The 144,179-nt window shown below is 41.6% G+C and overlaps 1 long non-coding RNA gene across 7 annotated transcripts; it reads right to left on the reverse strand.

The window, feature by feature from the left end:
- Nucleotides 1-349: 349 nt before the first annotated feature.
- On the reverse strand, nucleotides 350-112,233 carry LOC119237989 (uncharacterized). 7 transcript variants are annotated; one of them, XR_008550548.1, is made up of 10 exons: nucleotides 111,845-112,233; nucleotides 76,825-77,051; nucleotides 75,188-75,300; nucleotides 20,154-20,272; nucleotides 15,263-15,437; nucleotides 12,947-13,156; nucleotides 10,912-10,976; nucleotides 1,690-1,831; nucleotides 1,205-1,368; nucleotides 350-971 (listed from the first exon to the last, which is right to left on the reverse strand). It is a non-coding gene; the product is annotated as an uncharacterized LOC119237989 (long non-coding RNA). The 7 variants fall into 7 exon arrangements; XR_008550551.1 differs by lacking the exon at nucleotides 76,825-77,051 and adding an exon at nucleotides 110,958-111,070; XR_008550552.1 differs by lacking the exon at nucleotides 76,825-77,051.
- Nucleotides 112,234-144,179: the final 31,946 nt, after the last annotated feature.

A 144,179-nucleotide genomic window follows, 5' to 3' on the forward strand; every position in this document is an offset into this window, starting at 1 on the left:
CAAGTCATGTCATTGTGCTTGAAGGAAGTGACAGAAATCGGAAGGTGAGAGCAGGAGGAAGACAGAGGAAGTTACGTGTTTAATGACTTTCCTTCAAGAAAAAAGGTGAGAAGGGAAGATTATCGGTGTTTTGCCTACGAAAGTCACCCCATTTGTCTCCCACTTCATCTCTCCCTACATTTTCCTACCTCTGCCTTAAACATCCTCTTTGCCTATGCGAAGCCTCTGCTGACATGTATTAAATGACCAGAACTTTCTTTCTCTTCTATTTCACCAAATTGAGTTATATATGGTAGAAATTCCCCAAAGAAATAAACAAGCACTAGTCTTGAGTAGTAAGATTAGAAATTATTTTAATTTTCTTTATTATGCTTCTCCCCGAGTTTTTCACCATGAGCCGGATTACTACTGTAATGTAAAAATGAGCAAAATCCAATAAATCCACTGTGTCTAGCCTAGCTCCTCCACCAGGCGCTTGAAGGGGAATGTTAACCTAACGTGATGCTAACCCCATCACGCTAACCTATGCTGGTTCAGAACAATCAGCACACCTTCGCAGTGTGCACTTTAGACTTTGATTGCATTATTTTATGTCCATTTCTCATAGAACCCCCATACATGCTCTGGAAATGAAGGTGATTGCTTCCACTCTGCTGATGAGAAAAGGAAGCCTCAGAAGGTCAGGGACTTGCCTGTGTTCACAGTTTTATGCCAGATCAAGTGAGTTTCTTCTAGAACCTTCTAGCTCTGGCTCAGTTGATGGAGGAGCCACCAGACTTTTCTTAATGGTCCTGCAGGTCCTTGAAGGTAAATTACTTAGTCTTAGGTGCCAGGCACCAGATTGCTGAGGTTACTCACTGTACACACTGTGCTTTATTCTACTGAAACCACACAGAGGTTTGGCTGTTCTTCTTCATCCCAGGACATCCCCAGGCCAGAACTTGTTTTCATCCCTACTACTCCACTGGCTCCTGAAAAAAAAAAATAGTTTGCATATAATACTTAGACCTTGCTAAGGAATTGGCAGTCTTGGGAGGGCAGGGCTGTGTCGAGAACAGTGTGGGATGAAGTGGACATTTCAGACTTTTAAAGGAACTGGAAACACCACCAGGGGCTGGGTCGTAATCCATTCAGCCCATGGCTAGGGATTTGTCTTGATGTCCCCACCACCATAGCCAAACTCTTGAGTCTCAATGAAACTCACATAAAGAGAGACCTGTCTGAATATTTCTGCATGACTTCCACTGGCAAGCTCCCCAACCCAAGGTGTTGTTAGAAATTGGTAATAATCTGGGAGGAGGGAACCAGCGGTGGTAACTTTATGCCATCAGGAGCAATGACACATCTTATTTTCAGCTTTTCTTTTCCCTGGAACATAAAACAGAAAGGTAGTCAGAGACAAAGTGGTTACCTTTTATGAGTTATGATAATGAACCATGAAATGAAATTAGACAGATGCTTGCAAGTTGCATTAGTTGAGAACAATTATGCATTCTGTAAGTGACTGAGATAGGCTTGGAATCAAATACAGGTGGTCACAGAACCAGGAACGAGAAGCAAAACTCAACAGTTTGATCCAGAGATGGTATAGCAAGAATAGTAACAGCTAACAGTATCTCCAAGAAAACTTAAGCAGTTATACATTCCCCATTTTAAAGATGGAGAAATGGAAACAGACAGTTAACTTACCAGAAGTCATCCCACAAATAACCACTGCAGTTGGGATTAAAACACAGGCGATGTGGCTTGAGGGCAAAGGTCCACCCCTGTGCTACTGCCCAGGGATTAATCCAGGGCCCCGCTCTTTACACCACTCTGTGTCTTTATGTGCCTGAACCAGAGAGAGAGATTGTGCAGTCACTGAGCATAGCTGTAGATGTCTACATCAGCTAGACCAGCACTGTCCAGTAGAAATATAATCTGAGCCACATGGGTATTTTTAATTTTCTACATTTTTAAGAGGTATAGGAAAAGGTGTAATTAATTGTAATGATATAGTTAACCCAGTATATTCAAAGCATGATCAACCACACAACTGTGCTCAGTAGCTCCAGGTCGAACAAGGCAGGTTGAGACCTGCAGTTTGCTGCATTCTGGAGAACTTTAGAAAACACCAATGTCTGACACCTCCAAAGACCCATTCAATCAGAAACTCTGGGGCCAGAGCCAGGTGTTGGTGGTTTTATTTCATTTTATATATTTTTACATCATTTTTAATTTTGCACAATGCATGCATTTTCCTCAACCTGCTAAAGATGGAGCTTCCATATGATCCAGCAATTCCACTCCTAGGTATTTACCCAAAGGACACAGAATCATTAATTCAAAAGGGCACCTGCACCCCTGTTTATAGCAGCACTGTTTACAATAGCTAAGATAGGGAAACAACCCAAATGCCCCAAAATAGATGACTGGATCAAGAAGATGTGGTCCATATACACCATGGAATATTACTCAGCAATCAAAAACAATAAACTCATGCCATTTGCAGCAACATGGATGGCACTGGAAGGGATCATGCTCAGCAAAATAAGCCAGAAAGAAAAGAAAAATACCAGATGGTCTCACTCATAGCAGGAATCTAGAAAACCTAAATAAGGGGCCAGGAAATAGACTAATAAAGTAAAAATCAAAATCAACAAGCAACTACAAACCAGAGACACACTGGGGGGAGGGGCATAGAGAGTAAGGTCAAAATAAGGGGGGGTGGGAATTGTATGAGCAAGGTGTTGATTAGAGTCCCAGAGGGGATACCTGCATTTATTCCCAGTATACGCAGATTTACGGAGCCTGCAGCTTTCAAAATCTGCATTAAAAAGGCATTCAAAATATGCTTCATGAACAAATTGAGTGGGTTTGAGGCTTGCATTTGTCCTGAATTCCAATTCCGACTCTGCCACTAACTAGCTTGTAGCCAGAATCTTAGGTCTGAAATTCTCCGAGTAGATTCTTCCTCATCAATAGAACCAACCTTTCTGGATTCATTGCTCACTTCACATCTTCTACCTTTGAAATGAATGACTCCAAAATACATGTTACCCCTGTGCTATACACAAGCACAGTCCCGCAGTGCCAGGCCCTTTCACCTCTATGTACAGTCTGTAGCCAGGGCCCCCTACTTACAGGGCACCCGGCTGCATTACACTTGCTCAGCGTCTGTAATCACAGATCAGTGGTCTCTCCAAAGTCACAGGAAATGAAAATTATCTTTTTCCAGTCTTAATATGATGTTTCTAGGCTGTTTGTCATGCAGCTCCTCAGAGAAGGCATTTGCTGGTGCACTCAGCAGCTACACTAACTGCAGAGATAGCGCTCATGCCACTGCACCCTGCAGAGACAGCTGCAGCCCTACGAGCCCATGCACATCAGGCCCAGGAGACTGCAGATGCAGGAAGAAGACTCAAGAAGGTGGGGGGCAGGTGCCTTTTCCACATGAATGTCATTTACATCTGTGATTTTGCAAAGGCATAAGGAAAAGCATTGTGAATCTTAGGTCAAGCCCAGGTACCCTGAAGTGCTGGGGACATTTGGTTGTTTGACATATTAAGAAGGAAGGGAGGATGGAGAATAGATGTTGTCACAAGGCTTCAGGATAAACCCAAGCTCTGAGTAAGGCATCAGAATATCTGTGATCTGCACACCAGCTTCAGCACCACCAGCATGACAGCAGCACCCGTGTCCACTCCTGGCCTTTAGTGTTACTTCCCTCCATGAGTGTCCTAGGCCCCAGGCATGCTGGACTAACAGCAGTTGCCTAACAGGCTATAATCACTCAACACCCCTGTATTTGCACACGTGTTCTTCCCATTTCTTCACTTACTAGATTCTACTCATTCTTTTTTTTTTTTTTTAAAGATTTATTTATTTATTTATACAAGCACTGGGTATAGTCAGAAGTGCAGGAGGGTGAGAGAATTCACCAGAGTCAGAGGGGAGCAGAGCAGGCAGACTGACGAAGTACACTGCTGAGGGGAGCAGCGGGCAGCAGGGGAGGTCTGCGCACCGTGTGGAACCCTCACCCGTTGGCCGGGGATCGAACCGGTGCTGCAGAGGCTGCGGGCAGCTTTGCAACCCAGCGCTCAACCGCTGCGCCACCAGGAAGGCCCTAGATTCTGCTCATTCTTAAGACCTCACTTGCATCCACCTCCTCCAGGAAGCATTCTGTGACCACCCCAACCAACGTAGATCAGATTAGAGATCTCCTTTGGGTCCCTTCCAGGCCATGTTAGGGTGACAGTCCCAACCAGCCCCTGCCCTAAAGATTGTGGTCTCTTGTAAGGAGGGAATTGGATATTTTACTCTACACCCCCAGCTTGTTGAGTGGAATATGGCAGCTCTTAACTCCAAGAATGAAAGCAAAGGGAAAACATATTTACTGCATAAAGAATTTGAGTCTCATAAACTGAATTGTGTGTTCCTCAAATTCATAGGCTGAAGTTCTAATTCCCAAAGTCACTACATTTAGACATAAGACATCTAAGGAAGCAAATACACTTCAGTGTGGCATAAGGCTGAGACCCCAATCCACTCTGGCTGCAGCCCTGGTCACATGAGGAGATGAGACACAGCCATACAGATGGAAGACCATGTGGGGACAAGGGGAGAAGACAGACATCTTCAAGTCACAGAGAGTGGCCTCTGGAGAAACCAACCTTCGCCCACCTTGATCTTGAACTTCCAACCTCTAGAACTATGAGAAAATAAATCTGTTTTTAAGCTGAGTCTGTGGTATTTGGTTATGGTGGTCCTAACAGACAAATGCAATGAGAGCTAGAAATGTTTAGCTTCAAGCGAAGAAGAAAGAGGGGTGGGTGGCAGCTAGGAAAGGATGCTATTCAGTTGTCCCTCCACGGAGAAGCCACAGGAAGCCTCCAGCCTGCAGCGGTCAGTCCGTGAGGCTGCACCATGTCCTCACATGGAGACTGTGCGTCTGTGCTCGCAGCGGCTTGAGTAAGGCAAGAGACCAGAGCACGTCATGTCCATGCTCTGCTAGTGGACACGCCTTGCTCTGGGCTCTCCACCTGTTGGCTGAGCCCTCATGAGAGCTGGGGTGCGGTCCAGGCTTTTCCACCTCCTGCTCCTTCCCCCTCTACTGTCACAGGGTCAGAACCTGTATCTCTGCCCAAGCTTCTCTCCCCCCACCCCTGCTTTTTATACTAAGTCAGTGTTTCCCCCCAACAAACACCTGGCCCATTTAATTCAGTCTTGGGAGCTGCTTGCCAAAGGGCCCAAAATGGCTACATATGTAGGGAGGGGGCACCTGCTCAGTGCTCTTTGCTTGAGAGGGGAGCAGCAGGTGAAACAAGAGAGGTCTGCTGGCCATGTGGGTAACTCCCTGGCCGGGGATTGAACTCATGCTGCAGTAGCTGCCGATAGCTTCATCGTGCTGAGACTTAATCCCTTGTGCCACCAGGGAGGCCCCTCTTTGCTTTAGAAACATCACCTAATTATAACACTAGGGCAACCTTGAAAGGAAAGAGTTCCATCCCCATAGTACAGAGGGAGAAATTGAGCCTGAGGGAGCCGGGGGTTGTGCTAGATCACAAGGCTGGTACTGAAGCAGTTGCCTCCTCTCCCCACAAATGGAGCAAGGAGCCGTGCCATCATCCAGTGCCCACGTACCCTGGAACCCCAAACAAGTACTGCTCCTGCCTGGGCCTGCGAGCTGCTCCTTCCCGGCTGGCACGCTTGTCGAGCTTCCAAGGGGATGTCTCCCCGTGGCTTCCACGGTATCAGGCTTCACCCGCAGCAAGGAGGCAGCCCGTGATGTCCTGAAGCCTGAAACATGATCTTCTGGAGGGAAAATGAGAGGCTGTGTAGGAAGCCAGGAAGAACATGATGCAGAAAGGCACATCTTCTGGAAGCGGGACCCGGGCCAGTCACGAGCCAGGAATGCGTCTGTTCATTGCAGGTTTTCGTGACACTGGGTTTTATTCAGACTATCAAACCCTTCGTAGAGTCAGCTAGCTTGACACAAATAAAGTAACTTTTTGCTTTCCCTCAAGCAAAACATTTCTTGAGGACTTTCCACATACGATTCATCATTATTTGAAACGATGGCAGTCCTTTTTCGCAACAAGCCACATGCCTTTAATTAGGCACAAGTTCTTGAGCTGTCACTAGCAATTGGGATTGTGGCAGGTTCCAAGGTCCCGTGAAGCTCTGATGAAAGTGGAGAATATACACATTCAATCGCAATGCTGGACAGGAAGGGGTGTGCCAGAGAGGGGATGGATCACTAGCTGAGGACTGCTCTCGGGTGTCAGGTATCTGGGACTTGCAGTTTGCCTGTTTGGGCTGACAGAAAGCCTGCAGGCAGCGTCATGAACGCTGGTGTCAGGATGCCCTTGGCATGTGCTTGGATGGTGAGTGCCAAGTGTATATGGTGGGCACCCCAGTAGCTGCTACACCACTGCTTCAAATAATTATTTTGTTTAAATCACACCTCATCAATTCCTGCTGCTTTCAAGCAGGAACTCCAACAGAATTCAAGCACAGGAGGGGACAAGAACATATAATCAAAGCTAAAAGTCTGCAAAATATTCCTAGAGCAATGGCAAGCTCTTGAAAGTTTTAAAGCAGGGAAAATAGGTATTGAGTTCATATTTGAGGACTCTTCTTTAAGTAGGATCAATTTAAAATATGAAATCATCAACACCAGTAAGGGAGAAATTTCATAATTCAAATGCAAGATGATTAATCATTTACTCCCAAATCTAATTATAATCTGTCTCGAAGTAGACTTATTTTATAGTTTCAGCTACATGGACATCAAATCTCCTTGGGACAGGAACCTCATACATTATAATCTTGAAATACGTTTAACAACAGCATCAAATACATCTGCTACCATGGCTGCTGTCAACCTGGGAATTCTTTTATGAATTTGACGAAGCTGGGTGATGAGGATATAGGGGTTCATTATTCTAATCTCTGTATTTTCAGACATTTCAAATCTTTTTGTAATAAAAGGTTTAGGAACAATTATTTTTTCTATGAGCTCCTTTCTGCCTCTATTCCCCTCCCTTACTTCTCTTGATACTACCAGTCCCCACACTCACTACTCCTGGAGTGCTTTAGCATTATCTCAGTTCATTTAGGTACTATGACAAAATCCCATAGACTGGGTGAATTATAAACACTCAGGATTCATTTCTTACAGCTTTGGAGTCTGAGAAGTCTAAGATGAAGACACAGGCAAATTTAGATTCTGGTTATAGTCCCCATACAATTCCCATCTCCCTTATTGTGCAAAGATGAAAATAATGTAAAAAATATATAAAATAAAATATATAAAAAATAAGATTTATTCTATATAAAAAATGAAGTCAACTGAAACAAATTTAAAAATAAATTAATAAAATTAAGTCTATTTTTAAAAAAATTTAGATTCTGGTGGGAACCACTTCCCACAGATGGCCATATTCTTCCTGTAACTATACACCACCAAAGGGGCAAGTGAGTTATAGGGTCTCTTTTATAAAGGCAATAACTCCATCTATGCAGTTTCCACCCTCGTGACCTAAGCACCTCCCAAAGAACTCAATAGCCAAGTAATGGAAATAGCTTGTTATTAATAATTTGTTCCCAAGAACAGATGAGTGGATTAAGAAATGGAGTATACATACATGTATTAGTAAAATACTACTGATTTTTAAAAAAATAGATGCACTCTTGCCACTTGAGACAATGAGAATGGAACTGGAGGGGATAATGTTAAGCTAAGTAAGTCAGAAGGAGAAAGACAAATATTGCATGGTTTCACAGATAGGTGGAATAAAAGAATGAAACAAAGGATCAATCAAAACTAATCCAATAACATACTGAGTGGGGAGTAAATTGTGGAGGGGCGTCCACAGGACTATGTGGAGGATCGCAGGTGTTTTGGTGATGGGTGTGCATGTGGTGTGGTGAAATGAATCTGAGGAGGTGTGGTCTTAAGCCTCTGGATCATAAGTGGTGTGCAAAACCAATGTTACCTGAAAATGTTCTATGTGGATAATATATATAATATGTGTATTATACTGAAAATACATATATGTGTGTATTACACTAAATATACATATATATGTGCAGAAAATAGTAGACAACATATATCCATTTTTTTCTAATGACGACCCCAGAAAAGACTCATGCTTTTGCAGGTATAAGTCTATCTATAGAAAATTAAAAAAAAATAAATACTTGTATCTTCTTCATCTTCCTAGTAATACTCTCAGAGAAGAAAAAACTGAATTCAGAGTAAAAGTGAACACTGGATTTGTCTTCTTTGCTTTCCTTCTTTTTTCCTTCATTCCATGACAGTGATGTTTGTGATGACTTCAAGACAGAGTTGAGTCAGGAGTGGGAGTGTTGGTAAAAGAGAGGAGCATCTGACCCCTCCCTGCCAATGCTTCACCTCCATCGGATCATCACCTCCTAAGACTGAGGTACAGCAGCTCCCAAAGAGTTAACTCCTGGCAGGATTCCAAATCTGCAGCCTTGAGGCCAGCAGCTTCCTCCTTTTCCACTTCTATATCAATCACCACAGATTTTCTGAAACCCTCACTCTGAGTTTTCCTTTGATCACTATCTTGTCCCTGGTTATCAACCCCTTCTCGGTCTCGCCCCAGCAGCGGGAGAGACAAGTTGCGTGTTAGCAGACTGAGTGCAGATTCCTTGGAAGTTGCAGTCATCGGAGGCCGCCTGCTGATGCTTTCACTCTGCAGGACTTCAAAGGGGAGCCCCACACATTTAAACAGCATGGGGGAGAATGCTGGAAATAGACACAGACTCTACCTAGTGAGCCTGGCAGTGTGTGCTTTCCGCTTCGGGTAGAGTCACTGCCTGTGAAGTCACAGGGATGGAAAGTGTTGATTAAGGAAATTGGGGGTAGATATAGTGAGCAGAAGTGGGGTTTTAAACAGCACTAGGAGCCTATAGGCCAGAGAGTTCTCTCCACTGGATCTCAATTTCCTCCTCTATACAGAGAATTCTGTAAGATAAAATTAAGAATTGGAGAAAAACTTATGAAGGTGAGAATTAAAGAGAAGCAATAATGTGGTCTTCCAAGAGCACAGGCCAGTGGTCTTTGAGTGCAGGGATTACCAGTTGCTTAGGAAGCTATACGTATCTATAACATATCTAGATATATCTCTATAGATATATAGATGTTATATACATAGATATAGATACAGATATAGATATATATGTTATTTCTGCTAATACCATCCCACAAGCTCTGCCCTGAAATAAAACTATTTTGTCCAATTTCCCAATTAAATTAAGCTCCTAAATATACCAACTCTTCATACTCTTTCTTTTTCCTCATGAATCTCTATTCTATTAAAGTCTGAAACTCTGTTTACTATGTGACATCTTGTTGAAATCTAGCTCCTGAAGATTATAATACCCATGTGGGCAGAGGTTATATTTCTTTTCTGCTCAACACTATCTCTAGTACTTAGCTTCAAACACATTTAAGATGCAAAATATACATTGACTTATTGAATTAATGAATAAGTGAATTATATATTGAATGAGTAAATGAGTAAATGATGTTATTTTATCTTCAGTGGCTTCTAATAAAAACTAATGTTAAGGCAAATATAATATTTCATTATTCTATCAAAGTTAAATCTCAAAAATACTTGAAAAAAAAAGGAAATCTCCAAATTGATTCCCTTAGGAATCAAAGGATTCAGAGTTGAAAGAGAATTAACAAACTTCTCCTCCAACCTACAATCTGAAACTGAAAGATTTTATTTCTTCTAACCTTGCTGACATTCATTATAAAAAATGACTGTTAATGATTATGTAGATATGGGGGGATTATTTTTTTTTCTTTTTAACTAGTTTTCAATTGATTGTTATTTTGTCATAATGAAAATAATATGTAAAAAATGTTTTTTTTTTATTTTCTCTGACTTTGATAGCAAGTAGGCTTGAACTATGTGATAGATGAAAGGTTTGTCCTGGTTTTGTAGTAATATCAGCATCATCAGCATAACTTTCTGACCAGAGGCCTATTCAATGTGAAGTCTTATGGGCAAATAAGGTCAGTATAGTTTAAAAAGATTAAGAATTTATTCTCCCCAGCTGATAAACAACACTAACTTGAATATCTGACTTCAAAATTCCTACAACCCTCAAATTTAGAAACTAAGGCGAATCCCTAATCTATCAATAAACACACAGATTACTGCCAGGTTCTACATTTCCATGTCTAGATTCACAATTTTCCATTCACCCAAATGTCCCTTTCCTTCATGACATCTTTCTTAACTAGTTCCTGTTTTATTATATGTTTAGCAATTAGAAAATCAATACCTACCTCATGAAAATATTTGCAAACTGAAAATATTAAGTCAAATTCAACCAAGCAGAAGCAACATTGTTCATTTTAACAGGTCTACAATGTCATGTTTACAGTAGAGATTACTACTGGTAACATTTCTTTTCAAGGTATAAGCAGATAGCAATGCTCCTGCTACTTTTAAAATCATCAAACAGCAATCAATAACTTCCCTTGAAATGTTGATCAAACAATCATTACTGGTTAATATTGACCAACTATTTTAAACGTTTCAAAGGAAACAGATACAATTTGCCCAGGTTAACTTCTAAACGATGTCCAACCCAGTTAATGTTTATATCCCCAAGGTGCTCACCTCCACTAAAAATCAGCCTTGCACATCAGCCCCCTAGGAAGGACAGCTCATACCAGCGTGAGAGGTGGGCTCCAAGATAAAGAGTAACCCAGCCGGAAAGCTGAGCTTCAAACGCATCTGGTTTCCATTAACTGGGATTGCAACAGCCTCTTTAAAGCAAAGAACATTCTTCTTCTACACCTCGGAACTCCTACTTCCTTCAAAATGGTAGATTGGGCAGCCACACAAATATATATATAGTACAATGTATTTATGCACTCACTTGTTCGTGGACATTTGTTTTATTTTGGTTGAGGTTATAGCAATACAACTGCTCTGAACATTTACCTACAAAAAAATAGAAAAAACAATAACATGAAAATGGAATCATCACACAGCAGATAGAAATGTCAAACTGAAAAGAACCTGTACCATTAAAGTTGAATAATGTATTTGCGTCACAAGCCTCCATTTTATATCAATGGGATATTAATTGTCTATTATTAACAGTGAATTTTATTGATTTTGAAATTTCATCTCTATTTAGTATGCCATTGTTTTTAGTTCTGTATTTACATAAATGCCACAAGCATGAGGTTCAAAATAAATAAACAAAGGTAGATACAGAAAAAGGTCTTGAATCAGAGAACTGAGTTCCCACTTAGTTACCATTTTATGCTGACTTTAGATAAGCGTTTTAATGAAACAAATGATGTAAGCTTATCACAACAACAACAACAAAGAAAATACCAGTCAACGCAAAAAAGAATTAACTGATACCTCATCTTTATAGTGGTTTTGAAAATGTGTAACAAAATATAGCCATATCAATGATTTGTTGATAGCATATTATTATATTGTCATCATCCTTTCTAATATTTTGAAGTTTCCAATACAACTTTTCTCTATTCTAAACAAATTAGCAGTGAGCATCCCTTCATTCAACTCATTCTACAGAGATTGAATGAACATTTATAATTCCAAACACATAGTGCCTATTTTTTGCTCGGATTCTTACTTGCTTCTTTAAGATAAAGTAGCCAGAATTGGATGTGTTGACCGCAGCATACTTTTCAGATTTTATTGGAATAGCCAATTACTTCCCTGGAGAGGTTGTACCAACAAACACTTCTATCACCTCCGCCTGAGTCTATATCCTTCCTTTGACCTTCTTCTGACCTTCCCAGAAGATCTAGTTGGCAGGAGTGCTGCTCACAGTCATCTCTAGGTCAGTAGCATCAGCCTCATGGGAATGCAAATTCTCAGGCCCTACCCCAGAGAACTGCTCCATCCCCATCTCTGGTAGGTGGGACCCAGTAATCTGGGTTTTGGCCAGTTCCCTACATGATTCTTATGACAACAAGAAAACAGTGGTGTGACCAACCAACTCATATCCCCATACCACAACCTCCATTGAAATCATTTATCAATGACTCCTCTTGAAGTGACCTGATAGCTGGCTCTTCAACAGCAGTTCCAAGCAGGTTATACTCTCAGCTTGGTAGCTGGATTGGTAAATATACGGTTCCAGAACTGGGGTGGGCAAAATATAGAACTTAGGAAGACAAGGAAGTTGCCCCCCACCCCTGCCCCAACCATCGGAGAAAGATGAGTGTGCCCAGGTTTCTGGGAAAGAGTACCATGTGGATTCTTGAACTTGACGATTGCCCTTAAGTTCTGTCCATTTCACTTACAACCCTATAACCTTCGAAAAGCACTTAATTCTCTTGATCCTCAGTTCCTGCTTTTGTTTATTGGAAATACAACATTCCATCTTGTAGGTTGTTCTGAGTTGCGCATATGATAATCTATGCCAAATGTTTTGGAAACTGTAAAACTCTGTCCAAATTAGAGGGTGACATTATTATCAGAGACCTGGGCATAGGGGAAAGTTGTCCTTCCTGTGCAGTCCCTCTTCCCCATTCTTAACCATGAAATTCACTTCTTCCCTGAAGCCTTCAAAGGACCCATTTATCAGCTGTCAAAGTACAAAGCAAACTGCCTCCTTGGCTTCCTTTTAAAGGGTATCACTTACACTTCCCAGTTGGAATATTATCTTTCTTATCTCCAGGCTGCAGAAATGCATGGCCCAATACCTCTCTAAATTGTATGGAAAATTACTTCAATGGGACACCCTAGCTGCAGAGAAGGAGACTGTGAAAGTTTGAAACACTGTTGAGGAAGGCAGCATGATATCTGGAGTTGAAAGCCAAGAATTCAAATGCTGACTCTCAGTAGGTTGAAGAGGGTAACTTTGGACCTCACAAGAATAACACAGCCAAAGTCAAATTCTTGATTTCCCCTTGAAATTTACTTACCTGTGGATTTTCCCATCTCAGGAAAGGATTTCTCCACGCCTCCTCATACCAGGGATCTGCATCGTCCTTGGTTCCTTTCTGGGCCTTACCTTCAGGTCTGCTTTGTCACTATGTCCGATTGACATTTAGTGTGTTGATGAACACCCATTGGTCACTATGTCCGATTGACATTTAGTGTGTTGATGAACACCCATAAGTGTCAGTTGCCTCCTTGGAAAAATAGGGGATAATAAAATTGCTCATCCCTTCACTCATTCCAGAATGAATTAAAACAACATCCTTCCAGTCCTCTATTATCTCCCCTTCTGGAAACACCAGCAATCACTAGAGAGCATGAGTCACTGTAGGATGCACCCCTGAGACGCACTGCATTCATGTCCATGCCCCTGCCCCCTGCACCCGAGGCACCATACAAGGGATGTAACACGGTAAAAGACAGGATCCCTCTTCTCCAGGAGCTTATAATTCAGGCAGTGAAGAGGTAAGTGACAGTGGGAAAAAGAAACAAATGAAACAAGGTGAATTTTAGATCAGGACAGATGCTGTTCAAAAAGAGACTTAAAATATGTTAATTTGATAGTGGTGGGTGGTCAGGGACAGTCTCTCTAAAGAAGTCAGATGTAGACTGAGATTTGAATGTCAAGAAGAAACCAGTCATGTAAATAAGATCAGGAGACAAGACACTCCCGACAGAGGAACAATCAGTACAAAGGCCCTTAGCCCTAAGCAAACTTTGAAAGTCTAAGGAATATCAAGGTTACCTTGACTGGAATATGGAGAGAGCAAGGGGAGCAGTAGAGTTAAAAGAGGGTGATGGAGGAAGATCGCTAAGAGCTTTTCAGATCAAGGGAAGAAATTCAATTTCAAGGGTGGTCCTCAGAGGGCTTTCAGTAAAAGAATTCTGATTTGTCTTATTTGCCTTTTAAAAGAGCATTCTGAGTGGTTCATGGTAAATGGATCATAGGATAATCTGAGTAAAAGGGAGACCAGTGAGGAAATTATTTTCAGTGGTTTAAGTAAAAGAAGATAGTGGTTTAGAGTGGAGCAGCAATGAGGGAGCTGAAGGAAGGAGACAAATCTAGGTGTGCTTAATTTTATTTTTTTTAAAGATTTATTTATTTATACAAGAACTGGGACACAGGCCAGATGCGCGGGAGGGTGAGAGGATTCACCAGAGACAGAGCAGGGAACAGAACAGGCAGATGGACCGAAGACACTGCTGAGGGGAGCAGTGAGACAGGAGAGGTCTGCCCGCCATGTGGGATTCTCGCTGGCCGGCCGGGATCAAACCCGCACTGCAGAGGCAGCAGACAGCTTCATAGTGCGGCGCTCAACTGCCTATGCCACCAGGGAGGCCCTCTAGGTGTGCTTTAAATGGAAAATCAGGACTTGGTGTTAGTCCTGGAAGGTGGAAGAAAGAAAAAAAAATGAAGGCTAACTCAAATGTCTTGCATGAAAAACAATGAATCTCCTTAGTAGGATGTCAGGGCAAGTTGCAAAGGGAAGTCGAGAGTCCGTTTGAGGCATGTTATTCTTGTAATGTCTATGGCATCCACTTGGTGATGTCAATTTGGCATTTAGATATATAAGTCTGGGGTTCCAGGATGTGCTCAGGGTTGAAGGTAAAGCTTGATCAGAATCCCAGAGGCCATTCAAGGATCCATTTATTAAATGCATTACATATTGATATGTTCCAGACTTTTTGCTACATCTTAGGAAAACACAGACTAAAAACATAGCTTCTGCTTCAAAATATTCTCACCACCATGGGAAAAAAGGACAGGTAAACAGAAAGGTATGTTAGACCATTTGATAAGTACTACAATGGAGGATTTTATATGTGACCTTCAGTTGTATCTTGGGTTGTTCTGGTCTTCAGTTCTGCCAGTCACCTGTCTTACCCACAAGGCAATAGACAATAGACATCTTAAAGAAATAATGTAGGGCCTCCCTCATTGCACAATGGGTTAAGACGCAACCTATGAAGCTATCCGCAGTCACTACAGCACAAGTTCGATCCCTGGCCAGGGAGTTACACACATGGCGCAACAGACCTCTCCTGACTCACCCGCTGCTCCCCTCAGCAGTGTGTTTCAGTCAATCCGCCCATTCTGCTCCCCACTCTGTCTCTGGTGAATCCTCTCACCCCACACACTTCTGGCCTGTACCCCAGTTCTTGTATGCATAAATAAATAAATCTTTAAAAAAAAACAGAAATATTGTAGATGGAAATAAATGGAAAACAAAGAGCCCCAAGTTATTATCCCACTGCAAAGAGGGAGAAAACTGGCATGAAGAGCTTATTCATAAACTTACCAGCAAAACACAGGGCTAAGTTCTGGCTGATAGGACTTAAATGAGCCTGTCTATCTAATCACTGCAGCAGGAAATGTAATTCTTCACAAAGCCAGTGTTGCTATGTGGGAATTTGCATGAAGCCACAGATAGGATGCAAAGTTCCTCTGTTGCTGCTGGAGCTGAATGATAGTTCCTAAAAAAAATAAGCACAAAGGATTTGGTGGCTCTTTATTCCAGGCCAACCCATCCTTGCCCTTTAGCAAAAGTGTCACCTTCAATTTTCTCCCATTGACATCATAATGTCCCACTATGAGACAAATGAGCCTTGGGAGGATATGTCCTGGGTTCAAAAGTTGACACTGTCCTCTAATAATTATAGCATGAAACCAAGTCCCTGAGCCTCTGTTTCCATTCAAATAGTGTGGTATGCCATACATGAGTGCCTTGAAAATGAAGAGCAAGTTTATGAGTTGTGGGTGAGATTATTCAATATTTACTCTTTCAAGGAAGCCACAAATGGGTTTTATTAATCTGGAACTGAATGTCTGAACCTACCAGAAAGGAGGCACTGGTATGATGCAGAATGAACAAATGGCTTGCAGAATGGCGGGGCATGCAGAAGGGCTGCATGAAGTCCTTGAAGGATACATTAAGGGACTTATGGCTGAAAATGCCTTCCTATATACCAGAGACCCTTCCCTACTGAGCCCAGCTGGTGCCCAGAAGTTGGAAAAATCAATTTTATGATTCACGATTTCAATAGCACCTTTGTTCAAGAAGACTGACATTGGAGCTCAATGGGAGGAAAAAGAACAGTTCCCGTCACTGTATAATTACCTCTGTTTTCTTCCTTCCCTCTAACTAAAGGCAAGGCTTACTTTGACAAAGGGAACATTAAAACCTACTTCTGCTCTGGCAGGTTAAAAAAATATGTCATTTTAAGGTTCTTCTGAACATGATCAGCTCATACAGCAAGAATACTCATTGAAATAAATTATTTTCACCTTGAAAAGTTGAATTATCTACAGAGTTAAGGCTTGTTAGGCTAGCATTTCCCCAAGAAAACTGAGACATTGGATATGCAGGATGTTAGTCGAGAATATTGGGGGAATAAAGACCCATGGCACTTAGGTCTGTAAAAGATAAGGATAAACCAAAAACAATGGTAAACATTAAAGAACTCACTCTTTTTATGGTTGAGTTCATCTTTAATCAGCACCTGTGTATTGTCAATCTCAATAGAGCTTGAATCAATGCCCACATTCACTGGATTCTGGAGTATTTTACTGACCATACTTTGTGAAATGTTGCCTAGAGTCAAGGGAATGACCAGATAAACTTTCCAGATTCCTTTTGACTCAAATCAACTGTTTGTTTCCTGACATACTGCAAGTTCCAAATAGGCTAAGCATGTTTCCATACTCTGGGAAATGTTCTCTGACAGTCTTACAACGCCATTGATTTGTTAATATAAGGATTAATTTAATCATCAAACAGATATAAGAAATCTGCTATGGACCTGGAACAATAATTAAAGAAGAGATCTGCTCTCTTGGGAAACAATGTTCTTGAATAAGATAGAGATAAAAGAGAAGAGAATAGAGATAAAAGAGAAGAGAAGGGCAGCCCAAGTCAAGATGGAGGGTTTTAGAATTACAGAAAGTCTGAAAAGGTAGAAAGGTACAAAAGATGACAGATGAAGTGTGTCATCTGTCACCGTGTGACAGATGAAGAGGTAAGAACCACCTTTAATTACGTGTATTTAGTGAGAACTTCCTGTTACCAGGTTCTTTGTGGGGGTCAGGTGCACACCCATGAACAATGCACTAGACCTGTTTTTGGAGAGTTAACTCTACTGTGTAAAGAAAGGATCAGAATTTACTTTAGAAATAACTTTTTGGCTACCATATGGCAGGAGAAAGACCATGACTGGGATGTAGATGGAGTCATCTAGACAAAAATTAGGAAAGCCTGACTCAGCAAAGACTGTGGAGATGGGAGAAGTAAATACTCTCAGAAAATGCTAGGGACACAGAGTGGACAGAACGTGGTGAATGATTGAATTTGAATATGAAAGGAGAGCTAAAAATCAAGAAAGGTTTTTAGAAAATTGGCATTTGGCAATTAGGCGGAAAGTGGTGCCAATCCATGAGCTTGGGGAATATTGGAGGTGTATCAGTGTGTACTGATTGGGTTGGTCAAGGTGTTGGGGATATTTCAGAGGAGATGGAAGATCAGCAGTTGAGAAGTGCAAAGTTCAAAAGGAGGTCAGGCCAGATGAGATTTGGAAGTCATCAGCACAGAGATGATAATTAAAATATTGCAAGGTATCCAGGAGAGTGTGTAGAATGAAGATCAAGAAACTTCTCATGGGCCACAGTCCTGCTGATAAGAGGTTTTAGCCCAGTAAGAGTCATTTCAGTCTTCTGATTTCCAGAACTATAAGAAAGTACATTTGTATCAATTAAGACACTAAGTTTATGATAGTTTGCTATGCCAGCAAGAGAAAACTGAAACAGGTAATCATAGAGGACCATTGTTTAACTTAGGACAGAACTATGGTGAACCCCAATATCCTTCTTCTGGAACAAGCAATGCATGGGAACATTGAAAAACTCATTGAGGTGCTCACCTACTGTGTGGTTAGAGAAAGTGGAAACCACTTCCCATTTTCTGGGTTCTTATGCTAAGCCCTTTACAGTAGGAAAGAGGGTGGAGATCCCATCAGGCCTGGTTGCATTTATAGCGAGTTCAAAGTCAGGTTAAACTAATCCTCATGGTGTCAGAGTTGGAGTGGGGGTTTCCTTTGGGGAGAGAAGGCATATATTTGGGAATAAGCATGTGGGGACTTCTGGACACTGTTTATGTTTGCTTCTTGACCTGGATGGTAGCTGTGCTCAACATGTGAGAACATAGCATCACCTACTTATTCTGGGAAGGGCCAGACAGAAAATATTTCAGACTGTGGCAGCCATATGTCCCTGTTTCAAAGACTCTGTCATTGCAGCACAAAAGCTGCCATAAACAGTTTTAAATGACGGCTATTGCTGCATTCTAATAAAACCTTATTTACAAAAATTGGGTATTCATCTGGGGGTCATAGCCTGCTAACTTCAGTGATCATTTATTCTACAGCATTTTAATGATTTGTGCTCTTCATTGTACTTCATTGTTCAAAATTTTAAGTTTAAAATGTAATAAACTGTGAGAGAAGGCAGGATTCTGGGTTCAGACAGCCTGGATTCCATCTCTCAGTCTCTCCCTGATACCAGCTGATAAAATTTCTCTCCACTTTTGCTTCCCTTCCTGTAACTTGGGAACAAAATGTCACCTACTTCATCAGGTTATTTTAACATTGGAGTGAGATAAACATGTACAGTGTTTAAAGCAGGTTCTGGTTTATAGGCAACCTTTCATCAATATTTGCTATTATTCTTGTCATTGACATTCGTAACAATTGTTAGATATTGGCTGTGTTGACTGAGTGTCACAGATGAGCCACAAAAGCTGTCATTCTCCTCCATCATCTATCACTGCTTCCTTAGTTCTCTTTGGATGTTCTAAAGTGATAGATGAGCTCTTGCAAATCTCTCAGTCTTATGTCCAGGCACATTGTGATCATCACAGCAACTTGCAATTGCCTCTCCACACTGTCTTTTTCATATCCCTGCCCATGGAGGATGCTGTTCTGTGTCACTGAGAGAGCTCTCATCTCCCCTGCTTGGTAATTCTTTACTCCTCTCTTCTTAGCCTGTGGCAATGTCTACTCCTCTGTGAATCTTCTGAGTCTTTGTGACCATTAATTAGCAATCTCTGAACTTGAACATATGCATCAGTTATCATTTTTCTTATTCGTATTTGTTTCTGTTTGTCAAGAGCCAAGCACATTCTAGCCACCCAAAACATGTCCACTGAATGAATTGGATTGTAATGGATCTGTTTTCCCCTCTAAACTGTAAATTCTCAAGCATCTTTAGTCACCAGCCTCTGCATCAGACCCAGTACAGGACTGTATTCAATAACTATTTGTCAAATGGATGAATGAATTGATTGCTGGAACCAAACCTATGGCCTGGGCATCCCACAGGCAAGGAATGCCAAAGCACAGCACAAACTCAGTGAGCCCTTAGAGGATTCCAGTCATCACGAAGACCAGTGTCATGGATGATATTATAAGAGCCTTATCTGTATTTTACACCACAGGGGAAGTTCTATGTTGTTATCATAATTATTGCTCACATGTTCCAATCATAACAAATAAAATACATGCCCACCATTTCCCAAAGAGTCAGTAAGAGACGAATACCCTATTGAGACAATTATACTCCACATCTGCTCTCTGCAAGTTTCTACCACTCCCAGAGACTCCAAAAGCATTACATGAATGCTAGAGAGGACCTCAGAGATCAACCCAGTCCCATCATTTTACACATGAGGGAAAAATAAACTTGGAAAGCTTTCTTGTTTCCCAGATCATGTTTGCAATAGTGATTTTTTCTTCTGGATTCCATAAGATATAACACTATTAATGAGTAATAATTTTATTTTGTTTATAATCTTCCCAATACATACATATATTCATACAAAGATGTGAAGAATAGCTTAAAATTGTTTGGAAGAAATATAGTTATGCATTCAGGATCTAAAGAGATAAAAAGAATCTGGGGTATGATAATGACAGCTCAAGATATGGAAATCATTTTACTCTACAATTTCCAAGCAGAGAACAGTCATGATGAGCATAATGCCCACATCTGAAGAACAGGGTGTTTTAGGAATAAAAGCATGAATTGCTTTGTTATGTCACAAATCTCTGATAGATGGGGGCTGTGTAATCAAGAGTGATCATCATTCTTTGGGGAGTTTCCAGCAGCATCTATGGCTGCCTCCTATTCTGACCCACACTTACTGCTCTGGAACCTAGTTTTCCATATTCTGAATCATCCTAATGTGCCTCCCCTCTCTGCTGCCGGGAAGAGGGTATGAACATCCAAACTAGAATTGCCAAGCTCAACCCTTGGAGCAGTTCTAGAAAAAAAGAGAGACAAAGCCAGATTAGAAATGAGGTTGTGCCTGTTGTTGACTTTCATATCATCTCCCTCTAGTGTCCTGTGCAAACCGAGTAAGGTCAGATTTCTTCTTTATTCTGATTTGATGGCTATTTAATGTTCCCTATTATCCTTTCTTCCACCATTGCTCTGGTAAATATCCAGTTTTGAAGAACTCAGTTCAGAGTTGCTTCTCCCCAACTCCCTGCAAACAGTGGCTGCTCCCCGTGGCTGCCTGCATTAGAGCACTGTCACAGTCCTGCGTGCCCATCATTTACTTACCTTTCTTGCCTACAGACCACAATCTACTGAACACAGACTCTGTGAGTGTAGCACAGACCAAGCAATGCAAGTGTGCCAAATGAATGGCTGCAGAACTAGAGTTATAGGAGGAAGGCTGAGCCAAGTAGCATAGGAAAGAGACAAGACATTGCAAAGAATGCCCAATAGTTTTTGGAAACACAGTTACCTAGGGTTCCTTATAAACAGTCTTCTTAGAGTCTTTCATATGCAAACATGCTTAGCAATTAACCAAGGGGGTAATATTTACTACATACTTTTTTTTTTTTTAAGATTTATTTATTTATTTATACAAGCACTGGTTACAGTCAGAAGCACGGGAGGGTGAGAGAATTCACCAGAGACAGAGCGGACAGTAGAACAGGCAGACAGCAGCAGGAGAGGTCTGCACGCCATGTGGGACCCTCGCCGGTGGCCGGGGATTGAACCGGCACTACAGAGGCTGCAGGCAGCTTCGCAGCCCAGTGCTCAACCGCTGCACCACCAGGGAGGCCCAATATTTATGACATACTTAATAAAGACATACTTCCAAACTTATCTGACCATGGAATGTTCTGTGGTGTGTGTGTGTGTGTGTTGCTTCTGCTAACATCTCCCAGAAATGCTGCTCAGGAGAAGCAGCTTTGGGACATCCTCATTGGGGCCATTTTCTTAAGAGTTAAACCATTACCAGAAAGTATGTTGTCTCTCAAGGTCTAAGTTACAAACCCCAGGTACAGGGTTATAAACACTACTCAAATGGTTGAACAAAAGGAATTCAAGTCAACTTTAAGGCTGACACTCTCACAATAAAGAAGCTCTGAAATTCTACAAAATCCATTGGGATTTTGGATCCAGAAACATCATGGAAATTTTATGGAAAAACAAATAAAATCACTATGACAAGGAGTTTAGCTCCTACTCTTTGCATCTTTATATAAATAAAAGGTAATTTACCCTACAAGTGATTATTTTGTGACATACAATTCTTTCCAGTGATTTCTGCATGTTTTGAATCCCCTAAGCACTGTATGAATGCATAAGATAGAAAGACAATGGAATTCAGAAATTCATTCAAAAACATTTACTGACCACGTACTATGTGTTAGTGTTGAAAGTACAAAGATCTTGTTCTAGAAACAGACAAAAATGATCCATTACCAGGAAGATTACTGTCCCTTACAAAGATAGATATGGCAGCAAAGTTATCTGGTTTATTAAGATGTCCTTAACAGGGCCTCCCCTGGTGGCACAGTGGTTGCGTGCTGGGCTGCAAAGCTGCCCACAGCCTCTGCAGCACCGGTTCGATCCCTGGCTGCCGGCGAGAGTCCCACATGGTGCACAGACCTCTCCTGCCGCCCACTGCTCCCCTCAGCAGTGTACTTCGGTCCTTCTGCCTATTCTGCCCCCTGCTCTGGCTCTGGTGAATTCTCTCACCCTCCCGCGCTTCTAACTGTACCCAGTGCTTGTATAAATAAATAAATAAGGACTGCATTCTTTAAGTAAAAAAAAAAAAGATGTCCTTAACATAAAAGTCTGGTACACGGTAGATGTCCAATATACTGTGGGAGTATATGAGCACCTGAGTGAATGAATGTAGACAACCTTTGAAAGGATGACTTGACACATCAGTATAGGGCTCTGCAAAGGACTGGGAATTGAGTGAGATTCTACAAGTGAGCACCCACAAAAAAACATGTTCTAGATAGATGGGCAGGCTAGATAGGGCCATCATTAAGTAAGTGGGGGGACAGGAAGAGACAGGTGTTTCAAGGACTATGACTAGACTTGTCTGACCTAAATAGGGAGTTTAGCATGGGACACAGCATTCACACTGGGCAGATACATTGGGAAAGACCTTGAAGAACATTATAATGTCATGTTAGAGAGTCAATATGAATCATCAAGAAAACCATAGAAAACAAGATTTTCATCCACGGAGTGGGGGATAAAGACTATTTTTAGGAAGAAAGATGTCTTAGCATGGAACACAAAAGGGAAATATTCATTAGTAATGTAGTAACTGAAAAGACCCTTTTCAAATTAGAATTCCTGTGGATAATAGAGAGACACCAAGGCATCTGTACATGTAAGAGTTGAGTGGACAATGCCTGAGAGCAGCAATTATGCCATCAGGGTGACCGATATTTAAGTCTCTGCTACTTAGCAGCTGTGAGATTTGGGACAAGTTATTAAACTTTGCCAAACCTCAACTTCCTCCATTCTAAAATGGGGCTAATAATAGGACCTACCTCATAAGGTCGGTGGTAAGTTTTAAATTAGATGATGAATGTCAACTACTTACAAAGTACCCAACTCACAGTAAATAGTCAAAACATAATAACATTAGACTTCAGATCACAAATGAAATTGCATCTCCTCAATATGTCCTTGTTCAAAAGATTATGAATAAATAAATCAACTTTAAAAAATATTAATTCCTCCATCTTCTTTCAAGCTCTTGGAACATGCTTTGAGAAAATGTTGTAATCAGAGTTAATATTTCTTTTCCTTTCATCAATATTTTGTTGCATTTGACTACCCATAATTGTATACTGCAAGGATTTAGTTTTTTTTTTAGCATCAAAGGGCCACTTGTGTCTACCCTGTTTCTTGCAATACTAACTCAATTCCCTGGTGACAAAGTTAGAGAAAGGCAATGCCAAGTCATTCTTAAGGTCACCTATAGGGACTTGTCTAAGATGCCCAGTCGCTAGCCAATAAAGGAGCAACAACTAGAATAAAGGTGATCTAATTCCCAGGATGATGTTCACTGACACTCATAGAATGGCTTTTTCTACCCCCACTAATGTACGGTAAGCCCACTAAGCAGTGCAACTAAGGTGAGGGCAAATGCTGAAACATCCACTTGAATATATATTCTGTACAGTCTGCTCAGATACAGGAATGCATGGGTGTTTACTGGTATATGGCAAATCTAGAGTTCACTTTCCAAATGAGTCAGATACACATTCTAATGGCTTCATTCAATTTGTGCATTAAATATAGAAAATCTTATACAGCAACCCACATGCAAATATTTGACATGGTGCTTTTAGATCAAAGTGTTTTCCCTGCACTATCAAATCAACCAACTGAAACTGGTGAGGACAGAATATAAAAGGCTTTTATATTTTTCAGTATGTGAAGAGAAACAAGAGCATGACTTTTATATACTGATATCAGAATTTCCCAACTTGTGTACAGATCACAAGAGGAATTCATCTAGGACTTCCCCAGCTGACACAGAGGCTCTGCTCTTAAAGGACACACCCATGTTACAGAGAACATGCCTAAATATAGACCAGAGGTTGATATCCCTTAGCCTCAATTAGCAGAAATCAGCAAACACTGGACCCAAACAACACTCAATGGTTTGGATTTGGGTTTGGTTTTGACCTGATAACTTAGCAACTTCCCATAAAAGCTAGTAATAATTCTATGAATAAAATGCCATCTTATGAATGCGCTAACATCCTGTTGTTAGCGCTAAATGATGCAGCTGTACAAAGTGCACAACCTTCCTCAAAGCTCAACTTAAATGTCCTCTTGGTAAGAACTTCCCTGGCTGGCCCTATGTGCCCAGATTGCTCTGAAAATGCCCTTATTATGCCAAAACTTTGTATTGAACAGTGGATTGGCATATTAACACATCATTTCCACACCAACCTGTGGTCCAATTAGAGGTAGAAATTGTCAACTTCTTTTCTGGAAGCCAAGGGGCAGCCAGTTTTGAGGAAATCCCCACTTCTTGGATGGTGGACCATACCAGACAGTTACTGCCCCCCACAGACATCTATGAAGATAAATAGACGAATGCAAATTATTCACAAGGGGTCAAGCCAATGGCATCAAGGTCAGAGGGACACCATCAGTGTTATCTCTGAAAAGCAAAGGCAGGGGGAATCCAGAGGTAACAGATAAGGACTGATATCTTTGGTGAGGGTGAGGAAGAACAAGCAGGAAAACAAGATGATAATAATAAAGTGAGATGAGATAGAAAGGCTAAGGCTTAGGACAGAGGTAAGGTGGGGTGGGAGGGCAGGGGACCATTTCCAGGAACTTAATCTCTCTGGGAATGGCTTAGAGATAAATATGTCAGTTTGCCATCATTAAGGAGCAGGGTTAGATAGAAACTCTTCCTTTCTAAATCTCCTATATCTGGCACACTGCCTGAAATTTTCTTTTAATATTTGATAATCTTTTATTGAATGAATGAATGCATCAAAGTTTCTTTTAAGAGTTGATCTGCATAAAATAATAATCTCCGCTTCACTAATACAGTCATTTGAATACATCCTCTCACAGAGTACTCATAGGTTGTTTTGTTTGAAGTTATGATTCCACGGGTCTCCCCCATTAGATTATTTTCCCAAACAGCAGTCATGGAATTCTAGCAGGGAGCATAAAAATGCATCTTGCACAGAGTAAGGGTCCCATAATTGTATGTGGAATGGCACTGGATATTGATTTTAAAAGATTTGCTTTTCAATACAAATTAACTTAGTGATCCAAAAGAAAACGTTAGTTTTAGATCAAACGTAAAGAGAGAAACATGAAGAAAAGTGAATAAACTCATGAAATGATGTTCAACAGCACTAATCATTAGCAAAATGCAAATCAAACCCACAATAAACTATCACTCCACATCATTAGGAAGGATGCAATAAAACACAAACAAAAAGAATAAAAAATAAAAAGCATTACAAGGCTATACAGACATTAGAACATTGTGCTTGTTGTGGCCACCATGGAAAATGATATGACAATTCCTCTAAAAATTAAAAATAAAATTATCATTGGATCAGCAATTCCATTTCTGGATGTATACCCAAAAGTAATGGAAACAGGAATTCAAATAGATATTTCCATCCCCTTTTTCACATTATTTCTAATAACCAAAACGTGGGAGCAACCAAAATGCCCATCAACAGATAAGTGGGTATATTGTAGAATATGAATAAAGTGGAATATTATTCAGTCTTGAAAAGGAAATTCTGACACATGCTACAACAGGAATGATCCTTAAAGACATTGAAAGGTAAGTACTGTATGGATCAACTCATAAAAGGTGATGGAGAGTCAAATTCACAGTGACTGAAAACAGAATGGCTGTTGGAGGATGGAAACAGCAGACCATTGTTTAATAGGGACAGAGTTTCAGCTTGGGAAATGCAAAAGATCTGGAGAAGGATGTCAATGATGGTCCCTCAGCAAGGTGAATGTACCTGATGTTATTGAACTGTACAATTGATCATTGAAATGTTATTCTTCCCTTCTCATGATAGAACACAGCAATGCAACATCGTTTGTGTCAGGTGTGCATGATAGAATCACTATGTGCATCTACTACATGAAATTCGCTCCTGTCAGTTCAACTCTACCCTTCACCATACTTTGTCCCTTTTGTCCTGATTTACCACTCACCTTACCGCCCTCTCTGGTGAGCACTAACTGATTTTATAGTTTAAAAAGTTTAATTTTGTTTTGTTCTAGGCTTTTCTTTGTTTTCTCTATATACCACACACGATTGAAGTCACACAGTGTGTGACTTTCTTTGACTTATCTCACTGAGCATAGCTCTAGGTCTTTTCATGTTATTGCAAATGGCAGGATTTCATCATATTATTGCTGATTAGTATTCCATTGTGTATATTTATCACATCTTCTTTATCCAATTGTCTGTCAATGGGCATTTCAATTATCTCTGCCTCTTAGCTTTTGTAAATAATGCTTCAATAATCATTGGGGTGCATATATGTCTTCAAATGAGTGGTTTTGGTTTTTGTGGGTAAATAACCAGAAGTGGGATGACTGGGTTGTATAGAATTCCTGTTTTTTTAATTTTTTTAAAGATTTAATCATTTATTTATGCATACGAGAACTGGGGTGCAGGCCAGAGGTGCGGGGGGTGAGAGGATTCACCAGAGACAGAGTGGGGAGCACAACAGGCAGATCTACTGAAATACACTGCTAAGGGGGACAGCGGGTGAGACAGGAGAGGTCTGCCGCTCCATGTGGGTAGCTCCCTGGCCAGGGATAGAACTCATGCCACAGTGGCTGGTGATAGCTTGATACTGCTGAGACTTTAACTCCTGTGCCCCTAGGGAGGCCCCTACTTTTTAATTTTTTGCAGAATCTCCCTACTGCTTTCCACAATTGCTGCACATACATACATTCCCATCAGCAGAGCATAGGGTTCCTTCCTCTCCACGCCCTCTCCCACACTTGCTGGTTTTTCTCATTTGGCCAATAACTGTTCTCATGGGTCTGATTGGGGTATTCCATTAATGTTTCGATTTGCATGTCACCAAGAAGAAGACACCACAGACATCTCTTCATGTGCTTATTGGCCCTTTTCATGTCTTCTTTGGTGAGGTGTCTGTTCAGGTACTCTGCCTAATTTTTAATAGGGTCACTTTATTGTTGAGTTTTATGAGTTCTTTATATGTTTTGGATATTATTCCTTGGGAGACATATGAAATGTGTATATACATATTTCTTTTTACCATAATAGTATATATAATATACATAATATATAATATATAATAAATCTCTAACTTTCTAAAAGCTTACCATTTTGAATATCTTCTACTTTTTATTTTTTATTTTTTATTTATACATGCACTGGGCACAGTCAGAAGCGCGGGAGGGTGAGAGAATTCACTAGAGCCAGAGCAGGGGGCAGAACAGGCAGAAGGACCGAAGTACACTGCTGAGGGGAGCAGCGGCCGGCAGGAGAGGTCTGCGCGCCATGTGGGACCCTCCTCCGGTGGCCGGGGAGCAGCTGGGGATCGAACCGGCGCTGCAGAGGCTGCGGGCAGCTTCGCAACCCAGCGCTCAACCACTGCACCACTGGGGAGGCCCATCTTCTACTTTTTAAACAACTTTCATAAAAAAATGACTTCTGACCACCAAGATCCATACAATCACACACACACACACACACACACACACACACACACACACACACTCACCTAGTATTGAGTATTTTTTCTTTAAAAAATATGATTAGTGGGCCTCCCCGATGGCGCAGCGGTTGAGCGCTGGGTTGCAAAGCTGCCCGCTGCCTCTTCAGGGCCGGTTCGATCCCCGGCTGCTCCCCGGCCACCGGAGGAGGGTCCCACATGGCGCGCAGACCTCTCCTGCCGCCCGCTGCTCCCCTCAGCAGTGTACTTCGGTCCTTCTGCCTGCTCTGCTCCCCGCTCTGTCTCTGGTGAATTCTCTCACCCTTCCGCACTTCTGACTGTACCCAGTGCTTGTATAAATAAATAAATAAATAAATCTTAAAAAAAAAATGCAAATTAAAAAAATATGTTTTAAAAAATATGATTAGCAAGTTTTATTTTATTTATTTTTTATCTTCTTAAATAGTTTTTCATTAACACACAGTACTTTATACTTTTTTATGAGCCAGTTTGCTAGTTCTAGCTATGGGAGCCAGGATACCTTACCTCCAAGAACTTTTCACTAATCTGCTTCCAAATGAATAGTCAGGCTCGCTTCACTGTCCATTGCAAAGGGCTCATTCTCACAGACTGATAGGACTGCTTAGAATCACCAGACTTCTATAAAGTTTTCTCTTAAAAATCCTTATAGCTACAAAAAAAAAAAAATGTGGTCTAATGTCACTAAAAAGAGGAAGCTTTTAGGAAGGGATTTAGAGTGAAGATAAATTTCCCTTGCAAGCCAGGTATTCTGTGAATTTCATTATACTTTATGATAAATAAACCATAAGGTAAGTAGCCATGCACCTGCAGAGTGGTTTGAGGTTGTTGTTTTAATTCTCATTTAAGCAACTTTTCATTGAGCACCTACAAGATACCGAGAGCTGATTTAGGTTGGAGGATTGAGAGATGAGTTATGTAAGGTTTCTGCCCTGGAGAACCACTAGAGATGGGCAAATGAAAGATCATTGTAACCACAGTGGTGGGCACCTTGGCAGGTATTTATAAGAGGCTTCAAACATTTTTAGGCACATAATAGGCACTCAAGAAACAGTTGTTGAATGAATGAATGAATTCATCAGATTTTGACAGGGTTTTAGGGGAGCCTTCGCAGAAGACTTACATTTAAGCTGGGTCCTCATTCTTTTATTCTTTCAAGTGATTGTTCATATTTCTGTACTGAGTGCATAACTACTAGGCACTGAGATAAACTGAGAAAACAAAGATGAATAAGACAAGACCCTGGCCCTCAATCATTGTAGAGCAAAATAACAACACATTTTATTATATTTTGTTCTAATCATTACATGTGCCTCTAGACTATAAGCTATATGAAGGCAGATCCATTCTCCTGTCCTTCCTCTGTCATCATTGAAAAACCTAGAACTGAGCCTGGAACCCTGTCAGCACACCTCAAATAGTGCCTGGGCAGATGAATGAGTGATTGAATGAACAGATGGGGTATATTGGCAATGCCATGGGAGCACAGAGGAGCAGCATCACATTAGCAGCTTTTCAGGAGCAGATGGTTGAGGAGGAGTCCAAGAAGGAAGCAGAGAAGGACCTGGTCTGGGAAAAAACAGAGATTGTGCTATCATGGAAGCCAACAAGAGAGAATGTCCAAAGGGTAAAGGACAGATTGACCTTCACCAAAGAATCAATAATAGATGACCTATTGATACTTTGGGGCCTGAAAGTAGCAGGAGTCATGTTAGGAGTGTGGGGTGTGACTTTTAATGAGGCATTCAGTTTCAGGACTGTGTGGGTGCTGGGCCAGCATGTAAAGGCAGGACCTCCTTAAATTGTGTGTCCTGGATGTCTCAGTTGCCTCATACCAGCCCCAGTTCTGTTGGGGCAGCCCTCTGTTTGGAGTATAATAGTCAATAAGACATAGCCCCTGCCATCCAGAAATTCAGCCTAATGAACAGACAGATCTGTAGTCCATGATTATAAGGCAAAAGGCAAGATGGTATAGGAGTAAGCAGAAGGAGCAAGGGAAAACCATCAGTGGACATATCATCAGATCACAGGCTCAGAAACTGGGAGGGGGCTTGAGCTGAGATTAAGAGGAACAGTATCCAGGCAAGGGAACAGCATCTGCAAAGACTAGGGAGTTCTACAGAACATGAAATATTTGAAACAGTGATGACTGAGTGTGGGAAGTGGAGCAAGAGAGGGGGTAAGTGGAGGTGTCTTCTCAGTCCCTCCAAGTGGGAAATGCATCTTCATTCTTATGGATACATTCATACCTGGGGCAGTTTTCCTTGGAAATGAGATGCTGCCTAAATTAATTGGAAAGCCCATCAATTTGTTGGTCCTGCCTGGTCCTGGCATTAGAGAACACAGGGAGGAGGCCCCAACTGAGCCTTGGCTGCTCTGTCAGATGTATTTTTAGCCCCAGCAGAAAATAACGGCAGTGTGCATTTAATAAAAATATCAAGCCCTGGGAATGATCTAGTGCCAGGGTTAGAGCAATCAGGGACAGAATATGTTTCCAATTGAATTACTACTGTGGTCATAGTTATAAAAAGAGAGAGGGAGGAGAAAAATGTTAGGCTGGTCAGTTTCTCGGGAGCATTTAATCTTGGTTCACTCTAATTTTAACGTTCAAAGACACACGAGCCAACTCTGCCCTTAGGAGTTATTTCTGGGGGAGCTGGCCAGAACCCGCAACTCACAGTCAGCACCGGGCAGCTGACTGCCTGAAGTTTTGTCCTGTCTTTACTTTCCTTCCAATTCTTTTTCTTTCCTTTCCTTTTCTCCCTTCTTCACTTCTTTTTTTTTCCTTTTCCCCTCTTCTTCCCTTTTCCTACTTTTCTTTTCTTTTCTTTCTTGCCTCCCCCATCACACTTTTGGCCTCCACTAGTTCTGCTCACAAGCTGATGAGACACAGTGTGAATAATCATCATTTTGAGGATAAATTTAGACACAGACAAAACTGAGGGATGTGGGTTCGGAGGGTCAGGGAGAGGTGTGGGTGATGCAGCATCAAGTGTCTTAGGGAGTTGTGGCTACTGGAAGCACCAGCTGCATCCGGAAAAAAGTCACGACACATCAGCTTGTTATAAACCCCTCCTCCCAATTTACCTCCACAGATGCTTGGTCCCCTCCCACTCTTCATCATATCTTCTAATTTAAAAAAAAAAATCATGATAATCAAATGACAGTATGGAGGCACTTGTTGGTGCTGGGCACTGGCTGAGCAATTACAGAAGCTACGTCATCCCAGGCTTAGTCTGACATTCTAAAGCAGAAACCCTTAGCTACCTGTTTCTGGTGAGCAGGCTGAAGCTCAGACCACTCAAGTCACTTTCTTTTTTCTACCTTTTTAAGTTTTAGTGATTTGCCACTAGATTAACTACTATATAACTTGGTGAGTACAAACTCACACCTTCATAGGTCCACTGGCCACACTCACTTTCCACAGTGAAGTCACTTTCTAAAGGTTACTGGGTCCAGCCTGGATTCTGCTCACTTTCAAGCCATTGCACTCTCTGCCCACAGGTGACCCTGACCTCCCAAGTTGACCCAGATCTTTAGTATGTTTGCTTCTTCACACACACTCATATCTTATTAACAGGTTTCTCCTGTGTCTAAAGTGGCTTCTGCCCATTTTCCTAGATTTTTCTACTAGAATGTCTTACTTATTGTCCGTGACAGCAATGGTTGCCATTAGTCTTGGTAATAATCACTGCTAGATATTGAAGTCATACTTGTGTTCTAGGAGCTTCCCATCTGTGATCTGATTGAATTATCTAGTTGTTCTTCAAAGGTAGTTGACATTATCATTATTTACATTTTATAGAAGGAAAAGGGATACATAGCAAGAATAACACTTGCCCAAGCTTACAGCAGTGGTAAGTGGTAGAACTGGAGAAATAACTGTCATTAATTGAGTAGTTATTCTGTTTGAGGCACTGGAGTTAGTGCTGGATGCACATATATTTGCCCTTAACCCTCACAGCAATTGTGAGGTTGTGTTATTAACTTCATTTTACTGATGACAACATTGAGGCTCAAGGAAAGTTTTAAGTGTCTTGTTTTGCTCAAAGTCGCAGAGTTAAGATGGGAACTCAGGGGTGAGAAACATTCACGACCATTGCTCTTATGCACAGTACCATGATGCCTTCCATGTCTATCTTCTCAATGAATCTCACTCCTTAATGGAAGAAACCCTGCTTTATTTCTCTCCTACTTCCCACCCCCACCCTGGCACCTTACCCCCCACCCTGGTACGCAGTGGGCACTCAACAAATGTTAAAGAGAGGGTGAATAAGTACTGTCTAAGCACATTTGCAAGCTGCTTCAATTATTATGTGCTTAAATGTTCTGAGAGGAGAAAACTGGAGAGGGTATGCTCATGAGGACATTCTTAGGAGAGAGGAACTTCCCAGCAGTGCAGTTCCAGCCAGCTGGTCTGGGTTGTCAGGTCACATCAGTCTCACATGAAGGAAGGCCCTTCCCTCGGATGGATCAGTGGCTGCCGCATGAGGAGAGGTCCAGCTCGGCCCACCCAGCCCCTCCTCTCTCACCATCCACCATCCTCTCTGAGCTGCCTTCCCTTCAGAGGCTTGGATAGTGGGCCCAGACTGTCTATTGAGGGCCTGGTGAAAATGACGAATGCAATCCCCTGTCTGTTCCTCAGAGTGAGCCCCCTGGCCCCAGAATCTAGCCGTACTGACCAGCATCCTCCCAGGCTCTCTGCATCACACATTGGTCACAGAGTCAGAAAGGGCCTTTAGGATAAAAAGCTAAAGAACTGAAAAGGAGTTGCCCTGGAGACTCTTGAGAGCAAATGGTAGAGTACCAGATAAGCCACGGCCTCTTCTTCATAGCTCTGTTTACCTGCCAACAGGTCTTTTAGGAGAGTTACACAGAGGAGCCTCAGAAACCAAGAGAGTTGGAGTCTAAACCTGCTCTGTCACTGCTTAGTCTCTAGGCCCTGTGTGAGTCATTAATCTCTTTGAGCCTCTGCTTCCCCATTGGTAAAATGGAGCAATCCTGAAATTACAGACTGGCTGGACAAGGAGATGCCTTTCAGGATGAGAGGCGGGAGTGTGCAGAGGTAAAGAACACCCTCCTTGAGATGCAGTCAAAACTGCTTGGGTGACCAGTGGTCCCAGTTTGTCCAGGACTGTGAGATATCAAGACTGTGGGATGTTGAGTGTAAAATTTGGTAAATTCCCAAACTGGCAGGAGTTGATCGCTCTGCTCATCCACCACACAGTAAAATGGGAATCTTAAGTGCTCCTTTCTTATGGCATGACCATGGGATTCTATGAAAATGTTCATAAAGTGCATTTCCTATTCCCTTCTGTTCCTACAGCTCTTCCCTGGATCTGTTCATTGATCTCTATGTTGTTTTCAAAACAAGGGTTTGAGTAATGCTATTCCACCAGGCAGATGATGGGAAATGAAAAACAAGTCTGCCCTTACTAATCCTTGAAAGAAACTCTCTCTCCAGAAACCAGTGACTGTGTAGGTGACTACCCTGTCCTGAGGATGCTGAGCAGTGCCCGGGAACAGCTTTCTGTGATGCTAATTTTAAGCTGGCTTCACTTACCTGTTCATGCCAGTCTGGTACCTTGCAGCTGCTGCCTGGGAGAGAGCCAAAGCAGAACACTCATTTAATTAAATGACTCAGGTCTTGAGCTAAGAGAATAAAGGGAGGAAACCAGGTAACTTTTCACATTGCTCCCAAGAAGGACATGTGATATGACAGCATCAGCACAATTCTTGGGCAGCCTTCATTTAGTCAAGTCAGTTGAAAATGCGTGGTCCTCAGATCCAGTGCCTGGCACATAGAACATTCTCAGTAAATACATTTTTAAATATGCTGACTTTGAAACTATTTTGACAACCTTATTTGAAATATTAGTGACTATGTTCTTATTTCAAGTGTCCTTGCCTGTTGATATCTCAACACACCTTTCCTCCCAAAAGGTGAAAGAACAACTTAGAATGTCATTACTTTAAATCTATGAGACCTGTTTTTATTTTATTTATTTTATTTTTTAAGAATTTATTGTTTTATGCATATAAGCACTGGGGTCGCCAGAAGTGTGGGGGGTGAGAAGATTCACCAGAGACAAAGTGGGGAGCAGAACAGGAGGTTTGACTGAAATACACTGCTGAGGGGAACAGCGGGCGAGTCAGGAGAAGTCTGCCGTACCATGTGGGTAGCTCTCTGACCAGGGATAGAACTTGTGCTGCAGTGGCTGTGGATAGCTTCATAGCTTGCATCTTAACCCACTGCATCATCAGGGAGGCCCCGAGACCTGTTTTTAAATCTCCTCAATAGAATGGAAGCATTTCTCACCTCTACTAACCACCTGTCATAGATTAGCTTTTTGATCTTGTATAAATTACTTACTCTTCTGACCCTCCATTTCCTTACCAGTGAAATATCAACAATAAACTCTGCCCAACTACCTCACAGGACTGCCTCCGGACCAAAAAAAAAAAAGTGTGACTGTGATCATGCTAGGTACACCTCTATTATAATACCGGGTATACTTATCAGAGCCATTCATCATTAACCTTGTGACTATTCATACTGATTCATCAATTGTTCAGCTCATTTGACCTTCTTCCATATGTATCTCAAGTCAGAGACCATAGGAACAGAGCATGTGGTTTATAAATCAGATCGGACTGGGTTCAAAACCAAATCCATCACTATTGGCTACTTTCCTGAGACTTAGTCTCCTCATCTGCAAATGGAGATTATAATATCTAAAAGAGTTGTGATAAAAATCAAAATGCATAAAACTTGTGTGAGCCATCCCACAAAAACCTTTCGCAGCAGAACCAAAATTCATACCACTCTTGGCACCAGTGATATGAGCTTGAGTAGGGTGACTATATCAGAATCAGCATGATAGGTGATGGGTCTCATGGCATTTCCTACATGAGTTGCTCCTGCATAGCAGAACCTTGATTTTGATCTAGTATTGAATACATATGCTAATTATCTCCTACATGCTTAGCTTGTGACAAAGCACTAGAACGGATGTAATCAGCACAGTGGGTTCTGACATTGAAATTTTAATATAGAGAGAGATATGGCTAGGGAGTAATTCCAAGGAACTCTGAAACATAGACTGTTAAGATCTAGAATATTCACTGAGGTCAACCTCCCAGATCAAGAAATTGAGATAAACACCTTGCTTTGATGATGGGTTCTATACAACAGCCAACATAAGCAAACATGATGAAATGAAAATACTGCTACTCATCACAATAGCAGTAGTTAACATCTATGTCATGCCCACTCTGTTAGGTATTGTTTTTTTATTTTTTTTTATTGAGGTAACTTTAGTTTACAAGACTGTTTAGGTTTCAAGTACACAATTCCTCACCTCAGCAACTGTGTGTATCACACTACGCCCACCAACAAATGTCCAGTCACCATCCACCACCAAACAATCAGCCCCTTCCCCTCTGGTAACCACCATTTTGTTGTCAGAAATTTAAGGGTTGATTTTTGGTTGGTTTGTTTGCTTGCTTGCTATTTTTTCCCCCCACAATTGAGTGTTTTTTTCTTGACTTGTTCCACTTCACATAATCCTCTCAAGATCTATCCATGTTGCCTCATATGGCAAGATTTCACCTTTTTCATGACTGAGTCGTGTTTTATTTTGTTATATACCACATCATCTTTATCTATTCATCCGTCATTGGGTACTTGGGTGGTTTCTGCATTTTGGCTACTGTGAATAGTGCCACTATAAGCATAGGGGTATATATATTTTCAACATAGTCTCTTCATATCATTTGGGTAAATACTCACAGGTGAAATTACTGGGTCATATGATAGTTATATTTTTAATGTTTTCAGGAACCTCCAGACTGAGCCAATTGAGTGCACCAATTTATAGTTCCACCAAGAGTACATGAGGATTTCTTTATCCTAACATCCTGTCAATACTTGTTCCTTGAATTTTTTGAATTCTAACCAGTGTGAGGTAAAATATTGTGATTTTGATTTGCATTTGTCTAATAAAAAGTGATGTGGAACAGCTTTCCATGCATCCATTGGCCATATGTATGTCTTTTAGGCTTAAATGCCTATTTAGATCCTCTGCCCATACTCTAATTGTGTTGTATGTTTGTTGTTGTTTAATGGTATGAGTTTTTTTTATATATTTTGGATATTAACCCTGTCTGGTATACAATTTCCAAATATTTTCTCCCATTCATTAGTCTTAAACATCATATTTAATCATTTTAACTGTCATATTTCTTTTCATGCTCACAGCTATCTTCTTGGGCTCTAGTTTAAATACCTAGGAATTGATTCTTAAAATACTTTGTATATTAAACATTGTCCTGAGGGAAAAAGCCTTATATGAGAGAGAACATATAGTGTGATTCTCTTTGTATGAAACTCTAGAATAACACAAATCAATCTATGTGTGAGAAAACATAAGAACAATGGCTACTTCCAGTGAAAGATGGGAATGGAGGCAGGGACTTTTGGGTCCCCCAGTAAAGTTTTACCTCTCATTAAGAGGTTTGTTTTACCCACACATATACATTTGCCCAAAATCTCAATGGTAGACCTAAGATTTGTATATTTTATTGTATGTTCAGAAATATATACAATCAAATATTAAACTCTAGATTATTGTAAAAATTGAAGTTTTAAGGAGAAAGTGTTCTCATTTCTATAGCTTACTTTGAATTTTAATAATTAGATCAAGAGCTAGATAGCTAGATCAATTTATCAATGGATAAATACATGATAGTACAAATAAGTAAGACAGTTGTGACATAGTCTTGGTGATAGACACATGAGTGCTCTCAACTCTTCTGAATGTTTGAGCATTTTCATAATGAAATGTAGAGGGAAAAGAAGCAAATGTACATTTCCCTGACTAGTTCTCTTAAGGAAACAAATTCAATCAATGAGCTGTTCTTCTATCCCTAAAGTGCCAGCCAATTTTAAATTGGGTCTGAAATGGCTGGACAGAATGAGTTCATATACCTGATGCCACAGCAACATTCATCCCACAGAAAACTAGACCTTGTCTGAGGAGGAGCCAAGTCACAGCCTGGCTGAGTCAGTCCTCATCTGAGCATATGACAGAGTGAAAGTCAAGAGCACATGACAATGGGCCTGAATGCCCAGGGCATGGCAGGCTGACATCATAAAGGTCCATCTCTGGGTCATCAGAATGATCCACTTTGTCCAGTCTGGATGAGGAAGAGGCAGCCAAGTGCTCCTAAGCTGGCAGATGAGCAGCTCTGTCCTGGCTCATGGATACTTCCTTCTCCAGTGCTATCATATTTTGTCCTTCATTTAGTTTTTATTTGGTTAGTTCTTTCAATAATCCACTCTTGTCTGCTCTCTGGGTAGCTCAGCTCTGGAAGGTCCTTTGTTCAGAATGATATAACCAATCCTGCTCTTTTCCTAAAGCTGAAGCAATCAATGGTGGAAGGCGCCCGGTACACAGCTGTCATGTCAGAAGTCTTGGAAACTGATCCCAGCTCTGAGAGCCCCCTCGTTCCCTGCGCTCTGCACCCCCGGTGCCCACACTGAGCTCTGTCAACATCACCATCACCTCTATGTCCTCAGAAGTTAGTCTAGTTCCCTCATGCACAGGAGGTTCCGGTTTTTGTTCCTTACAGCTACATCCTGTCACCTCACTCTACATCAGACACTTTGATTTCACTTCACATTTTTAAAATTGCATTTTTTTTATTGGGGTAACATTGTTTATAGCACTCTATGGGATTTCAGGGAATAGGTTCACACCTCTTCAAATGTACATCACACAAGACACCCACCTCCAAAGCACCTTTAGTCTTTGCCTCACCCTTATGAGGTGGTCATGATCTCCCACATTTTACAGTTTGGGAATTTGAGGCAGAGAGTGGTTGGCAATAGAGCCAGGAACTGAATCTACCTTGAACTGAATCTACCTTCAAAGCCCATCTCTGCTGCCTTTCCTCATGGATGGCTCTGGCACCACATGCAGCCAGGTCTCCCCTGCCCCCTCTTATCCCTTCCTCATGAGAGACCAGAAGTCCACATTTGATCCAACAAATGAAACTGAAAACACAGGCAAACGAGTTCTTAAGGGAAGCTCCAAATACCCTCTGTTTCGAGCCGCTGCTGAGGAACAAAGCAACAAATAAATCTACTGTTAATTGTGGGCCAGGCCCCACTGCAGGCAGCATCACTCTTCTGGGTCACCCAGGCGGACAAGCAGCCCCCGCTGGTGACAACAAAGGGTTGCGAGCCCCTCCCAAGTGGCGCAGAGGGCCCTGGATACCAGGCCTGATGGATGGCGGCGCTGGGAGAATGCGCTCTCTGCAGACCGTGACCAAGAAGCCGGGTCCATTCATCTTCCCTGACCACAGCCTTTCTCCTCCCGCTGAGGGAAAATGGGCCTCTAATCCAGAGAGCAGCTACACCTGCCACAGTCTGTTTCCATGGCTGTGGTTTTGCTGAGATTATTCTTTGAGGAGGAGATAAAAAATGTTCCAGCAGGGAGCAGGCCTCTAATATCTTTATCCCTGAGTGATACCTCTATCTGGCCCACAGGAAAGGGGCTTTTGGAGCTTTGAAGCCAGAACGTGTATTCTGATAATCAAATCTCATCATTCCTCAAAAGTCGTATGATTTCCATCTCTCCTGCCTTCACAGATTTGGTGTAGGTTTCTAAGTGAGTGTCATCTGGGCAGGAGAGCCACTTCATCACCAAGCTTGTGCCACACACCTGGAACCTTTCCTTAGGTTCCTCATTGCTCTCAGTCGTCACAGAGACCCACAAGTCCACAAGTTTATAATGTCCACCCTTCACAGATGAGGAAAATGGGGCATATACCTCTTAGCTCAAGAGAAAGACCTTAACTAGAGTCTTCTAGGAGAATGTGATTGAATAGGCTCCGCAGACACAGTACCCTGTCACTTAAGTGTACAATGTCACTAGGTCAGTCCCTCCGACTTTGAAGTCCACTTCCCAGATGTGTGACCTTAGGCAAGTCACATAAACTCATCTGTAGTAGCAATGGGCATGATGAGAACTCATTTATCTCAGGACTGCTCTGAAGAGCAAATAAACTAATGCATGGAACAGAGTCTGATACATGCAAGACATTCAATACAATTTTGGCAATTCTGAATGAAAAAGAAGAGACAGGGAACAAAACAAGCAGGAGGCAAAGCCATGGGAGAAGAAGAGACAGCAAGGAGCGGCTGAGCTGGTACTGGAATGCCTGGGGTTGGGGGCACGGAGACTGAACTTGATCTGGAAGAGGAAAGATGGAGCCATGGATTGCTCTTGAGCATAGGCGTGGCCTGAACAAGGAGGAGTCTGGAGACCTCTCTGGGCACTGGGAGGTGATGTTACTTTTATCACTTCAGTTGCCCAACCACAGTTAACACTTTTCTTCATCATCCTATGTTCTAATTCTACAATAGTTTTTCTCAAAGTCAGGTCAGCCAGCAGCTGAATGTCCTGGAGACAGAGACCCAGAATCGTCACGCTTCTGAATACCCCCAATCATTTCATACTCGTGCTGAAGTTTGAAAGCCCCTCCTCTAAAACAAGGGATTTCAAACTGGGACTAGCAATGAACCCTCCTCTGAGCAGGCTGTATTATCAGCATCAGGGATCTGGATTTCCAAGGGGTGTTCATATTATAATAATAAACCGAAGACAGATGTATCCCTTCTTTCAACTGCCAGGCACCTAAAAATAAAGTCAGTGAGGCAATGTGAGTTCAATCCTCCAAAAAGCAGCCAGAGAAGGAATTACAATTAGTAACTGACCCTTGTGACAGAGGAGAGCTTTTTTTGGCCCATAGCTCATGACAGTTCACGCCCAGGGCATATGCCGTCTCAAGTGCACTGACACAGGGTCCTGTAAAGTGGCTGTGACTCTCACCCACTCCAGACTTCAGGATAGGCAGAGGTGGGTTGGGAGAGATGGAGCAGGTCAGTGGCATTGTCACAGGGCTGACCCTGAGGCAGACACGCTGTGAACGTGGATACACAGGGAGGACACTGAGACCTGCCTCAACCCAGTGTGGCACTTAACACAAGAATGTGATCTTAGAGTAGAAATAATGATCAGGGAAGCAGAGAAAGAGAAGAGATTCATTCTTTCCCTTCCCTTAGGAAGGGAAAGCTGTGGAGAAGCTTGACAATTAAGCGGGGTCTTGATAGCATGAGTGGGTTGCAACAGGCAGAGATGAGGGGGGAACACTAATAGGGAGAAAAAGATGTTACAGTGGGAACAGCAGGAAATGCCAACAACTCCAGTGCAGTAGAACTGTTGGTTTGTGTCCCAGATATAAGCCTACAATAAGTGGTTGGTAGAAATGCCTGAACACCTTAAACGCCAAACTGAGAAAAATTATTTTTGTAGGCAACTTGAAGGACTTTATCAAAATGACATGGGTGACAAAATGGAGAGCAATTTGCAAAATGGGAAGACATAGGAGCACTATCAGTCTGTATCCCTTACTGGGTTGAAGTCCAAGAGTGAAAGATTGTATTCTTGGAAGATCTGTTCCTTCTTCCAAGGTTAGCATAGGCCTGAGAAGATAGAAAATGCTAGTGCATGCATGTGGAATTGGTTTGAAGGCAAGCAGATCAATTTGTAGCCACCATCATAGTCTGGCTAGGCAATAGGGATCATGGAAACCCACCAGTGGTAATGTCAGGTCCAAAATGAGCACGGATAGAGATATAAGAGAGGAAAGAGTTCAGATATTTCTTTTTCTGCATTTATGTCATTAGATGACTTTCCTGCCTTCTTCAAAGATTACTTGATATCTGGATTGCAAATGCATACCAATGTCTATCCTTCTTGTGTCTGTACCACTTGCAACATGACTCTACTGCCCCTCCCATCAGGAGGAGATGTCTACATTCCTACCCCTCAAATCTGAACTAGACTTATGCATTGGGAATATTGAAGTGAGAAGTGGCCAGGTCTGAGCCTAGACATCAAGAGACCTTGAACAGTTTTGCAGTCTTTTGGAAACAGGCCACCACCATGAACAGAATCCTGGGCAAGCCTGCAGAAGGATGGAGACATTCATTTTATGTGATGTCACCCGACACCTGCCATTCCCCAGCTGGCCACAGATAAGTTCAGCACAGTCCAGCCCAGATTAGCAGAGCTCCCGGCTAACCCAAAGATACAAGCAAAATAATAAGTGGCTGTCTTGTTTGTTGCTGTTGCCGTTTGTTTTTTAAAGCGTTATTATGATTGGGCAGCATGTATATTATTCAACAGTATTAAGAGGTACAGGTAGGAGCGTCTAGAGTTTCTCATGGCAAAGGAAAAAGGACCCTCTCCAGTGATGAATAATAAGCTAGGTTATAAAGGAGAAAAAATAAAGGATTTTTGAGCAACTAATTAAAGAAGATTTGCTATAAATTTATTTTATTCTTTTGACAAGCATGTTGAGCATAGCCGTGGGGGTACTTAGTAGTTACATAAGTACATAAGTGTTTGGTCAGCAGTGACCAAGGCAGGCCTGTCCTTGCTGAACTCTTGGGTGTGGGTCTTTCACAATTTACAATGTATTTTCATATCCACTAGTTCATTGGATTCTCATAACTCCTGTAGGAAGGCATTCACAGTAGCCCCATTTACAAGTAAGGAAATTGGGGGTCAAAGAAGTTACCTAATTTTCCGAAACTGTGGGAACTCATCATGAGTTGGAAGATAGTTTATTGCCCCAGCTCCTGGCACCCAATCCAGCAATTAATAATTAGTTTTTAAAGAAATGAATAACAGGATTATGTTCAAACCCAGCATCCTGACACCAAGGCCTTTGCTTGTTCTAGACTATCAGCCCTACCTGAAGTGGACTGTTCTGGATCCTCCCTACACAAGTCAGGGACAGTACCTAAATCAGGAAAAGCAATTCATAGTTCTCACATTGCCAGGTCCCAAGTAGTATTGAGTCAAATGAGTGTCTATGCATAATGAAGCTACAAAGTCAGGCACAGCAGGATCAAGGTGTTCCACTATTTTCTTTCTGTCCACATTGCAGCTTTGTTTCATCTCTGTATTGGCTCCCCTCTAAGGCCAACTGACTCAGCTTGGTGGGTAAAATGGCCCCAGGCAGCCCCAGTCTTTTTTAAAATCTTTTCAATTCAAGATCTGAGAGACATTTCCTCTCTGAGTGTCCGAGTTAATTCCTTGTATTGAACTCTTGCTTCCTTTAGGTTTAACCTAAACCCTAGATTAATCACTCTGTTTAGAAGAATGAAATTCTCTGGCCACCTTCCTGTTAAGGTGAACAAAGATATTAAATGTCCACCAGACTAATCTATAAATATTTTTGAGTGAATTAATGAATGAATCTTGACTCACAATGATTCAACTACATCCCCTGTAAGGGACAAGCCAACGTCTTCCTTTTTTCCTGCATTCCATGAGCTGAATGTCATCTAACCAATAACCCTTCCTGAGAAGCAAGCTATGACCTGAAATTCTAGAGGCATCTGTATCCTGAACATATAATTAAATCAGAGGCAAGTACAGCTGGTGGAAGCAGGAAGACATGCATAAACTCCTCAAACTAAGAATGCTCGTGGACCCTGTCATTACATCCCCCACATGCTAATCTATCCCACTGGGATTCCATAAACTCTGTGACTCTAACTGTTCTCCAGCTTAAAAAATGGGTAAGTCCTCCTTTGAATTTTATTTTCTCCTTTCATTGAAAGTCTTTTTAGATATCATCAAGTTAAATATTTGCAGGTCACTCAGAAAGGGGCTGTTCCAGGTGATAACCAACATAGAGTGTTGCCATTGGGCAGGAGGACAAGAGTAGGTTTTAAATAGAAAAACTCTATTCTACATGCTCACTGTGTATGTGGATCAGAAATCTGATCTTTAGGGCCTCCCTGGTGGCGCAGGCAGTTGAGCACAGTGCTGTGAGGCTGTCCGCAGCCTCTGCAGCACGGGTTCAATCCTCGCCAGCAGGGGAGATACCCACACGGCGCACAGACCTCTCCTGTCTTGCCCACTGCTCCCTTCAGCAGTGTATTTCAGTCAGTCTGCCTGTTCTGGTCCCTGTTCTGTTTCTGATGAATCCTCTCACCCTCCGCACATCTGGCCTGTACCCCAGTTCTTGTATGCATGAATAAATAAATCTTTGGGGAAAAAAACAAAAAAAAAAGATATCTGATCTTTAGCAGGCTATTTAACCCCATTGAACTCCAATATCCACATCTGTACAATGTCAGGATTAAAATATGCTTCCCTTGGTCACTAGGAAGATCAAATGCCATTAGGAATGTAAGGGCTTCATTCATCTAGTACCTGGAATGTGCCAATTGAAAGATGTCAACTCTCCTCCTCTATAGACATGAAACATTTCCTATTCTATTTGTCAAAAAAAAATTAAAAACAAAACAAACATAAAGGAATGAAAGATGTGACTTTTCGAAATGATCTTAAAACAAAAGCAAAAGCAAATCATATCCCTCATCATCTAAACTACTCTTTCACCTTTGAGGAACCGAGATAGAATGTTGAGTAAGACGCAGGTTCTCAGCTCAAGGAGCTCAGCAGATATGATGTAATCTATTAAGGGACACTTAACTTTGAAACAGTAAATCACATTTTAGCTAATGAACGTTGTCCTTTAACTCCTGCATTATCATTGAAATTTGGGCCATTTATAGACTCTCCCTCCAAATAAGCAACACTAGGGCAAAGTATTATATAATTTGCCAAATAAATGCAAAATTTTTGCAGTGATTTTGAAGGCGAGGTGGGAGGTAAAGTGTTCTTTCCATTTATCCACTGATTGACAATGTTCCTCCTGATAAATGCTGACATTGGGGATGGCCAAGCTCTGGGAGTCTTCTCTGAACACACCCATCTGCTCACAGAACCCACAGGAGCAAACACAGCTCTTTCACATGTCCTTCCTACCCATCCACGGTTGTGGCGTAGACTCTGTAACGCTCTCCCTCTTTATCTCATCAAACTCGGTGACCCAAGCCAAACAGGGATGATATTTCATGCATTGCCGTGTTCTCTATAGTTAGCAATTTCTGGCACATAGCAGATGGTCACTAAGTGGTATTGGCTTAAACAACAAATAAGTCTTATTTCTTTTGAGCCTGCCAGTTGGAGGGACTATTCTGATCTAGGCTGGACTCAGCTCATCTTGGCTGGACGCGGGCACATGGCACGAATCAGCTACGCATCAGTGGGGGCCGTTTGCTCTAGAGAGCCCCCAATGGAGATGTCTGTGTGTTGTCCCACACAACCCCTCTGAGATGGCAGCATCCTCTGGAAAGCAAAGATTTAGTGAGGCAGCGTTAACTTTATGTAACAGCACCAAGAGATATTCTGGGATGCTCGTTTACAGGCAGGTCCACGTATGTGCAGAGAACAACACGAGACAATGGTTGCTCTGGTACTGCCTCCTTGACTGTTCCATGGGAGGCCACACACACAGCCTTTCTGGAGGGCAGCTTGGTGACATGAGCCCAAGTGCAGCCAGGCCACTCACTGGAACTTGAGGCTGAAAGATGGAGAAATAGCTGGCGAGGCGCAGGGCGGCGTGGGGAGTATGGATAGGATGGGGAGTAGGAGGGATGGAGGGTTCAGGGAGAGGGCACCTCATCTCTCTGTCCTCTGCTTGTGCAAAGGCACTTGTCACTGAAATTTATCCGAGAGTCTCTCCCCACTTCCTGGAGAGAGATGAGAAGACAATGTGGACAATGAAGCACACAGGTGGGTAGCCAGGCAGGGCAAGCCAGGCAGCTCCGGCTTGTTCCCTCACGCTCTCAAGTGGATGGTGGGCAAGGGGTGAATCCCATGGGCAAGCTCCAGCGCCTGCAAGGAAAGCATCCACTGCGGCTTGCTGCGCGCTGAGGACCGGGCTCACAGAAGCCAGCACACGGGCAGGTAACACAGTGTTCATATGTGCCTGGAATTTTAGCTGCAGTTTCTGAAAGCTCTGCCGGAAGAAAAAAAAACTGCCTCTATTTTTTCCCTTATCTGTTCCTGTGTCTGTGTTGTTGGAGGGAGCAGGAGCTCTCAGCAGTCTGGAATATGTTCTCCATTGTGTTCTCTGTGAAGAAAATGACAACGCGCAAAGGAAAGGGGCGGAGAGGAACATTACATTCTAAACAGTCTCCGGGAGATAATTGCAAAGTCTCGCTGGCTCTCCCTTTCTCCCCTCCCTTCTGGGCGCCTCGGATTTGGAGCATAAAGAAACTGCTGCAGAGAACGCTGCCACGGGTGGACCCTGCAGCTTGGGCCTGTGTGTCCCCCTGACATGCCAGTCAATTTTTCTCAAATTGCTGGGGCAGCAGGTGCCACCCACCCCCGGCTACCCACAAGGGAACATTGAGAAGGTTTTGTGTAGGGAAAGATGGGCTGTTTGTTCTTAGTATTCTTATTTCCCTATGAGGAATGAGACAGTGTGTCTCCAATTCAGGTCACTTGTTGAGGTTCACAAACTAGTAAGTGGGTGGCAGAGCCCAGATTTGAACTAGGTCTATCCGATCCCCGATGCTGGATTCCCAATGCTATATTCCCAGTGCTGTAGTAGGCAAATCCACCCCCCTCTCCAAATCAAAAATGGCAGATCAAGTCCTCAATGTTCTTCAAGCCTTAAGGAAGGAGGAAAAAAAACTTAAATGAAAGTTGTTTTAGGAATAGCCACATGATCATTTCTGCCCAAGGAGATGCAGGCAGAAGAGCCTCCAAGGGAGTGAAATGATTTTCCCAAGATCTCCTGGCTGTCGACTAAGGTTGGAGGAAGCAGCCCATACCATTCCTGCCAGCACAGAGATTTGAGGAGTCATGACTACTAGTAGCTTGGCAGAAGTTTAAAATAGTGTTTAAAATAATAGCCCTCCCTGGCGGCTGTGTACAGCTTGGAAGAAAATGCAAGCCCCCCCAAAATAAAGACAATAAACTTTGTCTTTCTAACTTTTTGAAAAATCTGAACACTGATTTTGTACTATTTATATGTCCCCATTTTGTGGATGGGGAAGTTAAGGTTCTGAGATTTTGAGTCATTCATGATTTGCAGACCAGGAATTTTTCCTCTACATCTGTGTTTCTCAAAGTATATCCCTGGACCAATAGCATCAGTATTAGTCACAAGGGACTTTAAGAAATGCAGATTTTTAGGTTTCACCCAAGACCTTTTGCATCAGAAACTCAGGTGTTGGGGTGCAGCATCCTGGGGTTTAGCTAGCCCTCCTGGTAACTCTGATGCAACTAGAGATCAAGAACCCTGCTTAATAATGTTTTATAATTCATAGTTTATAGCAAAGTCCAGTGATGAATCCATATATTTTACATTTTTGCTGCTTTAAATGAGAGATCAGAAAGCACTTTTGTTTTGACCTTGGAGATATCAGTGGGCAAAGTAGGATTTCAGCAAATGTTTAGAAACCTAATCAGCCAGGTAACTTGTGATAATGCTGGCATCCGTGCCTGGCACGCAACAGCAGGCCGCAGCATTAAGCAGAAAGGTGTGGACGGGAGAGGATTTCCCAAGTTCGCCTTATTTCCTACTTGAGCTGTGCCCCACTGGGGCTGAACTAAGTGGAATTCTTCCCAGCTGTCAAGACACAGTTAGCAGCCTGGTGAGAATGTCCTCGTCCAAGGACCTTATGGTGCTGAGAGCAGCTACACCAGCCTCCTCAGAGGTGAAATGACCGGCCCAAGGTCATCCAGCTGAAGTAGAGGCTGCAAGAAGGAACCCAGGCAGACTATTTCAGCCCCGGTTCTCTAAAGGCCAGGCAGCTTGAATAAACACAAAACCATAATAATTGTAGCAAAATGTTTGAAAATATAACAGTGCTTAACTCGACCCTACATCTTCCTCCCTGACATGATTATCAGTCTGGAGGCAAATGCCACACAAATCAAAGAATAACCTTGGAGTGTTTCTCCTTCCTCCTAATTTGTTTACGTTTGGGATTTGTTGCATTTTCTAAAAAATGTTTTGAAGATTTGTCAGGGGTAAGTGATAAAGTGGTATCATAAACATGCTTACATAATTCCTTTCAGTTTTCAAAGCAAATGCCTGGTGAGGTTTGGTTAAATCAGTGTGGAAATAGCGAGCTGCAGCCTCATTGCTGTCTGTCCTTCCACACCTACATTTACTGATGGGTCAACCCCTGCCCACCCCCCACACACCCATCTTCAACTTCCTCTCCACACGCTCTTTAGGTGTCTGTTCCGCGTCACTGTGACTTCTCACCAGCGGTCAGTGGCCATCTCCTTGTCCCATTACTCCCTGATTTTAAATCTTCCTCTTGCCTGCACGTCAATGTGTCTCCTTTTCCAGGACCCCTGCTCTCTCCTCCAAGAACCCACATTCCCTGCTTGACCTCAGATACTGGTGATCTACAAACCCTCTGCCTTTCAGCCATGTTCCATCTGGGAAACAAAAACTTAGAGCAGGCAGGGAATGTTCCAGAATTCCAGGTGCTTCCGAGCCAGCTTACAGCACCACTGCCCTATTATTTTCTTAATGGATTTAGAACTAAATCAGGCGAATCAACTTAGGCAGGAAGTATTCGTTGCATTTTGCAAACAAGCTAAATGCTCACCAGCAGATGAGTTCTGAATAAACGGAGCCATCCACGTAAATGAGTTCTACCCTTTCATTTAGAGAGAGAGGGTTCTCTCTCCACAGTGCTTCTGTATACAGTGTTGAGTGCAAAAGACAAGGTAGAAAATATCTTGCTACTTTTTGTGCAAAACAATGTATATATGCTTTGAACACCACAGAGACAGGTAAGGAACAAGTGACAGGAAGCTGGCTCTCAGGTGGAGAATGTCGGGTGTAAGAAAGGAGTGGGAGGGAGATTTTCTTTGAACCCCTTTGTGCCTTTTTGATTTAGTTCTCTGCACAGAGATTAGCAATTCAGGAAAATAGATGCGAACAGTCATGGGGAGGGGAGCAGGTCTTTGCTGCACGCCTGCCTGGGTCCTCCAGTGTCAGCTCTCTCACACCTCTTGGGGAATTTCACAGGGTGGGGGCTGTGGCAGGGAGGGGCGTTTGTGTTCAGTGTTATAATTACTGCTTTCAGTACCTATTTCATTCTAACAGGATGTGCTGCTTGGGGTCAAGGTCCCAGGCCAATAACAGTAGCGAGGACGGCTGCTGTGGCCCTGTCTTCGAGTTCCTGGTATTAGGGAATTGGTCACTGAGCAGCCACAGCTGGGGTGCAGGCGGATGGGGCAGGGGCACACGAGTTGGGGGGAGGGCTCAAGCAACCACAGCGATGGGCTAGGGAACCCCATTCAGAAAAAGAACAAGCAGTGGTTTCACACAAGTAGTGAGAAATGAGCACATCTCTCAGAGGGGAAGTACTGACCCCTGCCTCTCGCCAAAAAAGGGAAAAGACAGGTACGAAAGAAGGTACCTTATTTAAAAATGCATCTTTTTTTAGCAGCTTGTAGCACAAAAGATTATCTCACCATCCATCCCTCAGCTGCCTCTACTTCCCGGCTACCCTGGAAGGAGGGAGACCTTGTCTTTACCAAGTGCCAAGTACGCACCAAGTTCAGCATCTCACCCTTTTGTTGTTATCACATTCAATTCCTCCAAAACCCTCTCCAGGAAGCCTCCCAATTTCCAGATTTGGAAATTGAAGTTCAGAGATGCCTTTGACCCTGAATTGCAATCATGGAGTCAGATGACAATTCATTTCTTTCAGACTCTAGAATCTCTTCTGCCCTGAATATGTAGCTCTGAGCTAGGGAAAGACCCCTTCTCTGAAAGCACTCATCACTGAGCCAGTCGTTTGGCTCAAACTCAGACCCCTGCCTTTGAAAACTGCAATTGAAAGCAGCCAAGAGCACCACAATATTTGCAAGAAAGCTAACGAATTCACCCAGGAAATCCTGTTTAAGACAGGGAGAGGATTCCCGGGATTTATCTGCTTGGGTAACCACAGTGTGTATTTGCTTCTGTAAAAATACTGGTTTATCAAGTCCATGCATTTGATGGCAATCTTACACCCATCCATCACAAGAGCTTTCTGTTTGCAGGTTACCCAACAGGCTGCCCAAACTCCCCATTCTGAGCACTGTCAAGATAAAAACTTGTTTGAAAAGGATGTGACCTTCTCTCGGTTTTAAGAAAGCTTTGCAGATGGTTTTAAACTAAAAGTCACCTTGACTTGCATAAGATAAGGTGTCCATGGGATTTATTTACTGAATCATTCTGCCAGATTTATTGAAGACCTACTATGTGGTATGCTGAGGATACTGAGATAAGTTTAAGAAAGTTCCAGCCTTTGCAGTCTTCTACAATTTGAACATAGGGCAAGGGTAACACTGAGGCAGAAAACCTAACAGAAGCCTCACAGAGAGTGCTCCCTAAGTTTCCTTCCTAGAATTGAGGTGATAGAGTAAGGATGGAGTGGAAGCAACAGGGAATTTTAAGAAGACTTTAGAGGAGGGGAACTTCAAATGAGTCTGGCAAGATGTAGAGAAGAACATTCCAGAAAGAAGAGCATGAACAAATATCTAGAAACTTAGAAAGTCATTCTGCTCATCAACTTGGAATCTGTCTTTGATACATGTCCCTGTCACCAACTTGCTATATGATTTTAGACATCTCATTTGGCCTTTCTGATCCAAATCCTCAAGTGTTGTTTGCAGAACCTATAGAAGCTGACGGAGGAGAAAGACAGAGAATGGTCACAGATTCAGGTAAGAGCTGCAGGTCACAGAAGGGCCTGAGCAGGTTGATCACATCCTCTAGGCATTTCTGAGTGAAAACACAGATGCTTGATTCAAAGGTCATAGAAAAAGGGGGCTATGGTTAGTTGGAGGCTTAATTCATGTTGCCTTGTGTCTCAGCTAGATGGTTATGTTTTCAAGAATAGAGGAAGTAAAACTCAAAATCTAGACAGCTGAGAGCAGCTCAACTCAATAGTGCTTAGAAGGAAGAGGAGCTCCCCCTACACCCCTGCTGTGGCTTCTGATGGAATCACTAGCAATCTCCCTCTGTCACTAGTCAGGCCCAGCTTCTTCACGAAGCCTCCATCAGTCCTTCCTGATCCACCAAGATAGGAGGAAACTCCTCTGCGTCTCAGCGCTCCATGATCCCTTCATTAGCACTTAATCACATTGAGTCGTAATTGTTTGCTTGTTAACATCCCTCATTAGACAGTATGTCTCATCATCTCTCCTTTAGACCCTTCGCTGGTAAATGCATGGGAAAAGTAACTGCTTGCTGAATATAAGTCAGTGAGCCAGTAGCTGAGTAAATGAGAGAATGGAAGATGGGAGATAGGAAGCAAATGGAAATTACCACACCATCAACAACTAACTCCTCAGAGCAGGAAACACACATTTTCTGGGATTCCAGGCACCATTTTGGAAGGGAGGAGAAGGGAAGTTAGTTTCAACCTAAGGAATACAATATTACAACTGCTATTGAGACCATATTTTATCAACAAATCTTGGAATTTTTAAATCCTATGGGATTTTTGGCCATTTTTCTATGAACATCAAAAGGCATAATCTCCTGTTATCCATGGATAGCTTCAGATGGCTGGATCATTCAATAGTCTGATGAATTAAAAAAAAAGGAGACTACAATTTTAAAAAACATGAATGAAAGGGACTTTTAAATAACAGAAAAATGATATTGGAGGTGGAAGGCTAGAATGAAATGGAAGAATTAAGATAGACCTCAAATGAACCATAGGGATAAATGGGGAAGTTAAGGCAGGGGAGCTGATGACAAAGAAATTGATGATGATGATCATGACAAAGCAATAGTAATGATGATAATGATAGTGATGGTGGTGGTGGTGGTGAGAGTTGTTAACATTCTGAACATTTCAGTATGTGTCAAACATTCTACATTATCTCATCTACTCATCACACCAACACCAAGACATGGGCACTATTCTTATTAAGCAGATGAGGAAAATCAAACTCAGAAAGATTAAATAATTTCCTCAGGATTCCATGGTTCATAATGTGGCAGAACCAAGACCTAAATCCAAGGCTGACTCTGAAGTCCATTTAGTTAAGCATGGCTGTTTGGCGGTCCATTTTTCTCTTATGGGTTAATAGTCTCTAAATTAGCATCTTGAAATCATCCTGTTAATAAGCTCTCCATGCTGAACAAGTCAGTCATTGCTAAGAAGAAATAAACCTTATTTAAAACTTAGTTCCCTGGAAGATGGTTAAAACACTTTTTCTTCTCCAAACTTACTCAACAGTGATTTCATCTCCATATTCTGGAAAGAAAGGTTATTGTTGTATAGCAGAGAAATTCCAGACACCAATTTATGAAGATAGACGGTAAGTTCAGATGTGGTAGGATTAATTCAAATTTCAAGTAATGCCTATCGTAATCCCCACAAACCCCTTGATTCTGTCAGTTCTGCAGACCACCCCTCTTTATCCAAAGTAGCTCTGAAAATCTTTCTCAAACTCTCTCAAGTTTTTGTTTTGGAAAAAATAATGACATTAGATGACTGATTCATTCCAGGGAATTTAATCACTATGTGCTTAACTAATTGGCAGCTTTTAAAAGACAGGAAGTATGACCATTAACTCCCATTTACCCAAAAGTCAGGGGATGGAATGGTTTCATTAATTTAATAGTCTGGTGATTTTAAAAAAGAAAAGCTATAGCTAACAAAAGATGGGTTTCCAGATCTCCAAATTGTACACTATAATAAAATATAACACATTTAGCCTTGTATGAAATAAGAATGCCTTCCAGCTGACAGAATAATCTGAAGAACATTACCAAATATGATATAACAGTGACATGAGGGAAATAATAGGATTATCTGCATTATAGATAGAAAAGTTTGGAGATATTTAATTATGTGTCCTAGGTGACTTAGCAAATAGGGGGCAGAACTCCTCACTCCATGAACATACTGTCACCTTTTTGTCTTGCTTTCTTTCTAGCCAAGACAGCATTACCAACATTGATGGACAACCAGGACTAAGGGGTGGTGAGTGAGTCATACAGAGGTATCTTGTGTTAGTGAGGAGGAGGGGTAGAGCTTATTATGAAATATAGCTGGTTTGTAAATCCTTTGAGGGCAAAGGTCATGTTGATCGTTTATGAATGGAACTCAGCACAATGCAAATGTTTGTTGAATTAAGCAACTACCATGTTACTCTATTCAGATTAGAAAGTGTTGGAGTGGGGGTTGGATTGAGCTATGAACCATCTCTCTTCCAACGACTCTCTCTGATCAAACCAAGAGCTCATATTTAGGCATTAAATATTCATAAACAGGATCCCTTGCAAACTTTGCCCCAGAAAACTCTCATCAGGTGCTGTCAGGAGACATCTTCTCTTTTGTTGTCAGGAGTAATAAAGGAAGCAGTACATGACAGCAAGCAAACAAAATTAGAGCCTTTCTAGGATCACTCAGTGGACCCCAGTCAAGACCGGCTTGCATCTTCCCCTTGGATCTACATTCAGGACATGTCCATGTCCCTAAGTGCAGAGGACCAGACTAAAAAGAGCTGTTCCAGCCTTGTAAATACCCTGAGTCCTGGAGGTCAGACCAGATATTCATGAGCACAAATGACAAGGCCACGTTTTCAGAGATGATCAGTTACCCATCTCCCTTATAGCCGCTGACTACTCGTATTGGGACAGCCTCATCCATAGCCCAGATCAATCAATAAAATGGGGTGAATGGTCAAAGTCTTCAGCGTCAGACTGCTGTGATTTAATTTTATTTTTTTAATAGTAGTGATTCTTTACTCTAGCAAAGCAATATGAAGTATAATTAGAACTAATGTAGGTTGTGAATTAATTACTTCTAAAGTAAAAACACCACCAATAAACTTGAATTGGTAATATTTCAAATGATCTGAAAATATTCATGAACTTATTCAGACATTTATTTCTTTTTTGATTTTTTGATTTTTCTGACTGTGATCTTCAGCAAGTTGATTAGCCTCCTTGAGTCTTACGTTCCCCTTATGTAAAATGTATGGACACATAGTTTAAATTAGATAATGTATGCAAAACATCTGACATATACACATAGTAACTGGAGTTGCTGAATCTCACATGACATGTGAAAGTTTTATATAGCTCAAATTTCCCTTGAGGCTCCATTAAGTTGCCCTAAAGGATAATATACATGTTCTTTTATATATAATCTGCCACAGTAATACATAATGTAAGTAAACAATGCAGGGCCTCCTCAGTGGCACAGCAGGTTGAGTGCAGCGCTGTGAAGCTGTCCACAGCCTCTGCAGCGCGGGTTCGATTCCCGGCTGGACAGGGAGAAACCCACATGGTGCGGCAGACCTCTCCTGCCTCGCCTGCTGCTCCCCTCAGCAGACATGCATCTGTCTGTTCTGCTCCCTGCTCTGTCTCTGGTGAATTCTCTCACCCTCCCGCACCTCTGACTGTACCCCAGTTCTTGTATAAATAAATAAATCTTTAAAAAATAAAATAAATATACAATGCAGTAGCAGGTACATGCAAAATATATCAGAAATAAAATTATAGTGTAATTACCAATAAGAGTATGTAGCTGAATTTGCATGAGTGAAATAGACATATGAAAAAAACCCTGCTCTAAATAGAATTTGAGCATTTGTGATGTTATTGTCCTGAGGGTACCAGGTGCAGAAAAGCATAAAATGACTAATAATCAACAATTAGCATATTCCCTAATCAGGATACTCTTCTAAACACTTTGATGTTTCTTCATTTAATCTTTACAACAACCTTACAGCATAGTTTTTACTACTGATCCTGTTTTATACACAAGGAAACTGGAACAGAAAAATCAAGCAAATTGAATAAACCACTTATTTAACATGTAACCTGCCCTACAAAGGAGATGATCATCTAGTGACAGAGATTAACTAAAACTGAAACAAATACTATTTCAGCATTTGTAAGATGACGGCCTGGAAGTATGAAAATGAATGAAAGAATGATAACAGATCTCAGCTCCTAAACCTAGGATTTCAGAGCTGGAAGGTCCCAGACTGTATCTAATCATGTAAAGAAAGCGGGGGTCACTGTAGAGTCAGAACTTTAGAAAAGACTCTCTTAAGGTTGAACTCGAAGTTATAGCATCAGTGGGGGGCCATCCTAGTCAGGTGGGATGAAAACGGGAGCAAAGACATATATATCGAATGGGAGCAAAAATTATGGTGTCTGGAAGATGACATTGTGTCTACTCATTTGGAACATCTAGAAAAGCAGAACTATAGCTGTAGGGAAAGGATCGGGTAATATGAAAAACAGGTAAAGGTCATAGTAAGTCACTCTCTGGAGTAACATTCCATAGAATTTGAAAAGGGATCTTAAGGAGTCACTGAAGTTTCCCCAAGAGTAGAGCAAGATAAAAGGAGGTTTTTAGGAAAGAGCAACTCTACCCTACCCCTACGTACATGGGCCATGAAACCAGCCGAGCTGTCCCTCTATGAGAAGCAGCTAAAAAAAAATACCCAGTGAACAAACAGTTAAGCAAATATGTCTTCTTTCAGGATGAATCTGAGTTCTCCAAAACTTTGGGAAACATCTTTGTAATCAGCCCACAGGACCTCTGCACCATGTCCCTAGCAGCCTGATGAGCAAGCCATGCTTGTACCAGACACTGATGCTTTCTGTTCAGTACTCCTGGTTAGTCTCTGGACAATGCCTTCCCTGAACATTTTCTTCTGAACTTAATCCTTTCCATTTCACTGCTCTCCAAATTGAATGATATGTGTACTTGGCAAATTCCTGACAATGACATAAACATTCTCTGTGGAGACATCCTGACTTCTGGAACACAAATTTGATCAAATGAGCCCTAGTTTATTTTCACTTGAAGGTAATTCAATGACAAAGTAGCTCCTGTGTGGCGTTGTGGCATCTAGAAGTGTCAGGTGATGTCAGAACTTGGTCCTGTTAAATACTATAAATATCACTCATCATCTTCATTTATGGATTAATTTTTTGACAATTCAACATAACCTCCAGGGAGTTGTGACCCTCATATCAATATTTCACAGCAGTTCTGTGGTCAATTCTGGACCACAATTCTGGACCACATCCAATTCTGGATGGTTGAAAAATTCCAACCACCTGTCCTGGTGGATGGTTCCCAGGTGAGGTCTAAGAAGGTGAAATTATCCCATCCTGTTTCAGATGTCTTATTGTAAATGAGTGTTCCTGTCATGCTCCAATAAAGAGTATATTTTACTCATTCTTGTGGTTTTTGATGGTTTGCCTTTTAGAAAGTGTAGTAGTAAAGTGCTCTCCGGTGTTCCTACATCAAGAAAGCTCAATATACCTTACAAAGAAAACCCATGGTAGATAAGTTTTGTTCAAGTATGAGTTCAAGTGTTGTGGACCATGAGTTCAACATTAATACCTCAAAACATGCATTAAATGGGGTGTCTTTAAGAAGTAATGTATGGAGCAAGTTTATGAATTGATGAGTTGATAGAAATGTTATAACGAAAACTCACACTTTAACTCTATACTTCACCAAGCAGCAATGGCTCGGTATTCACTAATTCAGGTTCATAGTAACTTTATACAACAGAACTACAGAGGAGGATGAAAGGGCAAAGAAGGCTCATAAATAAAATTTCAAAGAAACACCAAGATTGGAATAGTTCATCGAGATTGAAAAAGAGAAGAATGAAGAAAAATGTTAAGTTCCAAGTATAATGCAATGTTTTTAAAACCTGCCATGAACTTAGCCACTTTTATAAAAATTTGAACTCAACCAATGGTTGTTTTTTTTCTCCATGAGCATATATTCTTTGTTGGGAGTCTGTGTGGAAATATATTTTCTTAACTCCATTACATTACATTTTTTCCTCAGGAAAATGAGATACTACCAAATATAATCCCGAGAAACTAGAAAGCTGCATCCCAACAAGTCATTCATGTTCTTTCTTTGCTTCAAATGCTCCCTCCTCCCTATGACAACCCACCCCACACTTTGGGAACCAACCTAGTTCCTTTCTAGAACATTCCTATTCTATTCTGCATACTATGATGAAAAGCACACATTTTGGAATCAGCCACCACGAGAGTTCTGTCCTTGAGGAATTACGGAATCTTCAAATTTTATTTTCCTGGTCTCTGAAATGAGTATGACATGAAAAAATGCTGCTGGCTTCCAGCAAACTGCCTGATGTGAGGCAGGTACTCAGCAGACAACAGCTGCTTTAGCTCTGACGTATCACTGGTTTTTTGTGCATCCACCTCTCTACCCCAAACGGTCTCATTTTGACGTCTGTGCCCTAATTTTTTCATGTGCTCAAAATTTGTCTCTGAAATGAGCCTCTGAGATCTTTGACCACAGGAGTCATATTTGTGCTCAGGAGCATCTCAGAACCAACTTCTGTTCTTACTCTGACGTTCACCAGCTTCCCGCTTTCCTTCTCACCATCTCTATTGCCTCTTCCCTGTGCAGCATCTCCAGGAAGCTCATCCAGGTCTTGCACAAGCTCCTCATGATAAACCCCTCTTGTTCCATCTCCTCCCTTCCTAACCTATTATAACTTCCCTTTCTTGAGCTCCTACTTCTTACCAGGGACTAAAATAGGCACCTGACATGCCCTTCCTCTCATCTCCATGACAACTGTACCAGTACTTCCAACTATTGTGTCTTGTTTTTTTTTTTTTACATTTATACATTATTATGTGTTCAATAGGTATTATTTTAATTATTTTTATAATTAATTAATTTTAACTGGGATAATATTGGGGTACCCCATCAGGTATTACCATCATAGTGCACCCACCACCAACTCACCCATATTCCACCAGCACAGACCATTGTGCTTCCTTCCAGCTTTGTTCTTTCCTCTTCACTTCCCTCCTCCACTTAGTGTCTCAGTTCTGTAGTCAGCTCTCAAAGCTTAGTTTTTCAGCTTGTTTTTAACTGACTATTAATTTAGTTACTTTCTATGGAAAGCAGTGTGGCGGTGTCTCAAAACATTAAACATGGATCTGTCATTCGACCCAGTACTACTCTGCGGTAGATGAAGAAACTGAGTAAGGTTGAGAAAAGTTAACTTATGTGCCCAAGCCTTCCCAGTAAATCACAGGTCAGGCTACAAAGCCAAGTCTATGTCAGTTCCAATGCTCTTTTTTAACCATTCTTCCATTTTATTCCACAGATTGTTTTAATTATACTATTTTTATTGAGGTGACATCGTTTGCAACATTGTCAATGATTTGGAAGTACAGGTTCACACCTTCTCAGATCTATGTTACCACACCACACCCACCACCAAAAAACTCATAGTCCTCCACCACTGTCCTTTTAAAACCTACTGCTGATGAATCTTGCTGAGTTACGGTACTGTCAAAACCTGCAAAACCTCTTTTTTATTCAGAAGAAAAAGTGTGAATCCCTGGTATTTAAGATTCTCTGTATCTGACCCCAGCCTACAACCCAAGTCTCACATTGCTGCTGCCCTTCCTGAGCTAGAATAGCTAACAGAACGATCCTCAGCTCCTTATCGTGGGAGCCCAGCATCAGCCAACTGTGTGCACTGGTTTAAACCAGCCCTTCTGTGGGGAATGTTCTCCAGGCTGGCCCTCTTGTCCTCACATACCCCATCCTTCCTGCTCTCAAACCCTGTCTCACCCATGGGTATTCCAGGAAACACGGATCTCATTCACTCATGCAGCATCTACTGCAGGCCAAGCAGGTTAGCCTTCCATGCAATTCAGCACCTAGTGGGGTAAGTGTGCTGACAGATGGTTTAGGGAGGAGGCATGTAGGAGGGACATTAGGTGGTCAGGGATGCCTTCCTAGAGGATGTGATGGCTTGGTTGAAACTGAAAAAGTCAACCATTAGAAAACAATCTCTGTTTATTCTGAATAGTCACAACATCTTTCTTAAGATCCCACGTATTCCATTATAGTATTTTTTTTTTCACCTATTTTATGTTCCCTACTGGATGGAGATCTCCTAAGGACAATACCTGTGACTATTTCATCTTTGAATTTTCTTAATGAAATGAGCACTGAGTGGTAGCTATCAACACAAATTTTGGAAGGGAAAAATGTGGATTTAAAAACCAGCTCCTCCTTTTATGGCTGAATAATTTGGCTGGACTATTTAAATTACTCCTTTAAAATGCCAACTTCACATGTAAGTAAAACAAAAAACATAAATCTACTTCCCAGAGCTGTTATGAGGACACAAAATAATTATGAAAATGCTTGCATTATGCTTAGCATTGTACCTGGTACACAGTAAAAGTTCAATAAGTACAGCTTTTGAATATCTAATACATACTCAGTGATTATAGGTTTTATATACCTCTTAGCACAATACACAAAAATAATCCCACATGAATGTGCATTGATTTGAATTATCTTATTCTAGTTCAAATATATGCATGTAAGCATAATCATATTAATTAACATTGTATCACTTATATTTCTTTTGCAAGACAGATATTTGTTCTGCTCAAAAACTCATAAAGAAACAGCAGTTGAGGTTGAAAAAGCTAATACTGAATCAAACACCACCTTCTCTAGGGTTTATCAATTACTGTACAAATAAGTCTCATAAATGATGCATTGTTGTCCAGTGTGTGTGTGTGTGTTTGTGTGTGTGTGTGTGTGTGTGTGTGTATGGGTGGGGAGAGGATGGAGGAGGCTAGGGAGGGGATTCATTCAATAAAAGAAAGAAAAAGGAAAAATAGAAAGAAGTCAGGCCCAGTAAGAAAATAAAATCATGTTATTTTTTCTAAACCCCCTTTGTGGTTGGTTCTCAGTGTAGGTGGTAGTGGTTTGTAACTACCCAAGAGATAATACAGAACCACCCATCTAAGAAAGGAAATCTCATTAAATATTTGCAAATCAACTTGTTTAATTTAGGTTAACATAGAGGGAAAAGCAGATCATGAATTTGAAGGATTTCACAAAATGCCACTGTATTACCTTCCAATGTACGTGGGGGTCTCAGTTACCTCACTACATATTAAACAGATCCACATTGAAATTCTCTAGACAAAGTTAACATAATAGATGCCATGTGCTATACACCACTCTAGGGGTGTGGGGAAAGTATACCCATGAATGAGACCCTGGTTCTTTGCTGAGTGACAAACTTCACTTTAGCTGGAGTGAGATCACACAAAATGGAAGCTAATTTTGCATTGTCCAGAACAAAGCAATTACTGTGATTGGGAGCCATCGATTTCCTTTTCTAGAAGCAGTGCCATTTTAGCTGGGCTGTGAAGATGAAACCCATAGGAGAAGGTAGGGAACTCACCAGTGTTAAATATTTCATCTGTGCTGTATGGCTTATACACGACACTTGATTTAATTCCTACAACTCTCCAGTTACCAGCATTCATTTTCATTATAGAGCTAAGGAAAAATGTGGCTGAAGTTCACTTCACCAGAAAGTAGGAACCCAGATTTCAGTCTGGTTCTGGATGATTCCAGAGCCAATCATTTCAAGTCCCCTTTTGTCCTGCAGCTTCTGCTTAGCATGTGTGGGGTCAGCTCTCTGGAGATGAGGCTAAAACCATAGTACCAGGGTTTCTGTTAATTGTGGCCAAACTCAAATGCACAGAAACCTTTGTAAGCAGTTTTTTCTCTATAAGTAGATTATGCTCACTGCCAATACTGCTTTTACCATTCATTACCCATTATGGATTAGCTAATTTACTGCTAACTTATAGCTAATTTATGTAATTAATAAGGATTATTGGATTGTATTGAATGGATTTTTTTTCTCATCAGCGACAGTGTAAAGGTTAACTCTAGCCTAGTTCAAGTCTAATTATAATACATTACACAAATTACTGAATTAGTTACAGATCTAATGAGGTGTTCCCAGAGCTTTGATTAGGACACCAGGCCTCCAGGTACAAACACATAGCTGATGTCCATGGATATGCAAGAAAACATTGTAAACTACAGGTAGTAGAACTTTTAGAATACTTGTAGATAACAACTTTAGGACCCTCCTCAGTGGAATGGTAGTAAATTATAGTTTTCCATGCAATGGTGTAACACACATCCCTGGATGCTGCTTTTTGATTCCTCATCTCTCCAAACAGGAGTAATTGATCCTCTTCTTTTAACTAATTGACTCACAACCACTAGGTGATCTCATCCTGCCTCATGGTTTATAACATCATTCAGCACTCCAACCCTCCAAATCCCATCTCAGTCCTTTCTCCTGCACCCAGGACTCATGTACCCAACTATTTTTTTTATTTTATAGATTTATTTTATTTATACAAGAACCAGGTTACAGGCCAGACACGTGGGAAGGTGAGAGGAGTCACCAGAGACAGAGCAGGGAACAGAACAGGCAGACTGATGAAATACGCTGCTGAGGGGAGCAGCGAGCGAGACAGGAGAGGTCTGCTGCGCCATGTGGGTTGCTCTGAGGCCAGTGGGGATTGAACCGGCACTGCAGAGTCTGTGGACAGCTTCACAGCACTGTGGTCAACCACCTGCACTCCAGGGAGGCCCCTCATGTACCCAACTATTGACTTGAAATCTCCACTTGAATGTTTGATACCATCTCAAACTTCATATGTCCCAAACTGAATAACTATTGAGTTATTGAATTAAGCCTTTCCCTTCTTCCCTTTTGCCCCCTGATCTATTCCTCCTAACTTTTTCCCAAACCCAGTTAAGGAAACACCACATATTCAGTTACTTAAACCTAAAGAACTTGGAGTTAGCCCTTGACTCCTCTACCTCCCTCCAACTCTACAACTAATCCACTTGCAAAAATTATCATCTCCATCTTTAAAATACAGGTAGAATCTGAGCACATCTGGCCACTTGCAGGCTACCAGCCTGGCCTGAGTCACTACAATCTTTAGCCAATATTTTACATTGTCTCCAGAGACCTCCCTGCTTCCATTCTTGCCCCTTGTTTTCTGTTCTTAACACAGTAATGCTAATGGTTCTCCATCTCAGAGCAAAAGTCCAGGTGCTTATGAGGGACCATAAGGCCTCATGTGAAAGTGTGTGCACACACACAAACACACACGCACACACACATACACACAAGTGAGCACACGTTTCCTCTGATCTTACATCCTTGCCACCACCTTCCCTGCGTTAACTACAGTCTGTTTCACTGAAAAAGAGATGCATCTTCTAACCTGGGCCCATCATCATTAGATTATTGGACCTCAATCTCCTCATCTGCAAAGTGAGGATGCTAGATCAGCTGATCCCTCCAGTTCTCTCACAACAGATGTTATGTCTTGGTGATGATTTTCATCTGTAAAGACCATGAAACTGTAAGCCTAACAATGGGGTAATATTGTGAGCTCTGATGAATGGCAAAGAGATGCATTTCCATCTCTCTTCACCATTGGCTTTGAAAATCAAAATTAAATCTAATAGACCACTCTTATAGTGAGAACTAGAAAATTTGCAGTAGTCTGAGGATATTTAACCATTTACATATTACAGTCATGGAAAATGTAATATAACAATAAGGAAAATTATTCTATTAAAATGTTGAGGGAAGTTAGGGAAGTAGTTTTATATGAATAGTGTAACAAATGAAAATGTAAAAATAAATAGGAAGAGTTATGGAATTATGCTAGGAGTAATGGTGTTAAATTTATTGGATTGAGGGTGATTTTTTTCCTCTTTCTTTCCTAAATTTTCTACTATATAATTTTGTTTTATTACTTTTTATAATGAAGGTGTGAGTGCTTAAGTGTGTTTAATCTTTTAAATGTTTAAACCAGGAGATTGCTCTCCAGGTAGAAACAATACTTTATGTTCTTTCAATTACTGGGTCTGCACACTGCTGGCAAATTAGTAATGTGTTCTTTGAACAAGAACATGGTAATAAAAGATTAACAGGCAATTTCCCTACATTGATGTGGATCAGCCAAGCAGTCAACTGAGTTGGCAGCGAAGAGCCCAACACAAGGTTCCAAGTATTTTCTTATCACACAGGTGTAGTTAGTGGCAGGCTTGCTGATTCAAACTGCAGGGCATGCCCAGAAATCTTCAGAGAAATTCTATATTCTTTCTCTTCCCAGTGATAAGATAATCTTCTCAAGCAAAGGTATATGATAATCCTCATTTTTCACGTGCATCCATTGAGTTTCCCAAACCATTATTAATAGATACAGTATCTATTAATTCTATATGATGGATCTAGGTATGTTGTGTCCAAAGTCATAGATTCTGAGTCTTTCATAGAGAAGCCACTTGACTTCTGCTGGGTCACATACCATCACAGTCTTGGCCTTCTCATTTATAAAATAGGAGAAGTAAGAATCTTATCACTGTAAGAAAGAATGAAAGAAAAGAAGAGGAAGGAAGGAAGGAAGGAATATCTTGTGACTTTAGAGGTTGTTATGTGCTTAAAATATTATACAGGTTCACATAGGATTTGGTTCATAACACACATGCAGGAATTCAGTCCTTTTACATTCTACCCATGACCTTAACATGTAGGATGTGCCAGGTCTAGGCTGGGCATTGTGGGCACAATAGTGACCACACTCATTCTCCTGTCTAAAGAAGCATCTAAGCTGGTAAAAAATCTAGGAAGTTAAAAACTGTTCTAATCTTATGGGATATGCCCTAGATGCATAAAAAGCACTGTACTATGGGGAACATCAAGAAGGCAGAAAAGTAGGGGGGCAATTACCCCTAAATACACTCAAAGGTATTTTAATACCAACAATAATGAGTGTTTGCTGAATGCCAGGCACTCTTCAGTGATTTTCAAAACATCACCTTCTTCATCTCATTGATTCTATTCTGTTATTCATGTCCCTATTTTAAGATAATGAAGGCAGAATGTGATTAAACAAATTTCCTAGAATCACACAGCTAGTATTCATTGGAACTAAGAGACACAACTAGGAAGTCTGACTTCTATCTTGCATGTCTAACCACCATGCACCTTCCCTGGCTGCTGGACTTGTAAAATAAGGTAACATTTGCATAGCAGATAGCTGACTGCCTGTCATATAGTAAGCAGTTGATAAATGTGAACTATTGTTAGTAATAGCAATAGTAGCAACAGCACAAGGAGCAACTGCAAAAGTAGTAGTGTACTAGCAGTAATAATAGTACTAGTGATCGTAATAACAGTAGTAACAGCAGCAAAATGTAAAGTACTTCACAAATACTGGCAGTTATTATTAGTCTAGAAGCATTCTAAGAAGGAAAGTAAAAAGTGTTTTGTACTTCTGTGTCAGATGGCTCCTACTCTCATGAAACCCACATATTGGTTTAGAAGAAGGTCCCACACATAATACAGCTGGTGAATTAGAATAAGAACTATTTCAGTTTCCAGTTGAATAGCTGAATTTCCAAGAAGCAAATGATTTAGGAAAATGGCATCTTTTAGGGTTAGTGTGGAACGGATGTATCCTCCAGGTCTTAGGAGCACAAATAGCATGAAGCACCCACCCGGGCTGCTCACAGGCCCCAGGTCATGGCTTCCTTACATCTCTGGGGAGAAAAACAAGCAGAACAGACTGATAAGAGTGGATGTGCAGCAGCCTAGGTGGAGGTGAGCCTGTGGGACTGAGGGCAAGGAGGGGTGAAGGCCGCTGTCAGGTCTGAGCTGGGGCCCTGCCCTTCCAGAGCCCTCCACCCAAGGAAAACCACATGGCTGAGACCCACGCTTGTTTAGAATGTCTTGTTTTGATGTTGTATTCTGTTTTTGTCATTGTACCAAGGTGCATAAGATCAAGATCAGAAATTAGAGAGTTGGAAGTTTTGTTTTTTATTTTGTTTTGGTTTTACTTTGAACCCAAAATAATATGACTTTTTTTTAAAGGTGGTACATTGGGTTGGGATAATATGGGGGCCACATTTATATACCACAGAAGCCTCACAATAGTGGTCATTCATTCAATCAGCAAACATTTATTGAATATGCACTCTAGGTGTTTAGGAATGTAGTCCAGTCAGTAACCAAGGACAGACACAACAGTTACTCCCTTGGAATTCACATTCTAGTTGGAATTAAGGGGTTATCAACACAAAACAAATTAAGTAAGATAATAACAGGTCATGCTGCACACAATTGCATGAGTATAAACAGAGGGACATGAAAGAGAATTATTTGATTGTGTGATAGGTTTGGTGGTCAGGGTTGGCCCTGAGAACGTGATCTATGAACCAAGAAGGAACTTATAAGAAAAATCCCAAAATGCAAAGATTTGTGTTCAAAGGGAGGCAGGAGGTGTGAACAACTAAATCAAAGACCCCAACACTAATGAAAATTTGGGATGTTTTGAGGAACAGTTTTGCTGATCAGCTCGGAAAGGCAGTTTGACTGGAACACATTGCCAGGGAGAGAGTAATAGCAGGTGAAATCCATAATATACTCAAGGGCCAGATCAGCAAGAATCTGGTACGTTCAGGTCAAGGAGTTTGAATTTTACTTTAAATGCTAGGTAAACCATTGGACAGAGATTTTTATATTGAGGATGGTAAACAGAGCAGAGGATGAGTTTATTTTCATTGGGAAAAGCATCTACTTGATAATTTTGTAGAGACTGGATTTGTTAGGGGAAAGAAAGAGAGAAAGAGGTTAGGAAGATATTATAGGAGTCAAGATATGTGAGAATGAGGCATGGATGGGATAGTTTTAGTTTACCTGGAGCAAAGCAGACAGATCTAGAAAATGTTCTCAAGGCAGAGATAAGAGGTCTCTTTGACAGTGGATACTGGGGATAAGGGAATGAATGAAATCAAGCAGGAGCCCTAGTTATTATTTTTTTTTAAGGAACTAGATACATGATGGAATCAATCAATTAAATATGGAGATTGGATGAACAGTAAATTGCTGGGGCAGTTGGGGAGGGAAATCAAGCAATCCGTTTGGACATAATAGGTTAGAGATGGCTGTTAGACATCTGTGTAGAAATGTCAGACAGGCATTTAGAAACAGGAATCCAGAATTCAAAGAAGAGAAGGTGTGAAATAGAGATCGTGACTTTCTCACATTTACATGGTAAGTCAGACATGTGACTTGCTAGGATACAGGATAAAACTAGGTTTAACCACCTCACAGTGGACATGTTGAGCCTCGCTTTCGTAATTTTTAAAATAGAGATAATAGCTGACACCCTGTTGGGTAGTTTTACACATCAAATTCAGTTCTATTTACATGTAAATCCCTAATCCAGTTCATTTCAATGCCATATCAAGGTCTTACAATGGCCAATTTCACAAGGGTTGGGTTTTCTCAAGAGACAGAGCTAATCAATTGGTTTGGAAAGCCAAGATCCTACAGCTCTGTGGTCTCCACGATCATTACTTTCTTTCTACTTACCCCTACTTGATCAAATTCATCTTCAACCTGTTTCTACAAATACATACACTATACATCTAGGTCATTTCCCACAGGCTGCTGAATCCCAGATACCCAGGAGAGAAAGTTTCTTCAAGAGTTCTGACCTGGTGGCATATGACCACAGGGAGTTGTTATTGGCACAGGTTGAGTCCTGTTACACAATGTCAAGTCAAGTGGCAGTTAATTCCCTTTGGCTGGAATAAGGAATGGCTTCCCAGGGTTAGAGTGCTGGGTTGGTGCCCAGTAGGGTGAAGGCAGGCAAAGGAGCTTTCAATCAGTGGAGTACTTGAGGACACTAACATGCCGATGTCCCCAGCTGCCCTCTCTGACACATTTTATTGTTCAGAGGAAAAAGCAGCAAAGTCTACAATAATAACAGCTCACGTTTATCGAGTACCTATCCTGTATCAGGTAGTTGGGTAAACATTTTTCTTGCATTATCTTATTTAATTTTACTGAAAATCCATGGAGGTTGACACCATTATAACTCCCAAATTAGATATGATGAAAAGAAATCTCAAGGAAGGTAGGTCATTGTTCAAGATAAAACAACTAAGTGACCGCAATTTAAATATGGGTCTGCTCTCAATCACTGTGCCTGATCATCTGTTAGCATTGTAGTGAGTTAAGCCTTTAGCAGCAGTATTGACCTCCCACGTATACAATGAGAATAGCACAGGATGAGGAGTCAAGAGGAGTTATCATTGTAGGTCTATAATTTCTGGCTTATGTGGCCTGTAGTAATTTATTTCCTTCTTGGAGCCTTAGTTCTTCTGTCTTCAGAGTGAGAGAGTAATCTCTGCTTCATCAGGAGTATTGAATTATACAATATGATAAATGATGCAAAGATAGTTTGCAAGCTCTCAGGAATGGAATATACAAAGAAGATGGTAATGATGAAGACAGTATTGATGTTGTTAATATTCTCTCTCTCTCCCTCTCTCTTTCTCTCTCTCTTTCATGCACACACACAAATGAATGAGTGAAAACAGGTCAGAAATCCCTTCATTGATTATTAAGAGAACTAGAATAAGTTTCTGGCCCCTAGAGAGTCGTCTGGGTTTTTTTTAAGATTTTATTTATTTTTGTGTAGAAGAACTGGAGTGTAGGCCAGTGCAGGGTGAGAGGAGTCACCTGAGACAGAGCAGGGAACAGAACAGGCAGACTGACTGAAATACACTGCTGAAGGGAGCAGCAGGCGAGACAGGAGAGGTCTGCTCTGCCATGTGGGTTCCTCCCTGGCTAGGGATCAAATTTGGACCATAGCAATGATGGTGCTGAGACTTAACCCCTAGTCAGAGAGAGTCTTAAATAAACATTATTAAATAAATAGGTAATGAAAATGAGGGAGAAAGAGTTGATGATGGAGAAATTAATAGGCTTAACCCATTTCAAACAATGGGGTCTAAAAATGAATCACCTGTATACCAAGAAAACTAGGGTCATCATAAAGTTCAAAGTTTTGATAGTAATATAAGAATTTTATTTCTGTGGTTCAGCTTTACCCTTCAGGATTCCAGGATCCACCATAACCAAAGAACTTGCCCTCTCTGGCCACTGGCACACTTTTGAGTACAGCTGGTTCATTGTAAAGTTGTCTTCTCATTTCCTCTTTGTCAGTTCCCTCCCTTGTTGTCTCTCCTTCTCACTTAATCTCTCTGTCTTTGTCTCTGTATGTCTCTGTCTTTCTCCTTCTCTTTCTCTCTTCTCTCTCTCCTTTGTATGTGTTTAGATTCTCTTTCCGTTGTTCCTCAATTCTTTTGAATTTCTTTTTTCAGTCCTTTCCTATTATTTTCTTTCTCTGTACTTTTTCATTCCCTCCAATCGTTATTCCTAACTCACGATGTGATGGACTCTGTTTTTTGTTTTGGATTTTGATCACCTTAGATGACAAGTCCAACCACTACACCAAAGTCAATCTTCACAACGAGAGACGTCTTCCGGCAACCCCCGTCACTGTCATCTCCCGTTGGCTAAGATCCAATTTCTGTGTCCAGTCTGTAGATAAACTCATGCCCTAGAACTCTCTAAAAACCACCCTTTCCATTAATAGAGTGCTTAAGGGAAGCTTGCAGTTCCAGTAACCATGTGTCCATTTGCGTTGCCATAACAACCTGTCTTTTTAAAGAACTAATTTATGGGTTTCTGTCTCCCCCTCTGAACTTTGTGTGCCTCCCTGAAGGAACTTATCAACATTTATTTCTTCACTTAATTTGCACAATGACCATATGGGTGGACTCTATTTCCCCTCCAACTTAGAAATAAGGAAATTAAGTCACTAGAAAAGAAATGAAGGAAGAAGACAAAACAGTGAAGGAAAGCGATAGAGAGGAGCGAAAGCAGGATGAAGGGAAAAGAGGGAGGCAGGAAACAGAAGGGAATCATGCTAATTACATATTTGTTTTGAGAAGAACATAGAGTTCAAGCCCAGGTCCCCTCACTCCAATGACATTGGAAGGCACAGATGACCTCTCACCAACCCTTCTTGAGCTTTCCGAAGATTTCCCATCAGAGTTACTCAGCAGAGCGAGAGTACAGGTTACAATTGTAGAATCAGTTCTGGGTTCATTTTTTAGCCCTAGACTCACTAGTTTTGTGACCATGGGCAAGCTTTTAGTCTCTCTATGCCTGATTTTTTTTCCAAAGGAAAATAAAACATCATCCTTGTATAGTTCAATATAATGATACATGTAAAATCCTCAACAGAACTCCTGGAAAATAGTAGCTTAAGTGAGCTACTGTTACTGTAAAATCTTGATGCCTGGAAAGGATGATCCCTTAAGTCTCTCTAAGGAGATTGAATATGAGGGGTCAGAATACAGATTGGATGATATCCAGAGATGAACTCGAAGCAGAAGAACAAATGAAGAGAAGGAAATCCCTGTGATCCCGATACCCAGTTCTCTGAAAGTATCACAATACTTAAGCTGTCATACCCCCATGAATTTTTCAACTAGTCTTCACTGGTGCTAAGGGCAACACATTCCAGACCCCCCTGGCTTGGAGAATCATCACAGGAGACTCATCGACTCTCAGCCTGGAGAGGCTTGGGTAACTTTATTCCTACACAATGGCCTCAGAGTCTTTAGAACAATTCCATAAAGGGAGTTGCAAAAGGGAAATGATATCACCAGTCCTCATTCTCCTGTTTATTTGGAGATGGATTCGTTGCTCACGTCTACCCACCACAAAGCACATGGATACAACTAGGGGTTGGCCAGGAGATCAGCTACTCAGACACCTTGTGAAAAAAAAGCAGGGATTTTTGAGGTTAGAGTTAAGGAATGACCTCACACTCACTCTCCACTCTTCACATCCCTGATGATGCTGCATAAAACAGATTCAAATAAAGCTTGCAGCATCATGTGACAGGTGAAAGCCAGAGGGCCAAAGCCAGCACAGACATTCAGGTGTTCTCAATTGTCCTTCAGCACAGACCACCCCACTGAAGCCTTTTAATTATTCAGACTTAGAGCATGTGGTAAGCAAGGCATGGTGGTAGGTGCTGAGGAAACAAGCATGCTGTCAGCCTCACGTTACCAGGAAGGTCTTGGACAGTAGACCAGGATCTCCTCCAACTGCTCTGCAGAGTTGAATTGAGTCTCTGGGAGAGCAGGTCTCACTTCTGCTAGTCCTTTCATGGCCTCTGTGACTCATTCAAAAGTGAATTGAATGGGGGGATATTGAAAGTTACTTTTGGGAAGTTGTCATTCTTTTCAAGGTCAAAGTATTAGGTCATTCCCTCTCCTAAATCCAAACATCACCATAACTGGCAATTGCAAAGTTGGTCTGGGTGATTTCTTAGTTTGATTGAAGGCATCTCATAAACTCGTTGAAATCAAAGAATCTCCAAAAATCCCTATTCTAACATCTTTGAGCCAATCCTTTCATTTCCAAGTTAAATGACAGAGTCCAGAGAGACAGAGTAAGGAAGCCCTGAGCAGCAGTGCTGAGCCAAATTCTGCTCTCTTAATTTCAACCTGGTGCTGGTCAGCAAGGTAGGAAGGAAGGCTTCTGGCCTGAAACCTTGATGATGAGTTAAGAGAGAAATGTCGTGTTAAGAAAGCATTGCCTCTAATGGCTTCTCACCCGGTCTCCTTGCTATCTCCGGGATAGCTCAGCTGGTCTCAAACATAGAGACGTAGTTGGCCAGCAAGTTCATTACATGTAATTTACTATCTCATTTGGTGTAGAGAATCAAATTTGGTGAGAGAATTAGAAGGAGTTGTGGTTTCCCAGTCAATTAACATTTATTAAGATCCATCTGTAAGATAAGTTGATTAAAAAAAAAAAATAAGTTGATTCATGATTCATTTATTCATTGGCTGTAACTTGTGTCCTTTTCACATGGCAGAGCTGCTAATCAAGCTCTAGATTCAGGCAGCTTCAGCTGGATATCTAGGCTTATTATTTACTAAATGCCTGCGTTTGGGATCATCCCCTAATTTCTGAGTTTTTCTCCTCAACATGAAAATGGGAGCAGATGTTTCTACCATGAAGCACTTTTTAAATAAAAAAGTAGGGGCTTCCCTGGTGGCACAAGGGGTTAAGACGAAGTACTATGAAGCTATCCATGACTACTACAGCATGCATTCGATCCCTGGTCAGGGAGCTATCCACATGGTGCAGCAGACCTCTCCTGACTCGTCCGCTGCTCCCCTCAGCAGTGTATTTCAGTAGATCTGCTTGTTCTGCTCCCCACTCTCTCTTGTGAATCCTCTTACACCCCACACCTCTGGCCTGTACCCCAGTTCTTATATGCATAAATAAATAAATCTTAAAAAAATAAAAGTAAAAAAATAAGTAGGTTAAATAACTCACATGGTACCTGGTATATGAATGTCTGAATCATCAATAATAATAGCAGCAGTAATTAGTTCTACATTGTGATTGGATAGAGTATTTCATGTGAATACTACCTTCTGTCTTATTTATGAAAACACTTGAAAAACCCTTCCTATGCTCATTTTGCATCTGAAACACACACTCTTCAATAAAAGGGCAGTGTGTTTGCATGCCTGCCTTTCTTGGGCCAAGACACATTGACACAGATGAGTTTCACTCCTGAATCTGCTCCACCTTGCAATTTTCTTCTCACTCATAAAAAAAAGAGATACTGACTTGACCATGGTGTTTCCAGTAAATCATGCAAAGCAAGGACCTTTTTGGACACCACTTGTGCTTCCCTCTCCTTTTGGTTTAATGTCAAATTTGAACTTACAGGCCCTTGGAGGGCACTCCTGCAGTGTTTTGCTGGCATATACATCCTGCCACGAATTTACCTCACACATGGAAAAGATGAACTTTTCCAATCCAACCAGCCAATGATGAAGAGAAAATGAAATGAAGTTAATGGATTATTAAAGTGAAAAATCAGATTATAAAACAAGATGTATAATATAATTTCATAAGCTCTCCTTTTTTTAAAAGTATACACTGACATAGTAACAACCCTGGAAAAAAATGTATCTAACTATTCATGTTGGTAAACTTTAGAAAGTGAGACTGTAACTGATATCTTCTAATTATCTTTTTTTGTTTCTGGTGTTCTCAAAAAGATTAAAATGAAACCACCTTGTATAATAATTATTAGCATAATAAAAATTAGGTGAAATAAACCAACCTACTTAGCATAGTATCTGGCAAATTTTAGATGCCCAGTGGAGGTTAAAATATTGAATGAGTGGCCTGCAATCTAAGCTAACATTTCAACTGCCCTTGCATAGACTACATTCCGGCTCCTCCACTGAATGATCCCACCAGGATGAGAAAACAGAGGAAAAGGGAAGGGAATACAGTAGAGAACATAAAAGGAAGATTCAAGAAGGAGATGCAGTGAAGGAAAATCTCCATCACTTAATCACGGAATGTGGCACTTCCAAGGCACACTGTGAAAAGGGGACTCATATTTTCTGGGCACAGTGCAGGCACTCCCAAAGAACACCATCCCCCACTCTTACCCAACCCCATCCTGCAGGTGGAGGATCCACCTGAACAGTCACAAGTGAAGTAAGTGGCAGTGATTTGAGTCACAGCATCCCGACTTCAGTACAGAGCTCCTTCTGATGAAGGAGCACAGCTCTGAAATCTATGTAAATTTTATATGTAAATCTATGTAAATTTAATTTGACTTAGTGATTCAGAAGGATGTGGAAAATAGGAAAGATAGAGCAGATTCTGAACACTGAAGAAAAAAGGTACTAAGAGTATATTGATGAGCACTATGAAATATATGCAACCTTCAGTCCAATAATATTTATGAATGGCATGAACATTTTCAGGAGCTATGAGAAAGAGAAAGAGAAAGAGAAAGAATGCACCTCATCAATCCAAACAAATGAGAGGGGTATGGCCACAATTTGTGGGAGAAGAATTTTCATTGTCTGTTTTCACTGTCTTTCATTGCTCTTTGTGTTTTTGTGTTCAAATAAATGGGTCAAGATCTAGTTTTCTACCCTAACCCCTTGGATCTTTGCCCTCTGCCCGCCTCAACCAAACCGCTAAATTGGAAGACAGAAACTGTCTATTGACTCTATTATTAGCGCCAAAAACTGTACTCCAATTGCTGGAGAAATTACTCAAATGCAAATATTGGTGCATCAGAATGCTGATGCACCCTTGGTGCTGACTGCACCCACAGCGTGGAGTCAATGTGGACAAGAAGAATTGTGTCTCCTATATTGTGGTCCTCTACCTTTTCTTCTGAGCAGCTAAAACAGCACTCCCACATCTGCTCACAGTTCTATAGGTCACGGTAGGGTTGGGTTCTCTGAGGGCAGCTCATAAGGCTGAAAAGGAACTGAGTCCTCATCTGGTAACTGAAGGAAAATCCTGTTCAAAGATCTTTCAGGTTGATGACAGATTTCAATTCCCAAAGTTGTGGCAATGCAATCTCCAGGGGTTCTTTCAACTTCTAGAGACACCCACATGCCTACTCACATGTCTCCTTGGGCCTTTAATAAGTCAGCAACAGTTTATCAAATCCTCCTCATGCTTTGGATCTCTGACTTGCTCTTCTGTCCTGCAATTACCTATGAAAAGTTAGTCCCTTCTTTCAGATTATCTTCCTTTTTTTCAGTTCTGGAACAGGACACTGCATTTTAGCCAGCATCTTCATGTGCATCATGGGTATTACCTAGAAGCTAGTGCTGGTTTTGTCTGTTATTCATATCTGTCTTGTGGGTAACACTTTAATAAGAAGAGTTTGCTTTGAGATTGTGGATTTACATCTTAAAAGAGGTAAAGGCCAAAAACTGAGGTGCTATTCCATGGCTTTCCTTCACTATAGGCATCAAATACCCAACTGGGAAGGGACATAAGAACTTTGGACTCCCTTGATCCCAACTCACTGAGCTTTCCTTTTCTCCCCTGCTTTGATGTTGACTAACTATAATCTGGGTGAGAACTCTGGCTGTATTGAAGACAAGAAGATGTAAGTTCTTTGGAAGTCAACTAATCATATACTTCAGTTAATTAGAATCTGAGTTTTGACTTGACTTCTATTAGTAAATGACAAGACCACTATTTAGAGATTCACTAATTGCTATTATAAACAATCTTGAAACTGTAAATATAATGTTCCAAACACAATAGAAATTCCTACCAATGTAAAATCCAGAATGGGTGATATTGATCAACAAGGAGCCTTCTTTCTTATTAGAGAAAACAGATTCCTCTTCCACCTCGTAGTTCTATCATCTTAAATGTGGTGCTCTCAGGTAAACGACATGTCTGTATTTGCACCAAGTAGAGTCCATGAGCGATCTTTTGTGATGGACCAGAAAGTGGAACTTATCATTTTTGATCATGTTCTACTGGTTAGAATTCAGCCACGTGACCACACCTACATGTAACAGAGGCTAGGGAATGTAGGCATGTGCCAGGGAGAGAGGAAATATGTGTGTGGGACTGCTAGCCAGTCTGGGGCACAACAGGAAAATAAGTTAACCTTGGCACAGCAACAGAACAATGGTAGTTTCCCACATATGCCCTGAAGGCTCGAGAATGAGTAAAGCTGGGTCTCTAAAACTGCACCTTCAGTCCTACACGGAATCCCTGTATGGAATGAAAATCTTGCAAAGGTTTCTGTCTGAAAAAATTAGTAATTACAGAACTCCACCTCGTCCTAAGAAATGAAAGCAAAGAGAAGCATTGGGGGGAGAAAAGAAAAGAATGTCAACAAGAGTTGTTGGGGAAAAAATACCATCAAAATATCACCAATTAGTTTGAAGCTTTGATTTATCAAAATTCCTCCTTTGGTTCAGCTAATTTGGGTTTCACTCTACCAAGTTAATAAGCCATAGATATAAATGATGACATTATAGTGCTAATTATCTTAATGCATCCTTATTCATCATATATTCTACCTCAGACCATGCAGATGCCTCATGATGGGAAGGAAGGGATGATGCAGGAAAGAGAAGGAGGTAAGGGAGGGAGGAGGCAGAGAGGAAGTGTGTTTCTCCTCCATGTGTTCACTGGACACCAACTATACCTGGCTTTTAAGAGCAGATGACCCCCCCCCCACAAAACCACTGCTCTAACAGCAATGACAAAAAGTAACTGAGGAAACCCCAAAATATTTGAAACCAGATTACAACCCCCTTCAGTAATTTGGTCCTGTAAGAAAATGTGTGTCAACAAATTATCTTTAACTTCTGCAAGAAAAGACCCACCACCCATGAGTACTGGAATTTATTTCTGAGTAGGAGGGTGAACAAGGCATTGGTTTTATCCATCTTTAAAATGGAATTCAGGATCATAAGCATGCAGGAAAAGTTTCTGGCACAAAAACACTTTGACGAAGGTAAACCGATGTTCTTGCTAGTGTTGGATGTGGAACAAGACCTGTGGTCACAGTCAGTGCCAGGCATGTCTGCCTGAAGCCAAACGCACAGCCTGCCCTGTCCCCTTCCACCTGACCCTTCATACATGAAATACAAACACTGAGGTGTGGTCATTGCTGTCATATATATTTTAATGTAACCTATTCAATAGATACCCTCAAACATGGCTAATGAAAGTATAATTTGGAAAGTAGTTTAGCTGGAAATTTTATCAAGATTAGAAGTGTTCATATTTTTGGAACAAAGGTCTGACTTTCTGACCTCACTTCAAAGCAAAAACTCTCGATTTCAGAAAAAAAGTCTTATACCTTAGATGTTTGTTTTATAGTCGTCTATGACAAGAAATACCAACAATGGCATTGGTTTAATTAATCTGGCATGTAGAATATAATGAAGGTATTTGAAATTATACTTTAACCCTAGTCATACACAAATTATTATAAATTGTGGATTAGTAAACTTGCCATTACTAATTTTTCTTTGTAACTCTAGCATCAAAGAAACTCATGCCTTGGCTTTAAGTGAACACGCAAGTGTGTGCTTTCTGAATGGCTAGAATATTGTATTTCTGTTTCTAAATTTCACACACTTTAATGACTTTACATTTGGAAATGAATTGAAATTGAATTTAGGTCACTTTGAAAATGATGTCATTTTGCAATAATGAGACAGGTTGAAAAGATAATGTTAAGTGAAAAATCAGGAGAGAAAATTGTTGGTACCATCTGGTGACAAAAAAATGAAACTATATCGCCTTTTTGACTATTAGACTATTTGAATAGTAGAGCTATTGATTACACCCACTCTTTTCTTCTCCATGTTTTTTCCTGATATTGATCTCAAAGTCTAATAAGTCAGTAAACAAGGAAAAAATGAAAATGAACATTTTTAAAAGAAAAATATTCTGCATTATCTTATTAGCCTTTTCCTTTCAAATTTCTTAAAGAAAAAAAAAATTTTGTTGAGAAAAAAATGATATATATAAACTTGAAAAACAAACTGCCTTTGAAGTGTAATCTTCTCATCCCTCAAGGTCACATGAAGCCTGACAATAGCCAGGTGTCTGCAATGTGTCCTAGGAAACTCATCACATCGCACTCCCTGAAACAGCATGAGCCCAGCGCAGACAGCCTTACATGGGGCCAACCACACGTTCCGTGTCTACAGGACTTCCGGAAGAGCTAGGGTGATGATGTTGATCATCGATTTAGAAAAAGGACACAAAGAGAATTCTATTCTCCTTCAACTCTTCAGCTGCCCTTCCCCCTGCATGTAGAAAGAATGTCTCTGGCTGAGGATCTGCATCTGGCTCACACCCTCCTCTTCAATTTGAACTTCAGCCACCACCAGGCAGGCTGAATCAAGTCTCCTTGCCAATGAGCCCCTTAATGACCTTGTGGGCAGAATGCGGTTTTGTTTCTCTTTCAGTGACAATGGCACTCAGCCTGACTGCTCAGGGCCGTCTGCATCATTCTAAGAGAACCTTTTTTCCCTCTCCCGCATCTAATCACATTCTCTGCTACTTTATCTTAAAAGAAGCCATACTTACCTCCCAGACCTGAAAGACCCTCTTTGCTCCCCTGGTTCTGACAGAGTAGACTTGCCTTCAGACGGTAAAGCATCTCAAAGGGTATTTACCCAGCTCCGAAGTCCTATCTTCTCCTGAAAATTAAGGATTGGATTTGAATCAGGACCATGCAAAGCTGCCAAGGCACTTGATCAGTACAAAGGTCTTTCTTGAAAACCTACTAGATGTCAGAAGTGCATCAGCCCCTAGAAATATAACAATGGAGACATGTTTTAAACAAGTGAGTCCAATAAGCTAGTCAGCCTCCAGTGAATCTCAAAGAGGGGCATCTTTGCTCCCCAGAGAACAGTCAGCAGTGTCTGAAAGTCATTTTCAGCGGTACGACTTGAGTGAGGTAAGGATGGGAGGAAGCATACTACTGACACGGACAGGTAAAAGCGAGCCTGCACCAGACCCTCTCCAGTGCACTGGCCTGGCCTATACTGTCAGTAGTGCCAATGCTGAGGGACCCTGGTGATTTCCAAACTTAAGCAGACAAAGAATCAGCTGGCGAGCTAGGACCAGAGTTTCTGATTCAGCAGGTCTGGAGCGAAGCCTGAGAATTTGCAGGTGACCCTGTTTACTGGCCCAGGGACCACACTTGGAGAACTACAGGTTTGGGGTTTCAGAGAAGGCATCCCCCCAAAAAAAGTGATATGTAAAGGTTGAACAGGAGTTAAATGGAGAAAAAAGGGAATAGATAGAAATTGTGTAGGCGGGTTGTGCAAAAGCCCAAGCTTTTTGGGGTTTGGGCGTGTTCAACAAACTGCAAAAAAAGGAGCAGGAGCTTGAGTGGAACAGGAGCAGGAGCCAGAGGCATGGGGCTGAGCCATGCCAGGAATGTGGTCTTGATTCTATTTGAAGTGATGGGAAGACACTGAAGAGATTCCAGCAGGGGCTTGGGGGAAGTGGCCAGGCACTTGGTGTGGAGTGTAGAGAAGGTATATTGCCTACAGTTTAAGATAACAAAAGAGCATGGCCTTGGGAGGCAGACAACTCTGGATGTCAATCCCAGTGAGACTTCTTACAGGCTCTCCGATCAGGTGTCCGTGAGCCTCTGTTTCCTCATCTGTAAAATGGGACCATTCAGGGCTCCTTCGCGGGAGAGCTAAGAGAATACATGAGCTCATGTTCATGAAAGTGTCTGGCACACCGAGTACTCAATGAATGCTAATTCTCTTCCATTAAGTGTCCATGATGAAAGGGCCAGGGGCTCCTTCAGGACCTCATTTGCATCTCAAAGTGCACACAGCAAAGCATGGTATCAGCAAGCCAGGTTTGTCCAAAGAGCGCTTGCATCACCTGTGTGCGCCAAACCCGCGCCGGGGCCTGCTGCTGGCATGTTGAAGTGCAAATTAGGCAACCACCGGCCCACACAAAAATGCTGCAAAGCTAATGCTAGGTTTGCAGATACCATCACAAGGCTCAGTCCAAAGTTACCTAATTTATTGACGTTTGGAAACTTCAGAGGCACTTTTACCATGTCCCTTATTGTTTTGTAGCCTGACAATGGGGAGGAGAAACAGCGCTTGGAACCACAATAAATAATAATACTTAGCACTTAAATAACCTTTGTCATCTTCAAAGCCATTTACGAACACTCACAAATTAAGACTTACCCAGCCCCAGCCTTGGGAAAGGGTCATTATCTTTGTTTCTTCAACAAACCAAGGAGGATGAGGTAATGGAGTTGCCCAAACTCTGGCCAGTTGGCATCCATTGGACTGCTTTAATTCAATCCAGTCATCCCAAGTGGGTTTATTCCAGAAAGATCTGGGCGTTTCCTTGGACCATGAGTAGTGCAAAATATTGGATTGGTAGAGCAAGTTCTACTTGTCAAGAATCCCTTAAAAATAATAATAAAGAAAGAAGATGGAAGGAATCTTTTGGAAGTGATGGACAGGTGAGTGTTGCAGATGTTGGTGGTGATTTCAATGTGCATGTGGGCTCTAAATTCATCAAGTTGTACTCATTAAATAGGTACAATTCTTCATATACATCAGCCATACCTCAATAAAATGGTATTTTTTAAAAGAACCCCTTATGAATCCAATTTTGCACAGATGTTCCCAGAATGCTCTGGGCCAGAGTTAATTGGAAGGTTTGCTTTTTCTGCCAACAAGGCACCATCTCCAGTTCCCCAGGTCTCTCCCCCCTCCCACCTCCCAGAAAACCGAGCAAATGTCAGGATTTTGTGTGTTGGATAATTATATAATTAATAATGATAATATCTTAAGGTTTCCTCATCTGTAAACTAGAGATAATGGCCCACTGGGTTGTTATAAGGACAATGTTTGAGGAATGGCAGGCAGGAAACCTGCCCAAGGAAGCATTCCTAATGCTGTTGTGGTTGACGCCATTGTCATTAAACTCATGTCGTTGCATTATTTTCTGTGAGTTTTACGTATGCTCTGTCTTCAGGTGGTTATAACATCCCTCTTTTAAAGATAAGCAGGTGATATTAGCCTCCATGGAAACATGGGCCCAGATGGGACTGACCCTAAACCACGCAGCTAATCAATAGTAAAGCCAGGAGCAGCAAGCAGGGTGTCTGTCTCCCCTCTTCCTTCATAATTTCCTCTTCCCCCCCTCCAAGACTTCTTTGTGTTCATGACGTCTGCGTGGCATGCTCCATCACCCTGTCCAAATTCCAGGCAGATCATGGTGTCTCTGCCCCCCACCCCCACCCCCCAGGCTGCTGCCACAATCGCACCAGACATTTATCAATCCCCTCTTTTGGGCCACATCCTATACCTAGTGCCTATGGACTATCCTCAAGGGGCTTGTCCTCAAGAAGCTTCCAGCTGCTTCTTGTTGAGCAGCAGCTACAACAAGAGAAAGGACCATGTGAAATGGTGCCCTCTAGAATTCTGGGTCTGGGTAATGCTGACCACGCTCACCTTTGCCCCTACTCCCATGTCTCTCGGGGGTGACCTTGGGGAGCTCAGTCCCCTCAAGCACTTTGCCTCCTCATTTGTGAAATGGAAACCATAAGATCAATTTCTTTGGGTTATTGAGTCTAATGAAATAATCCGGGGCGTTTTACAAATAGTAACAATATTTGACAGTTCTTAAAATACTGGTTGCTTTAGTTGATAAAGGAACTAGAAAATAAATTAATAGCTATTTTAAATATAGAGTTATTTGATAGATAAACTTTCTAAAAATAGCTCATGATGGAAAAAAGATCATGGAAGGGATGTCTGGGGCAAAAGGCTGGAAGGTAAACATCACGCTTCTTCCACACCTTTCCTTGGGCCAACAAAGAGCATCATTCTGATTGTGTGGGTCTCGGTCCAGACAGACCTGAATTCCAATCCTAGTTCTGCTGCTTCGTAGCTGTGTGGGTTTAGGCAGGCCCTTCACATCTCCGAGCCTCAGCATCCCGACCCCTGAGTGGGATCACATACACCTGCAACCTCATCGCACTAAGATACTGTGCAGAATACCTATTTCAGAACCTGAGACATAGAAGGCAATTTGTAACAAATGCTTTCTTAATTTTGACTAAGGTACAGAAGAGAAAGGACAGTGTGGTCCAAGTTCTCTCATTCTCCAGGGAGTAGAATGAGGAATGCTCTTGTTAAGGCTGAGTAGCAGTCGATGGCTAACATGTGGAGGTGTGATGCTGATGAGAGAAACAAAGGCGGTGCGCTGACACCCTCAGTGTCTGTAGGTGCTCAGCAAAGAAAAGAGAACCAAGGCTGGTTGTCCGCGGGTGCCATGTGAGGGTGGCAGGGGGCTACGCTGCCCGAGATGACCCTGCAGGTCGGGGGACCACACGCCCCATGCTGCTGAGTGTTACAGCTCTCTTTTGAGACTTAGTAAACCACCCCAGATGTAATGCCTTAAAGTGCCACATTTTGTTCATGTGTCTGTAATTTCATAGGGCTCTGCGGGGGGAGGGGAGAGGGAGAAAAGAGGAAAAGAATAAAGAGGGAAGACAGGAGGCAGGAGAGGCCAGGGAGGGAGAAAGGGAGGGAGGGATGGACAGACAAATGTTATTGAAAGTTACAGGACAGAGCCTACTTAAACTGAGAAAAATTAAATTATAGGGGACACCCCACACAAACACAGGGGGCCCAAGGGAAAGGGAATTCTTGAGGGGCTGGAGGTTGTGCCGGCCACCCCGACACCTCTTCGCTCTCAGAGTCTGTCACCCTCTCCAAGGAACCAGCACGGTGATGATTAACATTCCCGATTCCCCAAGACGGGCGGTGCAGGCTTTCATCTCCCGGTGTTTATAAATGCCTTTGAAAATGGAATGTGCCACATACATACTAAGAGCTATTATTAATATGGTGTCCAAACACCTCTCTCCACATGATAGTTAAGGAACAAAGCATCGGTTAGTGTCAGAGAACTTCAGCGTAAGCATGTGTGTGCGCTCACGCCCCAATTAAGGAATGTTCTTTATTCTCATGCGCCTCAGAAGAAGCAGGCTCTTCCACAGGGACCAGAGATGGAGCAGGATCGGGGACATGGAAGGGCTGGAGTACAGACCTGGGTGATGGTGGGGCAGGATTAGTGCAGGCTCATTTGCCATTTGCTGCAAGACAGGAGCTGAACCCTGTGGGGAATGAGAAAGCTTGAGGGATGCAAGGCCCGATGCTGGGATTCGGCCATGGCCAGGATACTGAGTCTGAGTCCAGATGCTCACCTCAGAAGAAAGACTTCAAGGTCAGTCCCTTGTATGTGGATGATGAAATAAAGCAAAGGAAAAAACGAAACGACAAAAGCAGACTCAGATTCTGATTGCAGAAAGGTGGTTCCTGGAGGGGGAGGGCCAGGTCGGAAGGGAGGGGTTTGGGGGTAAAACAGGCAATGTGGTAAGTGGCCAGGGGGGCAGATGCGCTCGACTCTTGGAGAGGACAGGGCTGTGTCATGTGGACATTCAAGCATAAAGCCGTACACCTGAAACCGCAGGGTAGAAACCAGTGCAGACTCATTAAAAAAAAAAAAGTGAGTTGACCAAGTTCCAAGTGCAGATGACGACCAGGGCCAAACAGTAGGGGGAGACCCTACCTGTCAATCACTAAAATGTTTGCTGGGATTTCAGAGGCGCTGATTCTAACCCATTTTGTTCATGACCTCTTTAAGGATCCAGTGATGAATGGACGTGGGAATCAAATCTTGCATCCGGGGTCTGATGAGCTCACAAATCCCCTAAAACTCTGGGCCTCCCTGGTGGCGCAAGGGGTTAAGACACAACCTATGAAGCTATTAGCAGCCACTGCAGCACAAGTTAGATCCCCCACCAGGGAGCTACCCACATGACACAGCAGACCTGTCCTGTTGCGCCCTCTGCTCCCCTCAGCAGTGTATTTCAGTCCATCTGCCTGTTCTGCTCCCCACTCTGTCTCTTGTGAATCCTCTCACCCACCATACCTCTGGGCTGAGAGACTGAGTTTATAAGGGCAGGGTCATGGGGACGCCAGCAGAAGCCAAGAACAAACGGAAGCCGAGAGAAGAAGAGAAGCAGAGAGAAGGCCAGAGAGCCCAGAGAGAGTGAGGATTTGCTGGGGTCTGGGAGGACTGCCAGCCTCCTGGCCCCCCAGCACCCCTGCCTGCCATATGCCTGGTGAACCCCAATAAAAGCCTGCAAAAGCCACTGAGGCCTCTGACTCCTCCTTTACCCGGTCTGCTGGGTCAGAAAACCTGCTCCATGCCTGCCCTGCCCCTACACTGCGTAAATAAATAAATCTTAAAAAAAAAGAAATCCCCTAAAGCTCTGTCCTCACAGCATCCTTCCCATTCCCGGAGTGTAGGGGCGACCTCTAGGTTGTGAAATTAGCAAACTGAACACAGAACAGGGGCCAGGTCTTCTCCAAATCTAGATCCTCGGCATTCAGCCCAGCACCAACCAAGCATGTCACTCACTTAAAACAAGTAAGCACGTAATTGAAGTATCTTAAAGAGCTATGGGTCCTTCTTTCTTTATCTCTACGGTCTTTTATTTATTGGGGGTTTTTTGTTGTTGTTTTCTTTTGTTTTTTGGTGATTTAGCTCTTCTCAGGGGTTGCACTATCACAGGTGAGAGAGAGCCAAGAATAAACGAATGGACAGCTGAGCCACCCAGCATCATCTAGAGCACAGGGGAAGGTTGTTCCATTTGCCCCCGCAGGTTGCACGCTCTTGTGGAAGTGCACGGGGGACCACCATGCATTCACTGCAGAATCACCATCTAGAATGGAGACATGGAGCAGGGAGCAGATATCCCAGAATAGAAAAGCGTGCGCAAGTCAAGCCTCGGCTCCAGCTGAGCAGAAGCAATCTGGGCATTCTTCTTAAATGCCCAAATGTTCTCTCCCCCCAGAAGAAACGGGAGTAGCTCTCGCCCAAACACAGCCTGCTGCGTAAATGCTGCTGGTAAATGCTGGTAAATGCTGCTGGAATCAGCCCTCCACCAGACGCGCGCTCGTGGGCACTCATTCCCTGAAGAGAGGGAGCCCATCACTTCAGCACAGTCTTTGTTTATCCACAGTCCACACTTCATAAAAGGAGAGCAAGGCAAAGATGGGAGAGCATGAGAGACAGGGAAGGAGGCAGGACCCAGAAGGAAGACTTCTCAGAGTCACAACATCCGGTTCCCTCTCTGTCCGAGAGAGTAACTCCCCTTGAAGAGGTAAATACAACAAACGTCCCCTTCAAGTCCTGCCCCAGCGACCAAAGCAAATGAGGAGCTGGAGTGAAGGAGCCTCCATAACCCAGAACACAGTTGGAATCCAAGCGAGGGGGCCGCTCCTGGCGCCTGCCCTGCACCCTCCCGGCCACTTTGCATGCTGTCACAAGGCCCCTCACCTTGAGGGCTTCCAACTTCCGGCCACCTTGAGGGGCTTTTTGTTCAAGTGCCACAAAAGATAAAATTAGAAAGCAGGCTTCCTTTTTCTGTCCCGCACTAGCCGAGAGGCACCCCATCCCCCTCTCTTTCAATGACAGACAGCAGGGTAAGCTGACCAGCCTTGATCTGCTTCTCCACCAGCCTCATCTGCCATCACAACCATGCCCCGGGCCCCACATCCTCACCATTTTACCTGTCCGCTCTTCTTTCGAAAGTGTGACCCTGGCAAGCGGCTTAACCTCTTAGAGCCTCATCGGCCAAGCCAGGAGAGACCGTGCACCTGCTTAGTTGCTGTAGGACTCAAATGCGACAAGGTAGGTGGTGTCTGGCACCAAGCTGGTCACTTGCTACTCAGCGAAGATTGTTGTAGACAAACCTCTGTGAGCTGGTTTGTCTAATCCCCTGGGGCAAGCCCCTCAAGACGGGGGTCCTCACCCAGGTGACGGCAAAAAGAGGCTGCAGGCCCAGGGCTGGGACTGAGTCGCTGGTCCAATCCTTCTCCAAGGCTGCTTCTTCCATCTTTCTCAGGAGGAGAAAATAAGGGCAGATGTTTTGGGTTGTTTTTTTCATGAGGGTCAAGTCTTGGCTCATTTGCGTATAATTATTTACATTTGCAGGTGACTGGCATGTGTTGCCGATTGAAATAAAGAAAATGTTTATTTTTTTCCTTTTATTTGGTAACTTAAGAAATTCCATGGAGTGTTGATATTATCTGAGCCAATGAATTTTGACTGTATTCCAATGACGTGATATAGAAACAGGCACGGTGGGTAGCACCACCCTCCTCCCCCGAGCCCCCTCCCACACCACAAGCAGAAAGGAGAGTCGTCACCCAGGACCTAAGCATGTATGGCTCTTCCCTTCAGAGTCCATGAAACTTTCCCAGCAAATAGATTCATCCTGGGAAATTTTCATCATACTTCATGTCGGGTTAGGGTTGAGGAAACTTCCAGGCAATCGTCCTCATCTCTCATTTTACAGAAGGGGGCACTGGAGCCCTGACATGAAAGCAGATGCATCCAGGATTACAAAGTGCATCAGTGACAGCTTCTCTCTGTGACTCAAACATTTCTCTGCATTCAGACGTGTACAGGTGCAATACAGAGCCCTGTTCAAAACACAGATTCGCTAACTTTCCTGCGGCAATCATTTTGCAATAACATCTCAAATCAGTGCACCTGAAATTGCACACCTTAAAAATCACAGGATAGGGCCTCCCTGGTGGCTCAAGGGGTTAAGTCTCAGCACTATCAAGCTATCCACAGCCACTGCAGCGCCCCTGCATGTTTGATCCCCGGCCAGGGAGCTGACCTACACTTTGCAGCAGACCTCTCCTGTCTCGCCCGCTGCTCCCCTCAGCAGTGTATTTAAGTAGATCCCCCTGTTCTGCTCCCCACTCTATCTCTGGTGAACCCTCTTACCCCTGCCCCCTGCACCTCTGGCCTACACTCCAGCTCTCGTATACATAAATAAATTTAAAAAAAAAAAATCACAGGATGTTGCAAGTCCATTATTTCTCAAAGGTGGAACAAACTTTAATATGCGTGTATATATATATATATATAATATATACATGTATATAGAAAGTGATGTCTAAATGAAAGACTTGTGTCTCTAGTAAAAACACACCACCATATTTTAAAATAAAGGCAGTTGATGAAAAACGATCACTCTCTGTTGCGTACATTATCTTCAATCAAACCGATGTCAATTATTATTGTTGTTGATGACATTGTTGTTGTTGTTATTTAGAGCAGGGATTATAAACTACATACAGCCCAGGGATCCCATCTGGCCAACCACCTGTTGCTGGAGATGAGGTTTACTGGAACATAGCCCGCACACGTGTTCAGCCACACATTATGTATGGACACTTTCTCGCTACTAGTACAGCAGCTGGTGCAGCTGGCTTGCCCGAGGCTGGGTGCCATGTCTCTAGCTTGGGGTTCCTTTATCACAGAGGAAAGCTGAAGTTTCATTAAAGGCACCTGGGTCATGCAGTGCAGGCCTCATTTTGCCTGTTTGACACTGTGAACCAATGTGGTCAGAAAGAATATTAACAGGTAGGATGGGAGCAGGTGGGGTCACCGAATGGACCCCAATGTCTGAGAGTAAAGCCTTACTTGAAAAACTCTTCCTGACTTTTCCAGGGCTCCAGGAATGAGAGACTGGAGCAGCTGAGCCTGCCACTCAGGCAAACCCTGGTCCATGCACCACGCCTGACCAGCAGCCCCATGAGCAAGAGTCAGACTTGTCACTAGATGCCATGGATGTTGCGGTCTGTGCTGAGTCTGACCAATACACTTCAATTCTGGGCCTCCCCTGGTGTTGCAGTGGTTGAGCGCTGGGCTGCAAATCTGCCCGCAGCCTCTGCAGTGCCAGTTCAATCCCTGGACACCAGCAAGTGTCCCACATGGCACGCAGACTTCTCCTGTCGTGCCCGCTGCTCCCCTCAGCAGTGTATTTCGTTGGCCTGCCTGTTCTGTTCCCTGCTCTGACTCTGGTGAATTCTCTCACCCTCCCACACTTCTGACTGTACCCAGTGCTTGTATAAATAAATAAATAAATCTTTAAAAAAAAACAAAAAAAAATACACTTCAGTTCTTCATTTACCAATGAGCCTGTGAAAATGGCAGATGTCTAGTGAGGTTTGCAAATTTAACTCTTTGTTAAAGCTTGAACAGTAATTACATGCCTTCAATTTCATTTTGCACATAAGGAAGCCAAGATCCAGAAAGTGGGCTTCCCAGACACCCTAAGTGGCCGAGAAAAGTGAACTTCTGCCTCATGAGTCATAGCTCTTACCCTAGTGGGTGTGATTCATCAGCCAGTCCAACTCTTAATCACTTGTAAACCTACCATGCCAATCTAATAAACATTTCACACCACAAAAAAGCCCAGAAATCACTATCAGGAAAAGAACAGCTGATTTATTTTTGGATGAAATAGATATGTCAACATTGCACCAGAGAAATGCCGTATGAGGTCCCAGCAAAAGACCTAAGAGTGAATGCAACCACATTTCATTGCTCCGTCTCAGAGTTGACATCCACGTGCTCCGGATGATGGTCCAGATTATCTATTAGGTCATTTCCACTGCCCAGCATGGGGCTACTCCCCAAATAACTCAGAAGTATATTCAAATTAGGTAATAGACTACGTGTTCCACGCTAAGCAGCATAGGCTCACATACAGGAAAAGACAATTTCTTTAGCACAAGGACTGGTAGATTGTGGTTTGTGAGGAAAACTGGGCCCACTGTGTTTTTGTGAATGAAGTTGTACTGGATCAAGGCCACATTCATTCAGTTACGTATTAACTGTGACTGCTATTGTGTTATGTGAAGGCAGATTTGAGGCATTGCAACAGAAACCAGAGGATTTCCAAAGTCTACACTATGTAAAATCTGCCTCTTTACAGAAAAAGTTTGCAACTGCTGCTTTATGGCATCAGCCTGTTCATTCCAACCCAGCTTCTGGATAACCAAAGCTCATTATCCCCTTTGAGACTAGGAAACAATTTCTTTGTCTTCCCTTCTATTCTCCAGGTTAAATGATTACCTTTTAACTTCTCCCTCACCACCCTGACCACCCCTCATTTGTCATTTCCTCAACAAGCAACTATAAACCAGAGACACACGACAGGGGGAGAGAATGGAATAGGATCAAGGGGATGGGGATTGTATGGGGACTATAACCAAGATGAAAATGCATACATTGTGCAAAATGAAAAATGATATAAAAATATATAACATAAAATTTAAAAAATTACCCATATTCAAAACTATCAGGAGACTCATGATCAAATTATAAAAGGGAGATGAGAAAGCCATGTATTCTTTAACTAGAACTCTACAGGTTTTTAGCAATCTGTAGGTTGACTCCAATTAGGAATGAGGTCTGTTAGAGACCCCCGGTATTATAATAACTGAGAGATCTCTGTAAGATTATTTGCTCATTCATTCAACAAATACACGTCATCACCTCTGTGTTCGAAGCACAATAGTAGAGTGAATCTAAATGTGAAATGCTGCATTCATGCCTGTTAAGCATTACAGACCGTGGCTCTCTTTCCTGTCTGAAATGTGTGACACTGATTATTGTTAATTAGCTGCTGTTATGCAATGAAGCCCTGAAGATGTAAGATGAATACTGCAGCCACCATCTAACCAGTCCACACGTGTGAAATTGGGGCCAAGTTTTCTCTCTGTTATGTGTGGCATCTGCTGGGGGGGTCCTCTGCACCTTCCTACCCACATGGTCTCTCCATGTGACCTTCCCCACATGTCAGCTTCAGGTCGTCACCCGAAAGCATGCGTCCCAGAAGAGAGACAAACAGAAATTGTGTGACTGTTTCTGGCGTAGCCTCAGAAATGACTTCTGGTCATTTGTCCCAAGTTTTCTTTGTCAGGGAATCACAAATTCCTGCCCCCTCAGAGATGGAGCTAGACTGGACTCCACCTCTTGCTGGGAGGCATGAGAAAGAAGGTGCCAACAGGACCTAAAACCTCCATGGGCACCATTGCTTGGAGGGAGAGATGTTCTCAAACCATGGTCATGCGTTCCATGAGTCAGGAACAGAACTGAGTTTTTCTATCATAACCCTAACAGTTATTCTCCTAAATCATGTCTCTCCATATATATTTCTGTGCCCCTCCTGCCTGGTGACAGCCCCTTTGAGTGGCCACTCTCTCCTACCCCTGAGCTCAAAAGCAAAGAAATAAAATAATGAGTAAAACACACACTTTCAAATTATGCTTCTCAGGTTCCGATCTGTGTCCTGGAGCTCAGCCTCAGGAAGATCTTGCTTTCTTGCAGATTAAGTTATATTCAGAGGCGAGAAACTGTCCCTGTTTCCCTTAAGCCTCTGGAAGATGCCATGAAATTTTGCAGATGCAACTGGATGAAAGGCGCTCTTTATAATAGGTAAATTCTGCCAAGATGACATTCTCTTTGAATATCTTCTCAAACCAGCAGAGTCCTACTGCCTTCTGAGTGCATTTGAAGTAAATGGGGGCTTATTTTAATTAGCATATTTTAAAATTTTAAACATGACCCTGATTGCTTTGCTCAGGGAAAGGAGAGTGGAGCTTTGAAGTTGACCTCAGAATTGTTAACTGTGAAGAGACAGCAGGGGTGCAAAAAAGTATTTGAGCTTTGAGATTACATCCCAGCTCCAATAACATCCCTATAAAAGGGTGGGAAATTATATAACCTCATGGAGTCTCCTCGTCCTCAATTGTCAAATCAGGAAAAGCCAATGAGAGTTGCTCATCACTGATCCAAGTGACTCTCAAAATATTCCGGACTAAATCTCTACTCTGCAGTCCCCAGAAAGGAAAAAGAAAGAGTAAGAACTAGAAATGCTGCTCCTAGTTCCTTCCAGGAACCTCTCTGAGCCTCTGCTTCCTCATCTGTAAAATGCAGACCACATCCCTGCAGTGACCATATCCTTGGACCATGGGGCCAGTCAAATGGCAAGTGCATATGGAAGAGCCACCAGCCATAATGGGGTCTGCATTTGCCAATGGTTGTGTTGCACATCAACTACAAGGCAGGTTATGGGAACTGACCAGGTTCCCAGGTGTACTGAGAAAATGGAAAGGAAGGGGCATGAGTTTGAACTCAGCTTTGCTCTCACATTTTGGCCAAACCCCACAAAGCATTTAAGATTCACCCACGCTATCTGGAGCTTGCAATGCTGTGGTTGCTGTATATGCCTCTTAGGAGGCAGCAAAGAGAGGAAAGAAGGAAGAAAAGGAAGAGCTGGCTCTGGCTGAGGACCTGCAGAGGAGGCAGAGGGGACAGTGGTTTGGAGTGTGAATCCCATAGCCTGGGTCTGATCCTGAACAGAATACTTCCAAGTTGCAAGAGCAACAGACATTCTGTGCCTCAATTTCTTCACCTGTACAATGTGGATAATAATAGGCCTCCTTATAGCCTTGTCATAAAGATTACTGCACATGCTTACAAAATTCATGTTTCCCATAGAACAAACACTCAGCCCATTTTGTATCTGTCCATTCCTTTATCCCCCTCAATCAGTAATGGATGTTGAGAGTCCGCTCTGTCCCCACTTCTGTGATAGGAATTGGGCATAGTCATGAGCAAAGTCCCTGCCCTCGAGTGCATTTGTCCTTGGAGTACAATCTAGAGCCATTCCAGAAAGACAATGGACATATTAAATGAAGTGTGTCCATTCATGATAAATACTTCAGATAAAAGTAAGACAGGGCGTGGGGCGGGGTATGCGATTAAGAGGCTGCAGTTCTGTGTAGCGCAGCCAAGGGGACCACCATGATCCTCTGATGTAGTTGGCAGGTAGGTGTAGGGGTGCTTCTTGGTCCTTGGGGCTGCCCTGGAGCACCTCAGGATAAAGGCACCCTGTCTGCTACTAGGTGCTCTGACAGCTGCCTCAAGACTCCAGCAAACAGAGCTTCAACTCAACCCCTTCCTTGGAAGATAACCTTCATCTATGGCTGGCAGCATGGAAGATGCAAGAGGCCCATCCTCAACTACAGCAGCTCTGAGGGCCTACCAGCCCTGAGCTCCCTGGGAGGCTGCCTGGAGTTTCTGCTGAAACTGCACAAGGTGGGGGTCAAGTTCTCCCTCTGCCACATCTTGCTCCTGTCCCCCTTCCAGATGTTGTTCCTGAGCACATTTTCCCACTAGCCTCCTCCACACAAACCTCAGAATCTTGCAGCCTCATTTTCCCAGGAAATCTCTGACAAAGACTAAGTAACGTATGTAATATCTTTGCACAGAAAGTGTTGGAGCAAGAATTCGCCTGCCTCTGTGGTTTGGGGCCTCTCTTGTTATCAGTGGTAGAACATTCCAGTCTCTTCCAGTCAGTGGAGCAGCAGGAAAATTCTTGGCATTTCTGAGCAATGCAGGACATGAGGGTGGATGTGGTTATGAATAAGAAAAGAAGCTTTTAATGTCAAGGGCAGAAGACACTCAACCGTCCCCATCGAAACCCAATGATGATGAAAGCACACAAGACATTTTGTAAAGGAATTTGTAATTCTTTAGGATTTGGCTTGTTTTTGCTACAAATTCATGGTGCTTTTGCAATAAATGTCTAATGATTTCCCTTACATAAATTTTAAAAAACACCACTTTCCAAATAAGTTCTATTTTAGTTTGTCTTTCCATCAAGTTTATTTTTATGTATTCTAGGATATCATTTACATCTGGGGATAAAATGACTTTTAGGGAAGTCCACAACTGTGAGCTGCTGGCTAACCTCAATGATGCATTTGTTTTTATATCTGTATGTTTTACAGCATACCTGCCTTTGATTTCAGCCTGGATCTCAGACACAGTGGTTCCCGAAGCTGTCAATAAGTTAAGGAAGCATCCCAGACTGGGAGAGGGGAGACAAAAGCTCTTCAGGTATTGGGCAGGTCCTCCTGAATCCTTTTATCTCCAGGAAAGGAATCCAGGAGATAAAAGAAAATTAGATGTGCTGTGGTAGAATTTTATGAAGAAACAAAATATCCAGGATTCAAATTCCAGGTGCATATATGTTTTCAGGAGCACACACTACTTCAGGTTTATTTTGCATTCTCACAAGGCCCCTGCATAGAAGGGGGATTAGATTGAAGGTGTGAAAACTGAGGTTTCAAGCAGTGAAGTGACTCCCCAAGTTTACATTCATGAGTTAGAGTGAAAGCCTCAACCATGGTCAGCTAACTCCAGTGTGAAGCTCAAAAGCAAGAATTATTACAATCATTAGAAGAACAACTGAAAAGTAAGTACCCAGCTCTTTCGTTAACCACCTGTTTCTGTCCTGGAAGGCAACCTTGTAACCCCTGACATACTTGAGCCAGGCAAGTAGCTTCTTAGGCTTATCTGCAAGTGTATGTAAAAGTGTCACTCACTTAGGAGGTCTTTGTAAAGACTAAAATTTCTTCTGCTCTCCCAGAATCACTTAGGCCTCCACTGTGGCATTAGCATCATGGCTGTACTGTATATTACCCAAACTGATGCAGAAAATGTTATAAAGTTCCTACTGCACAGCATTCTTCAAGCAAGTGCCAGCCTCCCCTACCACTTATGAAAATACAATACATTGGCTCTGAGTGAGAAATGATTCTGAGGCCAAATTATATCTCTACCAAGTGCTAATGACTATGGATTTTACTGACATAATGTTGGCCTCTTTCCATTTCAGAATCTTAAATGATTGCCTGGACCCTTGTGGTGTAGCAAACCTAATGTTATCTGATCTCTAGTAGAAGTTTGTGAGAATTCATAGATTCAACAGGACCCTATCAGAGAGAAATATGAGATAAGGTATTAAAATATAATTTTTAATTTTTTTAACTTCTAGCTTCTTTCAGTGGTGTGTCCTTGAGCATTTAACCTCTCCAAGTCTCAGATTCTTCATCTGCTAAGTGGGAATATCTATGTTAGTTCATGTGACATCCAAGACATAATATCATCCCGCTAGTTTGCTAGTAAGGTATTTGCTAAGCAGCCTTGGAAACCTTATATTGGTTATTGGCTGCTTGATGGAAAAAACCTGTCATCAAGACCCTCCTCACCACATACCGAACAACCTTTGGGAGCTGCCCATTGCCAAGTGCAACCACCAGAGCTTGGTTCTTGAGGCCGTCCGTGCCCTAGCCACAATCTCCCACCTAGCGGGGTTACACTAGCACATCCTTCCTCTTTACCACAATCAAAGACACATCAATCCCTTTGGATCTAAATTTCCCTTATCATAAAAATCAGGGTAATAATAGATTCATCATAGAAAAAAGAGTGCAGAATAAACAAAACAGCACAAAGTGCTGAACAGTATATACCAAGCACACAATAGGTACTCAAAAAATATCTTAGTCTATAGGAATAGGTCCTGTCTGCTGAAGATGGAACTTTGGAAGAGCAGCTTTACTCAGTGTGGACTCACGAGCACTCCTTACTCAGCCTCTCAGTTCATGAAGAAGGTTCACGTCCCTAAGCTGGGGAGCAAATCATGCCTTTGGTCTTTGAACTGAAATTAAGTCAAACTTATTGTCCACCAGCAATATAGAATGACACCTTTTCTTTATTAATGGAGTCTCTGATTTCTTCCTTCAAATGAAATATGTCTTTTCTTTTCAAAGATTTCTTTATGCATACAAGAGTTGGGGTGTAGGCCAGAGGTACGGGAGGGAGGGGAGGTTGAGAGGATTCACCAGAGACAGAGTGGGGAGCAGAACAGGCAGAGCTACTGAAATACTCTGCTGAGGGGAGCAGCAGACAATATAGGAGAGGTAAGCTGTGCCATGTGGATCAGCTCCCTGGCCGGGGATCAAATTGATGCTGCAGTGGCTACAGATAGCTTTGTAGTGGGGACACTTAACCCCTTGAGCCACCAGAGAGGCCCCAGTCCCCTCAAATGAAACACGACTTAAGTGTCTGAAATAAAACCCAACACCAGGAAAGTACTAGGTGTCAGCTAAACTTTCTTGAGCACTTCCTAAGGGCCTGTGTCTCTGGAGCCCTTCTCGCCCAAGAACACACCTAAGCCTTGGGCATTGCTGTTAGCAGGCTCTGGAAAGATAACCATCTCTCCATCTCTCAAGTCAGAACACAGAGGCTCCTAGTTGCCTGAGGTCTCATCCCCTTACTGCAGCTGAGCAAGAGCTCCAGCTATGATTCTTCCCTTTCCTTTAGGACCCAGGCCCACCACTGCCCTAGGCCTCCCAAGGCACCTAGTGTCAATATCGAAAAGAAAGTACATACGATACCTTTACCCCTATGTTTATAGCACCTTTTACAATAGCTAAGCTTTGGAAACAACCCAAATGCCCAAAAATAGATGACTGGATCAAGAAGATGTGGCACATATACATCATGGAATATTACTCAGCCATCAAAAAGATAAACTCATGCCATTCACAGCACCATGGATGGAGCTAGAAGGAATGATGCTCAGTGAAATAAGTCAGAAGGAAAAAGAAAACTATTGGATGGTTTCTCTTATAGGAGGAATGTAGTGGCAACAAGTCAGGGATAGGGAAAAAAATATCAACAATAATAATAAAAGCAAAGCTAGCAGGCAACAGTAAATAAGAAATGTTCTGCGTGGGAGGGGGAAGAAAAGGGACCAAAACAGGGGAGAGAAGAGCACAAGGGACTATGGGGAAGGTTCACAGGTGAATTGGTGGTGGGAATTTTATGGGGACTACACAATGATGGAAAAGATATAAATAATGTGGGGGTGTGTGTGTAGATATGTGTGTGTGTGTGTATATATATATATATATATATATATATATATATACTGAGTGTATATATATATATTCTTTCTCTTTTGCCTTCTTCTTGATCATCATTCATATATATGAATCATCATGCATATATATGAATCATTCATATATATGAATATATAGGAATATATGTGTGTATATCTATATGAATCATCATTATATATAATCATCATTATATATATATTTCTATATATATAGAGAGAGAGAGAGCAAGCAAGCACACAAGAGTGAGCAGGGATAGCAAGAGATGCTCCACCCCAACCCCGACTCAGAGCTGGGGGGTCTGCTGCAGGTCCTCACGTTCTGACTCTTCTCTGCTTGTGGAAATGGAACAGCACCTTCCTTGGTTTAGATTTAAGTCAGTATTGAATCACCAAGTGCCTGAGTCATTTCAGAACTTCACAGGTTGTAGATATTTCCCAGAAAACCATTTGGAGGAGCAGCCTCTCTTCAAGTTTGTGGTTCATTCTTGTGCTAAGAGACCAATCTTCATCTCTTATTCACCCACATTTTTGGGGTAAGGCTCTGGGGATACAGAAACCAACCAGACGCTATCCCTGCCTTCATAGAGCAGATGGTCTACTGGGAAGGGATGGACATGAAGACTATGCTAGAAAAGTGATTCTCTAATCAGACTTCTAATGACAGCAGGAGAGGACAGGCAAGAATGCAATGAGAGCATTGAAAGGGGACATACCCTCAACTCAGGGTCAAAGAGGGCTGAGAAAGTGATGTTTAAGGAGAAAGCGGAAGGATAAGCACAAGTTAGTCAATGAAGTGGAGGGCGATGACCCTGCTGGTGAAGAAAAGAGAACTTGCAGATTGCAAGGACAATGCAAGCGAGACTCATTTGAAGAACTGAAAGAAGACCAGCACAGCTGAAGCACAGAGACCCAGAGTGGGAAGAAAGGAAGGGAGGGCAACATTATTTTCAAGTTAATTCGTGATGGTTTCACTCCTAGTATTTAGCTCAATGCTCATGCCTGTTAGTGTATCTGAAGTCAGAACTGACCAGATGAGAACTTCAAACAATTGACTTCTCTGTCCTCTTTCTCGTTTGCCTTCTTCTTGATCATCATCTTAGGTTCTAAGTAGGGGAACAGAAGTACAGACAAAGAATTTCCTAAGACACTGTAGGTTCGGAAAGGGTGCCAACCCCCTGTTATGAGAGGAACATGTTCTGGGGTGGTGATGGACAGCTGGGGACTACAGTTATCACAGTTGTATTACATACTTGAAAGTTACTAAGAGTGACTCTTCAATATTTTCACCAGTAAAGCAAAAAAGGGTAACTATGTAAGGTAATGGAGGTGTTCACTAACATTACTGTGTCATCATTTCACAGGAAATATGCAAATGATCATATGCATCTTAATCTTCCATGGTGTTAAACGTCAATCGTGTGTCAATAAAGTTGATATAGATCTCCCCTCCCTTCCTATCCAAGTGAGAAGACTAGGCCAGGCTAACTCTGCAACATTCTGCGACAAACCAACCCTGTGCACCCTCAGAAGAGGCAGAGCGCATTCCTTGCTGGGGAAAAACTGCAGTGGGTATCTCTGATGGGTGGCTGGCTCCCTTCTACCCAGCAACACAGGGCCCTCTCTGGGCTCCATCATGTGCTTCTTCATCCAGCTGGAAGAGAGGACAAAACATGGTGGAGCACGTACAGGCCTGACCTGAGAAAGTGGGTGCCATTCCTCCTGCTAGGCTGCCATGGAATGATCACCCCAACTGCAGGAACAGCTGTCCTGTGGGGTGCCAGGAGGGAGCAGGTGTAAGTGACTAGCCAGCAGTCATTTATAGGAGGGAGCTCTTTGATATTAAGTCAGCCTGAGTAAATCAGTGTATCTACAAACAGGTATTGCACACCTCCACGTGCAGCATGCCCCTGCAGTGTGGCTACGGGGGTAGAGATGACAATGAGTAAGTCACCTGCCTTCCATCTGGAAGTTCCAGAGAACCTATCAGCAGCCTGATGCCTCCCTCCCCTTTATCTGCACAACCACCCAATCATCACACGTTTGGGTCAGTGAAAATGCTAGTATTTCTCTTCTCCCATGACCCCACCAGGAGTTGTGGCAACAGTTTCCTTAGCTAGACTGACTCCCACCCCACCTCCCTCCACCTCCCTCCCTTCCACCCACCTCTTCAGCACTCCAAAGAGCTGGCTCTCCGATACAAAACCCAAGTACAGCTGGCACTGACCTTACCTCAAAGACTTATTTGGTGCATCACAGACTTCAGGATCCAGCCCCAAAGCTTTTCATACAAAATTGAACAGAATCTGATCGCACCTCCCATGTAGCCTCCTTTTCTCTGAGCCCCACCTTGTAGTAAGCAGGTCAGCAACACCACGTGACTTACAGCGTCCTGCACACGGAGCCACTGAGCTGTTTCCCTCCTCCCGGGCCCCTGGGCTCCTATCGCTCTTCTGCTGGATGCACATCTTTAGACTCCATCTCACGCATTCCTGCCCTGACTCAGCAAGTCTCCTCTGCATTCTCCAAATACTCTATGCACATGTTTATCTCTGAACTCTTGCTGCAGTGGCCTCACTTGTATTTCTTCCATCTACCCCACTGTCTCTGAAACTCCCAGCTGGGAGACAACTTTGAGAGCACTAAATGTCATTCTAAGAGCTTAGAAGATCGTCCTATAATTTAACAGGGATTGCATTGAGGAGGATTTGATAAAAGGAGACAAGCAGTTTAATCTACATTTTAAGAGATAAAGCTATGAGACAATGAAGCAGATTATAGGAAGGACTGATTGCATGTAGGACAACAGCATGAAGGGAGGCAATTCCAGGGCAGAAATTTGGTCCACACTGACAGACTTTTTATTTATGAACAAAATGGAAATAATAATCATTCAGCAGAATCACACCCAGTCAATAAGGACATTGGAGATCAATGTGCCTTATAAACATTGCTAAAGTTAGAGCTCAAATCCAAATCAATCCAAAATGGACGTCTCACCAGAATTCCTTCCTGAAGTCACTGAATCCTAGAATCATCCCAGACTCCCTTGCGCGGATAAAGCCCACGGGGACCTCCGCTTGCCTGTCACCTGAAGCTGACTTGCAGTATCTGACAGGTTGTCTGTCACGAGGCAGAAGAATGGGATTAATTCCGCGAGGCTGTGTGGCAGTTACCGGGAGACAAATATTAGCTCCACATAAGGGAAAACTTTCAAACTGTCAGAGCTGTCCAGAGGCCGCCTGGGGCTGGGAGCAGGGGAGACCTTGAACTACATGAGACTGGAAATGATGAGGCCAAAGCTGGGAGAGCAGGGCTGCAGGCTTCCTGAGTGAAGGTTTGGGTTGGCCAGCTTCTACGTTTCCTGCTCATTCTGCAGTTCCAGCGTCACTGCCCCCTGCACCTTCATCACTGCATAATTGCCAGCTTTTGATGTGAGTGAGCCATGAAGAGGTCTTTCTCCTCTGCTAAGCTCAAAGCACCTGGGAGGCAGGGCTAGGTCTCTGTCACCTTGGAGTCCTCGGCAGCTGGAACACATGGTAGGCGGTCCCCAACTTAGGACAGCTTGGGGGCCGATGGTTCGACTTCACGATGACTTCCATGGTGCAAAAGCAATGTGCATTCAGCAGCAACCACTTCAAACATTGAATTTTGATTCTTTCCAGGGCCGTTCCACACTCCCTTGTGAGGCTGGCAGCGACAGTAAGACTCCGCTCCAAGCCAGCCATGCCATTATGGAGGTAAACAGCCTTGTTTTCAGTGCGTTACTCCACACATTAGATGAGATAGTCAACACTTTATTATAAAGTAGGTTTGTGTTTTGCCCAACTGTGGATAATGTACACATTCTAAGCACATTTTAGGTGGGTGAGGCTAAGCTGTGATGTTTGGCAGGTTAAGTGAATTAAATACATTTTCAATTTACAATTTTTTGAGTTACAATATTATAGAAACTCTCAGTAACTGTTGGTGGAATGAAGAGATGCATGGGTGAATTATTCTGTTAACTTGAATGCCCTGAAAGTCCACAGAGAAAACATGGTGTCTCTAAGTTTGGGTTAGCACAAGTCTACATGGTAGGCTGTTGTGTGATGATGTTGGTCTGGATGAGTGCTTTCCAACTGGGGATCTCAAATTCTAGGAGTCCTATTTTCAATATTCAAAAATATTAATAAAACTAAGATTAATAAAACACCCTTGCTACAAAGTGCTCAGGTTTCAAAAACATCCAGATTCTTCGTACTTGGCTTAGAATGTATCAGTCTTTATCTTATACAGTAAATACAATAAATAAAACCCCAGAACTTTACACATATCACCTCATTTAAAATTCACAGAAACCTGTCTGCTGGGTCATGCTAACTTCTAGGTAAGTAAATCAGACTCACAGAGGTTTTGTGACCTGCCGGATGGTGGGGCCTGAGGCAGTTTCAACCCCATTCTGCCCGCAGGCCCGCCGGGCTTTCCCCATGCAGCAATTAGATTCATTTTGAAGAACAAGCTTTCTTTGATGTATGTTTCTATCACAGAGATGCTTGATTGGGGGTCTGTCCTGGACATTAGCAATCCCTTTCTCTTGATGAGGATAATACACAGAGGGGCTTCTAAACACTTGTGACCTTGAGTTTAATGAGAAGTGGATGCTCTATCCACAGAAGTCTACCTGGCCTCTTCACCTTCCCAGCATCAGAAATCCCCCAACCCTGCTCTCCCCTCAGTAACTGCTTATGAAATGAATGTCTGTGTGGATCTTCTTCTGACCCTCCAAAGATATTGCATAGAACATCAGGAAGTCTCCCAGGTCTCCATTCTAGATCCTCTATTTCCCTGGTGTTGACAGCTTAATCCATGTCCATGCTTCCTTTTATGGAGAAGGAGATAAGACCCTGATGGTAATCGAGCACCAGGGTAGGAAATACCACATTCCCCGTGTAAATATTTGACTAAGCTTTCTCTAGGCCATACATCATTGTGCCCAGCCCCCAGAAAAGCTGCAGGTCCACAGATCTGCAGGTTAGATACCCTGGCAATGAATTATGAGGTTTGTTTGAAAACCAAGGCCAAGTCAGTGTATTCCCGGGCAGTCCATGCTGTACGTGACAGAAAGCTGTTCCGAGGAAGCCAGGAGCAGAGTCTGGGTCTCAACGGGGTGGACTTTTTGTCTTCAGTCAACTAAAGAGAACCTGGTCAGGTGACTTTAAAAACAAAGCAAACAGCTGCATTAGGTAGCGAGTGACCAGGTCTTTTTTTTTAAGTAAAAAATTAGGAACAATCTAAAGGTCAATAGGAATGACTTAGGTCCATCAATGCAGAGGACGACAATATTAAAAGTATCGATAAAAATAATGTTATTGATTGCTGACAATGTTCCACTAACCATGATAAGTCCTTTCAAGCCATCACCTCATTGATCTGCACAACCATCTCTTAAGGAGCCTGAAGGTATTTATCATCCCATTATGCAGCTGCAGAAAGTGAGGCAGGAGATGTTGAACAACATAGGCAGGACACGCGAGAAACTACTGATGGCACAGAAAACTATGCAGCCATTAGAAATGAAAGAATAAATGAGTGCTTGACTTAAAATATATTGTAATATTAAGGGGGAAAATGCAGGTTATCAATTTGTGTGACTCCTTTTCCTTAATTAAGAGAGGTGGAGACCCCCTTGAGATGAATACATACACACTTACAAGCAAAAAATTAAAAGTATTCATGGATAAGACAAATTGGAACTGTTGGGAAGTTTTGTAATTCTGAGTGGAAATATGCATTTTCAGGGCTGTCTGCAAGGAGGATCTTGTAATACTCCTGTCTGAGCTCTACTCCAGGACACGGGACAAGCAAGGGGATGAGAACAAGTCCTACCTCTGGCCCACTACCAATTAAGTGACAGAATTTAAAATTCAGAACTTAAAGGGACCTTTGAAGTCATTCAACCCAAATGGTTCATTGCACAGAAGAAATCAAGGCCTTCCCATGATGTGATTGTTCAGGGTGACAGAGCTGGTTTTGTGGCAGACACCAGATTATATGCCATCTGTCCTGCACACCGCCTTGTCCATCCGTCCATCTGTCATCGATGCATTTATTCACCCATCCACTCTTAAATCTACACCAAGACCTGAGGGAGGTGTTTTCCATTTTTTTAGTCCTATTCTCCATATGGAGGTTAGTTGCAGGGGATGTACCATGCAGCAGAATCGGCTGCAAGTTTCTGCTTTGCTGCATTTTCACTTATCTTCCTCATCGCTTTGCATTATTGCTCATTCTTTACTCTACTTTGCAATGATCACTTTGTAAATAACTCAACCCCAGGCCTGAAGAAAATCTCAGAGATGGGCGGCGATAGGAGCAAGATCTCTGTGAGTCAATCTCTTAAGTGGATTTTTGCAGTTAAGGATTCGTTTGTGCTTGTGCTAACCAAGAACTATACTTTAGTCATCATGGAGGGCCATGGACACCTGTTGCCTTGCAGGAGCCATTGTACAATGTGCAAGTGCTGACCTGCAGCCAGACAGTTGAGTTCAAATTCCACACCAGCCATGCCAGCCACAGGACTTATGGCAAGTCTTTAACTGCTTTGTGTCTCTTCTATGAGGATTTTAATATCTGCCTCACATTTATATCAGACAGTGTGTCCAAGGATTTTCACACCAGCTATTACATCTCTCAAGGTAAACTCTTAAGGTCAAGGAACAAATCTGAGGGCCGAGTATTCCTCAAATGAGGATGGAAGAAGTATAGCTGCATTAAGCTAACTTCCAGCATAGGTCGTCAAACTGCAGCCAAGGGCCAAACCTGACATGTCCTCTGATTTTTTTTAAATAAAGTTTTATTGGCGCATAGTCGGTGCATTTATTTAGACAGTGTTTTTGGCCACTTTGTCTACCATGGTGAAGAGGAATCATTAAGACAGACTAGATCACCCACTAAGCCAAAAGCATTTGTGATCTATTTGAGAAAAAGCTTGCCAGTTTAGGGAATCAGAAGACAATGACACGTGTCAGTTTTCTCTCCAGATATCAAGATATAGCTGATTTCTTTATTCCTTAAAAGAAATCTGGCGATCACTTTTACCAAATTATTCCTTCCATCCTTCATGCTAGCGAGTACTGTTAAAGTTGCTGCCAAACCAGAATGTGGTTCTTAAGTGACAGAGAGGGAGAAACTTTATTGGCTTTTCACCATAAATTCATTGTAAATCTTCAACAGAGAAGACTAGATTCAATATGCTGAGTGGTTAACCCTGTGATACTGAAATGACTCATCAGTCTGAGACTTTACTAGTATTGGTTTCAGTCTCCTTTACTACATTCATTCTACAAGTATTGATGAGAGCTTTTTTTTTTTTTAACATGGAAATTGTTCTTATTAGAGTTAAGTACTACAATATAACTTTTGCATTTAGTGCATTTATTTTTCTCTGATATACAGACTACAAATTATTCTATGACTACCATATCTTACATATTTTATTTAACAACAAATATAGAACAGAATGTATTTTTTAATATTTTGTTTTATATAATTCTTACATCATTTTTCATTTTTGCACAATGTATGCATTTTCATTTTTGTTATATTCCCCATACAATTGCACCCCCTCTTATTTTGACCCTAATCATTCCTCTCCACACCCCCCTCCCACCCCGTAGTGTGTCTCTGGTTTATAGTTGCTCATTGATTTTGATTTTTACTTTGTATTAGTCTTTTCTCTGGTCCCTTATTTAGGTTTTCTAAATTCCTGCTATGAGTGAGACCATCCGGTATTTTTTCATTTTCTTTCTGACTTATTTTGCTGAGCATGATCCCTTCTAGCTCCATCCATGTTGCTGCAAACTGCATGTGTTCTCTTTTTTAATTGCTGAGTAATATTCCATTGTGTATATGTACCACCTCTTCTTGATCCAGTCATCTATTTTTGGGCATTTGGGTTGTTTCCAAAGCTTAGCTATTGTAAATAGTGCTGCTATACACAGAGGGGTGCAGGTGCCCATTGGAATTAATGTTTCTGTGTCCTTTGGGTAAATACCTAGAAGTGGAATTGCTGGATCATATGGAAGCTCTATCTTTAGTAGGTTGAGGAATCTCCACACAGCTCTCCATAGTGGTTGGACCAGTTTGCACTCCCACCAACAGTGCAGGAGAGTTCCTTTTTCTCTTCAACCTCACAAACATTTGTTGTTGCTAGTTTTTTTGATATGTGCCATTCTCACTGGTGCAAGATGTTATCTCATTGTCGTTTTGATTTGCATTTCCCTGATTACAAGTGACAACAGAATGTACTTTCACAGAACAATACATATATAATAAAGTATTCTATTATATAAGATTCAGGTGTGCACCAGTGAGAACCAACAGATGTATATACTACATTAACTGCCTCACAAAAAGTTCAAATCTTCTCTGTACTATTGTCTCCTTTGTCTTGATTTCCCTACCCCCTTTTCATTTTCCCCATTTCCTTCTAATAACAACTGCTCATATAGTTATAGTCCAAAAGTTTATTTTTGTTTTATTTAGCTCATTGTTTCTTTTCTTTGTATATTACATATAAGTGAAATCATAAGGTATTTGCCTTTGACCGATTTCATCGAACATAATTCCCACCCCCTGGGTCCATCCTTGTTGTTACAAATGGCAGGAGTGTTATTTTGCACATCTGAATAGTATTCCATTGTTTATATATACCTCATCTTCCTTATCTTCTTGTCAGTAGATGGATATTTAGGTTGTTTTCAATTCTTGGCCATTGTAAATAATACTATAATAAATATAGTCTTTGAATTAGTGTTTTTATATATAGACAAAATACCAATAGGATAACTAGATCATATAGAATTTCTACTTTTAATGTTTTTGAAGAATCTCTCTACTTCTTTCCTTAATTTACATTTACCTTTCCACAATTTACATTTCTATGAACAGTGTTGAAGGGCTCCTTTCTCTTCACATCCTGTATCTTTTGGATAATAGTCATTCTTACATGTGTGAAGTGATACCTCCTTGTGGTTTTGATTTGTATTTCCCTACTAAAAAGAGATGATGAATATCTCTTTATGTGCCTATTGGTTATCTGTCTCCTTTAGAGAAGTGTCTATTCAGATCTGCTGCCCATTTTTAAATCAGGTTGCTTGTTTTTATATGATTGAGTTTTATGAGTTCTTTGTATATTTTGGGTAACCTCTTGTCCAATCCATGATATAAACTATCTTCTACCATTCAGTGGGCTGTATTTTCATTTTGACATCTCTTTCACTGTGCAGAAGCTTTTAAGTTTGAGGTAGTCCATTTGTTTACTTTTGCTTTTGTTTGCCTTGATGTTAAGAGTTAAGTCCTCAAACATATCTCTAAAGCTGATGTCAAGAAATATAATCCCTATGTTTCCTTTTATGTATTCCTATTTTTTAACCTTATAAACCATTTTATCACTCCCCTTTTTAACATTTATATATATATATATATATATATTTTAGGTCATCGTTCATTTTTGTACAATGTTTGCTTTCTCCTCTCTGTTGTAGTCCCTGTAAAAGCCCCACCACCTAGAAGGGATTATGCTCAGTGAAATAAGCCAGAAGAAAAAAGAAAAATATTGGATCATTTCTCTTACAGGAGGACTATAGGGGACCAAATAAGAGATGAGGAAAAAAAAATAATAAACAAAATTAGCAGGCAACTATAAATCAGAGACATTCTGCAGGGTAGGGGGAAGGAGAGGAATCAAAACAGGGCAGGAAGAGCACAAGGGACTGTGGTGATGGTGCATGGGTGAATTGGTGGTGGAAATTCTATGGGAACTACTCATTTTATATATTTCATTGCTTGAGGTCTTATATCCAAATCTTTAATCCATGTTGAGTTAGTTTTTTTATATGTTATGTGATAGTGGTCTAGTTTCATTCTTTTACCTATGGATATCTGGTTTTCCCAACACTATTGAAGACACTCCCTTTCTGCAATGTAAGCTCTTGGAGCCTTTATCATATTTTAGTTGACTGTATGTGTGTTTTTATTTTTGGACTCTTAGTTCTGTTCCATTGATCCATTAAGCTGTTTTAATTACCATCATTTTGTAATATAGCTTGAAGTTAGTGATCTTCATACCTCTATTTTTTTCCCCTCCCAGGAGTATTTTTGTTATTGAAGGTCTTTGGTAATTCCAAATAAATTATATGAATTTTTGTGAAGAATAACTTTGGGATTTTTAAAGGAGTTCCTATTTATGAGATTTGTAAATGGGATTGTTTTTCTGATTTCTCTTATTGCTAGTTCATTATTTGCATATAGAAATGCAATGGATTTTTGGATATTGATTTTTGACCTATCACTTTACTGTATTATTTTCTTATTTCTTTTTTTCTAATTATGTATTTTATTTTATTTTTAAGTTTATTTTATATATTTTTACATCTTTTTTTTTATTTTTGTACAATGTATGCATTTTTGTCTTGGTTATAGTCCTCATACAATTCCCACCCCCTTGTTTTGATCCTACTCCTTCTCCCCCACCCTGTAGTGTGCCTCTGGTTTATAGTTGCTCATTGATTTTGATTTTTACATTATAATTAGTCTTTTTCCTGGCCCCTTATTTAGGTCTTCTAAATTCCTGCTATGAGTGAGACTATCTGGTATTATTCTATTTATTTCTGACTTATTTTGCTGAGCATGATCCCTTCCAACTCCATCCATCTTGCTGCAAATGGCATGAGTTTATCTTTTTTGATTGCTGAGTAATATTCCATTGTGTATATGTACCACCTCTTCTTGATCCAGTCCTCTATTTTTGGGCATTTAGGTTGTTTCCATAGCTTAGCTATTATAAATAGTGATGCTATAAACATACGGGTACAGGAGCCCTTTTGAATTAATATTTCTGTGTCCTTTGGGTAAATACCTAGGAGTGGAATTGCTGGATCATATGGGAGCTCTATCTTTAGTAGGCTAAGGAATCTCCACAGAGCTCTCCATAGTGGTTGGATCAGTTTTCACTCCCACCAGCAGTGCAGGAGAGTTCCTTTTTCTCCACATCCTCGCCAGCATTTGTTGTAGCTAGTTTTTTTTTTTTTTTAATATGTGCCATTCTCACTGGTGTAAGGTGTTATCTCATTGTAGTTTTGATTTGCATTTCCCTGATTACAGGTGATGCTGAACGTTTTTTCATAAGCCTGTTGGCCATTTGCATTTCCTCTTTTGAGAAGTTTATTTTAGCTCTTCTGCCCATTTTTTGACTGGGTTGTTTACTTTGTTTATGTTGAGTCTCATCAGCTCTTTGTAGATGTTTGTGATCAGTCCTTTATCATTAGTGTTGTGTGCAAAAATTTTCTCCCAATCTGTGGGGTGTCTCTTTGTTTTGGTTAGTCTCTTTTGCTGTACAGAAGCTGTTTAATTTGACGTAGTCCCAGCTGTTTATCTTTGCCTTCACTATCACTGCTTTGGGTGATGTGTCTTTAAAGATGTTACTGAGGTGTATGTCATGTAACTATATTTCCTTCTATATATTTTATGGTTTCAGGTCTTATACCTAGTTCTTTAATCCACTTTGAGTTGGTTTTTGTGCATGGTCTGAGGCATTAGTCAAGCTTCATTCTTCTGCATGGAGCAACCCAGTTTTTCCAGCACCATTTATTGAACAAACTTTCTTTGACCCATTGCATATTCTTTGCTCCTTTGTCAAAGATTAGTTGAGTGTAAAATGTGGGTTTGTTTCTGAATTTTCTATACATTTCCTTTGATCCATGTGTCTGTTCTTGTTCCAATACCATGCAGTTTTGATTATTATGGCTTTGTAGTATAGTTTGAAGTCTGGGAGTATGATGCCGCCATTCCCTTCTTTTTTTTTCAGGAAAGATTTGGCTATTCAGGGTTTTTGTTGGCTCCATGTGAATTTCATCAATATTTGTTCTATTTCTTTGAAGAATGACATTGAAAATTTTATTGGCATAGCATTGAATCTGTAGATTGCTTTTGTTAGGCTGGCCATTTTGACAATGTTAATTTTTCCAATCTGTGACCAGGGGATGTCTTTCCATTTCTTTGTGTCTTCTATTTTTTTAACAGTGTTTATAGTTTTCTTTATATAGTTCCTTTACCTCTTTTGTTAGGTTTATTCCCAAGTATTTGACTTTTTTGTTTCAATAATAAAAGGGATGGTTTTCTTGATTTCTTCTTCTTCAGGACTTCTTCTTCCTGGGCTTTTGTTTTTGGGGAGGGTTTTGATTATCATTTCAATTTCACTGCTTGTAATTGGGCTGTTTAGGTGTTCTACTTCTTCTTTAACTAGCTTTGGGTGATTGTAAAGTTGTAGGAATTTGTCCATTTCTTCTAGATTGTTGAGCTTGTTTGCATAAAACTATTCACAGTAGTTTCTGATTATTCTTTTGATTTCTGCTCTTCCTATATCTCTCTCCTCTCCTTCTGGGATCCCTATAACACTTATATTTCCTTTCCTCATGGAGTCAGGTAGTTCCCAAAGACTGTCTTCATTCTTTTACCATCATACTTCTCTTTCCTTTTCTGTTTTCTTTTTATTTCTGTGTCATTGAGAGTACTTATCTGTTCTTCCATTTCATCTATTCTGCTTTCACTGCTTTTTCCAGAGTTCTTTAGCTCCTCCATTAATCCTTTGATCTCCTGCATTTCTCTCACTTCCCTCTTTAAGGACTCAATTTCATTCTTCTGAAGGTTGATTATTTTTCCCATATAATTTTTGACTTCTTTCAGTTTTTTAATCATGGAGATTTTTAATTCTCCTTCTAGAAGGCTCAGAAGTTTTTCCAAGTCACTGTTGTTGCAGTCTTGTGGTTGATTTTCAAGCCTGAGGGATTGCTTGGTTTCTTGTAGTTTTTCTTCTCCCTGCTGCTTGTTTTCTGATCTGTCTATGCTTTGGGACACTGTGTCACTGGTATTGGCTGCATCTCTTTGGTGAGCTCCTTCTGGGATATCGGAAGCGCTGACAGTTTTGGTGAGGTTGGACACAAACCTCCCTGTCTTAAAGATGGCACACCTGGGGGATGCTCTCCTGCACGCACCCATGCACAGTCTGCCCTGGCGGTGGCTGGATCCCCCTCTGGGCTTCATCTAGAGGCAGTCTCAGGGCCCGGCTCCTGTGCAGTTTCAGCTCACCTCTGACTGATGGGACAGATCTTTCTTGCTTCCACACAGTTTTGGTGAGGTCTGGATGGGACCCTCCCTGTATCAAGATGACGTGTCCTCTTTTCTTACTTCTAACAGCCTTTTACTTGAGACTTTGGGATTGTCTAGGTATGTATTTACATCATCTGCAAATAGTTACAGTTTTACTTCTTCCTTTCCATTTGGATATCTTTTAAATCCTTTTCTTGTCTAATTTCTGTTGTTGGGGCTCCTAATACTATACTGAATAGTAGTGGTAAGAGAGGACATCCTTGCCTTGTTCCTGATCTTCTTAATGTATGCCCAAGTCAGCTCCATGGACTCTGGATTTGCTTGCAGAGTTTTTGGGGTTTTTGTGAGGTTTTTTCTTTTTCTCTTTCAGAAATTGAAAACACTGTGAATGTTTTTGCTTTACTCCAAACTCTTTGGACTCAAGCTCTGAGTTATTAGCAAGAACACAGTGTTTAAAAGATTGCCAACATGAATGATTAACTCAGTCTAGGTGTATCCAGTTTGCAAAGAAAGACTTTCTAACTAAGAAATTTTTCTAAGTATTTCAAGCAGAAAGATACTGAATGCAGGGACTTAAAAATTTAAGCAGTCATTGGATGGATTAGAGTCATGTCACTAGAGAATTTACAAGGGCTAGGATTTGCAAGGTTACTACCTCTGGAATCTAGGGAGTAGAGCTAATGTGGATAATTCTCAAGAGATTCATGGAAGGAAGCTACTGGGAACACCCCTATCTACTGACATCTACTTCCTGAATGCTGCTGCTAAGAATATGGACTCTTCTTTCTCTTCAGCATTCAAAAACACCATGCCAAAGCCTCTTGTTGACAGATTATAACCCTGATTCTAGCAAAATTCTTGGGAATGTAGTCTTAGGTTAGCTAGCTTTTCCCATCAAAGGGAATATAGAGATGGAAGGAGGGGGTAATGCTAAGTTGCTATTAAATCACACAGCTTTTGGGGAGATTCAGAAAGACTTCTAGAGAATGTAATGCCAGACACTATTTTGAAAGATCAAGGTTGACCAAGCCCTGGTCTCGGTCAATGATTCATCAAAAGAGTTTCCCTTTCTAAGTTGCAAGAGCCTAAGTTAGGGAAGCACCAGCTTCCCAAAAGAGCTATTCTTATGCAACCAAATAAAGAGGTAATTATAAATAGTCTAAATTTACTACTATTCTGTGTTCAAAATGGTTAACTACAAACAACTTTTCTTTCTTGGAGAAAGAAAGCTATGAATCGTTGATAAAACAAACAACACGTAAATGGGGTAGGGTTTTTCCTTCCAACATCTTTCTTAGTCAGTTTGAAGTTGTCAGGCCAAGAAAAGGGAAATCTGCCAACTTCCAACATTGTCAGGGCAACATAGAGGTAGAGTTTAGCAACATAGAGGTAGAGTTTAGCATCTCCACCGTGATGTCACTCTCTTTCTCCTTTGTAGTCCCTTCCTCTCCATTGCAGACACATCAGGAACTTTCTTGATAAGCCACTCATGGACAACTGATCTTTAATCTTTCCCTCAAAATTTAGATTAGCAGCACCCTACAGTGCTGGGAAGGTAAAGGGGCAACATCAGTTAAGCACTTACCATTTCCCTTGTTTATGTGAGATGCTTTGCATACCTAATGTACTGAATCCTCTAAGTGATACCTGAGATAAACTTATTACTGCCCCACTTTTCTGAATAAATTTCAAGTTTCAATTCAACTTCATAGCATATGGTGACATGTAAACATGTCTCAAAGACCAAGGAAGATGTTCAAATGCTTCTGAAGTCATACACCCACTGCCCTGATCTGGAGAAAACAGTGAGGCCCCTGCTACCTTACCATAAGTGGATCCAGAATCCCAAGGGGTATCCTGGGTCACATAAAGGTCTTAATATTCTCACAGCTTTGCAGCACCATGAGAAGCTGAATGGTCTCTCTCATAACTTCCCTCCATTCCCCCTACATCCCAGGAAAACGTGGGACAACCAGATCTGAACACTGACAGCAACAACAGCCACAGCAGGGGTTACCCCAACCCTAGCCTCTCTCTGTCATAGCCCCACAAATATGAAAAGAAGAAATGCCTTCTCAGAGACTAAGTTACTCTGTTGTTGATATTCAAGATTTCTGTCAAATTCCTCACAGGTTATTTTATTTCTTTTTTTCTTAATTTTTTTTCCTTAAACATCCTTCTATATTTTTTCACAATATAGGATTTCTCCCTCAGTTGTAGTCACCATAGTTTTCCCACCACCAATGTGCCCACAGTCCAGTGCTCTCTTGCCACCTCCTTCCCTTCCCCCTCCCTTTCTGAGCATCTCACATCTACCACCTGCTTCCGAGGGTCAGTCTCACCATTTTGTCTTTTTTCTGATACTTTGTTTGGTTTCTTTAGATCCCATATATAAGTGAAACAGTCCAGTATTTACCTTTCTTCTTCTGGCTCACTGCGCTGAGCATAATTCCTTCCAGATCCATCCATGTTGCCACAAGTGGCATGAATTTGTCTTTTTGATTGCTGAATAGTATTCCATTGTGGATATGTACATCTTCTTGATCCAGTCATTATCACTTATCACCAGGGTGATGCAAATCAAAAACACAATAATACACCACCTCACATATTTTTAAAAACACAAGTGGTCCATATTTTAAAAAACACAAACAACAAGTGCTGGTGAGTGTGGAGAAAAAGGAGTCCTATTACACTCTCAGTGGGAATGGAGACTGGTCCAGTCCCTACAGAAAGAAGCATGGAGATTTCTCAAAAGACTAAAAATGAACTTGCCATAGGATCCAGCATTTCCACTCCTAGATATCAATCCAAAGAGCTCAAAAACACTAACTCGAAAGGAAAACTGCACTCCTATGTTTATAGCAACACTGTTTACAACAGCCAAGGTATGGAAACAACCTAAACGTCCCAGAACAGATTTGTTTCTTCTTTGTTGTTAATATTTTCATCTTTCACTTTCTTTATTAATCAAGAAAAGCATGTTAGAAAAATAGAGCATGCAGGCACACCAAAAGAAAAATAAAATCTATGAACACATTATAAAGATAAAACCCATACATCCTCTAGGAGAGCAGTTCTGGAATTTCTATTTTCTTGCACCCCCTACCTCATGTAATCTCATGTAATCATTTGAATGTAAACATTGAAGATAATTATTATGACATTAACATTTTGTATGTTACAAATACTGTGTTCTGAATAAATTTCATGTTTCAGTTCAACTTCATAGCATAATAGTGATGCGTAAACATATCTCTAGTTGCTATCACTGCTATTTCCTTCCTCTCTATGGTGACCATCTAGTTCTCAACTCTTGTGTTTCTTTCCTCAGTGTGCAATTATATCTTAAAGAAATTTTCGAGGAGAATTTGGAGAGAATATATTTTGTCTCCTTTGTATTTTCAGTGAAATTGTTCTGTTCTCTGCATATGTGAATGCTTGCTGGATTGTCTGCATAGCATATCCTTTTCTCCTTCACACTCTACAGAAGCTTCTAAATTATCTCCCGGCAGTAATGTACTGGGGGGAGAAAGACAAAAGCTAGGTTAATTTTTTTTTCTTCAGAAATAATCATGGTTGTGCCTCCCCTGGTGGCGCAGCGGTTGAGCGCTGGGCTGCAAAGCTACCCGCAGCCTCTGCAGCGCTGGTTCGATCCCTGGCCACCAGCGAGGGTCCCACATGGCGCGACAGACCTCTCCTGTCACCTGCTGCTCCCCTCAGTAGTGTATTTCGTCAGTCTGCCTGTTCTGTTCCCCACTCTGGCTCTGGGGAATTCTCTCACCCTCCCCCGCTTCTGACTGTACCCAGTGCTTGTATAAATAAATAAACAAATCTAAAGGGAAAAAAAAAAAACCTAGAACCATGGTTTCCTATGTGGATTTTTATGGAAATTTGTATATATCGTTCAGGTGATGCTTTCATCAGGCTACCTACAGGTGATGTTCTTATCCTCATATCAGCCTGAATTGAGGTCATTTTCTTTCTGTCTGCCCTTTAGCTCAAGAATGGGTATTTGAGTCACATGGTGCCATATTTTCTGGCCAGAGTTTTTGAAACTTCCATTATTGTTATTCCAATCCTTTCAAATATCTGTACTTTTCCTCTAAATTTCTGGAGAGTTTCTTAAATATGTCTCCACACTGGTGATAAACCATCATGCACCCCTGCTGTCCTTCCTTGCCTTGAACAGGAATTGAATTCCAGCCACTGAGCACATATTCTCCTTGCTTTCTCCCGTCACCAGCCCCCCATATAATGCTGCATTTGCCCAGAACTTGCCTTCAGACATTCTGTTCTATTTCAGAGAAACCATCATGTAATTCATGAGCCCGCTGTCTAGGTTTCTGAAATGATCATCAAGACGAGAAGGGAAATCATTCTCAGGATTTCTCTGCTTCACTGATGTTATTCCTTTCTTGTTTTTTTTTTCTTTTCCTTTTATTTTTTTCTTCTGGCAGCATTTTTCAGTTGTTGATGATGATATTGTTCATTTAACTCATCCTTGGACAGGACAAGGCTGGTTTGGCAGTATTTGTTGAAGTCACAAGGAGTGATTTTCTCTCTGTGTACCCTCCTGGTGGTCAAATCCTCTTCTCCAAAACATGATTTTTACCTACAGATCTTAGTTCACTTCTTGCTTAACCACCTACTCTTGGAATGCTGGGCTTTTCTTACTGTTCCCTCTTCTGAACTTTCAGCCCAGGTTCTGGTTCTCAGAGGTAATGTAAGATGGGAACAGCCCAACCCCTGCCATCAGAGCTCTCCAAGTCCTCCCCCTCTGGCAGCTATCATTAGAGATTTGAAAGGACCACTTGCCTCCCTGAGGTGATTCAAATCCTCCCTGTTTTCTTCCCATTGATTTGCTGTGATTCCCAGACTCTGCTAAGATAGGGGAAAATGGGAGCTAAAGGAACCTGAGAAAGGAGAAAGAACTCTGCTTAAGAGAACAACACCTTAGCCTCCCTGGTAGCGCAAGGGATTAAGCACAGAGCTGAAGCTACCTGCAGCCTCTAGAGCACGAGTTCGATCCCTGGCCAGCCAGGGAGATACCCACATAGTGCAGCATACCTCTCCTGTCTCACCTGTTGCCTCCCTCAGTGGAGTATTTCAGTCAGTCTGCCTGTTCTGTTCCCCACTCTGTCTCTGGTGAATCCTCTCACCCTCCTGCACCTCTGGTCTGCACCCCAGTTCTTGCATGCATAAATAAATAAATCTTTAAAAAAAAAATTAAGGGCCTCCCCTGGTGGTGAGGCACTTGAGCACTGTGCTGTGAGGCTGTCCACAGCCTCTGTAGTGCTGGTTTGATCCAGGCTGGCAGGCGAGGGTCCCACGTGGTGGGGCAGACCTCTCTGTCTCGCCCGCTGCTCCCCTCAGCAGTGTATTTCATCAGTCTGCCTGTTCTGCTCCCTGCTCTGTCTCTGGTGAATCCTCTCACCCTCCTGCGCCTCTGGCCTGTACCCCAGTTCTTGTATAAATAATCTTTTTAAAAAAAATTAAAACCCTTAAAAAAAAAAATACCTGAGGAGAGGAAAGGAGTGGCTGCTGTCTTTCCAGTTAAATCCAGGTCTGAGGCTGAGGTTGAGCACAGAGAATGGGTGGGAGCAGAGGGTGCTGTACCTTTGTAGTCAGGTCTTCTTTTAAGAAGGAAAGAAAGTGTGTGTCTTATGCGAGAGCCAAGGTAGGTATCTTCAGCCCAAATCCCTCTGCCCCACAATTATTGCAAATTGTGCCACATTCTATCTTTAGGCTGTAACACCAGTTTTAGCTTCCTGTCTTGCCTACATTTTAACAAGAAATGCTGAACAGCTGAGCTTTGGGAAGAACCAACCAGCTGCCATTTTGAACAGGAAGTCAGGGGCAGCTTGCATGAAAACCTTTTCAAATTTCCACACTGCTGTTACCCAATGGGTCAAAAAGAACATAACCCAAACTAAAACCCATGGCCTGTCCCTCTCTTCTACACAGTCTGAATGAAAACTGACTCACAGAGCAAGAGGGAGAAAAAAGAGACCACATATTTTATTTAATTCTTTTTAATTTTGTAACCCTCTTCTCAGAATCTCTCAAACTGCAAGTTTAGTTTTTGCTCAACCTCACAGTGTCAGCCGACACCCTAGCAGGAGCCTCTGCACTGCCCTACAAGTGTCCTAGGCCAGGGGTGTGAAGTCTCACTCCTGCAGCCAGGCACACACTCTGCCTTTCTCACTTGGAGGCCCAGGTGGGCCATCCTAGCAGGAAGCCCCATGGCAGGCTTGTGGGGGAAGGCCACCATTCCTAACATCTGACCATCACCTCCCATGCCTTCCAAACACATCCTTTTCTCCAAAGCCAGGCCCTCCATCCCATTCAAAGATTGAATCCCACACTCAAGAAACCATAAAATTCAAACCAAGAGGAAAACAAACCTGAAAAGAAGCTCACATGTTTGGGACACTCAGGTCGAGAGCCATGTGTCACTTGCATTTGAAGTTTCTGACCCGGACGGGTTGAAATCCAGCCCTGCTGCTTAATTGCTGACTGAACTCAGGCATGTTCTTCAAGTATTTTCTGTTTTATTTCTCATCCTTAAAATGAGATAATGAGTATTTATCTCTTGGGTTGCAGTGAGGATTAAATAAGCTAATATATTCAAAGTGCTTTAAGAGAGAAATGCTCACTATCTGTTAGCTATTAACATTATGCTACTCAGCAAACACATTCTGGTATGTTGCTGCTAGGAACTGCATCTTACTGCTTCATCCTTCTTGTCTCTAGGAATCCTTGCTCGTGTCACAATGCACAAGAGGCATGGCAGATAACAGACAGAGCCTGGTTGCCAGGATGCCATACCCCAATTATCATGTCACAGAGCAGCCCTGCTCCCCCAGACTCAGCCACATGTCTGGCTCAGCTTCAGGTCTGATGTGAAGCCAGCTCCCATTGTAGAATAATCTTTTCTGGGGGGCAATTGCTGAGCCTGGTCATCTATACCTCTGCCCAAACAAGGACACCCGACCTGCCTCTCCCATCCAGGGACTAGGGGGAAACAGAAGCCACATGACCGGCCTGCCCTATCAGCTCTAACGGTTCACACGTGAGAGCCCCGTATGGGGAGGGGGATGTCTTCTGTGAGGAGCGACTGGAAACATCTCCTTGTACCCCATCCTCCTCTGCAGAGAGGGACCTGGTCCTTTCCCCATCTCAATCATTTTTCTCATTAAAAGCTCCCCCTGGCAGGAGAGTCTGTTCCTGGCAGCAAGCCCTGGGCTGGGAGAATGGCGCCAGGGCCACACATGCAGGCCATGCGCTGAGGACTCAGGCTCTGAGTGAGGTGGATCTTGTGGGGGACTTTGAGCAGGAAAGTGACAGGACATGACAAATGATGTGCAAGGAACGTGGAGTGGACGCAGGATACCAGGAGGCACAGCAACTTTGCAGAAAGATCAGGGGGCCGGGGGCCGGCCTTTCACTGATTCCTGCTGGGAGACTGGAGTGGACGTGATGGGAGATGCATCTAAATGGCTGCTGGTGGACCCACAAAGGGGACTTTCTGGGATCTTGGTATTGGGTTAACTAGCAGCTGAAGCTGAGCTCTCACTGACCCTCTCCTGTATCCTTACAGTCCAGAGGAGTTTTCGGAAAAAAAAATCCAGTCCATGGGAGAAAATTTTTGTATGCGACACTAATGATAAAGGATTGATCACAAAAATCTACAAAGAGCTGATGAGACTCAACAAAAACAAAGTAAATAACCCAGTCAAAAAAATGGGCAAAAGAGCTAAAACTTCTCAAAAGAGGAAATGCAAATGGCCAACCGGCATATGAAAAAATGTTCAACATCACTTGTAATCAGGGAAATGCAAATCAAAACTACAATGAGATAACACCTTACACCAGTGAGAATGGCACATATTAAAAAAACTAGCAACAACAAATGTTGGTGAGGATGTGGAGAAAAAGGAACTCTCCTGCCCTGTTGGTGGGAGTGCAAACTGGTCCAACCACTATGGAGAGCTGTCTGGAGATTTCTGGACCTACTAAACATAGAGCTTCCATATGATCCAGCAATTCCACTCCTAGGTATTTACCCAAAGGACACAGAAACATCCATTCCAAAGAGCACCTGCACCCCTATGTTTATAGCAGCACTGTTTACAATAGCTAAGCTTTGGAAACAGCCCAAATGCCCAAAAATAGATGACTGGATCAAGAAGATGTGGTCCATAGACACCATGGAATATTACTCAGCATTCAAAAAAGATAAACACATGCAATTTGCAGCAACATGGAAACATGGATGGAGCTAGAAGGGATCATGCTCAGCGAAATTAGAAAAAAAAAGAAAAATACTGGGTGGTCTCTCTCATAGCAGGAATTTAGAAAACCTAAATAAGGGACCAGGAAAAAGACTAATTGCAATAAAGTAAAAATCAAAATCAACAAGCAACTATAGACCAGAGACACACTACGGTGGGTAGAGGGAGGAGGAGAAGAGGGATTAGGGTCAGAAAAAGGGGGTGGGGATTATATGGGGAATATAACCAAAATGAAAATACATACATTGTGCAAAAATGAAAAATGATGTAAGAACTATATAAAATAAAATAATTCATAAAATAACCCAGTCCAATCAGTTTAATGAAAAGGCACAAGAAGGGACCACCCCGCCAAGGACAAAGCTAAATGGGAGGGGCTTGTGCCCTCCCCACATTAGATCAGAGCAAAGGGAGAGTCTGGGGGATGCTCTCCGGGCTAAGAATGGGTAGAAAGGAGTAAAAACCAGGATTTCACCTGTGCAGGCATTCTGCACACAGACAGGGAATGCAATCTGCAGAAGAACAGTAAAATGCTCAGGACGGCGTTCTTTATACAACACTCAGAAGCAAAATGAGGCAGCAGTCGGCTGTGAGGCAGAGAGCACTGAGTTAAGGAATTTGTCAAGGGACAGACATAACAATGTCTTGCAGATCCAGTCAATACATGCAAACCAGAAGCACAGACTAGCCCCACTAAAACTTCAGATGATGGCAAAAAGGAAGGCTTTTGAACATCACCATGAATGCCCAGGAAAATGATAAACTGATCAATTAAAGATGATGATGATTTAGGACTTCAAAGTTGGCCCACATAAAGATGACTTACATTTCTCAAGGAGGGGACCCAACAGAGAGAAGGGCGTTCAGACATGTAATGGCATGACAATTGAAAAATAGTAAATTTGTAAATCATAAGGAATACAATTTACATGGAGACACTGGACAAATCTTGATCAACATTAACTATGGTGAATGACTTGATTCTGGCAAAAAATAAAAGGGAGTTAGATGAGATTACAGTAGCCTAAGATTTCTCCATACCATTGGTCGGGGTATCATTGCTAAATTTGAAAAACCAAGCTCTGATTTCTTGCCCAGCAGGTGAGCTGGGGAGGCTTGAATGGATTAAGGGAGTAGATGGGACCACCCGGGGAACCTGGACCTTGAGGTGATGCTCCAAGGAGTGGATGGTCCTCTATGCCAAGTCAGGACACACCCAAGACCAGTCCCCCTCGCCAGTCAGTGATGCCTGGAGTATAAGGGACCCTCACTCTCTGCACAGCAGACCCCTTCTGTCTCATCTGCTGCTTCTCTTAGCAGCTGATTTCTCTTCTCCATTCCATCTCTGGTGAATTCTTTCCCCCCTGCACCTCCAGCATACATCCAATTCCCTTCTATGACATCATTCTCTTTCCAGAAGAAATCAGAGTGATGCCTACAAGGCAACAAATAAAGGAAAGGGTAACTCAAGTACATTAAAACTGGAGATGTTCTGAAACATGAAAAATTCAGGGACTATTTGAGCCCTTTAAGAAAATACACTGGGAGGGCCTGCCTGGTGGCGCAGCGGTTGAGTGTTGGGCTGCGAAGATGCCCACAGCCTCTGCAGCACCGGTTCGATCCCCAGCCACCGGCGAGGGTCCCACATGGCATGCAGACCTCTCCTGCCACACCCGCTGCTCCCCTCAGCAGTGTATTTCATCAGTCGGCCTGTTCTGTTCCCCGCTCTGGCTCTGGTGAATTCTCTCACCCTCCCGCGCATCTGACTGTACCCAGTGTGTGTATAAAAAAATAAATTTTAAAAAAAGAAAAAGAAAAGAAAAGAAAATACACTGGGAGGCTAATGCCACGGCAAGATGAATTTATTGAAACACACATGTGTCCAGCACTGGCGTGGAGGTTATGGTGAACCAGTGGTGAGGATTAAATCCATTTGGGTAAGTGGAAGCAATAGCACATTAGCAAAGGTTTTTTTATTGCTGAACAGAATGTGTTCTCAATCATTTTAAGTTGAAAATTATAAAAGTAACCAAAAACCAGGAGGCAAAAAGGGGATGGGTGTATTAGAGTGGAAATCACTTCATCTTTTATAGAAGGAGGTGAATTAGTACTGCCTGAAAAACTGAAAGATGTAAATTAAAAAGGGAAAAAAATGACATCAACTTATCTGATTTTATGAAGTTTTTACTTATATTTGTTCAGAGGAGAATTTGAGGAAATACTGCCACTGGCAGTAGGGGGAAAAGGATCAAAATGCTAGTTTCACTTCAGTTTCTGTATTTTGGTTCGATTCCAGTGAAATTAAGTAAATGTTCCATGGAAATAGCATGTCGAGTATAAGATCTAATGACTTACCTACCTAAATAGCCGCCTATCCTTCCCACCTAGCTATACCCAGAGCCTTAGAATTTCATCCGGGATGACATCCAGCAAGAGTTAATGTTGGTTACTTCTTGCTATGGAATTTTGGAGGCATTTGTTGTTTTCTTCCTCAGACTTTTCAAAATGCTTTTTTAAATAATTTGATGATGTACATTTGGCATTTAATAAAAAATAATGTTGAAAAAACATGTTAACGTTGATACAATGATAAGTCATTATTTGATAGGGTCCTGAAATCAGGAACTGATCAGTACCCAATAGAACTGCTAGGGCTGGCCTGGTGCCAGGGGTGCCCTGCAGAGGGCCTTATATAACCAATGCCACTTACTTTCAACCTAACAATTTCAGTGTGCTCCTGCTTTAAAGGTGTGGAAGTTAAAGCTCATGCAGTTTCAGTGGCATCACACAGGTCCAAGCATTGAAGGGAGCGCTGTGCATATTTTTCACACCAAGCAATTCACCCACTCCCCGGGGCCTGCTCTGCCCCACACATTGTGTAGACACTGCTGTAACATAATTCCTATACTTCCTCCTGATGACTAATTTTAATAAGAATTTCCTCTTTATTTTTTTTTGAATTAAATAATTCTCAGGTTTTTAAAGCACAGAAAGAGTTGTACATTCCCTGATTACTTTTACAGCTGAATGCTAACACCAAAATGTTATAAAGACACTCCAAAACAAAACCACGGATCTAATACATTTGAAAAAAAAATGTGTATCTATGAGAAAATGACATTTCCTCTTTAGATAGCCAAAGAAAAGTTCTTGGGGGACTCCCGGGTGGCGCGGCCATTGAGCGCTGGGTTGCAAAACTACGCACAGCCTCTGCAGCGCCAGTTCGATCCCCAGCTGCTCCCCGGCCACCAGAGGAGGGTCCCACATGGCGCGCAGACCTCTCCTGCTGCCCGCTGCTCCCCTCAGCAGTGTACTTCGGTCCTTCTGCCTGCTCTGCTCCCCGCTCTGGCTCTGGTGAATTCTCTCACCCTCCCGCGCTTCTGACTGTACCCAGTGCTTGCATAAATAAATACATAAATCTTTAAAAAAAAAAAAAAAAAGAAAAGTTCTTGGTAATATTTCTCATTCATGTGAGGACTAATTCATAAAGCCTCCCAAAGTGGTATATCTATTTAGCTTTTAGTTACTGATTTTACACATACCCTGCAGATTTATTTTATTTATACTGAAATTAGAGGGGATGGGGGTTGTTTATGATTCTTTCAACTGTACATTTGTGCCTTTTGTTTTTCTGGATGTGGTTATATTTCATATTTTTTCTAAAAATCTTAAAAATAAAACTGTTAAACACAAGCATGATTGATCAGCTTGCTTCACTCAATAAATAAAATTTTGACCTGTGATGGTGAAATGTAGATGATTAGTCATATTTACATGTGTATCTAAGATTATATATTATTTGCCTATTGCTATGTTACAAATTTTCCCCCAATGTAGCATCTTAAAAACAACCAACATTGGACCTCTCTGACCACCTAAGGGTTAAGTCTCAGTGCTAGCATCTCTATGGCCCGAGTTCGAATTCCAGCCAGGGAGTTAACCCACATGGTGCAGCAGACCCCTCCTCTCACCTGCTGCTCCCCTCAGCAGTGTATTTCAGTAGATCCACCTGTTCTGCTCCCCACTCTATCTCTGATGACTCCTCTTCCACACTCCTCTGCCCCATCCCATCCACCTCTGGCCTATACTCCAGTTCTTCTGAGCAAAAAAAACAAAAACAAAAAACAAAAAAGAAAAAAACAAATTTATTAATCACACAGACAATGAGCTTGGGATCCAAGCACAAATGACACTCTTTCTCACAAAGCCAGAATCAGTGTGTTGCCTATACACCATCACCACGACCAAGGGGAAGCACTGCTTTCAAAGTCACATGGCTGTTAGCAGGTCTCAGTTTTTACCAAGTATTGATCAGCGTCATCAGTTACTTACCTACATGCATTTCTCAATAGCTGTGCTTACAATATGGCAATATGATTCTTCCAGAGTGAGGGGTTGCAGAGGGAGAAAGACAGACTCAAGATGGAAGTCAGTCTTTTCATAACTTAACCTCAGGTTACAACCACTTCTGCCCTATTCTGCTCACTAGAGTCCCTAAATCCAGCCCTCACTCAAGGGAAGGGATGGCAAAGTACATGAATAGCAGAGGGGAGTGTCATTGGGAGTCTCGCTAGAGGCTGCTTAGAACATACTGGAAAGCCAAGCTCCCTGGGGTCAGCAAAGTTTCTTCTTGATAGTAGATTGAAATTACACATGTTCCTCATTTTTTTAATTATTTCTCCTCTTTTCTAAGTTGTCTATGGTGCGAAAGTATAAATTGTTGGACACACATGCTCTGTATTTAAATTTTGACTGTCACTGACCATCTAGATGAGATAGAGCTTTTCACAGCCTCGGTTTCCCCAGTGCCAGCCTCTACAGTTGTGAACATTACTGTGGTCTGTATGTAAAACATTCACACAGTGGCACATTTGAAGTGCTTATTAAATATGAGTGTTAATTAAATATTAATGAATATGTAATATTTAAGACAGGAAAAAGAAGGGGGTGGACAGATATAATAAGACCAAAAAAACCATTATTGTCATGAGCAAGGGAGGGATAGGAGTGCATAAAATTCAGGAAAAGTGAAAGCAAATAATATAAGCAGATTCTAACTTGTGTAAATCAGATGATAAATGAAGACATTTGAAATAAAAGGAAAGTGGAAACTGGAGAATGTTGGAGAGGGATGCTCTTCAGAGGAGGCAAGGCAGGCTGTTGAGAAGCTCAGAGCAGGATTACAGGATTTCAAATTCTGGTCAGTTCCTCATTCATGGACTGCCTCCTTACTGCAGGTACTGAGGCTATGTGTTCAATGAGGCAGAATGTCTGCCTTCAGGAAACAATCTAGAAGGCAGGGACATCAATATTGAGATACTCTCAAAATATTTGGTGATGTTGGCAAGAGAAGTAAGCAAGTAGTCAACAGCTACTTTTTTTTTTTTTTATAGAGGCATGTTTTATTTATTTATTTGTTTGTTTGTTTGTTTATACAAGCACTGGGTACAGTCAGAAGCGCGGGAGGGTGAGAGAATTCACCAGAGCCAGAGCGGGGAGCAGCGCAGGCAGAAGGACTGAAGTATACTGCTGAGGGGAGCAGCGGGCGGCAGGAGAGGTCTGTGCACCATGTGGGACCCTCCTCCGGTGGCCGGGGAGCAGCCGGGGATTGAACTGGCGCTGCAGAGGCCGCGGGCAGCTTCGCAACCCAGCGCTCAACCGCTGCGCCACCGGGGAGGCCCCAACAGCTACTTTTTGAGCACTTATTGTGTGTAGGCCTTCCAGGGGATACCAGAAACAACTTCCATCAAGAGTTCATTGACTAGGGCAGGGAATGGAGAGTTTAACAGGTTATCTCATGCTGAGATGAGTGGATAGTCTTTTTTAAAGAGATTCCATGAGATGAGAGAGCAGCAGATAGCAGAGAAGTGGTTTAGAGTCAAGGAAGTTTTTATGGAGAAGATCATAAGGGAATTCTAATTGGTGTACAATCCGAAGAGCACAGGACTATGAAAGAGAAAACTGACATAACTGAGAGAAAATATAGGCTGGAGAATCTAGATAGGACAATCAAGGTCAGCTTACAGAGCATTCAAAACTATAGACAAGAAGATAGGGTAAACTTGTCATTGCACAGAGCAATGACATAGTGAATGCTCTATTAAAGGATGCCCTTTGGCTTGCTCCAAAGGAAGTGTGGATGAGTGATGAACTCAGCAACTGGAGGAGCAGGGGTGACCTTGACATTAAAGATTAAGTTCACCTGGATTGCCCTCCAGGTGACTTTCTTAAATGCCAACAACATCTGGACTAGAGTTGTAGTTCATGCAAAGCTCTGGAGAACCAGGTGATGCTTGCAGAAACAATTAGTCTTATGCATCATGGAAACAGTGCTGGAGAGAATGAGAGAGAAGAGCAGGCTCTCTAAGTAAATAAAGACACACTGGGACTCTGGGGTCCTCAGAGAAGGTATATTCAATAGGGACAGTGCCAGCACATGCAATGTAGAGTCAGAAATATGATGGGAGAAATCATCAGTACCTGCCTTAGAAGGACAAACATCTGATTTGACTATTCCGGGCAGGGTGACTTTGGGCAAATCCCTTAATCTTTTGACCCAAAGTTTATATCTGCAAATTAAGGCTAATAACCTCTTTCACAGTACTGCTGGAGGAATAAAATAAGATGGGTTCTATGACAGAATGAAACACTCTTTGACCAGAAGCTAGTCTGACTATTATTAGGCAGAAAATAGAATGTAGCTGTAGTTGCTTGGACTCTGGAGCCCATGCCTGGATTCAAATACCAGCCTTTCAATTGCTAACAGTTTTGTCTTAGGCAAGTTACTTTACTTCTCTGGATTTCCATTTCTTTGTTGATAAAAAGGAGGAAATAGCAACACACACTTCATAGGGGTTTTATAGGGAATAGAAGATAAATTCATGTAAAATATTAAAATAACACAGGCAAATAGTAAAGTCAATTATCATCAGCCATTATTATTATCAGTACTGGCAGTTATAATAGTAGTACCAATAATAGCAGTAAAAGTAGTAGTATCTCTGAACTCCATGACCCTAATTTTTATGAGAGGCAGATGGGAATAGAAAAATAACAGTTTAATGTAAATTAGATTAACTGAAACCTCAAAGTAAGTTCATGTAGTTTCTGTTTTTCAAATCTAATAGCAGTTTGTGCATTATTCTCAGATTAAATATGAAAAAATGAACTTGGAGATATGAATCTCTTCTGCTCACATGCCCAGAAAAGGCTATACAATGAACTCAATTTACTCATGGTAAATTCAGTGCTCTTTCTGGTAAACTGAGCTATATCTGTGCTAGGTATGGCACGCTTTAAACAGTAGAATTTCAAGGCACAGAATTTCCTCTAGGTTGAGTTAAAATCAAACAGTAATAATTAGCAAATCTTGTTCTTTCAAAAAAAGCTTTTGTCTTCTCCGGTATTGTCTTTTAGCTTTCTCCTCTAAGAAGAAATTTTCAATTAACCATTAGCTTATGTTGCAAACATTTGTTCTTAAATGGACTCACTTATTCTTGTAGGTGATTAAGGATGATGGGTATATAAATATACAAGTACATAAATGACAAGCTGAGCCCTGTACATATGGTAATTTAATTTTGAGATGAGTACCATGTTTATGCACTTCTATCAGACCGCCTCCTTTTGATGAATGTGCAATTTCTTACCCACCATTTTATCACTGCCAATATTTAAGTAAATATCCTGAGTGCAGTACTAGAGAAAACCATCTATGCATCCAGATTATTTGCAGCTGGGAAAAATAAGCAGTGGGGCCCTTGCTAGTTTCTACATCTGGTAAATTGGCACTGGCTGCTTTGTGAACGCTGGATGCTTGACAGGTGCCCGGTGCTTTAGACTGTGCCTCTAGGTGAAGGAACATTGACTGTACATGGGAGTATAAGATTTAAGATCAACTCCCATCACTTAACTAAAAATTGTCAAGGCTATTTCAGAAATTATCACAGATTATAGAATTTTAGAGTTAATTAAATCAAGTGGAGTGGCACTAAATCCAGTTAACTCAGATGCACCATGAATAAAAGACAAAGGGTGGGCTTCCCCGGTGCTGCAGTGCTGTGGAGCTGTCCACAGCTTTGGCAGCATGGGTTCAATTCCTGGGCAGCCAGGGAGATACCCACATGGCACGGCAGACATCTCCTGTCACACCCGCTGCTCCCCTCAGCAGTGTATTTTGTCAGTCTGCCTGTTCTGTTCCCCACTCTGTCTCTGATGAATCCTCTCACCCTCCCGCCCCTCTGGCCTATACCCCAGCTCTTGTATAAAAATAAATTTTAAAAAGAAAAAAGAGGAAGGGCATTCCAGAAAGCAGGAATGGGCTGGAATTAGACAGGAGGGCTGCATGCTGAGACCCCAGGAAGTGCAGTGTAGCTAAAGACAAATGGTAGAGGTGGGAAAAGGCCAGGTTGTGGGGTCTTGCATGCCACACAGGGGCACACAGACACTCTCCTGAGCCCATGGAAAAATTTTAGGCAATGAGTGGTCTGGCCAAGTATGCACTACAGGAAAAGCATTCTCATGTAAATGTGGAGGGGAGTTGGCAGTATGGTGCCATTCCACAACAGGCTGGGACTCCCTCGCTCTTTCGTCACTGCTGTGTGTGGTTTGAAGCATCCCAAGTGCAATTTCCTTCCTCCAAGCAAGGAGATTCAGAGAGTAAATCCAGGAAGTCAGGAATATTCTGGGTTGTCAAAGTCTAAATGTTACCAGACTCCATATATCTCAATGCTGAGTGATGGAAACCCATCAAATATAATATGAAACCAGAATTGAGACACGGGTGCCCATACACCCCCCTCCTCCAGGGTTTGTTGTACCCATCAGGGTATTGGCTAGAGCTGAGCTATTCTAAAACAGGGTTTTGCAAACCTGAGCTCATACGCTCCTTTCCTCAAGCTATCCCTCCCCAGACCTCACACTGAAAACTCACCCTCTATGAAACTCTGGGGTATGAGGGTGAAGTAAAACTGAAAGTTCCAAAGAACTTTAGAAGAGACTTCTGGGGCTCTTTCCTCCACTAACTTCCCTGCCCAAGTACACACTCTTTTACTGCATGCCTACTTCACAGATGTGTTCACTCCAATTGGGTTCTCTCTTTGAAAGAACCCTGTGCTGCAGTCCAGGCACTTGGTTTTGATTCCTGCTTTGCAGCTTTCTGACCATCCAAACTGCCAACCTATTTAACACTTTGAACCTCAACTTTTCATCTACAAAATTGGAAATAAATTCTAAATGACACCTGAGGGAGCTTTGAGCAGCTTAACATTCTATGACCATAAGAACATCCTGTTACTTATCATTGGCCCACATGCTGAGGATGGATAAAATGAAACAAGTTGCAATTCTACCATGAAATAGCCATGACATTGATAGTTGGTGATACCCAGCTGATGTTGTAGGCAAATACTTTGTGACATGTGCAATTCTTTAGTTCTACTGCCAAGTAAGGAGAGGCTACGAAATCCTTTATGATCTCATTGACATGGACATATATAAACATACACATACATGGAAAAATATCCAAAAGACAAACTCATATTCTCTGATTATAAACTTTGTTTTTTGTTTGCTTAGTTTTTACTTTCTGATTTATTTTTTCTAAGAAGTTATTTTTACAGTAACAAAATTTATAAAATAATGAGTCATTCCCTTGAGCATTGTAGACCATTGACCATTCTTATGGGGAATTAATGAAGACTTTGCTGATGAATATTGAAGTTGAAATGTGAAGGTCAAATATAAGTAATTTGTTTCTCAGTAAACCCTGCATTTGCTCATTGTTTCATTCTTTTCTCCTGAATCCTCATATGGTTTCTCATGAGTAAGCACTGACTTCCCCCTTGAAAACATATGCTACTTGAAGGTAAAAACACAACTCTCTTTGTTTTGCTTACTCTCTAAAAACACCAAGCTTTGCCCTCAAAATATACAGAGTAAATAGACTTACACTGATGATGGGGATTTTTTTGTTGAAGGTAGGGGTTGATTAATACCTAACTCTGGACACCTGTGCAAAAATCCTGTCTCTGATTTCTCAGTGGTGGATACTCCAGGCTTCCAAATCTGAGGTCATAGTTCATTTTCTTCATCACTCAGCTTCATTGCTCTCTTTTTTACTCAGACCAAAATCCCAACAAAGTATGACAGTCATTGCACTAGGGAAAGTGAGAAAAGGAGAGGAATCAAATAATAAGTACAAGAGATGTAAGTTGTGGATGGATGGCCCTATCCTATGCAGTATCAGGAATTCATTGGGATAGAGCAGAGAGATGAAGGAATAGAGAGAGGAGAGAAGGGATAAGTCCCATTTCTTAGACTTAGTCTAGAACAACATGAAATAAATATTGGGGAAAGGGCAGTTGTCATCTGCACTGCATCTCTTTTAATACTATCTCACGACATGCTAACAAAGCCCAAATTTATGTCTCTAGCCCAAACCCACTTCCCAAACTCCAGACAGTATATATTCAACTCTCTACTTTATATGCCCAATTACAGAACCACCAGCTCCTCAAACTCAACATGCACTAAACAGAATCCCTGCTCTTCACTCTCCAAATCTAGGCTACTCACTGCTTCCCTTCTCAAGGAATGGCAATCATATCTTTCCATGCTTATGGAAATACCCAGAAATGGGAGTTATCTGTGTTCTCTCTCTCTCTCTTGTTCTCTCTCTCTCTCTCTCTCTCCACACTCAGTGTAGCAGGAAATACTCTTGAAACTATCTTCAGAAAATAACAGGCCAACCATTTCTCACATTAACACCACTACCATTCTGATCCAACACATCATTATCTTTCACCTGCCTGAATGCAATAACCTCCTGACTTACCCCTGCTTCCTTGAGCTTCGTAGTTTATTCTAAGCACAGCAGCCAAAACAATCTTCCTATGACATAGACTATTTTATGTCACACACTACTCAAAATGTTGCACTGGTTCCTCACTTCTCTCAAGTAAAAGTCAAGATGTTTGGTCAACTGTGGTCTACAAGATCCAGTGGGATCTGACTAGCATTACTTCTCCTGCCTCTTCTCACTCACAATGCGTTAGTCATATGACTATCCCTGGCACACCTCTTACACAATTATCCAATGCTTACTATTCATGATTGTTTGTACACATTTTACCTAACTGTTAGTAATGTGAATGTTTGAAATTTCCTATTTGCATAACAAATTTCTATATAACAAAATTCTATATAATTTTCAAATTCTATATAATTAACAATTTTCTGTATAATTTTTACTACATGAGGATTTCTATATAAATCCTCACAATAGTGTTATGAACTAAAGTGTTACTTTTTCTAGTGTACAAATAATAAATCTGAGCTCAGAGAGGTTAAACAACTTGTTGAGAGTCACATGGTTAATAATTGGTGTATTTGTATTTAAATATAGATCTGGGGGAAAATAGGACTTAATGTTGACTGATTCCTACTAGATTTTCTTTACTTAATAATCTCATTTAATTCCCCTTAGCCTATTAACTTCTACTTCTTCTATTATCTTAATCTACTATCTTTTATGTCCTACAGAATGGGATGTGCATAGATGATCATAAGAAGTTGATAATCATTGTCATGATCATTATAATCATATTACAATTTCTTTTGAGTCCTTGTTTCAGTTATAAGTTGTTCTTTTCTTCATTCTTGTACTAAAGAAGTGCATATTGACAGAAGACTGGATAGTTATATTCAATGGGCAGTAGTTGTCTGTTTCTTTTCTTCTTTCTAAAGTTGTCACCTATTTGTTCTCACCATCTGCACTATGGCCATTCCCAAGGGGATGCTGGGTTCACTGAATTCCTACCTAATTCCCTTACCACCAGCAATTCAATTATTCAGTTGCTAATAGCATGTTTCCAAGTGGTATCTCAACTTATTTTCTGTAAAAAATGAATATGGTCTAATTCATCGTTTTCCCTATGTGTTTCACCTATATGCTTGCAAATAATTATTTCTCTTAACTTTCAGAAAGTGTTCAGAATTTAGTCGGTTATCTAGTCTACAAGAATTTGTCTATCTGGTAATATAGGGCCGTCCCTAATTTTAGAATTGGGAATAGACAAAGAAGGCACTTGACCCAGTGGTGGTACAATAGTAAAGATAAGAATGAAGGTAATTTTAGTCTATTCTTAGGATATAAATATCTGCATTTGAAGTACTTAGTAGATCGATCAGTCCTCATTTTACATATATAAAAACTGAGTCCGACTTATTTTTAGGCAGTATTTAGATTTTCATACTGTTTTTATACAAATAGGTCTTAAATTTTTATAAGATCATGTACCCATTTAAACAATACTAGTTTTTGGGCCTCCCCGGTGGCGCAGCAGTTGAGCACTGGGTTGCAAAGCTGCCCGCAGCCTCTGCAGCACCAGTTCAATCCCCGGCCGCCGGGCGAGGGTCCCACGTGGTGCACAGACCTCTCCTTCCGCCCGCTGCTCCCCTCAGCAGTGTACTTCATCAGTCTGCCTGCTCTGCTCCCTGCTCTGCTCTGGTGAATTCTCTCACCCTCCTGTGCTTCTGACTGTACCCAGTGCTTGTATAAATAAATAATCTTTAAAAAAAAAAAAAAAGACTGACAACAGCAAAACAGTTTATTTGAAAAAAAATAATACTACTTTTAAGTGATTCTAATCTTTCTTAGTTTAATTGACGATAATAACAAGGGCTTCCAATTATCATGAGGTTGTGTTGCTACACTAAATTGATTTCATTCCAGCAAAATTAGAAAACCTGACATTTTGCTAAACCTGTACATTACTCAAAAGGTTAGACATTTTCATCTATCATAATCACTGAAGTTTCTGTGGCAGATTCCTGGGGATTTAGGGATAACAGTTCAGGAAAATTTGCTAAGATGCAAGATAATGCCAATGTCAAGTCCAGGGCCATGTAAGTCCTGTAGTATATGCACATGTTTCTTTATTTATAATTCATTCAACAACCATTCTTGAGTCCCAGCTGTGCTTTGGAGATATATATATATATATATGAAATGTCAGCTCTCAGAGAAGAAGTGAACTAGGAAGTATGAGCAGCAAACTATTCAAAGCAGACCAAGTGGAGAAATAGGGAGCAGAGGAACAGAAGAATTAAGAAAAGATCTAGTTTTAAAAGAATTTACTTAGCATCCTAAGGAGTTTGAACTTCATTACAAAAGTAGTAAGAGGCCATTGAGAATTCTGAATTAGGGAAATTGCTTACTCACTTTATGTCTTCCAAAGCAGAAATGTGTAATATATATTGCAAGCGGGCGGGGGGGGGGGGCGGGGGAGAAATCAAAGCAAGGAGACCAAATCAGAATCTATCACAGTAAACTAAGCTAGAATATTAGAAGGTCAAAAAGTGGGGAGGAAGAAGTAAAAGGGAATGAGAAACATTTAGTATATAAGGTAGGACAAGAGGAGCATCAAGGAGCTGTAAAATGCCATATGTTACCTATCAGTTAATTTAGTAGTCACTCTGAAATTTTTTTTTTTGAGACCAAAATCTGCCATCTTCCATATGACTCTCCAAATTAGCCTCAGCTTATTGGAGTAAAGGTGCCTGACACTAAATGGGCCATATTTTCTTTCCTAGAAATCTTATTATAAGACTTTGAAACTTTATTGCCCTTATAGCGGAAAGTTCTAGAAATTAAGGTTGTGCCATGGAGACTCAAGGGCTAAAGGCTATGTTGCACCATGAACAAACATTTTAATGCAGTCTCTAGGGTGGAGAATGGACACACTAAGAAAAAAAAAAAAAGGACTATGTCACCCCAGAGATGAGTCAATGAAAGGGATTGGGGTATAGAAAAAGGAAATGGGGAAAGAGACAAAGACCTGGGTAGTCGATCGTAGTCTCTGAATCATAAGAAAAATTGGGAATCATTCCTCTGCAGAAGCAACAAGATTTAACCACACCACCTGAAAAGGAATGGTTCCAGGAGACAGAAGATGAGAACCTGGTTTTGAAGCCCTTAGGTTGCATTGTGACCCTGTTTTCATGAGGCCAAATATGACAAAAGAAGTTGTGACAACTAAGTACTTTAGAAATTTGACAAATCAAAATGTTTGCCTGTTTTCCCACAGTAACAGTTGGATAACCACAGTCATTATAGTCACACATTCTTTAGCAGCACAAAATTGAAATGCCACATTGTGGGGCTTTTTTTTTTTTTTTTAAAAGAATGTTTGTGGTGAATGGGTAACAATAGGCTTCACTAAAGAGAATAAAAATGCATCTGTGCTGGCCATTGTTCCAAGTGGGCACAGAGATACAAATTAAGTCATTTTCCACCATGGAGAACTTCACACTGCAGAGAACATGACAGCATAATGCAATGTATTATAGTAGTAGTTTTAATAATAAACCCTAATAATCATGGTCAGGGTTACTGACAAGAGCCAAGGGGAGTTGGCGAAGTATTTTCCAAGAAGGCATTTGATCATTACAGAATACTCCAGAAGTTCAACTAAAGGTGGAAGAATAGGCCATGTGGACATTATCACACATTTCCTTCCAACAGCATTTCATACATGTAGGCCCTGGTTTAAAAGAAAACTGCAAGCCTCTTATCTTGACCAAATGGAAGGGGAAATTATAACAAATATCAGTTTATAAAGTAGAAAACATGAACTTGATCATCCTATTAGTAGAGTCTAAAAATTTTTTAATTAATAAGCTGGAATCTTCCTCCTTGGGTCACAGACAATTTTACTATATCTGGTGTTACTACATGGTAGTAAATCCCGTGTGAACTTTAGAGTCCAACAGACTTGCCCACAAGTTGCAATCCTGACATTTCCTTGCTGTGTGAGCTTAAGCAAGCAGCTTAATGTCCTATGTCCATGCCTCAGTGTTCTAAATGGGGGCTAGTTTCACTTCATTTAAAATTCTAGGATTATATAGAATCTAGCACATAAATGCTTAACATACCTCTGATAGTACAGAAAATATTCTAAACAAGATACTAAAGAAAAGCTTATAGTTTATGTCCCGCTATGCAGTAATACCATCTCAAAGTTGTAAATATGTTAATAACTGAGATTCATTCATTTACTCTCTTTTAAAATGTTACAGAAAGCTAAGAAGGGAAAAATTTCACCTATTATGTTTATCCAAACAAAACATGCACCCTTCCACACACCTCTCCAAAGTTCCCTCCTGATTTTTATATTCCCAAACCTATGATTTAAAATAACTAAAATTCTAGCACATATTTAATTATATGTTCTGCTTCTTTTCATCTAACTTTCTTTACAGACATTCTCTTGTTACATTTTCCTTGTAATTATTGCTCAAAATTCTTTAGAATCCACATGTCAGTTTATTCAATTTTCCTCAACATTGGAGTTTTAATTATTTACAATCTCACATTGTTAAAAATAATATTGTATTGTTTTCATTTGTTCCAAAACATTTATTGAACATCTACTAAATATTCTTCTAAATGGGGTTAGAAAGTTAATCTAAGCAGATACTCTACTCGCAAGAAGTTTTCAGCCAAGTAGAATAGTTATACCATTAGATGAATACATGAAATGAAGGGACTTGCAAAGATGCTAGGAGATGCACAGCTACACTCCTAGATAAGTGATTTTATTTGTCTGTAATTCAGAGTCAGGGAAGCCAAACACAGGGAAATTAAGTTGGAATATTTAGGGTAAATATCATGAAGAACTCCACATTAGAAAGCCTGGACTACATTTTCTCATTGATAGGGTACCATCCATTGGGGTACCATAGAATAATAGCTAAAAGACCAGATCCAACGATAAGTTTTTTTTTTTAAATAAGTCATAATTGTACAAATAATAGAATGCTCTGAAAATTGGAGAATTATTAGTGACTTAAAAATAATTTATAATATGCATCAACAAATGTTGGCAAGGATGCAGAGAAAAAGAAACTCTCCTGCACTGCTGGTGGGAGTGCAAACTGGTCCAACCACTATGGAAAGCTGCGTGGAGATTCCTCAATCTGCCAAAGATGGAGCTTCCATATGATCCAGCAATTCCACTCCTAGGTATTTACCCAAAGGACACAGAAACATTAATTCAAAAGGGCACCTGCACCCCTATGTTTATAGCAGCACTATTTACAATAGCTAAGCTATGGAAACAACCCAAATGCGAAAAAACAGATGACTGGATCAAGAAGATGTGGTACATATACACCATGGAATATTACTCAGCAATCAAAAAAGATAAACTCATGCCATTTGCAGCAACATGGATGGAGCTGGAAGGGATCATGCTCAGCGAAATAAGCCAGAAAGAAAAAGAAAAATACCAGATGGTCTCACTCATAGCAGGAATCTAGAAAACCTAAATAAAGGGCCAGGAAAAAGACTAATTATAATAAAGTAAAAGTGAAAATCAACAATTAACTATAAACCAGAGACATACTATGGGGGGAAAGGGGTAGGAGGGATTACAGTCAAAATAAGGGTGGTGGGAATTTTATGGGGACTATAACCAAGATGAAAATGCATACATTGTGCAAAAATGAAAAATGATGTAAATATATATAAAATATAATAAAAATTAAAAAATAATTTATAATATTATCACTGTACAAAAGCCTGATCATAAGGCAATAAAATCAGTATGATCCTAATTTTATATCGGGAAAAAAATATAGAAAAAGCTGCAAAGGCATTCTCAGCCATTTTATTCTGGTTATTTCAGAGTAGAGAGATTATGAGTGATTTTCTTCTTTGTGTTTAACATTCATTTTTAAATCGAATGCTTATTACATCCTAAGTGGCTCAGCATTTTGGATTATTTCCAATTTCCTTTATTGGAAGTCATGGTTTGATGAACATCCTTGCACATAAATATTTGGATGTGTCTCTGTCAATTTATGTAAGTGGAATTTTGGGATCAAGAGGTTGGCCCACAGCACTATGTTACTTGGGTACTTAAACTTTTAACTTAAATAGAAAAATAAAGTGTGTGCTCTGAAGTCAGACTCCAGTGTTGGGACATGAACACTGTCACTTCCTAGAATGCCACCTCCAGCAGTTTCTGGTTTTCTGTGCCTCAGTTCACTTTTTTTCAAATGAGGACATTCATGTGCCTTCTTCCTCAGGTGGTTGTGAAGATGTAATGCGTTCACTTCCAGAAGGGCTGACCCTGGTGCCCAGCATATGGTGATGTCAGAAACCATGAAGTTTTATTGTTGAAAATACAATAAAAAGCTTACTTATTTGGCTTTTCCCTGATGTTTTCTAGTTAATGCTTTTTATCAGGACAGCATCTTGATAAAATTCCAATTCTTCCTTTCTTCTCCCAATTTCTTCCTATCTCCACATTGGGAGATGCCCTTTTAGGATAATTCCCAGGGGCCTCCCTGGTGGTGCAGGCAGTTGAGCACCGCACTGTGAAGCTCTCCGCAGCCTCTGCAGCACCGGTTCGAACCTGGCCACCGGTGAGGGTCCCACATGGCGCGCAGACTTCTCCTGCCGCGCCCGCTGCTCCCCTCAGCAGTGTACTTCGGTCCTTCTGCCAGCTCTGCTCCCCGCTCTGATGAATCCTCTCAACCCCCACACCTCTGGCCTGTACCCCGGATCTTGTATGCATGAATAAATAAATCTTTTTTAAAAAAATAAGGATAATTCCCAGGTCACAGGATATAAACCATTTCCACTTCCTTTTTCTCTTGATATGAAAACTTCTTTTTAAAGTATCCTTTTAACTATCCAGTCACAAGTCCCAAGATATTTTGGCATGGGAGGTAGTTAGGATGTAGTTCTATAGTGTCAAAATCAATTTTGAATGAACACTGGGATCCCTGAAGGGTTTCAAGCTTCCCTCTTCAAGGGAATAATGTAGTTGGAACTAGCATTTGTTCCCAGCATTTCCCTCTGGGGCTCGCTGAGCTAGCAGATGAAAGCAGGAAAAGGAGTCTTTTTTGATAAAGTGGAAGGCACTCCAGCCAGAAGCAATCACGTATCACCAAAGAAAGCATCCTTTAAATTTTTTGGATTTTGTAGAACACAATCCTATCACATAAAATATTCTATTAAACAAAGGCTTTCTAGCAAGATGAGTTTCCTTTAGAATTGGAAGAAGTCTGTATTTCTACCAAAACACATGTGTCCTTTTCAGAATTCTTTGGACTCCCTCCTCCATCTCTGTTACTGAGAGAATAACCCCACTCACAGCCAGGACGTGAGTGCTGGGAATGCAGATACCTGGATTTTAGACTTGCTCTCTACTAATGACCTGAGTAAACTTGTACTAGTGGTTACACTATAACTGCCTGAACTTTGATTTTCTATCTATAGAAATAAGGCAGAGAATCAGCTGATGCCCATGTTTCCTTTGGTCCAAACATTCTAACATTCTTGTCCTTATTTTGTTGTTTCCTCCTAGCTTGGCATAGAGTAAGGAATGCAGTGTGCCATCATGAAAAGTCACTGCAGGATTCCACTTAGCACTTGGAGGAAGAGGGTGAAAATGCCTATGCTAATACCTTCTTCCCTCACACACAACCTGTATTTATAAGGTACCTATTAAGTGTCAGGGACTGTTATGTGGTTGGGACACATTATGAGCAAAATAGAAGCAATCTCCGTCCTTTGAAGTTTACGGCAGATCAGATAATTAAGCAAGTGATGGACATTAAGTTTCACGGGTGCTGTGACCTCAGGGATCATCACTTTGGAGGCTGTGATTTTAAGGTTGGACCAACAGGACTGAAACTCTTAATTGCGCTGTGGTATCACTTCATTTTGCCAGTCCACCCTGCCCTTCCCAGCAACCTAAGTCCACTCTAAGGAGATGTTCCTCCTCTGGTCTCCCCGGCCTTCTACACTTACTGCCACATGATCCCCAACAATGCATGAAAAATGCGGTGCCTACCACATCCCATGGTGTGATCCTCAAGAAGAGGATCGTTGAATTTCATTTTGGGCCTCCACCTACAACCCCTATTTTAGTTCATACAGTAACTCTCAACGCCCCAGTTGGCTACCAGAAAGTGTCTGTTGAATAGAAGGTAAATGGAATCACTCACAGTTTGAGAGGAGCAGTGACAGATAGAGGGACTCACTGTCGAATGAGTCTAATCAGCCCAAGGGTCAAGATGCACCTTTGGTCAACTAAGTTCTGTCTTATCCAGAAAATGTTCAAATAAAGGTAATTCTTTGATTATCTTTATTCTCATATAGGGTTATCATTTACTGCCTATGTTTCATTAATGTCCTAATTTACAAAGGCACCTGGGAGTATTGAAGTTTAAAGAGATGATATTGACAAAGGCCTTAGACCTCTCTGCAAGGTGGACAAACACACATGCACACGTGTGCACACACACACATGGAATAAACTCACAGTCCTCTGATTCTTTCTTTTCAATAATGGGGTCTTATCAACAAGGAGCCCTTCCCTCATTTCATGCTCCATGTTTCTAATACACTCAGCAGAAGGCCAAAAGAAAAGTAGTTGACTACAACTCTAAGCCACTGACATCACCTTGCTGCTTGTCTGAAAGCAGACAAGCCAGCCTCTTGTCCAGTTCTGAAGTGTCATCACCTGGCAACCTGTTTTTCCTACTTGCATCAGAGAAGCTTTCTGAGTTTGCAGCAGGCTTGGTGTCTGGGGATCTTAGGTTAGTTATCAGCTAACACCTTGGCTTCCTCCATCACCTGGCGCTGATCCATCTTTCCACCTTTTATTTCTTTAGTTCTTCCTTGTTCTTGCTAAGCTGAGTCTCATTGTTCTCTCTGAATGTCCAGTGTTCCTCCAGCACCTGGCTTTGCACTGAGTGAACTCTGGCATGGACACCCACCCCCCCCACTTCCCAAACCATCTCTGTCCAGTCAAATCTCTCTCATTTTCAAGATCCAAGCCACATAGCAAATGCTCTAAAATGTCTTTTCTAATTGTGCTAGCTTCATATACTTTCTCCCTCCTCTGAGATTTACACAGAACCCTCTATTTACACATATTTTCTTATTACTTCCTCCCAAGTGTTATGGGACGTTAGGGCTGAACCTAAGGCTCCCTTCTCGCCGCAAGTTCACTGAGGCTGGGTCTCAGCTACAGCAATGTATTTCCAGGGCCCAGGACTTGGAATTGCTCAGCACATTGGAGAGTGGAGCATTGTTGATAGACATACTCCGATTTCTCATTCTGCAGAACAGGAGATGAATCAGGTGTTTGGGAGTGAGAGAGAATTGAAAGGCCTGGATGCTACAGAACTTCTTTAAATTGCAATAACCCCTGTTCTTTCTGGTCAACACCCAACATGGGCTAATTCATGGGTGGAAAAGCATTCCATTCTGAGCAAACAGTGTGAGAAAAAACATGGAGATGTAATCCCTGACTCTCCTGTAAGCTGCACAGACTAATGCAGAATCCATAATGGAAGAGGAGACATGACTGAAAGGCAGAGAAATTTCAGAGGGTAGAGACACTCAGAAGTCACATGAGGGGACTAGAACTTTATTTCATGGCCACTGAGGAGGGCCGCCCAAGGGTGTTATATACACATGTTGCTGAAAGATGATGCTGGATGTGGTATGAATGAGATACTGGAAGGGGACAGAGCAAACTGCTACACAAAGCTCAGAGTGATTCACTGACTATACAATTCCTTTTAATTTACCCTGCGGTAGAAGAACAAAAAAGGGTAAATTTGTATAGCATGCAAACACCTTTTTTACAGTAAAAAAAAAAATCTGCAAGAAACAAATGAGCTAACCATACACAGGAGCCTTCAAAAACCAAGGCAACACACAAATGGAAGTTCTGTGATCCCTCAGGCAAGGAAAGAATGCAGCTTCAAATTAAGCACTGTTTCCAGGCAGAGTGTACTTATTCATTTCATCCACACAGTGATTTACACCTATTCTGATTTGAAACATCCATTGTTCCAGAGAAAGTGAAGAGGAAAGGGTGCTAGGGAAGATGGCTGAGCTGAGGGAGAGAAACAAGTCAGAGAATAAATTCAAAAGTATATTTTAAAGGCAAATATGCAAAGCCTTTTTTTTTTCTCTTTTGATTTAACTCTTCATGTTCATATGTCTTTCGGTCAATTGTGATTCACTTCTGTCCTGGGATTGGAAGTCAAACTAACTATTGCTAACTAGTATTCACTGAAGAAGGTATTTCCCTTCATCTTAGTTCCCTTTTTCTTCTGTTTTGGATATCTTGCTTTCTTTGGCTGCCATTTTGAAAGATCTAAAAATAATATATAGCAGAAGTTAGTCAGTGGAGAGAAATCTGAGGTGAAGGAGGAACTCAAAGTCATTACCTTGAATCGCTGTAGCTCTTCCCTGTTGACTAGGCAGAACACTTGATAAAAACCCTCGTGCCCAAAATTCTTGTTCAGAGTCTAGTGTGGATCTTGAGGTTCGATTTTCCCATCTGGTAAAGGGGTTAACAATAATAGCAGCCAACCCTGGGAATACATTGCTCTATGCTTTCTCAGAGGCCACCAAAGGTTCATGGACCATGTCCAGCATGCCACTTGCTTTTGTATGGCCAGACAGCTAAAAATGGTTTTGAGGGGGACTCAAAGTAATAACAAATGTTTTGCAATGTGAAAATGTTATGAAATGAAATGTCAGTGTACATAATAAAATGGAGATGTGCCTTTATTTTTATGCCCCAGCCATTAACACAGAGTCTGGCCATGGGAGGAAACTGGAAGGGAGTTGATTGGAGAGTTGGGCTGTCTGCTGAGGTAAGCTTATTCATGACAAGGATTAAAACCTCTCCTTCTTACGCTTCTCTCCCTGAAAGAGAGCAATGCTGGTTCCCCATGTTCTACTATTAGAGATTACCTGCATTTCCAAGACCCACACAGTGCATGATTCCAGATGTTGCTCAAGAGGTATTTGTCAAATTGAATTCACAGATCTTCTATATCAATAAATGGGGCCTCCTATCCCTTGGCATGATTCTTCATCACAAGAATGCTATGTGTTCTCTTCCAGTTTTGCCTGGATAGAACAACCATTTTGACTTATTCAAAAACCCATGACTTCACTCAATAAAGTCATTCACTCATTTTCCCCAATGTTGGTCTGCAGGGTATTCAAGTCCTTGCAATTACTTAGGGACTTGGGGGTTCTGGGTCTTTCATGTAGTTGCTCTACCATCTTCTAGGGTGTTGGCAGTCTCCACTGAACTCTTCATCCAACCAGGAGGCAAAGAAAGGGAAGGCATTGAGAATTTCCTGGCATGGATGAGGAAAACTTGCAAGTGAATGTCAGTTTCTATCCACTGCTGTTGGCTCTAACTCAGCCATATGACCACACCTACCTATCAAAAAGGCAGGAAACTTCATCCAGCTCTATGCTCAGAAAGGGTTCTTTCTGTTGAAACTTAGGGTTCTTTTCTGTTGAATGAACCATACAACCTGTTCATACATCTTTTAAACAAACATGTTTTGTGACTCCAGTATGCCAACTCTTGATACAGGCCCTCAATGGACACCCAAGCTTCACCCCATGATAATAAAGTCTAAAAATGTTGTTGTATGTTCACAAACCCTACAGATACTTCCTTCTGCCTCCTCTCATCATGGGCTAATTATTCCCTCTATCTTAGATCTTTTTGGATGATCTGTTTCTTGTCCATAGCCTTTGGATAACTGGGTTTATTCAGTTCAGACTTGAAGACAGAGGAACAAACTGACCGCAACAGCCTTTTCCATCCAGAAACCCAAGTACATCATAACTCATGGAGAAAACAAAGGAAGTTCTTCACATATAGCTTTTTCTTTGTCAAATGAGGAACTCTATGAACTTGGGTGGGGTTTTCAACATGATTGGTCTAGCTGAAAAAGAGGGGGAAGTGAAAGTCAAAGAAGGGGATGAAACGTTGATTTGGGATGAAAACTATACTATGACAAATGTTCTGATTTGTTTTTCAAACTCAGTAAGAGAGATGTTTCAAACAGAAAAAAAAAACCAACAATTTGGTGGGTGGACATGAAAATTTACTGCTTTCATTGCCTGCAATGAGAAACATAGCTGACTGAATGCACAGATGGTGGATCTACCACTGTGTTCAGGCCAAGGTCACACCCCCAAGGGCTCTTCCCTGCCAATGAGTAAGCATGACAAAAGCACAGGTCCAGGTCATTTCTGCAGGAATTGGAACTACCAGAGTAGGCGATTTTGGCACGAGGACTCCCACTGGCCTAGCCAAATACTAGATTTTATAAATGCATTGCATCTGAGACTTGTACTCAATCCTGTTTCCAACCTCTTCTTTCAGAAGATTGAGACCCACATCAGGGGTCCTGCCTTCTCTTACTTCCTCTCTTTTTTTTCTTCACAGGTGTTCCCTCTAATACATCTCTTGGGCATCTGATCTTGTCATAATGTGTGTTTCCCACTTTAATCCACTTAGGCCTCCAGGTGACCAAGCCAGAAATATTTTTAATATTCTTCTTACCTTCAGTTTGAATTTTATTCAGAGAATTGGAAAACTAATCATAGAAAAATAATCATTCTCATGCTCCTCGACCCAAGGAATTTCCAGCATCTGAAAGAACTCTCCTCTCAAACCACAATAAACACAATAAAAATTAATTACTACCAGGAAATCACCTCATATTTTACTCTGCAATAACCAGTTAAATGGGTATTTCAATGCTCACTCAAAAATAAGGAATCCCAGGATAAGAAGGTAACTTCCTGAAGTGACAATGTGTTCATGGATTGATATGGTAAAGAACAGCATCGCCCAGCTCCTGGTTGAACTCTGTGCTGCCACATTAGACACCCACATGCTTCACACCCACTTCAGGACTGAATCAAATTCAGGTGACCAGAAATGACCATTTTAAGTGACATTACTAGTCAATTCAACTCGAAAACCTCATTTCTGCAAAACAAAATAGACAACAATTCTATGGGTATAGAACTGAGTGGTCAGAGTCATTTTCAGCACTAAAGGACCCATCATGTTATGAATTGAAACTCAGTGTCCAGCACCATGCCTAGAATGCAAATGGCTTCTGTTGTTGGATGGACAGATATTGGGGTTCTCAAATGGCATGGTGTGTTTTTCAAAGATGACAACCACAGTTGTCTGTAAAAGTGCTCATTTCAATTACAAACTGAAGACTGTGATATGTTGGCAAAAGCCATTGCAGATAGCATTTATTGTACCTTAATTTGTTGTAGACTGTATGCTATAACCACCTTCAATTATTTCCCCACTTTGCAAATGAGAACAGTGAGGTTTGGAAATATGAAGTGATTTTCCTAGTGTTTTACAGCTATTAAGTAATAGTGATCACATTCAACCCAGACTAGACTCCATGCCATTCCATCTCCATCTTGGGGATACTCCAGATAGGAGCAGAAATATCCCCATCTTGGCCCAACAATGGGATAAGCAAGACTGAAATAATGAATAACCCAGGAAAATCACTTCACCAAATATTTTCCTCTGCTTCATTCATGCTACATTAACAAAGTCATACCTAGAAAGGCTGTTTAGACCTTTGGAGCTATGAACTAAGTGGAGGTGGTTTGTAGTTACCTCATTCAATATTTGATAATGAATGCTTCTGAAAGACTTGGTGCATTTCAAGCCATTTCTTGCTAATATATTCTGCAGATCCTGTTATTTTGTTGACATTTTAATAGAGGAGCTTGAGAAGCCATAGCAAACAGCCCAGAGGGAGGATCAAAGGGAACAAGCTATCTTGATGTCCAATCTCGCTGAGGTCACGCCTGTGCATGCAGTCCCTGAGTGCACCATCAGCCTCACCCACGCTGTCCACTCCATGACTGCCCTGGTCAACCCACACTGATGGCTGAAAGTGTGATGTGTCATATTCCTTTCCTATCATGTTACCAAATTTAGAAAGTTATCGACTTCAGACAAGAAGAACCATTCCAGGACAGCCTATCCAGGCTCAGAAAAATGATGAAACTAGAAGAATAAATGGGGGGAAATGTATGGGGGGGGGAAGCACTGTAGCCATTTTTTTTTTCATTCATGACTTTATTCATTCTCCAACAAACATATACTGAGTGCCTATTTTACAACAGTCACTGGGCAAAAACAAAACAAATAACTAAAAGACCCACACATGTTCTCTAACCACGATAAGGAAAAAGAAATGATAAGGAATATGTATCGTCCCCACCTAGCCTATGGCCAGGTTCCCTCTTTTCTTGTTTGTGCCCTGGTCAATGAATCCTGGTTCTCAGCCAGTCATGGTTACCACACTCCTATTGTCAGCCATTGATTTAGGGATGGATGTGTATCACCCATCTAGGAGACAATATGTAAGGAGAAGTCTGCTAGGGGCCTTCTTGGAAAGATTTCCTTCCCCAGTCTAAAAAAAATACTTAAGGAAGCCCGCATTGCTGCTTTCTCCCTTCCTTCTTTTCTGAGAGGAGATGCTGCTTGGAGCAGAGGCAGTCATCTTGCAACCGAGAAAAGAGTTACTGTTGATGTTCAACAGATGGGAGAACATAAAGAAGTGCAGAGTATGTGTCCTTGTCACATCAAAAAGCCAGCATCAGATACTAGCAAGTATATTATAAGCTCTAACAAACTTAACTCTTCTAAGGATTTGGGGAGTGTCATGTTTTATTAATATTCGTAATAAAGAAAATAAGAATGTAGTGCATCCATTCATTCCAGCTCTCTTTTGTACTGGGTGAGGGGCAAAGTGTTTTCACCATATCAGTTTTCATCAGCACAAGAGAGGCAAGGTGGTAGTCGCTTCCTGGTATTGCTTTCCTGAAGCTGCCTCAAATGTACCCAAACCAGCTATGATTTTTAAGTCCCAACATCTCATCCCCCTCCTATTAATAGTATCTCAATTTTCCTCTGAAAACCACAAACCACGTGATTCTAGATGAGCCATCAAGCATAGTGGCCCCTCCCACATACATAATACAAAGAAGACCTAACACGCTACAGTCAGCCTCCCTTATCCATGGTTTCACTTTCTGAGTCTTCCGTTATCCAAAGTCAACCATAGTGTGAAACTATTACCTACAATAGGGCATTTTGAGAGAGAGACATCACATTCACCTAACTTTCATTACACATTATGATTTTCTATTTCACTATTATGGTTAATCTCTTACAGTGCCTAATTTATAAATTAAACATTATAAATAATGTTTATAAATAATGAATTTTTTAGAAAATAGAATCATAGAATTTTTTAAAAAATCACTTACACTACATGGATTTGCCATATATCAAACGTTCTACTGATACTTAAGCATAGTTTCAGTCTTCCAAACTCCAAGTTTTCTCAGCACACACTGGAAGCCTGCAGGGTAGGTCGACCAGGACCAGGAGAGAGGAGTGAGAAGGAAAATATGTGGAAAGCTCTTAGCCCTCACCCTTGTTAAAGAAATAGGATAAACACAAACACCTAGGACACAGATCTCCCTGTAAGGGCACGTTCATTGCCAGGAAAGTACTGTTCATCTTTAATACTGGAAAGAAATAAAGGGATAAACTTTGCCTAGAAAGTTCAAAATACTTATAACCTGTTGAGGTGGCTTAGTACAACACAGGGGACAGCAAACAATGACCCAAGGGTCAAATCTCAGCTCTCACCTGTTTTGTCAATAAAGTTTTATTGGAATACAGCCATGTCCATTTGTTTCCATTGTCTATAACTATCTTTGTGTGACGATGACAGAGTTGAGTCTTCTTCATGACAGACATACATCATCTGTCCCACAAAAATCTAAAATATTATTTAATCTCTGACAAAATAATATTGCTGGCCCCTGATCTAGTATAAAAATAGCAGCAATTATCATTAGTTATTGAAAAATTCACAACACCTTTAAGACCTCTGAAATAGGTACCCAATTTTATTTCTCCAAAAAGGAAAGAAAGTGATGCCTAGAGAGTGTTAATACATTGTCCAAGGCCACATGGGCAAAGCAAGAACTCCAGCCCATATGTGTGCATTCATTCTTTAATGAAAGTATATTGAGGACCTACTATGTGCTGGACAGGCACTGCACGCTGTGTGTCCAGTGAATCTCTCAAAAGTTCTGTTTCCTCACTTACAAAATGAAGGCCATCATTGTTCCTACTTCACAGTAAGGTTACAAGGGTTAAACACTATCATCATTACCAAACTTAACATACTATCTGGCTCACAAAAGGCATCAGACAATCATGCCGGCCATCATCATCTTTACCATTACTTATACTATGCATTCTCTCTATTGACGATGACTAAGATGACCAACAGCAATGGGTTTCTGGAATGGTACATTGAAGTCACCCCTCTCTCCTTTAAGCCTCTCTATATCCTTCCCCTCATCTTGCACCCCTTCTGAGACCACCAACCTACTGTCCTTTTTATTTTTCACCTGATTCAGGTTACCTTGTCAAGAGAAGTTTGTGAGAGTTACTGAAGAGAATTTCTCATGATTGAGAGAGTGTCCTGGGGGGGTTTGGGAAACTGTGAAATGCTTTATACAGAATCAGGAGCCTGAATTTCAGTCCATTATTTGTCACTAAATACATGACCTTGACCCAGTCAGCTGACCTCAGGGAGACTTAATGGATAAATCATACCCACCCTACAAATACAGCATATGCTTGGAAGATGGCTACAATGCTCTCTCTTCATACCTCTCTCTGAAAAGACTGTGCTTCTGCTCTGTTCCCTCATGTGTAGTGCAAAAGCCCAAAACAATAGCACCTCCTGGACAAACATCTATCCAAAACTAAGCTCACTTGGTGCCTGCAGTGCTCTGTGGAAGCTCTTCATTCACTTGGAGCAAAGTGGGCTTGTATAATCTAGAGGTTCTCAGACTTAGGGTGTGTATCCAGATACACTGGAAGGCTAGTGCAACTTAGATTGCTAGCTGCAACTCTCCAAAGTTTTGGATTCAGTAGATCTGGTGTGAGGCAAAAAAATTTACATCTTTAACAACTTTCTGATTCTTCTCTAACCACTAGCACTGTCTTAATATACTAACAAGTACTTTCAGGGTAAGGGTCCAATGCTTAGATTTTGTCAAGTCTTATCTTTGCCTCTACTTTCCATCTGTGAAATCTTGGACACATTGATCTCTCTAAGCCTCAGCCTTCTCATCTGTAAAATAGAGATGAGGATGCATAACTCAGTTATTGCAAGAGTGAGTTCACTTCAGCACTCTACATGGCACCTGGTAAGTGCTCAATGCTTTTGAATTGTTATAATTCCAGGGGTTCTAAAGTTCCTACAGTGATTTAACATGTATCTTCCCACTAGGTTGTCCTTCTCAAGTCCCTATGGTCATTTTTGAATATGTCTCTATTCCAGGAGCTGCCAAAAGATCAAGGCAAGCATCAGAGCAAACAGGCAATTAGATAATGACAATGAGCCAAATGTGGTCATTCCCTGGGCTGGAGGTTGGGAAGGTGGAGGTTTCTTAGATTCTTGCTGTGGGGAAAATAGCGCAAGACCTGACGTCCAAAGCTCAGAATATGGATCCAGGCTCTGCCAATTCCTGGGTGGGTAACATTAGACAAGTTCCGTGTACTCTCTGAGACTCAGTTTCCTCAATTGTTTAATGGAGACAACAATTTTCACCTCATACTAAATGAGCTGCCAGTTTGTTTTGTAATCTGTGTACTTCTAGTTGTGAGAAACCCAGCAGCTACCTAAATATTTGTGTCCCTACCGCTCCAGGAAATTAAGGTGCTACTTCTGATAACGTAAGCCCAGCCAGTACTCCCTGCCCCTGATGGTGCCACGAGATGGATTCTGTTACTAATGAACCGTCATTTCTGAGAAAGGCCAGGTCACTCCACTGGACCAACATTCCCCGACCTCAGCCAACCCATATTTTCAGGGAATGCCATTGGCTGATGTATCCAACTACAAGTCATTCAAAAGAGTACTGTTTTGCAATGGCTGGATAGAGCCATGGTCAGCTAAAGACACAAAATGAATAAGGACAAAGTCCATTTTCTTCCTTTGCTCTTTTTTCCAAAAAGTTAATTTCACCAGTCACTGGACATGCTTTGAAAGACCTCAGAAAATCCCACAGGAAAGCACCATAGATTTTTTTTTTTATCATTTTGTTCCATTTCTCTGTTTGCTTAGTAAACCTGGTAAACAGCTTCATGCAAATAGAAACCTTTTAATTCTATCAAGTACTTGCCTAGAATGCTGATGTCTCGATCTTAAGGTTTGGGGATAGGTAGAGAAAGTGATATGGATTTAAAATTCTTACAAATGGACACATAACAGAAATGAAAAACACATTTACTAGCCATTTCTTTATTCATTCAACAACTGTTGTCTAAGTGCTTACTGGATGGGTACTGAGGATATAACAAAGAACAAAGCATCATCTCACCTCACAGATCAATATATAATCTGTATATTCTAGATGACCAAGTCACTGACTAAAGAGTATTCGGCCAAGGAGCACTGGCTGTCTTCATAATGCAGTTTAAGACATATTGACCAAAGTGCAAATACAGGAAGGACAACACTTCAAGAAATTATCTACCTACTTGTTTTTATTACTGAGTCAGAAGAAATTACTTTTCACACACCATAAAACAAGCAATGGAAAATGTTTTGACTTATTCTCTTAAATGACTAGACAAGCCATTTGTATATTTATTCATTCACTCATTCAATCAACAAATATTCTTTGGGACTTTCCATTTACCAGATAAAAGAAACACAGTAGTAAATAAGACTTATGCTATGTATTCCCAGTCTAGTGGGGGCAGCTCATTACCATTCATGGAAACAAAGAATATATAGCCTAAGTGTGCCTGACAACATAGCTAAAATATACAGAACAAGTCCTAATGCCTTACACATATTGATGGAAACTTCACACCAACCTTACGAGTGTGAGTGATACTGTGAGCCCAACTCAACAGACAGAAAATTAGTGAGAGAAACATTGGGTCGCACTTCAAGGGAATGCCAGATTTAAGGAGGGAACACAGGTGGGTTTTGATGGCCATACATGGTATCTCTAGCTTAACCCCATGATGAGCATTTATGTGCAGGTTTGAAGACAGCTCAAACTTGCTGTTAGCCCAGATCATCTCATACCATGAAAACCCCAAAACACAAAAATTCTTACTCAGTGGAACTGAGGTATGGGAGAGTTCAGGAAGAGTTTTTCTAAAGTTGAGTACCTAGAAGGATTATAGGCCCCCTTGGGTGGTATCCAGAAAAACAATATCAGGTAAATATAGTAGGATTTAGGGACAGAAGTCTGGATCCCACTATAGCTTTGCCTCTTTCTGGCTATGTAACTTCTGATAAGTTCAGCTCCCTCTTCAAAACAATGGGGTTTGAAGTACCAACTTCAGGCCACATTTTGAGGGGATTGGATGAGTGGCTTTCTAGGCTGCTATATAAATTATATTTTTATTGTCATTATTAATACTATCATCACTATTACTGTTGTCATCATCAGAGGCTTGGCTTACAAATACATCAATATGTATTTGTTGAG

The sequence above is a fragment of the Talpa occidentalis genome, unplaced genomic scaffold (genome assembly GCF_014898055.3).
Source record: "Talpa occidentalis isolate TD23 unplaced genomic scaffold, MPIMG_talOcc4v2.1, whole genome shotgun sequence".
In the NCBI taxonomy this organism is placed as follows: Eukaryota; Metazoa; Chordata; class Mammalia; order Eulipotyphla; family Talpidae; genus Talpa; species Talpa occidentalis.